Source organism: Daphnia pulicaria, chromosome 7 (assembly GCF_021234035.1).
Source record: "Daphnia pulicaria isolate SC F1-1A chromosome 7, SC_F0-13Bv2, whole genome shotgun sequence".
In the NCBI taxonomy this organism is placed as follows: Eukaryota; Metazoa; Arthropoda; class Branchiopoda; order Diplostraca; family Daphniidae; genus Daphnia; species Daphnia pulicaria.
In genome coordinates this window covers 17790940-17911031 of record NC_060919.1, presented here as the reverse complement: position 1 = coordinate 17911031, position 120092 = coordinate 17790940, and the positions used below count along the sequence as shown (strand labels likewise).

At 45.2% G+C, this 120092-nt stretch overlaps 2 protein-coding genes across 6 annotated transcripts; both read right to left on the bottom strand.

Moving 5' to 3' along the window:
- Positions 1-919: 919 nt before the first annotated feature.
- On the bottom strand, positions 920-4558 carry LOC124348876 (probable RNA-binding protein 19). Of its 2 annotated transcripts, none has more exons than XM_046799240.1 (14): positions 4359-4558; positions 4083-4265; positions 3711-4022; positions 3383-3653; positions 3050-3309; positions 2830-2965; positions 2623-2768; positions 2430-2561; positions 2063-2363; positions 1674-1996; positions 1476-1621; positions 1303-1408; positions 1108-1231; positions 920-1046 (listed from the first exon to the last, which is right to left on the bottom strand). In XM_046799240.1, exons 1-14 carry the CDS (start codon positions 4392-4394, stop codon positions 985-987), a joined length of 2538 nt encoding a protein of 845 aa, XP_046655196.1. In that variant the 5' UTR covers positions 4395-4558; the 3' UTR covers positions 920-984. The 2 variants fall into 2 exon arrangements, with proteins under 2 accessions (XP_046655196.1, XP_046655197.1); XM_046799241.1 differs by having other exon boundaries at positions 1674-1990.
- A 292-nt stretch (positions 4559-4850) lies between these two features.
- LOC124348820 (teneurin-a-like) lies at positions 4851-119887 on the bottom strand. 4 transcript variants are annotated; one of them, XM_046799105.1, is made up of 20 exons: positions 119478-119887; positions 108061-108192; positions 91522-91622; positions 80582-80779; positions 66376-66761; positions 59654-59889; positions 57818-58130; positions 41463-41684; positions 21286-21379; positions 15983-16233; positions 14676-14948; positions 14483-14596; positions 13708-14400; positions 13411-13647; positions 12014-12211; positions 11542-11947; positions 11333-11452; positions 8471-11260; positions 8261-8405; positions 4851-8194 (listed from the first exon to the last, which is right to left on the bottom strand). In XM_046799105.1, exons 5-20 carry the CDS (start codon positions 66647-66649, stop codon positions 5660-5662), a joined length of 8901 nt encoding a protein of 2966 aa, XP_046655061.1. In that variant the 5' UTR covers positions 66650-66761; positions 80582-80779; positions 91522-91622; positions 108061-108192; positions 119478-119887; the 3' UTR covers positions 4851-5659. The 4 variants fall into 4 exon arrangements, with proteins under 4 accessions (XP_046655061.1, XP_046655060.1, XP_046655062.1 ...); XM_046799104.1 differs by lacking the exons at positions 91522-91622; positions 108061-108192; positions 119478-119887 and having other exon boundaries at positions 80582-81343; XM_046799106.1 differs by lacking the exons at positions 66376-66761; positions 80582-80779; positions 91522-91622; positions 108061-108192; positions 119478-119887 and adding an exon at positions 61030-61272.
- Between the last annotated feature and the right edge of the window lie 205 nt (positions 119888-120092).

Here is a 120092-nt window from a genome sequence, read left to right as displayed (position 1 = left end):
ACAAGCAGATCACATGAAGCCTTCAGCTGAAGATATTATCTGAAAATATTCAGTCAAGAATGAAATAAGAATCTAGAGAAAATAAGAAAAATCTATCCAACCCAACGTTTAGAATGAAGACAAAAAATATCGCATGATCGATGTAAACTCTCCCTCACAGCCATTCAAATGTTTAAAGTTCCTCAAAAGGTGTCATAGTAAAAATGCAATACCAGACAGACAGATACTCTAATAATGTTATCCACGAAAACTATTACCAAATCCCTGAGTCCTGAGAATAAGAATTATCGTCGGGATCGTTGTCACAACACTAGGAAAGAAGAGCAACCTCTCCGCCGTGGCATCATGACACGTTTTACGTAATGATTTCCGTGACCTTCGAGTGTGAAGGATATAGAATATATCATGGTGTGCTGGTTTGGAGTATGGCCTGGGGGCTGGTGTCCGGTGGTCGAATGACCGCATGCCATTTCACCACCTAGTCGTTGATGAAAGTATTCGTATTCCAACGGCAATTTTCGACAATCACAAGTATCCACAAGATTCTCTCAAGACGAAACGGGACACGGACACCTTTGGGCTTATGGGGATTGGTCAAATTGATTGCGAACACATAGAGCTAACGATTTGATTATTACATCAGTAAGACAAATGAAGTTAATGAAGCAGTTTCCAAAGCAACTGCAAAAAAAAGAGTATTTAAACAAAAATGTGTAAGATCTTAGTATTAGATAAGGTAAACCAATATCTACTTATTGCCTATTTAAATCAGTAAATTTTCATTAGTTGAAGAATAAAGAAACTGTTCTCAACATTTTTCAATTTGACCATTATTAGGTGATCATCAGCTGAAAATTACCACCTAGTTTAGCTGATAACCAAACACTGTGAACCAAGTGCAAACACGCAGTGAAGCATCAATTGGCGAAATATTTATTTACTGTCGTTTTCTGGAACACGGCATCTCCGTTTTCTACCATACAACTAATCAGATTCTATTCCGTTTGCAGGTAATTCCAATTTCTTGTTGCGTTTTGTAGGTGGTCCTATATCGAAAAGAAAATTAATGAATTTCACAACGAGTTTAGTATTTTGTACAAGATTTGCCTTCAGTATAATGGGAAGTTGTTCTTCTTCGAACATCTTCTACCGTATCTTCGCTAGCCGCCCACTCCAACACCAAACGTCGTCCATACAAATGAGTACTTGCTGATAAACTTTCAAATGCTCTCTGTAAGTAATAAAGGTAATACATATAACACAAAATGGAAATTAAAAGCTTCTTCTTTTGCTAAACCTTACTTTAGCATCTTGCTTTGTGATGAAATCTATAAATGCAAAACCACGATGTGATTGATTTCCAGCCATTTTTTTTGGCAAACGAACTGCCTTTAGTTCACCGAATGGCCTAAAAAGTTTTAAAAAACCATAAAAATTTCTCTTGATCCTTTTATCCTGTAATGAAGAATTATTACTTGAAGAGTTCAGTCACTTCCTTGGTCGTGGCTTCAAACGGAATATTCCTAACAAGTAATTTACTAGATATCGGTTCTTTAGTTGTCGACAAAGTTTTTCTCGCAGTAATTATCGTTTCTTCCTTATTTTCAGTTCGATTTGAACGCTAAAATGACATGGTATTAGTTAAAAGTTACAAGTTAACAAGGAATTTTTACCTTCAGTTCAATTGTATGACCATCCAACGTTGAGTTTTGCAATTCTTTTAAAGCTGTAACTGTAGCTTTTTTTGACAAAAACTGAACAAATCCATAACCCATCGATAAAAACTGGCCAGGATTTTTCGGGTCTTTTTTCCGAGCCACAGTTGCGGAAAAAATGGGTCCGCAAGACTCGAAATGCTTACGCATCGATTGATCGGTAGTCGCAAAGTTAACATTTTTAACAAAGACTGTGGTATCCTGTTCAGGTTGTTCTTCAACTTTATCAGAAGGAATTGGATTATTTTCTTCTAAAGTAGCCACTGCACTTGCATCTTTGACTGAACAAGTAAAAATTCAAATATTATTTGTTTATGTTTGATAGTAGGAATGCCACTGTAATTTACCTTTTGTTTTATTTTCAGAAGGTTTAGATTCAACGCGTTGAGCAGCCGTTCGAAAAACATCCATTGGAGCCCATTCCAGATACAAAGGCATGTGACGAAATTTCGAATAAGCCAACTTACGGAAAGCTGCTTTAGCTTCCGTTGGTTCAAGAAATTCGACAATAGCAGTTACGCCACGTGGTGGTAAAAGAACACGACCTAATTCACCGAAAGGGCTGAAAAGATCGCGAAGCTCGTCAACATTTGATTGAGCATCCAAATTTTTTACCAACATCACTGTTTTGGATCGTTGTTTAGGTGCCTAAGAGAAGATTAAAATTTAATCAAACATACACACTATTAACCAAACACTATGCTGAGATTTTACGTCTTGAAATGCGTCTAAATGGATTCCATTATCAACAAGAAACTGTTTTGTTTCCGCTACAAGTTGCGTTTCACCCAGAGCCAACCGTACGGCCACACTCTGCTGCTGACCGTCTCCTCCTTCTAATAAAACCTTTGAATCATAAAATATTGTTAGTTCAGTTTTTGTTACAAAACCTGTATTCAATTCTAACCTGCTGTTTGGTTGTCGAATAACGCTCAGCCATCAAAGTAGCTACCGCATTGGTGCCCAGAAATAAAGTGTTCCAGTTATGCGCTGATGCAGCTTTATTTTTGAGATCTTTTAATTTTTTCTTCTTGTAACTGGTTCCTTCACCATCTAACTTAAGAGAAACACGAGAAATTTAACAGTTCATCGTTGAAAATAAAAATGTTTTTACCTGCATCATCGTCATCAGTTGCTTTAGGTTTGCCGGCAATCAAATGTAACATTCGACCTTGGAACGCGGTTCCATCGAGAGCGGTATAAGCTCTGACAGCATGTTCAGGAATGACGTAAGTCACAAAAGCAAATCCCTATGACATAAAATATCATATATAATACCGTATATCAACATTAAAAATATCCTTGAAAATATAATTTAAAAATAAAATTCTCACCTTGATTTTCCGAGAGTGTTTGTCAATTGGAAGATGGGTTTCAGCTAGCGGCCCATATCGGGAAAACAGAGCTTCTATGTCCTCTTCGGTTGCTGTATAAGCCAAATTACGAATAAAAATTCTGCCAGATTCGGCAACAGTTTCTTCCTTCTTCATATCGTTTTCTTGTCGTTCCCAGGCTTCATTTTTAGTTTGACTTTTTGGTTCTTCATCCAAAATAATTTTTTTCTCTGATTTAACAACACTTATTCTGTTGCCAGCTGTAATAAGAAATAGAGAACTATGAATGAAATGTCAATGTCTAAAGAGTATTTTATTAAGAACTGTTTTTACCATAGAAACTTCTATGCTTGTTCAATGCTTTTTTCATGTCTTTCTCAGAGGAAAAACCAATATATGCAACACCTTTCACTTTGGGAGGTAGCCTGATTGAATCCAATTTAAGAGGAGCAAAAAACTCTTTGATGTCTTTTTTTTTTACTTGACAAGAAAATCCCCTGACTTTCAAGTGCATGTAGTCCTGATGAGCTTTTTCTTTCTTTGTAAATAGTTTTACTGGTTTATCACTGCTTTCTGCTCCACCTACAACTTTGGATTTGAGATACTGCACAACATTGGATATGAATAATAATTTCAACACATAAAATTACAAAAAAAATACCTCTAAATCACTGAGATCTTTTTTGTGTGCAATGGTTTCAATCAGGTTTTCTTCTTTTGCATCACTGGCATCTTCATTTGAAATAGGTTTTTGCACAGAACCATCTATTCCATCATTATCCCATATCTTGTCCTTTTGGTTATGGGAATGTATTTCCCGAAATTCTGCAAATTCTGGATCTTCTGGTATTTTATTTGTGTCCTCCTTTACTGGATTCACTTTCTGTGTAAGAAGTGGGGCAGAAATAGCTTCCGGGGCTTTTTTTTCTTTTTTCATTTTAGAACTCTCTCCTAAATTGACACATCTTTCAACCTTCCAACAAGAAATGCTTAAAATATATACTATTAACAATGGTAGAATTGTGAATAATACCTGAATTTTACAGGATCCTACAAATGTGTTGTTAAAATAACTCAAGGCTGAATCTGCTTCATCATCATTCTTGAAGCCAACAAAGCCAAAATGTCGAAATTTCCCATCTTTGTCATATTTCAGTTGAACATCTGTAACTTGTCCTTTTTGACTGAAAGTTTCTTTTAGTTTTTGTGCTGACACCTGAGTGAAAAAAGTTCAAAAGTCTAAAATCTATACTATTTCTAACCCCTTGAATAATGGGAATACAATAAATGTGATTTAATAATAACTCACCGAGGGAGGAAGATTTTTTACAATTATTCTCGTCATTTTAGGATGAGGGGTCAAATGACAATACTCATTAAAAAACAACTGTTGAATTTTCAGTGTCAGAAACTACGAGTTTTGATTCAGGAAAACAAACACGGCCCTTTCGCATCAGTACATGACCACATGTGCCACAAGCTCAGAACCACACTAATGAAGGAAATCGTCTGCTCATTGCCCCACTGTTGCCAACTAAATAATAATAGGTGCATTTCCGCGGTCGCTTTTCACATTTCACTTTTAGAAATTTTTTTTCACAGGATAGAGGATATGTCTATTTTAATATCTTATATTCTTATTTGAGTAAATTGGAATACATTTTGAAATTTTATAATCTTTAATTAGCAAGCCAATTCTATATTTTATATATTTTTTAAATAACTTGCCAACTGTTTGTAGTATTGTGTGCAACTTCGAGATCGATAAATTGGATATGTTTCAATAAAAGAGAGAACGATAAATATTTTATTAGATATATTTTATTTTATTTTCCCAGCGACGAGTTAATTCAGATTTTTTAAAATACACATAGCACTGAACATTTTGTGACAAACTTGATCAGAAACAGTCAAATGAGGGCTAACACAACAAATGAAACAAATACAAAGAAAAATTTTATACATGATTTTAAAATAATATGCGACAGCATTTATATAATCATATGTATATCTTTTATGTCCATTGTAATACGAGAGAGCAATAATATTGAGAAGAGAATTCGACCAAAACAAAATTGTGCTCTTGACACGATGAAAAATCAAAAGTCAGCCGATAAGCTGCGCAAGCAGTGCGGAACTTCCCACGACGTGCCTTTCATTGATGAACAAATTTAAGAAATGATATCGTAGAAAGATCACGCGTCTTCATCAAACTAGTCGCAGATGAAAATGCCCACTTTTCTCCAAGTCGACTTGTGAGTTGGCCGTATTTTTAAAAAGCAAAATGTACACAATAGCGACTACACAAGACACTGACAATTTTCAGTATATTATAAAAACTGGGTCGATTCGGATTAATCAGACGTATGGACACTAATACTATATATGCTAGCACTGTGCTGGTATGGTTTCCCTATGGGTATATAATACGGTAAGTTTCATATACGTGCGGGATTATCATAGGAGGAGAGAAAATCGGAAAGCAAGAAAAAAAAATCGAGAAAACATTAGATTAGGTTGGGGAGCGGGGGCACTTTTATAGTTTGGCACGTATCACAGTTTTAGGGACAAATTTCATCAAAGATTCTTGGACATGAAGTCGACACGCTTTCAACGACGGGGGACATCCAGCGAAGAAGATCCGGCTGCGTTGCGTTTGCGGAATCTCATGGCTGTGGGATCATCGGCTAGCAACGGATAATTCCACAACGACTGCTGCAACTCTGGCCGGTAATTGGGCAGATGACCGTCGCGAGACAGTTGCTCCATTTCGCTCTGCGTCATGAGGAATGTGTTGATACCTCCGCGGCGGGCCAGGATTTGCTCGCGATGCCAGGCTCGGCGGGCGGCTAACTTGACCGAGTGTCGCCACAGCAGCTCCGTTTCGGCGGCCAAATCGGTACCATAAATAACTACAAAGTTGCCATGGCCTGTAGCGATTTTGATCTCTTTGGCACCCGTGTCCGGCGTGTCGTGCATTGTCAGATTGACATTAGGTCCCAGTCGGCGCAGGGCAGCCATATCCTCGGCCACTTTGATTCTGACATTATCGCCGCGCTTGAAAAAGTGGAACGTGTCTTGCCCATGACCATGTCCAGGCAACGTTAAATTCAGCCAACGGGAATTATTAAAAACGTTGGTGAAGACGTCGCGAATGACCGGATCGGCCAAAGAAGTTGAGGAAACGATAGAGCGCCCATCAGAGCTCCTCGACACCAGAATGCCTCTGCCCAAAGTCGATGGAGCGAGTGCGAATCGGATCTCGTTCAGTTTCATTTGGTCGGCGTTGGGAGTCGAACATTTGGATGCGAAATCTGCAAACTCGTGCAGCGACTTGCGCCTCAGGTTCAATTCCAAAAGTCGACTGGTGGTCAAGATCGGGGGCTGTCTGACGATCGACTTTCCTGCTACGAGCGCACTGTTGTCTTCCTGATAAGGTGATCGAATGGTAGGCAGTTGGTATCCCATGCGACTGAGCCACTGAGGGTAGCGACTTGTATGAGACAAGCGATGAGAGCCGGACAAACCAAATGCATCCAAGTTGACAGGATCGTTGCCGGGGAGTCTGTACAAGTGGACCAGTTCGGGTTGGTAGGTCATTTTCGTGGCTCGTTGCCATTCGGGATTGAGCCACTGACCAATCAGAGGATCGTAGATGCGATCACCGCGGACATGGACGTGCCCCGTGGCTGGATCTGCGATACCTCCACACCAGTCGATCGGCATGTACAGGTAGGGATTGGAATCGTAAACGACGTGACCGTAAGGGGAGCGGACCAATTCGCGGACCACTTCACCTTTCTGGCTGAAAACGACCGACGGAGTGCCGCAACGATCACCAGTGGCGACGTAGTAGCGATGGCGAAGGATCTGGAAGTGCATCAAGTGGTCGAATTCGTCGTAAGTCAGCGTTGTCAGTCGAAGATCCCGCGGGCTAAATATGTGAGTCACTTGATGGCGACGCTGTGGATTGGCGTAGAAAAACTGCGTCACATTGCCATGCTGGTCCCGCCGTCCGACTAGACGTCGCTGATGATCGTAAAAATATCTGACATCAAACATGCCTTTTTTCTGGGCTCGGATGAGCAGTCCGGATGCTGACCACTGGAATTTCTCTTCTCTGGCATTTTGAATGACGTTGCCAGCGTCGTCGTACTGATAGGCGCCCTCGCCAAATTTGACCAACCGATCGAATCCGTTATGCTGCATGGGGATGGAATTCCCGCGGTACGTCAATTTAGCCAAGTTGCCGTGCTGGTCGTATCCAAAGCGCCACGATTCGGGAGCTTCCACCGACGCCAGTTGGCCATCGGCATCATACGTTAGGTTCTTGATGTTGACATAGGATTTCAGGCCCAGGTAGCGAGTGTATGTGCGAGTCTGGTTAATCCTTCCGGCGGCGTCGTAGCTCAACTCCATCCTGAAAACTTCTTCATTGTGTAGCGTCAACGACGAAGCCGACAATTCCAAGTGAGGGTTCAGCGTTCGGGTGAAGATGGCCGTTCCGTCAAAGTAGGAAGTCTCATTGGGTCGCAGCCGGGAAATCTTGAACTGGCCCATCTGTTCCAGTGAACCTGTTTTGATCTGGTAGCTGAGTGGCCAATCGGGAAGGATTTGACCACCAATGCGCCCCTTGATGCTGGACGGTCTCAACAGCGAATCGTAACCGTAGACGAATTTGAATCCAGCTAATCCCGTCTTGGCTCCGTAATCCGTTTTGTCTTCCAAAATTAATTTGGCGTTGTTGACGGTCACGTCCGTACGCGATTCGAATTCCCGTTCAGTCACCGTGGTGGTTGTCGTTACGCCGTCATCTTCCGTCGAGTAATCGATGCGACGATCACCGCAAACTTCGTCAGCCAACTGCGATCCTCGGTACCGATAGACTATGCGTCCACTCTCGCCCGGGAACATGGCCAAGAGTTTGCGGCCTTCCGAATCGTAGTGTTCGACGTAAGCGTTCTGGCTAGTTGAGCTCGTGCTGCTGCCAGGTGGTAAGTAGATCAGCTTGTAATAACCCATTGAAGGCTGGACGGAGAAACTATGACGGCCGTTGCCAGATGGAAGCGTCAATGATTTCAGACCTCCGGATTCGTCATACGCGTAGCTAAAGGATCGCCCACTCGCGAGTGTTATCTTCGTAGGCTGTTTAGAGAGGAAAGCATAATTTAGTGTGTGGTCTATGGATTTCGTTTGAAATGAGTTGCTTACCACATCGTTAGGACCGTAAATGATTGTCCTCGATCCTGAATTGCCAGCGTCTGACCGGGAACGAGTCTCGGCCAGCAATCCTCGCGTGTCGTAACTGTAGACTTCCTGTCGTTGACCCCATACCCAGCTTTGAAGACGGCCATTTCTGCAAAGAAATAAATAGGTTCATCAAAATAATGCAAAGAATTAAAACCAATTTTATGAAAGTACCCGTCGTAGTTGTAGCGAATTCCATGGAAACCCGGGGGCAGCCGAAGTTCCTTCAAGTGGCCTTGCGTATCACAATGAAATCCCATGACCAGTTGCCGGTCGTTGTCGTACAATTGTCGGCCACCAGACTGGCCATCTATTTCAGCGACGAGGAACTTGGCGCCATTGATCCTGATTGTTTTGTCCTGAGATCGACTGCCGCTACTTCCGACCTGAAGGCTTTTGGCCCACTCACCGCGGATGGCGGATCCACCAGACAGCTGAAGTCGCTCCGACCAACCTTCACTCCCTCCTTGCTGCAAAGGCTGGAAGCTGTACTGGTTGTCGCCGGCCCATTCCATCACCGAGGAGCCATTCTTCATCAAGTTATAAAGCACTTTTTTCTCTCCTGATTGGATGGCTGCCCCGGAAATGGTCAATTCAACCGGGTTGTCGCGCTCCAAAGAAATGCGGATCGCCGTAGAAGTCGGAGTCGCATCGAAGGTGTAGCGTTCGCCATCCGGAAGAACAGTTTGAATGAGTCTTCCGTGCTGATCGTAGCGGTAAATGGTCGTCAGTCCATCCGATTCGGTCCGTCCGACCAGCAATTTCGACACTGAATCGTAATCGAATAGCGTGAAGCAATTGTTGGACGAGTTGATGTGGGTCAGAGAGCCCGTCATCCGGCTGACGGTCAGATGGCTTTTAACGGCCGCGCTAGTTTCAATAGCCTGGATCAACTGATCGCCACCAGATTCGCGGACAAAGTCCACTTTGTTGCCGCGAGAGTCAATGATGGCCATCAATCGTCCGGAAGGTCCATTCCGGGTGTAGGAGAAAGTGGTTTTGATGTTACCACTAATGGGCTCTTTTGTGGTGACGTGCTGGCCGTAGCGATTGAAGACCAAGACTTCGCCAACTGATGGCCAGTTGATGGAATATTCGCCTGACAGCGGGTCGGGTTGCGGGTTGACATAATCCAGCGAAAAGATTTGCAACAGCTGTTTGTCGGCGACGTAGACAGCTCCGTCCGGAGAGACGGCCATCGAGCTAATTGAGGTGGGAATGTTGCAGGGTAGAGTGCTGTCGCTGGAAATGCACTTCAACGGTTCACTGCGACCACTAGAGTCTGTCTCAATGAGTCGCGTCGAATTGACTCCAGGCTTCTCGACGAGATAAAGCTGGCCAGCCGGTCCAAATGCGAAACCAGCGATGTGGCTACCAGACGTGAAAGGAGTAGCCGATTGAGCGGCACAGTGTTGAGGTTGACCGGCTGCAACTTGGACGAACTGCGAAGCCGTGAGCTTCAGCACGACATTGTTGTCGATCCAGTGGAGAGTGTTGTCGATGGGATTGAGGGCCACCTGAGTCGGCCACAGCGGCTGGATCTGTGTCGGTCGTACGGCGGCGTTGCACGGCGCCGGGTGGAGCCCGTAAATGGGATTGGCAGGACGGCCGACTAGAGTCCGGATGATTCCGCTGCTGTCGACGTAACGGATGGAAGTGCCGTCGGCAAAGTACAAGATGCGATCCGGCGAAACGGCGACACCTTTGGGGAAAACCAGGCGGGCTTCAAGGGCTGGACGACCGTCACCGCACATTTCCGGATCGGCAGGCAAACAAGGCTCTCCGGATCCGACGACAACTTCGTAATTGTTATCCAGTCCAGCGAGGGAGGATGGAGATGAAGGGTTGAGTAGCTGTTCTTCACTGACGGCCGTCACGCGGAGAATCTGCTTTCGCTCGCAGTCTGACAAGTAGAGCGAGCCGTCGATGGGCGACACAGCCAAATAATAAGAGTAGGAAACCTGTCCAGTCGGCAGGTGGAGGACCGTGAAAACTCTTCCTTCGGGGGTCACCTTCCGCACCAAATTGAAGTCACCAACGTAGAGGGATCCGTCGCCTGCGCTAGCCATAGCAACCGGATTGAGGATTTTAGCGTAGGCGCTCGGCGAAGCAGACTGACATTCGACACAGGTTAGTGATCGGGGCGATCCAGTTCCAATGGTCAGACTCAGTTGACGCGGACCAGATCTGAGATCCATCTGTCCGCCATCACCACGGAACAGGACGTTCTGCCCAGCGATGAAATGGTGATGGACATCGACATTGAATTCTCCGAGAGCCGAGATGTTGGGAGCGAAGCCGGCCATTGGGGCCACCAGCGTTTGCCACGAAGTCAGGCAGCCGTCGAAGGAACTCTGGTAGCCGACGTGGACGTAGGCTTCCGTCTTGCCGTGGATCTTTTGACCGTAAACATTGTGTCGATCCCAAGCGAAAGCGTACGTCAGATTAGCTTCGGCCTCCAACGTCACTTCGCTAACGGTGCCCTCGACAATCAGCCGAAGGTGGACGTAGCCCAGCTGAGTGGGAATCTGGGCCGATGTGAGTTGCAGTCTGAGTAGCGAGTGATAGTTGAGCGCGTTCTCCGAACGATAAACCAGTTTGTAATCGGGCAGTCCAGGAATGGGCACCACTTCCTGCAAGACTTGTTTGTCGGCCAAGAGTAAGCCCAGTTGCCCGTCGCCTGACTGGTGGTGGAATTCGGCATCCTGCGCATTGAGAACGCTCGGCTGAATCATTTCCAGCTCGTCAATTTGACATTGTGGCTTGTCACTCGACTGTTTGGAATTCCGATCGCCACCACTGCCCGAAGCCAAATTATCGCTGCTGTCTCCGAGACGAAGAACGACCTTGTCCAGCACGACGATTCGGTTCCAAGCTGCCCAAACTGTCCTCATTTCAGGTCGATAAGGATTACGTTGGAATTGCAATGTCACTGCCCCTCCACCGTTAACCAAAATGTCAAACCTGTAACAAAAAAATAATAGATAACCAAATTTAGTTTTTTGGAAGAATTCTTGCTGATTGTTATCCGCTTACCATCCTCCATGACGTGTAAGAGTGAAGCCTAAACGGGGATGACGGTCAACACTGACACGGACTCCCACGACGCCTAATCCTTGCTGGGACAAGACTCTTCCGCGCAACACAGCCACTCTCCTGAAAAAAAACAGTTACAAATACCAAAAGAAGCCCCGAAATTAGAACTGCGTGCGAAAAAAAATTTGAAATGTCTTTAATCTCTTTACTTGTCAACATATTCGTCCTTGTGGGCGTAGCTCTGGACGGCGTTGTCTTCGACGAGGAATTTCACGCGCTGGTAGAAACTACTGGCACCGCCCCCGTTGCTGGAGAGGACCGGCTTCCGGGAGGCGATGTCGGCCGGATCGGCTGACGCTAGGCACATCAAATGGTCGGTACACGAGGGATTGGAACAGCAATCGCTGTCGGCGCAATCCGTCAGCCCATCGCCATCATTATCCTTGTCGTCGCCGCATTCCGTTTCCGTCATGATGGAACAATCAGTTCCAGTCCATCCCGGAGCGCATTCGCACCTGAATTGATTGGCCAGCAACAAACTGTTGATTCCGTTTCCGGATTTTCCGCTCTGCAAGCAAACGCCTCGATTGTTGCCGCAGTTACCCGGACATCCATCTGTCGACAAAATGATTCATCAAAAATAAATTCCCTAATTTGGGTTTAAGCGGCTTATGTAGTTACCGAGAGTGCAATGACGTCCGTTCCATCCCCGTGAGCAGATGCAGGTACCGTTGACGCACTGGCCGTGTTGACTGCAACGAGGATCGCACGACGTCGACACCAGATGGCAACGAGAACCCATCCATCCGGCGTTACATAAGCAACTGCTGTTGACGCAACGGCCGTTCGGTCCGCAATCCGATTGGCAGGTTAACAAAGCTGCAAGTTATGTAAAAAAAAATCACGTCATTGATTACAAATGATTCCATCATACAAGGTCAAAACGATATCATGAAATAATTTCGACCCCGAATCGTGCTGTTCAATCGATAGAGAAGCAGATCAACAATAGGCCGGAAATCAATTCGATTTCTTCCGCTGTCGCCCAGCTCCGATTATGATGATTTTATTTTTTTTTGTTTGCCAACTGTCACACTCAGAACGCAGCTCGGCCTACGAGGACGGGCGGATCTGTGGGGGATTACTTGATGGGCTACCAGCAGTTGGGCGAGATTTTCTTGCAGCCTACGTTATTTGCGACCGGGCACTCTGCGGTATAGTGCGACGTGGCGCTGGTATTTGTGGAGTGGAGGCTAATCCGTTGGAGAGTGGTTTTGTGCGAGCGTGTTTACCAAACGCTCTGCTGCAACTGTCGCCCTTCTTTCCCGTCTCCTGATTGTTGATTCAACGCGCTCCGGCCGGCTAGCCGCTAGCTGCTACCCCCTTCACTACATCACCCCCTCCAGTCCCCCCCCCCCCCCTTGCCCACGCAAAACGTAAATAGACTTGATCCGCCCTGGGAAAAAAAATATCTATTCAATTCCATGATCAAATCTAATAAAGGCTTTCCACGGAAATGTCGGACCGTGACGCGGACTGGGAAACAAACGGAAAAGAAACAAGAGAATAAGATGAGAGAAATTGGAGTGCTGCGCTGTGCGTTGTTGCTATAGCGACGATATATGTAAGACGCTACAACGCAAAAGACCAGACGGACAAGTAGATCTTTTCTTTTCTCTTTGAGTGGTGTTCCATGATGAAAGAGATCTCCTTTATCTTCTCTTTCTCTCTCTTTTTTTTCTTCCTGTTTTCTTGTTTGCCCTCGTTGTTGAGCTAGTTCATCCATCCATCTATAGGCAACCTTTTTTTTCCTCGGTAGATATTGGCCCGGATCTCTTTCACTTCCGAGCCGTGCTGACTGACGCTCGAATTTCTCTTTCTAGCGCGTTGCCATGGCGACTAATGCGTCGCAGAGGACGACGAGATAAAAGCGAAAGACCCAGTCGAAGACCATCAAAGAACAAACAAAAGAAGGTCGATAGCATGGCACGACCCCGTTTCGATCATCATCATCAGATTACGTAGAAATTCAAACAAACTTGCTATAGCTGGCGAACGCAATATTCCGGTCAACTTACGAGTCTCGCACGAAGCGCCCGTGTGCTCCGCGTCACACTGGCAACGGCCGTTGACGCAAGTTCCGTGCACCGAGCACGGAATCGAGCAGCTGATGACGAATCCTCCGCCGGTCGAACTGGAAGCAGCACTCAGCTCGCTGTAGGGCTGATCGCATTCCGCTCCTGTCCAGCCGGCTTCGCAATGACAGCGACCTCCGCCGTAAGCTCCTCGGCCGCTGCACAGTACCGGGCACACACCTGGAAGGAAAATTGCAATTGATTGTTTGAAATGAAACTGACTGGGAAATTGGTTTTTACTTGTCGAGCAGTCGGTTCCAGCAAATCCGTCGCGACAAAGACATTTGCCGTTGAGGCATTGCCCACGTCCGTTGCAGTCATCTGGACAAGGAGTGGCAACCTCGTTGGTGAGTGTTAAACCGACGGCCACATCCTGACGCTGCGAGTCGTCGTTGTAGACGGCCAGGAACCAGCGCCCAGGTTCCACGGGTTTGACTAGTGACGTGTTGTAATAAGCGGGCCGGCTGCTGGTGGTTGGGCTGGACGAGGAGTTGAGCTGGCGCCGGAATCGGGCCATCAGAGTCTCGTCGTGGACAAATTGGCTGAAATCGTGTTGGGTGATGGAAGGAGCCGCGTTGCGACGTCCGTACAGAGCGAAAGGAGCGCCCCGCGGTAGCTGGACTTCCATCCGGAGAGCCGACTGGCTTCCGCCAATTTGCACGTAAGCCACCCAAAGTTGAGCTGGTTCGATCGTTAGGAGTTTGAAACGGCCGTCCGCTTCCAGTTCCATGGCTCCGTTGGTGGAGGAGCTGATGGGGACCATTCCCGATCCGGCGAGATCCGGCGACGAATTTTTGTTGTTGGCGGCAGGTGTTTCGTTCAAAGAAGATACCGGTTGCTCCTGTCGAGATGGCCGGCCAGATCCGCTCTCACCCCCACCGGGATCGCCAGTGCTCGCGACAGAACTGGAAGCTGTTCGAGGCGGTGCGGATTCTGCAGGGGGTAAAACAACAACAAAGTCAAATAATCCGACGACGACGACAACAACATTGGCCCAACAAAATATTCCACGTACCTTTGACGGGCATTTTGTTGTTGTTGACGTTGTCCTCTCTGGGCAAAGTGACTTGGGCGTCCTCGATTAGGATGCAGTTGGGGTCCGACGCCGTCGACGCTCCGATTGAGCTCACTGTGGCGATTCATTGACATTGACACTAAGTTTAACGAGCTCGGCCGGAACTTGTAGTCACGTTTCATTATCGACTTACCGGTGAAGTAGGCGAGAGCCGCCGCAAGTAATCCGCAGGTGAGCAAGAGAGCGATGGCCAAAAGGCGCCACGAACATTGGGGCGTGGCGCAGCCCTTGCCGGGACCGCCGCCGACTCCCCGTCCTCCGCCGATGACGCCCAGCCCGAGATGATGGTGGTGGTTCATGTCGGCGCCCGACGACGACGAGCGGGCGTCTCCGTTGCCACGACGCATCAGCCACGACGATTGGAGAGAGGACGTCAGCGTCTGGCGGCTGGTGCTCGTCCCGTGCCCTGGGTAACGCAATTAAGAGCCAATCAGCATGAAATTCGGGAAGAGGCGACGACGACAATGTCAAACATTTACACAATTACAACATTAGAGTTGACTTTGCGACTGTCACTAAACATCGGGCGAGCTGCCGGGATGCTGGCGGGGCTGCTGTCGGGACTAGTAGAATGTGTGGATTGTGCTGGATCTCAATTAAACGGAGCACAAAGAGAGGAATGGCGACGTCGGGCGTATGGCCCAGAGGGTCGTAAATATACAGCTCTCCTCTAATTGGTTGGTTGCCGAGCAGTTGCCGACATAGTCGACACGGGCGGGCCACGGGAGAGGAGGCCTAGCGACTAGACTAATTGGCAAGTAGTTAATCGTGTGTCGAACTTGTATCCGTGTGCCGTTCGCATTCCGCTCGTTATTAACTGAGCGTATCAACGTTTATGTCGGGTTCGCCTCCAGCGTCAAAACTCACGAAATTCTAGCGAACAAAACTATTTTTTTTTTCTTCCCCTTATTTGATTTTTTACGAGTTAAAATAAAAAAATGGAAGAGACGCAGTTTCGGATGTGACGACCCTGTGAGTTATATACACAACCACGATCGCTACCTTATGAAAATAATTGGCTTTTTTTTCCCCCCTAATGATTTCAAAAGGACGAGGGGATGTAGTACTGCTGCAGGGTCTAAACATGGAAGTTGTCGATGAGCTTGCATAGGATACGGATAATCATCGTTTTGTGCTCATGGCTGACATCAATGGAGCCGATGCCGAGGGAGCGGTGGTCGGGTAAAAAAGGGAATATCCAAGGAAGGTTAGATTACATCGACGCTTCTCATCGCTGGGGGGCTGTAATGATGCAGCAGAGAAGAACCCAGTCGAGTGCATACCAAATAATTGAGTCAACTTGTAGTAGTAGTACACACACACACAGACTGATCAAGTCAAGATGTCGCTACGACGAGGTTCAGAATGAATTGATGGCCCGGCTGCGGCCGCCGGCCCGGATGAAGGAAAATGATGATGCTGAGGAAAGTCGCAATTTACCTGGGTGATTGTATCTGGTTGAATGACTGCTGCTCGTGTGACTGGCTCCGCTGTGGTGATGAATGTTGGGGTCGTGCTGGCCGTGCATCAGGTCGTGATGAGGACCCTGACTGGGCAGCAGGGTCATGACGAGACGGCCAGACGGATCGCCTGGCACTGGCGTCAGGACGTGATGATTGTTGGGGGCGTTCATCATCATCGGGTTGGTGATGTTGGAAGAGGAGACCGTGTTCGGCCCATTGTGGTGTCCCCTGCAAGTTCAAAAAAGACAATAATCAATACCAATCAAACAATCGATCGACTTTGAAATAAAACAAAAAACAAAAAACCCCAAAAAACTCGGCTCGGGTCTGGCTCAATCTAAGTAAAGTAAAGCCGCTCGAGCCGTTGGGACTCTCTGGCAGCTAATGGAGTTGGAGTGTAGGTTATGTATACACTACATCAGAGGGAGAGCTGCTTGCGTGTCGAGTTCATTTGGTGAGTGGAGAGAGGGGGGGGGCGGCAGCAGCAGCAGTAATGCTGCATAGCAGAAACCAATTGAAAGAGAAAGAAGGCGAAGGAAAATCGAGCGAAAATACAAAGACACAAGTAATCAAGACTACAACAAGGCGAGACGTGTGCGCATCTGAGCTAGACGAGTCATATCCCGAGTATAAGGCCGCCACTACTCTACTGCACGAGAGAGAGAGAGAGAGTGGGTGATTGTCACTGCGTGTGTTTGGAGTAGATTGGATCAGTCGCACAGCAGCAGCAGCAGCACTGGCGGGAGTAATACAATTAAAGAAAACTCCCACGGCGGCCGTGAAGAAGAACCTCGCGTCCCTTTTATGTATTTCTTTCTCTTTTTCTTTCTCTTCTGCCTACCATCGGGATGTCGGTTGGTCGCACTTTTCCATCAATTTCTTTTGTCTCGTCGCCGGGGACGTTAATGACGACGGGCGCGACGATATCTATGACCGACCAGGTCACGGCCCAGTCGTCCTTTTTTCGCTTTCTGTTCCAAGTTCGATATCCGACCTCGTCCTTCTTTCACGTCTCTCCGCTTCATCTCGCGTCGGGGATCGAAAAAGAGACCAAAGCCAAAAAGGCCATCATCAGTCTCTCACAAAAGGCCCACCACTGCCGCCGCCGCACACCCATCCACACACAGAGAAATCGTTCATCGATTATTGATTCCCACCACTCTGCCGCACGCCCACCAAGTCCATTTCGAAACGCTGGACGATGTACAGTCAAAGCCGAGCAGGACGGACGGGGCTAACCCAATCAATAGAATGACACATTCCGTCTTTTTTTTCTCTCTCCCTCTCTTCCAACTGTTATTTCGCTCGGGATGACCAGAAACCTTCCTGCTGATGCCATTCCCTTCCTTTCTTCCACCTATAACCCTAAAACCTATCGAGGGAAAGTTGGCTGGGTGCGAAAACCAGTTAAAGACAAACGAAATCGCTAGACATGTGAGCTGAAAGAAAGAAAAAAAAAAAGCAAATAGGGGCGGCGGCGGAAGGGCTTGATATGTAGAGAGTACGCTCCGGAAGACGGCCGACCAATTGCAAAAGATATTATACAACGAGGCTGGAAAAAAAAGGAGATTTCCTTTCTTGGCCGTCGACACTCGGTCCCGCCACCGCTGCTGTGTACATGTGATAAAGATCTAAGAGCGTGATTGGCATTCAGAGCATCTCCGCGTAGGTCGGCTAGTCTCCATAGTCTCTCTCTCGGCTGTCTGTGTACATGGCCATTGTCCGACCGTTTCCCCAAGACAAAAGTCGGAAACAACAAAGTCGACTTGGCGCGCGCTGGATATAAAGGATTCCTTTCATTCCGTCTTCCTTCTTCTTATTCTTTTTCTTCTTTTTTTCTTTTCTCCTCGGACGAGTTTGTGGATTCTCCCTTGTTCGGACATCCTGTACGTACCAGACGCGTACACTGACGTTGTGATTCCCTACAGAGTTATATATTCCGTGCTCCGTGCGCGTGTTTAGTGTCGACATTTACCGGCCCCTTGTCGTCTTAAAGCCGGCACGACTCCGGCACAACTTGAATGTATAGTGTCTGACTGGCGTCGCTAGGGTACGGCTCTCCTCGGCTACTGCTACTGTCATCCGCCGCCCAGCTTCCCTTTCCAATAGACATTCTATCTAGTTTTTTTTTTTTCTTTTAGTTTTTCCTTTTGTCGCTTTTTACGTGCGTCTTCGTCACGCTCACGCCGCCCTTCCCCCCCCCCATCCTCTTATATATATTCCCACCCGGCCGCCGCCGCCTGCTAGATTCGTCTTCCTTTCACCTCCCACACATACATAACAATATAGATCATGATTTATATCTCTCGTGAAAATTCTCCACACCAGAAAATGCAGCCGCTCTCTCACCCGAATGTCCTCACTGATACGCCACTGAACCCCCCCCCCCCCACCCGTCGCCCCATGTGTTGAAGGATATGAGGGGAAATTTGTCTTTCACACATTTATACGCACATTTCCATCCTATCCGGGCCATCTGTTATGACTGGAGGCAAACAACAGGGGCGACTGTCGTAGTTATTTTTGATGTACGTATTGTTATTATTGCAGGGACGCTCTTTAGCTCTCTAGCTCTCTCTCTCTCTCTCGTCTCCTCTATTGGATTGCACCACAGCAGCCCAGCAGCGGTCGTGAAAAAATAAATAAATAACGGGCTGCATCATTTTTGTTTTCCTTCTCGGAGGGGGCGATTTGATTTTCCCGGCGTCTGTCTCGTCTCTAACGTCGTCCCATAAAGTGACTAGAATGAAATGATCGAGCTTGAGCGGTGACCCTCACCGCCACCGCGTCGGATCGTTACGCCACGGTACAAGTCGATGACGTCCGCCATTCAAAAAGGAAACTGATCAAGAAAGAGAGCCAATAGATAGAGCCGAGGGTCTTGATAGCGACGAGCTGACTTACGACGTCTAAAGATCTACTATACTCCTGAAAGGCTAATGCTGTCGTCGTCGTCGTCGTCGACGAGCGATCGATTATTTCGTGGGCGCTCCACTGCAACTACTTAGAAAATCCAGTCCATCAAGCCAGCAACGGGATGAGGTTTGGTTTGACTCGACTGATTACCATGACGATGAATCCCACTATTTGTGATGTCGCTCACGTTTTCCCTTTGGCTTAAAATATACACAACAGCAGCAGCAGTAAAGAATCAGATCGACGGCAAGGAGCAACGGCGGTGCACCGAATAGTGAGCCATAGCCATTGAAGTAGTATTGAACCATCCGTTGATGGTTCAAAGTCTGGCTATAGATATACGTATATATAAAAGTCGCTACACTACTTTACGGCCACTCGAATTTCGCAGCAGCGGGATCAGACTCTTCTTTAAAAGAATTGCGTCAGTGTTGGTTTGGTTGGATGGGAAAACGAGCGAAATGGGAAAAACATTTTTGGTGGGCTTTTCTAAATATTTTCTTTTTGGAAAAAGCAAACATGGAAGAAACGACTACGTAGAAAAGCGAACGGAAGCAAAGGTTTAGGTTTCATGGGCCGGAACGAAAGGTTCTCTGGAGAGTCGTCTCTTTCCTAGATATGTACACTGGGAGAGAGAGAGAGAAGCGGTTTTTCGGTTCGATCTCGTCTGTGTGTACAGCATTGAGTGCCTCAACTGCTTTCACCGTGTCACGAAAACCTGGGCACCATCCCGCAGCTCCCCTCAGTCGGAAATGATGTCGTCGGTATATATACTAGTCTAGTCTCTCTCTCTCTCGCCCACCACACGCACACACCGACGGAAACTTCCATTCCTGTGATTCTTCCGCTTTCCATTTCCCTCCCCTCCCACCCATATATACAAGACACAACACAAATCCCTTTCAAAATAATTCGTTAGTGAACTTTTGTCGCCCGAATTGAGTTTGCACGTTTCAACAATTCGCTCCAAGAAAAAGATAAACACACACACAGCCAGAAAAGAAAAGAAAAGAAAACAAAGGATAGCAGTTGCCGCTACCGCCGCCCGGCACGTTTTATGGATGAAAAGCGAAGATGTATATTTATAGTAGCGACTTTGGCTTCTGCCTTCAATCCCCCTGATGGTTGCCCCCCCCCCCTTCCCATCTCTTACTTGGTTTTGGCCACCGGGATCAGCAGAGCTCCCGCACGTTCAAATGATGCAAAATAGGCGACTTCTGGGATATGGCAAGGGGGGAGAGAAGGAGGAGGAAGCTGCCAGTTTTTCTGTACTAGATGAAATTCGAGAGCAGCAGCGGCGGCGGCTTTCCCTTGACTGCCTCGCATCGCATGATTGGTTTATGCAAACATGTTGAGTTGCCTCCGATGCCAAGTCGACTATATAGACCGCGCATAGCGAAACTCTTCCCTTTTTCCTTTTCTTCTTCTTTTTTTTTAAATAATAATAATAATAAAAAGCTCCAACATTTTCAAATGATGATGTTGTCAAGGAGGGTTCTCCCGCTCGATAGTAGTAGCTAGGCCCCTCTCTCTCTCTCCTTCTCTCTCTTTCGGCATTTCTTTATTAGTAACGCAAATGACGAAACATTAGGTCCGCTCCCTGGGCGGTGCGTCGTGTGAGCGAGCGCACGTGTCGTTTGATCTGGGCGAGATTTCCTCTTCTCTTTCGCCCGTCGTAATACCACCCGACCTACCAATCGGGCCCCTTTTTTGCTCTTCTGACTGCCGCCAACCTAGGCCCATTCGCTTACATTCACACATCAAATTGAGAAATAAGAGATGGGGTGGCGGCGCTCTCGGTAACGCAAGCCTAATATGCATAATTCCATTGCACGCGTAAAACGGCGGCGACCACCCGACGCCCCCGTACAGACAATAACGGACAGCAGCCAAGCGGCAAAGAAGAAGAGCTATCCATTTGACACGGCCCTTGAACTCCAAACACAGTAGTCGTCGTACAGTAGTAGTGCGGGACCCAGCCAGCAACGGAGTAGTAGTATTCTAATACACAACTAGTAGTGAGACGTACTCTGGGGACCATTGCTCCCTCTTTCTCGTGTCTAATTGTAGTGTGCACATGTCTAGCTCATTATACCGCCGGTAACACTATTAAGCACACTTGAAAGTGAGCACTCAAAAGTGAGTTGAAACCGAGTCCAAAGTGAATAAGACAAGGCCAGCAGCAGCAGCAGCAGCAGCAGCAGCAGCAGTACAAAAGTTGGCCTTGCACACACGGCGCAAAAGTTCAAAGCCAAGTTGCGCTGGACCCCCGACCGACCAGCAGCAGAGTCGATCTGCTGGCGCCTTTCTTCTTCCCAAGTTCAAATGGACAAGTCGAAATATTGCACAAGTACTACACTTTACCTGTTTAACGTGTTGTGGCCCAGTGTGTGACTTCCGTGCTGTCGGTTATTGTCTGCCGGTAGAAAGTTCCAGCCAGAGTTCGACGGTGTCTTGCCTGCAAGAGATAAGAAAAGAAAAAAACTCATCAACTTTGGACGGAGAAAAATCAACATTTGAATTGCTAACGATGAATGAAAATGTCTTCCCCCTTCGTCTTCTCTCTGTTGGATATATATCAGTGTTTAGACAGTCGCTCGAACGGGAGTTGTGAATTTCGACAGTCTAAACTTTATTATATAAGGAATATAAAATAAGCAAAGATCAACAAGCCAAAGAGCGCACAAGGGGAGGGGGATTATCGATCGACTATTTTTTCCCCCTTCTTCTTTCTCAATTACAGATGGCTTACGGTCGGTAGTCTATAGCACGTCCCTCCCACTCGACTGTAAAATGCGTTTACCTATACTAGAGACAATATATTATTAGTCAATTCCCCGCATGTAGAGAAGATCCTACGTAAAAAGAAGAAAAGGGGGCAAAGGAGATAGGCAATATGGGGAGCACTAGTGTAATAAACGCTAATCAATCGAGTTCTTTCGGGCTCGGTCTCTGGTGGAGAGATCTATTCACGAGACAAATGGAAAGATTCCGGCTGCACGACAGGGATGATAGTGAGTCGACTATACTCCCTCACAGAAAAAACCCAACACCCACATTTATATCCCCCCTTCCTTCCTCTCCTAGCTTCTCCGTGTCTCTGTATCGCATATCCAACACACAACTCTGTACTACTCGAGTAGTAGTACACATATACACACTTATAATAATAAATGGGATGGAAATCCAATTACGGATGACATTGTGAGCGCGTCTCCGTACCAGTGGTGGCCCCTGGCCCGTCTCCTTTACGGCTCTTTGAAAATGCCCTGGCCCCATTCGTCCTGAATACAATTCACGGGCGAATGCACAGAGCACACGAAAAGTTGAGCTATACAAAATGCATATCAGTAGGCAAAAAGAAATAAGGAAGCTAGAGACTTTTCCCTGTGTGTTGCTAAGCTGTTTGTGCCGATCGGCCGAGATTTTCCCTAGAAGAAAAAAGGTTTCTCCAAACGTCGAAAATGTCTGTAACTTGAGCCGTTTCATTTCCGCCCTCGACTTGATTTTCGTGTTTCTCCGGGAAACCAAGTCAAGACTCCACCTCTTCCGCGTCCGAGACATTATCTCCTCTTTAAAAACTTTGGGGGGAAAATCACGCCGTGCAGTAATCGCATTGAACGACATTCCCTGGCCAACGGGCGGAAAAGAGATGGTGAACTGGATGGCCATCAACCCACCACCCCCGTCATTTTTGGATTTTTCCGATGAGCGGTGGACTTTTGTGCAAGTGTATCAAGGCGTGGATGAGCGAAACTCGTCCAACTTATTGACCAACACACGAGAGACATAAAGAGGAGCTCGATAGAGACTCTAAACGCAACTATCCCGCGTTCGTGATGTGCTGTTATTCAGTTCCGTTGTTGCCAAGTGCAGCAGAGATCATTTCATCACGGCGTCGCCGTCGTCGACATCATCAAAGGAAACTTTTGAACAGGGCCAAAGGATCGAGGACGTTCCTCCCCCACCACCACCCCACCCTTTCCACCCCGCCGACCGTGTTCAAATAGACGTCTATACTAATTAAACAATCCCGGCCACCCCTTCAACTCTTTGTCTGTCCTCAAAAAGTCGAATGCCAAAGTGCTGAGGCAGATCGACGACGAGCTTTGCCAGCCGTTTGTTCTCGCCCAGTTCACCCACCCCCACCAAAAAAATGGCGTGTGGCACATCTTCAATGAATGGGAAGCGAACCCAAAATTTCCTTAGAGTTACACAGTTGACACAAGAGTTTACTCTATCTCTCTAGATATCGATTGTCTAACTATTACTGGCCATCTATTTTACTGGACGAAAACAGCTGCTGCTGTGACTCAATTTGGCCTTAACCCTCCTTTTCTTTCGGGCCGCCACCACTTCACCCTCTCATCTGTTTGCAGTTGTTTGCACCAATTCGACAAAATGGCAGCAGCGGACAGAGAAAAGAGCTTCCCCCCCCGTTCAAGTGTCGATAGAACGCACATCGGGTGGTGGGGGGAGAATAAGAGAAGAAAAAAAAAAACTCCAAATGATCCAACAGTGGGAACATTGGCAGATGGGAACCACAATGGGAAAGGGAGAGAGACACTGTAATAGTCGGCGGCCGGGAATATATTTCCAACAGCCGACTAGAACTATAAGGAGAAGTGGGTTGTGGTAGCAAGTGGCGTCATCCACTTTGAATTTCAAATAAATGGCACACACACACACAACCCCTACAGCCTCTCTGCGCGCGCAACCACACTCAAATGTCTCCCGCAATGATCGGCAATCGTCTCCCCCCTTTAAGAGACACGCTCCAGCCCGCTCAGCTGTAAATGGCCGTTTACCGTGAAATATGCATACCTCTTCCCTTTTTTTCTTTTTTTATTTCCTGCCATCTCTCTCACCGCCAATAAAAAAGAGAACGACGAGATGCGGCTAGGAAAAAAAAGCTGATGGCTCTTTTTGAATTGCGACCGAGGACTGTATTTTTTTTCAGTCAAAAGTAAAATGGCGAAAGAGTAGCGGGATACAAATTTCGAAACAGCAGTACACATGTTGTGTCGGGTAGGTAGCCTATGGCATCGATAGGCAAACTGTGAATCTCTTGGCGTCTGTTTGCAGCCTTGGCCCAAGATGAAGTTGCGATGAAAAGTTCAAAAGGCTCATCGCTTTGATGTATTGAAAGCAATCACCGAAAGTATATATCTATGTATACATATATATATCTCTACGAATGCGGAGGCGCAAGAGGCGGCAATCATCTCTTTCCACACATCTGAACCTTCTATGACGACAAACGAATAGCACGAGACGACGCCCTGGCCCCCCACCATATAACTCCGGCCATCCAGCCGTTAAAGCATCGCCGTCATCGTCGTCGTCGTGTTGTCGTTGCGCGCGTCAGTTGGCTGGATAAATAGGCCAATAGCTCGGGCGGCTGCAGCGACATATTCCGCCGATGATGGGTCGCTCATTCGTCTTCTTTCATATGTCTAACGGTCGCTCCTTATTATATCAGGCGGCCGTAATATCTCAACCTCCCCAACAAAAAAGAAAAAGCCGGTTCGCACTTAATCTATCGATACGGTCCTACTTCCGGTATTATTGCACACGCATCCATCCGTCTCTTTTCCTTTTTCTAATCACATACCTCCACGTGCCGTACATGAAAAAGTGGGGGAAAAAAAGATGATGATGAACTTTGTGGTTAGACTCTGAGTGCGACTTTTGACACTTGGACAAGTGACGAATGTTTGAAACACATCGAGAAAAAGTGGAATAGAAAAAGGAGAGAAGAAAAAAAAAAAGTGGCGGCTGTGCTGATTCTGACTTTGATGGCCGGCGACAATGGGAGGTCGAAAGCCGGGCGACCGAATAAGACTCTCTCTCTCGCACACACTCTAGCTCGCGTGTTCTCAAAGAGGCGAGCGCTCGGCTCTTGTGTCTGTGGATGAAGGGGATCCTCTTGGAAAGCCGCAATTCAGCACAAGTCACGACAGAAGAAGAAGAAGGAATATAGTCAAAGAATAGCTAACCAAATCGGTCGGCATTCACCCAGGGTGCACACAATCCACTTTCAGTATGTCATCGACGATTGTTGTTGACGCGCCAGAGAGCACCAAATCCAAAATGATGAAGAAAAAACCCAACACCCAGCATCCAGCACCCCCCACATACGCCAGTTCTATAGATTGACGAAGGAGAGAGAGAGAGAGAGTTATAAGTCAGCCCAAATTGCTGAGCTCGTCTGTACACAATGGCACGTCGACGGCACCCCGTGAATAGAGAATCTCAACTGCTAGCTCCCATTTCTTTTCCTCCTTTTCTCGATGTAGTATACGAACTACTCGAGGCATATTGGAATAAAATATGAACCAGTTTGAATGAGAAGAAGAAAAAGCATCGAGGGCGGGCCTGGTCGAGACGCCATTCGGCTTGATGAAAGTGCGCCCGGGCCTAGTTTATACACGCGCACACAGACGTAATACATATATATACCAGGCAAAAGGACTTGTCTCTTTGACTGCGACTTTGACTTCGAAATGGTTAGGCAGGAAAGGAAAAAAAAAAAAAAAAAACCATTCCGGACGGAGGAGGAGGACGTGGATATATAAAATCTCCATCCATCCATTTGGGCCAGACAGACGTTTCATATGCAGCTGCTACTCTCGGCCGAGCTTTTTATGCGATCGAGAAGATGCGCCGCGCCGAGACTTACGCCGGAGCAAAAGAGAAAAAGTCTCTGCACGAGGAGGAGGAATGAAGGCACCGATCACAAATTCAATTCGCCCGTGTGTGTGTGTGTATAGATACTGAAAGAAAGGAATATCTAAACCAATAAAGGTGCAGCCACTTTTCGATATTCCCTGATAGACGTCGCACTGCGCACTTTTTAGCTCTCATCCAGCCAGAGCCAATAGTGTTAGGATCTTTCTCTCTTTCTCAATTTTACTGGATAAAAATCTCGACTTTTTTTCAAAAAATCTAATTCAATGTTGTACACAAGAACATCTGCGAGGGAATTCCTTTGAAACGCAGCCTCTAGACTCTTCCAGAACATCTCGAATTGGTCAATGGTTCCCTCAAGTCCATTTTTTACCCTCGCCGGCCCAGATTGAAATCGTGAATCATTTCTCTTTGGCCTTTGCCAGGATCGAGGCCGGCCCCCATGAATAGTGCACATGCCCAAAGAATATCCAATGTCACTATATATACACGGTACCAGGCGTTCTCCACGATCCGCACATCAAATATATATAGATATAGATTCCCTTGCCTCTTCCGATTCCTCCTGTGCTGCTGGAAGGAAGGAAGGACCTTCTTTTTCAAATAAACAATGTTTAAGAGCCCCGGGCTCTCGATGTAATATACTATTTGATAGGCTCCCATTCAGAATCCCAAATGATACGCCAATTTTCGAACAAGACAAAATGGGCCAAAAGAATCTCCGATGAGAGAGAGAGAAAAGACATTCCAGTCGTCCAGCCGACCGTGTGCTGTCCTATCAAAATCAAGAGAAGCCAACACAATTTGTGGGGGAGGCGCGGAGGGGCGAGAGATTCCGATCGTCCAGTCGAGCGAATATGATCCAGTTGAAGGCGGGGGAGTCGAGCGATCTTCCGCGACTTGAAAAGTGCCACAAAATGAAGCAGCGGTGGCGGCGGCTCCATTGTATCAAGAGAGATGGCGACGACCAACGAGAACGAAATGAAATCAAGCGACGGGGCGGTCGTTCGTTTCCGCCTCTGGCCGGGCAATTTGATCGCAATCGATACAACAAAAGAATATCTAAGATGCACACAGCAGCAGCAGCACATATAGTCCTAATGCTCCCCCCTTCCTTACCACTACCACCAATACACTGCATATTCTCGGATGGTCCCCCCCCCCCTTTTCCACATCTATATTACTCTGCTCCGATGGCGTCATTGTGCGTCGCCGTCGACGGACGACGACGCTGAGAGCTTAAGAGCCGGCGTGATTCGACACGGCAATGCCTTAAAGAGTTTCCTCCTCCGGCCACAGATAGGACGACGACGACGACATGGTTGAATAGAAGGGGGGGGGGACCACGGAGAAAATGGACGGCCGACAGGACACGAGGATTTGATAGGGAGAGGAGATAGACGCTGGCATCGCCCGCGTTCCAATCCAGCGGCAGAATTGAGCCCACGCCGTAATGACAATTGCGGCGGGACATTCTATACACACACACACAACTCTAAATAGTATTGGGGGGAGATGTATTCGCGTCTTTAGATAACCGTGACAGACATGCAGACGGACCGTTGATTCGAAATCGGAAAGGATCTTGACGGACGGACGGACGACCATAAAGGATCTCAAAACCATCCATCATTTCAGACGTCGTCCCCAACCCCATTTCCCATCTCGGCTATTGTGATTGACGCTCCCTACCCTACGGCAAGTAATGATCTGAAATCCAATATGCCAATTATTCAGCAGACAACAAACAAAAAGAACAAAAAAATTCATTTTTTGGCGCGTCAATCGATCGGAATTTATCTCACAATCAATTAACGGGCCAACAACCGGTAACACGAATCCACTCCAGCACTTTTTGTTTTTTGTTCTTTTTTTTTATTACTTGACGGTGTAAATAACACGTAAAAAAGGAGGAGAAGATGAAGAAGAAGAAAAAAAAAATCCCCTGGCTTGTAACCCTAGACGTTGAAGGGTGCGACGGATCTCTGCGAAGCGGATCGGATGCAGAAACTATTTGATGGCTGAGGATCAGCCGAGTGAAACAAAAAGAGAAAAGAATCCCCAAAAGACGCTGGATAGAGAACAAATAGAGCCCGCGCGCACTTTTTATAGGGATCCTGGTCTTTGAACGTTAGGTTAGATGGTGGATGTCAAATGAGATTTCGCCTCCGTCCTTTTTTCTTCTTTTTGTGTCGTCGACTAACAGACACTGGCCGCCGCCCGTCTAAACCCAATTTATAACATGTATAATATATCGACCGTGACGACGCTGTCGACCAGACCTTTGCCGTCTTTTATCTGTCACAAAGAGCCAAACGGCAAGGAGACATCTTCTTGTACGACGACGACGACGACGACGAGATCTTCTTATACTTTGGAATCAAACGAACAAAAGTTGCCCGACAACTTGGGCCCCTGCTGCCGGTCGCTGCTGGTGCCTTGACATTCACAGCGTACATGCGGCGACGATGATGATGATGATTATGGAAAACTTGGAAACTTTTGGCGATTCTTGTTTTGCCCCTTTCGGCCAAGTTGCGAGTCTTATCACGGCGACGAGGAGCATCCGCCTTTGTTAGATCGTGGACGACACAAAGGCGGAGTCACAAAGTCGGCTTCCTCTACTACTACTAGGAACAACAACTACAACTGTACTTGAAGAACGTCTGGCGTGAACGATGGCACTTGGTAGCGCAGGAATCACAATAATAATAAAAAAGGAGGATTTTCAAGGGAAAATTGTTGTTTTTTCAGTTAGGAGAAGAAGAAAAACAAAATCTTTTTTTTTTTTTCAGGAATGGCTAGAACCAAGTCATTACACAATAGGCGTCACGGTTGATTCCATCAGGAATCCGCTTTTATGTTGTTGCTTTTTCTGGTTCAAAGGGAAAACCTTTATGAATCCAAGAAGAAAAAAAAATGCAGAAGCCAAGCGGAGCGAATCAAATGTTGAACAATGAAAGGGAAAACAACAAAAACAAATAAACAAACGAGTCGAGGAAACGAAACGAACAAGTAAAAGGTAAAATGAAGAAAATTATTTAAAAAAAAAAAAAAAGAGGCGGGAATAAATACATTTTTCAAAAGATGCGCTTGCCCGAGTAATTGAAAATCGTTTGAATAGGAAAAAAAAGAGAGAAAAAATATTTTCCTCTTTTTTTCTGCAACGGTTATTATTAGCCTACACACACACACACACTCGTGAGCGTTACACACGGCCGTGTTTGAAATTGTTTCAGCCGTCAAGTTGTTTATTGTCTTTTTAAAAAAGAAAAAGGGTCGACCTTCGTCTTTTATGTAGAGCATCGGAGCGCTCTTGACGGATACAAAAAAACACAAAGTAGTGCGCCAGTACCATTACATCTAGCCGACATTATTCTTCAATCTTCATTAACGTGACGGGCCAGAGCGAGCGCGACACGGCCCTTGAAAACGACACGGACTTAAAAAGGAAAAAGAAAAAGGACTAAGAAACTGAACGACCGCCCGTCAGAAAAAAAGTACGTAAGAGAGAAAGAGAAAATGTATTATAGATCAGTGGAAAGTGAAAATAAAAAAAAAAAACCTTCTAACCAAAAAACAGGATAAAGAAAAGAAGAGAGAAAATAAGACCGGACGGATTTCCGCACGCTCTCTCTATCTCTCTCGTCTACTACCAAGGGTTAAAAGGGGCTCCCCCCCCCCCCCCACTACGTTCTTTTTTTTTTATTATTTGATTTTATTTTTTCGATTCCCACTCTATCCATCTCTTTCGTACACATCCAGGAAGGATGTGTCTGCCGGGAGAGACGCAAAAATCCAATGGCTTTATTCCACTAAAGCGCGTCGTAATACACAGGCGAGGGCGGGAGAAGCTAGGGGCCGCCAAGGGATATAATTAACTTAGCAAATTGTACATACTTTGGTGGGGTTACGTTAGTTGTAACACGAACAGATGGGGTTTCCCAGTCTCTAAGCCCTAAGCGCTTTTCTATCGGCCCCGTTTTCGTTCTCTTTTCTCTTAAATGTACCTGACAAGACGCAATGAGATGATCGAGCCCTGACGAGGTTGTAAGGATGAATGATCATCTCATCTCGCGGTTGCTGCTGCTGATGCTGATGCTCTTGAACCGATTCCAGTTGATGCTGGCCGGGGTGGTACTCCATCTCGCCGCCAATGTTGGCGTAGATGCACGAGTCGTCCTCATCCATTTTGTGTTCTTTGCAACAAGAATGTGTCCCGGCTGTCTCGCTTGATTACGAGATGACTCACTACCACTCGCGAGGGAAAATTGCGTCCGTCATAACGTCAACAGTCACGAACTTGTTGATCACACAACAGTTAGCCAGCGAAAAAATGTCGTCGCCAGCCGTCAGCCGCCGACACCAAACAAATGTCGTTTGACTCCGACGCAATTCACTTCACTCTGCCGAACGGCGAACACGAGAAAAGAAAAAAAATGTCGACAGCACTCGAATCGAAAAAATACAAAAGCGGATGCGCTGGAGTAGGGATGAGAGAAAAAGAGTTCCTCCAGCACGATTACGTCAACCGATCTCCTAGACGGATGGTTTCGTTCTGGTCCTGTTGGGAGCCCGCTCCTACCAAGTCGTTCACAGTCGGGTGGGGTGTAGTCGAGTCAAGCGATTCTCGGCTACAGTCGAGGGGATATAGCTCGAGGGGGAGATCCCGGAGTTGCTGAGTCACATCACTGCGCATGAACCGATTTCATCCACCCAAACAAGAGTGAAAAAGCCCCGGCTCTTTGCAGTGTGTGCGCTCTGGATATAGGCAAGCAACTCGGTCGGCAGATAAAGACTCGACTAGATGCGCGCGACACAAGCACATCACCAAGAGCTGCAACCTGTCTTTCGATTCCTCCTTTCCATTCTTTCACGCTACTTTGCCCTTCTCTCAGAACAAAAACCCACGCCACTACCATCCAAAAAAGAAAAAGGAAAAACGAGAGGCCCTTAACGAATGTTTCACTCTACCGCACTCCTTTTATTTTATTTTTTCTTTCTTTTCGCTTCGTTCTTGGCTGGCTGAATTGCCGGGCAACGCGTATTGGCACAGAAGAAAACGAGAAATACACGACAGTTTTATTGGCCAACATTTTCATCCATCAAAGCCAAAAGGAACACGGCGAAGAGAAAAGATAAAAATAATACGAAGAAGAAGAAGAAGAAAAAAAAAGAGTAGAAGCTACCAAAGTGGCTGTCTCTGTTATTCTTCTATACGACCTTCATCCCAGTTGGTCGTGAATCACTCTCGAAGAAGAAACAAAAAATTGGAAGTGAAACCCGTCTATCCAAACGCTTACAGAGAAAAACTGACAATTTCCAAAAAATAAACTCTTCAAATTTGTTTTCAAGTGCAAAAAGAAAAAAAGTTGTCCAAACCAAAATTGTGTCGCAGAATTTTCTATATGGAATTGCTGTTGGTGATTTATTGTTATCAAAGAGCTGGCGTCCCCCCGAGGGGCAGATAAAACATCAGTCGATTCTCTTCTTCTTCTTTTTCTTCTCTCACACAAAAACCATCGATCGAATCTGACAACGAAGCCAACAGCAGCAACAGCACGCGCTCAGTCCCGACTACTACATGTATAGTAGATAGATATGTATAAATATAACAAAACCCCCCTCCCTTCCTCCCCATGAAACTGTACAGCAAGAAATGGTTGCTGGGCATTGTGAAGTAGAGCTCAGCCAGGATCGAGGATAATGGACCTTTTTGCCAGGGCTTCCTCCAGCAGCTTCCACTATTTAAAATATAATACGCAGAGAGAGAGAGAGAGAGAGAGAGTGGGGGGAAAAGCAAAAAGAGATCTAGTAGATATAGGCCCAGCCGACTGCTGCACTAAAAAAAAAAGCGGCAACCCCCCTTCAAACTAGTAGAGTAAAAATGTATACAAGAACGGATGTAACAATCAAATTGGGAGGGTCCTTTTATTGGGTCTCATGGTGGAGAAGAAAAGAGGGAGGAAAGAAGAGGGAGAGAGGGGGGCAATAGGCGCGTGCTACCGGTGGGTTTCGATGTTGTGGGACTGTCGATCGTTTTCGCCATCCAATTTTCGATATCACCTGCTGGGTCGGCGTACGCCCTAATTAATTCGGTCACGCTGCCCCCCTCCCCCGGTTCCCACAGCGCCGAGGGACTCGTCGTGTACATACAAAACCAGGGTCCATTGTATTACTCTAGTGCAACTACAATATTACATCCCAATTTTCCGTCCAACCCGACGACGACGACGACGACGACGGAATCATGATAATAACAAATGCCAGCGAGAAAATGAGAACCCCCTCCCGATTGACTCCGCCCTCGGCTGACTCTTGTGTACATACAATAAGAGACGACTCTATTATGCGTTCAATAGCTTGCCATGTGTCTATAGACCTTGGAATTTATCATAGCGCACAATAGGTGTACGTACACTGTACACGAAAAAAGGGGAGAAAAGAAAAAAGAAAGAAAAGAAAAGTTTGATGTACAAGTTTAATATGATAATGAAGCTTCACCCCGTTTTTTTGTTGGAATATTTTCCACCCCTTTTCATCCCGAGCTGTTGCCCAGCAGCGCTGCTGGCAGAGGAGAAGAAGAAGAACGAACGAAAACGGAAGGATTATACTACAGAAATGGTTAGCTCGTTTGTTGTTTATTGTTCAACAGCGTGTATAGAGGTAATATACTCGAATGTGAGCCTCTAATACGTACGATGATATACACTGGGGTTCGCTCCGCCATGGCATTTTTTTTTTTTTAATACCGAAGAAGAAAAAAAAGTGAAAAAGTAAAAAAAAAAGAAGAGATAAACAAGGCGGCAGTGCCACGGCGGTTTCTGCCCGCTTCGTCAACTCGTCATGGAAGAGACTCGGTCCAAAGTAGGAAAAGAAAACCGGAGCAGCAAACACACAAAACGGCACATAATTTATAAGGTCTACACACAAGAACTCGAGGAGGAATATATAAAAAAAAAAAAAAGTCTTAAAACATGGCCCGGCTGTCCTCCTGTCCTTAAGTTGCGACTATTGATTATTTCACGTCGACTTGGGAAAGTTGTACGGCCTACGCACGTACAAACGCATCTGAGAGTTTTGATCTTCTTTCTTTCTCGAGGTTGACTATGTAGAGATCATCTTATTTTCGACTAGGAGGGGGTTGGTCTACCCACGGTAATTGAGAGATTTTTCAAGCATTTAATTTGATTGATAAGTTTGCAAGTTGAACGAGTTCAATTCAACCGAAACGCCAGCGGTTGCCATCGGGGAATTTCCATCGTTTAACACAAAAGCGGATTACAGTCCGACATCATAACGAGAGAAAAGGCTCTCGAGTTCAAGGGGAGTGGGCTCTGACAAAGTGCGATATCCCCCACCAAAAAATAAACAAAAAATAAAAAAAGTTATTTGAGGGACGAGTCGAAACTGCAATAAATGAAGAGTTATTGCATCCCGCCTAACAAGGAGTGGAAGCAGCTGCTTTTGCATTGATGATTACTTGTGCCTCCGAGAAAAGAAGGCGGACCTATATTTTCCCTCCCCAGTCTTTTGTGGTTTTTTGTTTGATCCGTTGACGTTGACTTTTTAATAATTCGTGAATAAATAAGTACAACTATACGACTGAGAAACCCTATTTCTACCTATATAGCGCTCTATACAATACTGATTGCATGGAGGACGAGAGAGAGAGAGAGGTCGTCCAATAATAATCCTCCAAACTAGCGAAAAAAAAAAAAAAAAAAAAAAACTTTTTGAGTTTTCCATCATTTTTCTTCTCCTGCCATCTCGTCTACTACGCTCAACATCGTCAAACTTTTACTTTGGGCTAATTCTTTTTCCAATTTCAAGATCTGATCTCTCTCTCTCTCTCTCTTCTAGCCGTTTCATCTTCTTTCTCTTTTGTAGATCCCAAGTTTTCCCCCTTTTATAAACCAATATAATGCCGACGTAGACAGTTACATCTATTCTGCTCGTATAACTACCTAGCTATATATCCTTTATATATTTTATATACTCTATATCTAATAAATAGCTCTTTCTTTTCTTTCTCTGCTGGGCAACGAATTGAAAAGAGAACAAACTTTTTTTTTCCAAAGAAAGAGGGAGGGAGGGGGACCGGGCGCTCTCCGTCTGTCGACCCGGAATGATACGCAGTTACGCACACTGTATAGACCCCGTTTGTGCTGACCATCCAGTCGTCGTCGAGTCCAGTCGAGTCCAGCCTCGACATATGATCCACTTTGGTCAAAAAGGGAATCAACCGAATCGACTCGAGGGCATGGGAATTGAACAATAGGCTCACGGGGGGTGCAGCACAATCTAAGGGGTTGTGCACCGGACAATAAAAAGGGACGGACAATTTTGATAATTTGACGCATTGTCGACAGTCTTTTCTCAAGTTGGCCAGGGGAAATTGTAGTTAGAAAAAAGAGAGTCCTTGTCTGGTTAGAGAGAGGGGGAGACCAGCAACAACAACAACTACAGGGGAAATCACGACAACGAAATTGAACTGGGATATCCCCGCGGATGCGACATTTCACTCAATTTTGAAAGACCTTTCGGATTAGATCGGGACTCAATCGAAGAGCAGGGGGGGGGGGGGGGAGAAAACCTGTCACCGGTGAGGGTCTCTCTCTATTTATTTCTTTTTATCTCTGTCCATGTGGGTCGGAGGAAACACTCGGTGACAGAGGGGGTCAATCGCATCGGTCGAGTCTGAGAAAAATTGGGAACAACCGAATGCCGTCGTCCGTCTTGGGCTTGAGTCTGCCACGCCGATGATTTGATATCCACACACACACACAGAGCAAATAGGAAAGGGACACGAAAAGTATTGCTGCACGCATCACCCCCGGAAAAAGATGATGAGAAAAAGTAGATATCTTGGAGCGCGCGTCTAGTCGACCGGAAACTTTGGGGGAGGTGGGGGGATAGAGGACGGGTGGCGTTGCTTTCCCCTTCATCAGAATAAGCGGCGGGTGGTAGATCGACTCGCCAAATAGAAAGAAAAAAAAAAAGTACTCAGCGCTACTTTTTCGAGTTTCAAGTGTATAATAACCTCTCCCCATCCGAACAAGTAATATTGCTGCGCATTACCAAGTAATACAACTAGTACACTACTTCTTGTACTACTCACACGCGCGCACATTCCCCTCCGCTGTGAGTGACAAGGTGATCAAACTTCCGTTCATCCGGACGGAACGGAACGGTCCCGGCAGCCATCCCGTGACGGTGAAAAAAGAGAGAGAGAAACGAGGACGGAATATTCTGATTGAGCTGGGCGACGATACAAAACGGCGGGACAAAGAGCGCCATCAAATCGGGGAGGCAGCACAACCCGCTCTGGGGGTAATAGATTGAGAGAAATCACTCGCTTTATGGGCGGGCGTAGATCTTATTAATAACCTGTCAGACGCCCTCAATATAGGCGACCGCCACAACCTATTTCACGATGAGCAGACGGGCGAACGCTATACAACAGACAGCGGAAGAATCATCTTTTTATGTTTACCTGATTTCAAAACTCGGATGGTGGCCGTCGTGAAAAGTAAAAAAGAAAAAATCGTGATGAAATAGAGCTGATCAGTTGCAACTCAACCAGTCTGGTTCACGGTCTGGTTCGCAGTCTGGTGGGCGTGTTATCGCGGATCATCGACTTTACGATTACTACTATACAATCCCTGACGACGATTCGCCCATCTTAAGAGGTTTACCTGGCCCAGTCGGTTGGCGATGCACGTCAAACTCGACCCGGAAAACTAAAAGCGAGATTCGTCGAATAGAAAAAAAAAACAAATTGGTTTCTTCATCAAAAACAGTTTCCTCAGATCGTCACGCTGTGCTACTTTTTGACATTTATGTTAATTTGAAAAGAGCCAGCTGCCAGGGAGAGTGGCAAAGCCTTTCGAGTCTGCCGAGCTGTAAGCTCACAGTGCCATTGCAGTACTAGCCTACTACACGTAGTGCGTGGGGCCAAACAGTGTAAGTCTGCGCTGAACACCTTGTATAATAGATATAGATGGCCCCCTGTTCCACATTATTACATGGCGTAGAATTACATAGTGCTGGCGTGGGGGACCCTTGAGCTCTTTGTCTCTTTGCTCTCGCGAGCTATTCTTTTGATTAAAAAGACATAAACAGGTCAAGAGTTCTTTGATCCATTAGTACACGGCGTCGTGTGTACTTAGTATTAGGATCTTCCCAGGTTGTTAAAAGAAAGAAAACAAGTCGACAAAGAGATACAAAACAAGCAAAGGTAAGTGGCAACGTTCCAACTAACCTCAAGATAACTGCAATTTTATGTTATTACGTAAGACACGGCACGCCATAGACGCGATTACTTCCGAGGGAAACAATTGGCAAGTTGTGTTGAATGTGCAAGTCTTTTCGATTCCGATCTCGTTTGCCAATGATTTCCACCAGTTTTGACTTTTATAAAGGGAACAAGGAGCAGTCGATCGGTGCAGTCGATTTGCAAAAGGTCCCGTAGACGACGAGATGGACGAGATAAGAAACGGAACAAAAATGGCAGCGGCCAGGATACCATCACTCTTTCCATATAGCGACCGATCCGGTCACGTACCAGTTCTCGATCCATCGATTGCGACCTTTTCGAAAGACATATTTGGGGTGGGGTTCTTCGCTATCTGCATTTCTGCATAGTCCGCTGCTCTCCATTCTCACAAAAGGTTGAGTTTTCAAAAAGCTTTTCCAGTTCACCGAATCAGTCAAATAAATATTTGCCCCCACCTAACTGAATTTATTTCCCTGAGAGGTGAACGGGAAGGCGGAAGTAATGCGGAACTCGTACAAACATCCGTTGCTCCTCGACAAATTACCGAACGCGATTTGAAAGGGGCATCATTTGCAAAGTGCGTCCTACATTCATTAATGAGGCATGAGTAACATCGAGTCCCGATAATAACAGACAGACTGGAGCAAGTTATACCAGTCGGAGTGCCGTAAGCGGAGGGGAATCAAGGAGCAGGAGGAGAGCAGGTCTTAATTGCATTGGGATTGTACAAGGGTCTCAGCCGAGAAAGGGCAGCAGAGCAGAGTCTCCTCCGCGTCACCCAGCGAAAATGCCATCCAGAATTTTCGTGCGGAGGAGGGGTGTGCAGTAAACTACTCTATAAGGTATGCATCTATCCATCCATCCATCCCTCGTTGCCTCCGCCCGTGTTCTCTCTACACGAAGCAAGTGAATTATGTGCCAAAGGAAGGACAGGCTTGGCAGTGACACTTAACATTCCCAAAGCACTTGGTCGATCGAGTCTAAAGCCAAGAGACTCGTGCCGTGCGCTCCGTCTAGCGCAACTGCCATCGGCAACGATATATGTTGACCAATCAAAGCCAGCACTCACAGGAATATCAAGAAGTGGGAGGGGGAAGGTCGAGATTTCTTTGAAGGAGAAACAGAAAATAAATACGCAGAATTGGATTGTCTCAGCATTTCCCCATATCCTCCGGCGGCAATTTTGTGTGAGGGGCGTGCGGCTGCGGAGGAGCTAAATCAACAGTTGATTTTCTCTTCCGCACGAGAAAGAAACGGAGGGAGGAAAATGGTGCAAGATACCACGCAAGATTGACTCTCTCTTTTCTCTTGGTTGGGCTCCTTCCTCTTTTTTCCCCATTCTCATCCGGAATGGAGTTTGAGGCGCACAGAACCTCGCGGACACACCGAGGCAAAAACGTGAAGAGCATCCATAATACAAAAAGGACTCTGTCTCTCTCTCTCTCTTTCCCCACGTCTTATACACACACACACACACGTACTACACAAGAGGCAAGAAGAAGAAGAAGAAGATGGAGGGAATCAGTGAAGATGACAGATTTAATCCCAGAGATAATACAAAAAGTAAAAGGAACTGCCATTGCAAAAGGCAATATGCTCCTTCTCCTACAGCCCCAGTCAACTAATACTACTCGTCGGGACCACTAAAGCTGCGGCAGCGTCACGCCACCAGACTTTCACCAAAGAGGATTTCTCTCTCTCTCTTGATTCTTTAACTTCTTCTTCTTTATTTTTATAACCCCCCTCCCCCCCGTCTTCCTTAAGATTCCCAGAAAAAAAAGTCGTGAGCCGAAAACGCCATCTAGATTTCAAGCAAACGAGCCGTGTGCGCCTCCGTATTTCTTCCGAATTCATTTTGATGTATTCCATCAAATAACCAACGGAACCCAGCCTACGCCTTTGCCCTCCCGAAAAAAAGGAAGAACCGAGTCAGACTCTTGTGCCAAGCGGATTCCAAAGAATAACGGTCCTCATTAAGAGAATATGAGACAATGGAGAGCGGATATCAGCCAAGAGCGGCCAAGAGATATTCTCTTCTTTTTTCTCTTTTTTTCGACTTTTGTGACTTGTCCCAATCTTCAGCTTACATCCGAAAAAGAGAGAGAGAGAGAGGAAGAAAAGATACATATCTATAGACTTGCTCTTTTGTGTTATCTTTGCAAGAAAAAATAGACACTCGTATTCAGTCTGAACAAATAAAGAAACAAGAAATTGAACGCCTTGTTCTGTGGATCTATTCAAAAAAAAGGGAATCCTTTGCAAATACTTTTTTTTTTTTTTTTTTCTGGTTGCCCAAATGGGGAGGGGGAAAAAAACAACAACAACAAGAGCCTCATCGCTGGGAGGAACGTAAAAAGAAGCTAAAAGGGGGATCGCGTTGAAAGAGATTGCGCTATTTAGTGCCCAACGGTTCTAGAGCTCTGAGAGTATAGCGCCGGATCCTAATGCACTGGCCACCACCGAGAGTCCTGTACTAGTGTAGTGCTCCAGCCATGTCGTCGTCCTCGTCGTCATGCTGCCCCTGGAGACGAGATTAATTCGTTGGGTCGCTCCTACGCTGCCGATTTCGAGGCTTGTCCGCTTTGGCAGCAGCCATGTCGCCTCATATCCAGTCGAATAGTCCAGCGGCGGCGAGACGGGAAACGACCGAAGACGGAAGGGCGGACAAGTTTAATCCGCTTTCAGCCAAAGGAGAGGGGACACGGTGTATGTCTATACAGACGACAGAAAAGCTGAGACTATACAAGTCCTCTCTCTCTCTCTTATTCCAAAGGCAGGAATGATGAAGGACCAACCTCCCCACCCTTCTCTCTTTTCACGGACCAAGGCGTACAACATTAACTGGGAACCCGATGACGCATAGTGACGGCCGTCTTTTTTCTCTTTAAGCTGAGATGCGCCATCCACTGTGTAGTATACAGCAGCAGCAGCAGCAGCAGCAATAGTAGTAGTGTTTGCATGTATACGTAGTAGACACACAGCGACTCACTACATGAAAAACAAGCCCGGATGTCTATTCATTTCCTCCTCCCTGTGGTGGTGGTGGTGGCAACAGCGTCCTACGCGTCCTACGTATACATATAGGGCCAGGGCCAGATTAATACGCCGACGTGTATAATGGGAGGGGGGTAGCAGAGAAATGACGTCTAACCTATTACGGCGGCGGCTACGGAGAAAATGTTTGCGGCCCATACATCAGAACGAGGAAATGGGAATTCGTATATGGATATGGAGAAACCTGTGCATGTCAGAGTACTCGGGTAATGGGTTCGTCATCATCCCAGCCAAAAGCAGCACAGGGGGGAGAGAGGAGGAGGGGGGGGGGATATCTTTCCAGATTTATGCGCCGTAATTTATACCGAATAGTCTCTCTCTATGTATATATACTCTAAGCTCTGAGCTATATGAAGACCGTTACCGCACATCATTAGAGATTTCGGTGGTAGAACCCGGAGGCTCTTTCGTCTTGTACTTTCGTTATGTTGTTTGTTTTGTTCCCTCATCTTGGCAATCTGTACACAGTAACCGCGCCCAAACGAGGCTCCTTTCAGAGCAAATCTGGTGGCAACGCCATCGGCGCAATACAAAACTGGAGAGAGAAAGAAAGAAAAAACAATTTCGGGATTGTATTGGGAAAATCCTGACTCTATAAACGTTTTGAGCGAATTTGGCAGCTGCAGGGCGGCCGTGTTCCCATGACCGAAAATCAGGTCGTCGTGAAAGGGAAACAGGAAAAGCGATGGATCTATTGTGTTCGACTCGGCGCTGCAATAGACTGTGCGCAGTTTAAATGTGTACAACAAACAACAACAGGTGTGTCACCATGACGACTGCTGCGCCAGTCAGCCGCGACGTCTTTGACAGGCAGGGATTTCGTGTTAAAAAGAAAAAAAAAAAGGGATGAGAAAAGATGGGCGTCGTCGCCTTCGTTCGCTCAGTCAACGATGAAAAGACCCTGCTTCAACGCTTCTTTTTCATTCGACCCGTTTTATGAATACACGTCCTTCATCTCTCGTCTCCCGGATGCACAATGGCTCCCAGATCGAGTCATCCATCCATCCATCCATACCGGGGGGGAGAGATGTGATTTCTCAGCGCAGCAGTAGCATTTCTACCCACGCTCCTTTTCTTATTCTCAGCAACTCGACTAATCAACTGGCCGATTGTCTTTCGTCGAAATGACTCCCCATCACAAAAGTCAAGGACCAAATTTCGACGCTGAATTTTCATCAGCGAATCTCGTCCCCCGCCCGTAGGGCAAAGAATACAAGTTTTCAAAAAAGTTAACAAGTCAACTTGTATATATCTCCTCCGAGACTCCAAACTTTGGAGAAGAGAGAAGAAATAAAAATTTGTTTTCAATCAAATCCATAGAAAACGACAAGAAGGAAATCTTTCAAAGGACTCGCTCGCGAGAGAAAAGGAAGTCGAAGAATCCATTTAACTCTGGCATCCGGGCGACAGCGTCCGACTTTGGAAATATTATAGCCAGCGGGATCGAGCGAATGGAAACTTTTCGGTTCTCTCTCTCTCTCTCTTTTCCTTTCTTAAGCAGCGGGAGCGACTGGCTTTCATCTTCATCGTCGTCGCCCGTGCACACTCATTATGACATCTACACTCCTAGTCCGATCTCAGGTGCGTGAACCCAACTAGAAACGATTACGATCGTTATGCACCAAAGGTCAGAGGCTCCCCGGCGACGATTATGACGACGGGCGAATCTGTTCCCGGGGCAAGAGGCGCAGATTGAACGGGCGAAATAAAAAAGGAAATCAAACAAGGAAATAAAAGGCGAAACGAGATGCAGCGGAGGACGTTCTTCCCACCCCAGCTGCAAAAGTTCTCAACAACGTCAACTTGGCGAGTCAGACAGGAGCTCAAGAAAACGACAACGACGGCGGCGGTGATATCTAGTAATAATAACGAGCTCCTGCCTGGCGACGTCTATCTCGTTATCCTTTCACTTTGGTTAGAGGTGCGAGCGCAGTTTGCTATTAGGTTCATCACTTTCTGCACTGCCACTGCACACCATGGGCAAACCAGTGGCGGACGTGTACATTTTCGGGTGGAAACTCGCGAGTCCGTTCAGAGTCGTGTCAAAGATTTCGACAAGTCGGGCGACGGAGTTGCTAAAAGGTGATGGGAGTATCATTGAGACTTGGTGCGACGGATGGAAACAAGCCAATGCAAAGTTGCAGCGCAAGCCCCCCTTTCCGTGTAATACACATCAACTTGCCAACCGGCGCAAACTTTCGCCACCTTAAGATTCCCTAGCTGCTGCTCCTGCTCTGCTCCTTGCAGAACTAGACTAATAAAACATCTGTACAAAGTTGGATAGCAACACCAGTCAGGGCGCAGCGCTCTGACTGCTCCGGCTTTTATAGTCAAAAGGAGCTCTCAAAGGAGAGCTGGCTCCTTGAAATTTAAGTTCTAATAATGTTACGTCAGTTAAGAGAACCTCCGTCTCTACCGTCTTCTCTTGGAGCGTATTATCGTTCCAAATTATCCGTAATTTTTTTTTTTTAAGTTTTGAGCCCGGCGCTGAAGAGAAGAAACAGTGAATGCCACCTACCGGTCGAATAGGGAATGACTTCGTAGGTCGGCGGCTCGTCGCTGTTGTCTTTGGTGACCACCAGAGTGGCGGCACGCTGTTGCTGCATCGGCTGTTGTTGTCCCTGCAGCGCAATCAAACTCGGGTGGTTGAACGACGAACCGCGAGGCGGGAAATCCGGCGGAGGCGGAGGGGCTCCCATACCGTTGCCGGGAGCAGGAGCTGGCGGAGGCGTTCCGTGATCTAATCCAAAAACGATAAAATAAAATATAAAAAACTCGAATAAAATAAACAGGAACTGACAAAAGTTGAGAGAAATTCAAATCTTATACAAAATAAGAAAAAAAAATATAATAGGGACACATTTCTCAGTCGGCAGATTCCAAATGCAAGTCAAGAATCTCCGCTTCCCCTCTTGTAATATGGCACAATAAATAGTGGAGCGTGCCGCATAGATGCAGCCGAGGTTATATAGGACGGAGTGAGCGGCTGAATACGAGATGCAAAAGGATACACAGCAGCTGAGAGAGAGCAAAGCTATTGATTTTCGTCATATCCTTCCGCATTCTGTGTGTAACTCGGTCGAAAAGACCCGGCAAGGAGCGCAATAGGAGCCAAGCCAAACGGAACCCAACCAGCCCCGGCCAGAGAAGAGAGAGTCTGGAGAATTGTCAAAGAGCCTAACAGCTGTATAACAGAGAGAGATCCCGCATCCCATCCAGTCGAGAGTCGTATTTTCGTGTCTATCCCATATTACAAAATAGATACTACTATATCTATACAGTAGTGCAATACTACTACTACGACGACTACATCGTCGTCTTCGTCGTGTAGGTGAATATCTTAAGCGAGAGTTGCTCCCTCATCCCGTTCTCCTCCGCTTGTCTGTCACCCAAACATCCGGAGAGACTATTGAATAATTCAAAGGGAATGGTTTCCTCGAATTTCACGACGACGACCACCACCTCTTCCTCCTCGCCCACCGTCCGCCCGTTTTGACATTTGACAATTTGAGGCGAACACGATCGCCATCCGCAGAATCGGGGCATGTCGCTCCCGCAAGATCGTGTCACGGACAAGCGAAACCTGTTAGCAAACGACAATAGCCGCGCCATGAATGCAGACTGGTGTACAATTGTAGCTCTACATAATGGAGCAGACAATTCCTCTCGTTGATTATCGACTCGCCTGTCAGACGGACAAGAAAAGAGAAGAAGAAGAAGCGCGTGGGCAGTCAGGATCTTTGGTGGTGTGGGAGTCAATGTGGGAGGACGGAGGAGGAGAATGGCTTGTTTTTACGACACGGAAATGGTTCCAAATGAACATGTTAGTTGAGCGGTGTGTCCACCTGGCGAGTCCCGTTCAGAAACGAGGTGGACCTGAGCTGGAAAACGACTAAACTAGGGACCACCCATCAGAACCCCCTCCAAAAGAAAAACCAGGCAGATAAGACGACGATAAGACGAAAGAAAAGAAGATCATGGAAATTCGTGGGCCGGCAGTGTACATGCTCAAAGAGTATAAAGGGCCAACTCCTTGTAGACCCCCCTTTCCGCTCATTAGCATTTCAACATGTGCAAATGACGTCGCCCTGTATAAATAAAGTTGCTCGGCTCTCACAAAACTGAGCAGCCGAGCGAGCACCGGCCGTCTCGACTCCCCATCTCCTATCTCTCACAGTTTTATTTGATGTAGACCTATCCATGTGCTCAACTACCGTCTCTATACACACTTTATGGTCTAGTCTATATCTACATAACGTCTTGGTCCATCTCTTCATAAAGTCTTCCTCTCCCCCTTTTAGTTTTATTTTATTTTATTTTTTTGCTTCCCAAAATAACCCCCCGCCCAATCCCTATATCAATTTGACATGCCAGTTTCAGCGATTGGGCCCAAATCTGCATAAAAAGAGACCGGCCGTGGCCCCCCAATCATGGCCCCCAACTACTTACTCGTCTAAAGTATGCCATATAATGTCTAAGCTCTTTCCTCTCCGGCCCGGAAACTGGAGGAGAAATGAAGATGAAAGGATTCGAGTAGCAACCCAGTCGACTGAATCGCTAAATAGCCAAAATGCAGACAACTATCCATTTCGGCTGTCATCTTTTTTTTCTTTTTTTAAAGCAAAGTTATTCGACGGCGAGGTCTGGCAAAGAGATGTTACTACAGACATGCGTATAAAAAGAAGAAATAAATGAAAAGAACGGCGGGGTCACAAAATATGTTGAACCGTCACCGAGACAATTCCATACAAAGTGTTTCGGTTTCAAACGGAAACGGGAAACTCTCAAAAGAAAAAAGCCAATATCGCAATCATAAAAAGTAGCAGTCATGACGATAAATAATCTCGACAGAGGAGCAGATGACACAATGGGCGTGCATAATTACATCCATTTCAATCCGACAAGTTCAAAAAAAAAAAGCGCCGGACATATGAAGCCAGTTATAAATATATACAACATACGTACAAACTCGTGTGTGTAATAATAACGACAATACCTCCTCCCCCCCCCCCCTTCTGTCCTCCCGGAAAAAAAAAAGTTGAGGGGGGGGATAAGAAAACAGGGAGAGAGGAAGCCGATGACAAGAAGAGAACGGGGCTTTTATAAGCTGCCGCTGTTAACCTTAGCCGACCTTTTCCTTGTGAGAAATGGCTACTATATACGCGAATCTTTTCCGCTTGGGCGGCTAGGCAACAAGCGAAGAGTCGAGATCCGACCGCAACAGAGTCAAGAGAGTTCAAGCCATTCTCGGAATTATTGTTACGAATCAGATTATTATTAGTACAAGTAGAGAGTTTGAGATGATTTAGCCAGAGATTGGTTGGACCTGCCCTCGCACCCTCCACCTAGTCCCCATTGTAACCATTACGGCGACTACCAGTCTGTGCATATTATTGTTATTATTCCCTTTTTTTTCTGATCGTTCACAGTTGGCGATTATAATAGCCGTCGCGCAGCAGATGGCTTCTGCTGGTAAAGGGCCACAAAGTGGCTCCATCGCAACCAGAAAAAAAAGAAAAGAAAAAGAAAAATTTTCTCCTCCACACACACACAGCGCCATATTTACGTCTAAAATGTACCATATTCTATAATATCAGAGGCAAAAGCGGCCCATATTATATACCACACTCTATAACACACACACACACACTCACTACATTTGAATATTGATCGGTGGGCGGGGCCGCGCCGTAGCCGCTTTTCGGGGGCCTTTACAGACCGCGCGGACCTCTAACCGATCGGAGCGATATGTTTCCTTCACATATTTAAAGGGGGCAGAGAGAGACCTTAGCTATTTACAGTCGATTTATAAGAAATTTAATACAATATATTTTTAATACATTGACGAGAGAGAGAGCAGAGCTGCTGCAGGGATATGAAAAAAAAAAAAGCCAGTGGCTCGCAGCCATGATTTGACTTTTTTTCTTCTTCTTTTTTTATGGAAGGAGTTGGGCCCTGAGGTTTTTTTTCGGGGGGACCTTTCTTTCCGTGCGACTTTCGGTGCGTCCACGCTGGAACTTTGCTCTACACGAAATGGGTCCATCACGGAGAGCAATCAGTCCCGTTATGACGCGGTCCGGTACTCGGCGACAGACGCACACACAGAAAAAAGGAAAGGCCCAAATAACTTTGGATGAAAAATGCACGAAATTTTTTGTTGGGGAAAAGCTTTTAAGATGATGATATATAACCTAGTAGTAGTAGAGTAGTACTTTGTTTTCCTTTTTCAAACAAATAGAAAGTGGTAGACTTGTGGCGAGATGCTACGCAGTGGACGGTAAACATTGGAATAATATTTTTTCTCGACAACAATTTTTAGTGGAACGTCAAAAAATGTGTCTCTAAAAATCTGTGTGTGACAAACCATGAGATATAATAATATTGTGTCGAGAGAGCTGAAAAGAACCCCCCCCCCCTGCCAAAAAAGGGCACTGTCATACACTCGAAAGAGTTGGACGGACCATCATCGACTGCTGGCTGGACTGCCCACTGTTTCGTTGGTTTAGACGACAAGTTTCGAGTTTGTTTCTCTTGTCCTTTTAGAGACTTTTTTTCCCCAAAAAACTTGTTATACCTTATTCTTGTGATGGAAAGGGACAAATTTACTAGTTCTGGTTTTTTTATTTCCATTTCGTGATGTTCTTGATGATACCGAGACGACAACACGTCAACTCTTGCCGGCCACTTACTATTTGTGGTTTCGTTTTCTTGAAACCTTTGCCTTTTAGGTGAAGAATAGTCAAGGCGACAAAAGGGCATAGGGGAAACCGGACACGACCGAAATCAGTCGGCCATCGAGGTGTTCGGGTCACGCAAACTCTCATTTCTTTGGGTGGGGTGGAAGGGGTTGAGAAACCCTTTTTGGCTGGATGGAGAGGAATATACTAAAGATCGAGAAGCCCAACAACGGGAAAATCGGACAACAAAACTGATTTGCTTTTTTCCCCCCCCGCTTTTTTTCTGGGGGGATTTCCTTCAACTTCTTGTGTGATCGTCATTATTTTCAACACGTGTAGCCATTTGAAAATTCATTTTCCCTCTGGGCTATTTTTCAACCGTCTCTAGGGAATAATGTAATGCATGCATACATCTACCGTCTACAATTTTCCACCCCAAAAAAACGTTTGAGGGCGTGTCTGGTGGTACGGGTCCGAAGAAAGATGTTATTATTACCTCTTGCTTTTTGAATAACAAAACATCAAATCGAGATAATGAACTTCTCTCTCTTTCTCAAACCCCCTTTTCTTTCTATTCTTGTTCTTGTCTTGCGCCAAACCGGAATGTTTCAAACAACCAAAAGTGGATTCAATAAAAAAAAAGAAAAAGAAAACTGTGGGACCCGCAGTGGGAAAAAGAAAAAGAAAACAATCCCCAAAAAATACCGCACAGAGTCGATGATTTATGCAGATGACGTGAGATCGATATGGAAAAGGGAAATAACGATGACATCCCTTTTCCACATCAACATCCGCCGGCCAACGCGACACGGCGGATAAAATCCAATAGACAGAGAGAAAATAATCAAATGTTCGATTTATCGAACGGGTGGCGCGTTTGTTTCATTTGTGTCTTGTCTGTTGCCTTTCCCAAGTTTGGCCAGCGATCGACTGTCGCATTTATTATGGACGGCAAAACACACAACACACTCACAAGAGTAATCATAATATAGTAGCAATATACACACAAGGAAACCAAAACACAACAAAACAACAACAGGCGATGGGTTCTGGCAGTGGCCAATTTAATCGATTGATACATCTCCGGGAGCTCATTGCTTTATTTACAGCGTGACCGGCTATGCGGCAGCGCCAGATGATAACGGAATATGTAGGCGTCGATAATGTAAAACGTGGACAGTTTGTCGGCTATATTGAGCGGCAAAGAGTGAAAATGGGATTCCTCTTTCCGTCAAGCAAACAAGAAAGAAATAAAGAGAAATAAGAGACTGGCTGGTAGTACCTATGGATGTCGTAATACGGCAGCCCACCGCAGGAGGAAACCTCATAGGCTCACTCAATCCAAAACGGGACATGAAAATATGATACGCCGAGGAGGGACGCATACACACACACACAACCAAATGGAGGGGAGAAAGAAAGCGCAGGTGCTTTTGATCATCGCAATGATTTGATCCCTCCGACGGTCGTGGTGGCCGCCATCATCCAACGTGCGGCAATCACGACCGCCGGCGCTTCCGACGGAGCGCGTCTGCAAACGACGGACTTCCCGCTGGTAAAAAAAAATGTGTTTTTATCGATAGTGCACGTACACCTTTTTCTCCTCTTTCTCCTCTTTTGACGAGCCTTGATATTTCCTGGCGTCTCTCCCTCAAAGACAATTTTTGACAGACGTGCTGGCCGTACCGCGGGAGGGAAAGAAGAAGAAGAAAAAAATAAAAAAATAAATAAAAAAAGAGTTTTTCTTTTTCTTTCCCACACACACACACACACACAACACACAGAGACATTTTGGGGCACGTGTTTCGAATAAAGTAAGAAGAAGAAGAAGAAATAAGAACGGACGGCGAAGACATCATTTCATCCGATTCGGACGGGACCTCCCAAACGGCCGTGACGGTGGCGGGCGTGAATCGATGGCAATACCTCTACTATCTTCTTTTTCTTTCCAAAACTCTCTCCCTCTCCATGCCACCACCGCCACCGCCGCCTAACGCCAGAGAAGAAGATAGAGAAACCTCCCATTGCTGGAGCTGTTCGACCTGTCAAATCATCGGACGTGATGCCTTTACGTCACTGGAAACAAGCCCCGGGAAACCTTGTCAAATAATACAAGTTTGGGGTATCTTTTCTCTTCTTTTCTATATAACTTTTATTTCCCAAAAAATAATGTTGTTTTATTTTTCTTCTTAAAAATGAAGACGCATCATATAAATATTTACAAAAATACCCCGAAAACCCAACACAATAATAAAAACAAGATTTTTCCCTCCAGAAAAAAAAAAAAAAAAATTCAAATCAAATTCAGCTGGCGCGTTGCCGCCCGCACCGTAGAGGAGCGAACGGCACCGGGTCGTTATCAGTTGACCGCATCGATTGGCTCTTTTCTCGATTCTTTTCCCGTTGCCTCGGTTTGAATACCTTGTCCTTGATGGAATGCGTCTCGGGAAAGCGAGAAAGACAAGGGGCCACAGATGGGGACAAACAAGGGGACCAAAGTGGGCGAGAAAACGGCCATACGACACTGACAGCTCGGCTCAACTGCCAGGGGGCGCCCATGCCCTGATGGCAGTTATGCGTCCGATGGCGCCGCGGTCTCGTTTGTTGCGAGACGACGACGACTGTCGCACGCAACCAACCAACAAACAGAGTTATTGGTCCATCAAATCTAACGAAACATTATGACACACTTTTTCTTCTTCTTCTCCTGCCAGCTGGGGCTCTCTTATCTTCAAAAGACAATCTCATGCGCAGACGGCCAGTTTTGGCAATCGCACGACTTTTTCAGCGTTTTACTACCGGCCTCCCTAAAAAATTTCTTTCCCCAGTGTTTTCGTACTTGTAGAAAAAAAATTGACCCTGCTGGTGTGTCAAGAGATATGTTTTGTCATGTTTTGAGATAGGACTGGCAAGAGAGAGAGAACCCCCCCTGGATATATAGACTTGGGACCCTGGAACCCCCCTCTGCCACCGGGCGGCCAGCACCTGGGCGGGTTTACCGTAGTGTACATACCACCGTGTGTCACACCGTGCGCAAACATTTTGAAACTTTTTCGAGAGAGAGAGAAAGACAGAAGGGGGGTGACCCGGAGTTTTGTTGGACCAGCACTGGTCGGGGCCCGGCTGCCGTTTTTTTCTGTATTATTCATCCGCATAGATGGGGGGCGGGCGAAAGAGCTGGATCCCCTAATATTTGGACCCTTGACAGTTTCTTCTTGGAGAGCCCAGCTAAATATAAGAAAGAAAAAGGAAAAAAAAAAATCTGAGATTTTTCCCATTTCAAAAGACTCTGGCGCGCTTTTATCTCGGTCGACCATCTTGACCGATATGTAAAACTCGTCGTCTCTACCGTTGCGAGTCAGTCAAGTCGGTTGGAGGCGATTGAACTCGTCGGTATTGAGATTTGTCCCCCTTTCTTCTATTTTTTGTTTTTTCCGATCTCTCGGCTGCGAGTCGATTGGTTATACAAGAAAGTTCTTCTACTGAACTTGATGCATTTCACACCAAGACATCTGAGGGGAATGTTGGGTTTCCCATTTTTGAACCTCAAGGCGAACAAAACCAAATATTAAAAAAATGCCGACTTTAAAAAAAGCTTTTTCCCTCTTCTTCTTCGATGGATTCTGCCGATTGCATCGACATCTTTCACATCTCCCCAACACCAAAAGGAAAGAAACGAATATGTAGACGATTCCGGACGTTGGCGTCCTTTTGCGGGCACCGGCAGCAATTTGAACAAAAAGTCCGGCTAGCTTCGCATCCATCTCTGTCTGATTGATAACAACAACAACAACAACAGACTTTCATTTGAGAATATTTTGGTAAAGAAAAAAAGAAAAAAAGATATTTTTATCTATTCCTCCCCCTCAGAAGAGACAGGAGTAAAAAATCACTCTTCAAAAGGTAGATTTTTTTGGGTGGGGTATGTACTGGTGAGGGTGGAGCTGGTTTGTAGGACTGTAATCAACTAATCGCCAGATTTTTCAAAAAAAGGCCAATGTATCATTACTAACTACGTACACTAGCAATTTACCAATAGGGCGGACGACTTGAGCAGGGGAGGTTTTTTTTCCGTTCGCGGGGTCGACGGTCAACAATTTTTTTTTCTTTCTTTAAAAGAAATTTTTCTTGGGCATTTCCTTACGAGAAAACACCACCAACAACAACAAGTACAAAGCACAGGTATATACGAGCAACTGCCACAATCCCAACAGGCGGCTCATTCATCATGATAATCATCCGCATAACACAGAAAGAGAGAAGGTTTCCCCGTTTGGTCTCTCTCTCAACTGGTAACTGTGATTAAACGCGCGGACATTTATAATCAAAAAGGTAACTCAAGAACTTTTTCTTTTTTTTGCCTCAAAAAAAAAAAAAATCAAAAGAATTATTGTTGTTGTTGGGACGGGGTGGTTCGTCTGACCCTGGGCCACTCTCCCGTCCCTTTATACGCGTGTAATCACGACCCGCAACAGGTTTGGTTGTAAAAAGAAAAAAGGGGTGAAGACCTTTCCCTTCAAGAGAAAATGTTGTTTCTTTTCGGGAAAAGTTTTGTGGCATTTTGTCGGCGGTACGCGCTTCTCCCTCAAGTTTTCTCGTAAGTAGACAGGTCTAATCAATTAGGTGCCATGTAATATAAGTTGGAAAGAGACGGGGCAGAAAACGGAAAAAGGGAATTTCAATAGGTGAAGGGGGGTCTTCTCATTTCGACCCCCATTTGGAAATCTTCCAACTACTACCACAAAGTCGTATAAATCATCAAACTATACGACGGCTCCATTTTCTTTCGGGGGGTAGAAATTCGGATTTGGATCGTAAGTCTTAAACCTCCCTGCCAACTTATAACTTTATTGCCCGCTCGGAGGATGCGCTGGGCATTCCACCCAGGACCCACAGGAACGTGGACCCCAGAATTTCGGAAAAATATAAAACAAAAAACCCCCAAAAGAAGAAGAAGAAGAAGAAGAAGATGATGATGATAATGATGATGATTCAAGAGTTATCAAAAGCTGAGAAAATGGAATGAGGGACCATGCTGTTCATTTATTAAAGACGCAACAAGGCAAAGTTTGTTTCTTCTAAAAACAAAAAATTCATCGTTTAAGAAAAACTACTCTTAATAAACAGTCAGCGCATGAAAAAAACACGTGTTATTCCATTAAAAAGCGCAGATAATTACACCGTTCCCAAAATTTTCAGTTCTTTAAAAACCCAAAAAGAAATAAGAATCAATTGTGGTGCTTTTCTTGTTGTGGTTTTCGGTGCTATAAAACGAGAGCGAGGGGATTAGGCAAGAAGAAAAAGAAAAAAAAAACTCTAAAAGGGGAAAGTCGTAAAATAAAAAGTGAAAAAACAAAAGCTTAACGTTGACGTTGTGGGTGCTGATGTTGGAAGAAGACAAAAAGAGTGCATGCGCATCCTCGTACAAGATGTGGCTCATTAACAAGGTAAAAACCATGGTGCCCGTCGCTCTCCTGTTATCTTTATCTCCTTTCTTTCGCTGGTTCGTTTATCGGTTGTCTTCGATCTCTCTTCAGCGATGCTCCGAACCACAGAAATATATAAGAGACACGGCGAAAGAAGAAGAAGAAACAACGAAAAGGTGGTACACGCAGAACCTAATCTATCGACAGCAAAGTTCCTTTTTTTTTTTTCCTTTTGGCTTGTGATGTAGGAAAAAGAGCCTCTTCTCTTTTTAAGAGTGGCCCGTTTGGTGCCGTAATTATTATCAGAAAGCCATCGTTTCCATCGTCCCTATGGCCTATGGTTGGTGAGTTCACCCCCCTCTCTCTCTCTCTCTCTGGAGGACTATCTCACTCGTATCGCTCGGTTAATAAAACGCAACTTTGAACAACAATTCCCCCTAATATTCTCCTATTTTTATAATACCTCCGAATCAGGCAAGACAAAATAATAAAAAGTGGAGAGGGCCATTTTTATGACGACATTTTCTCCACTGATTTTGATTTCTTCCGAGTAAAATAAAGGGGGAAACCCTGTTGATTTTTTTTCTCCCCAACAGCTCGCGGGAAGAAGAACAAGTCGAGAGAGAATTGTCTTTTCTTCTTCGGGGCCTCATTCATCACGATCTCTTATCGACCGAGAGAGAGACTCGCAACCGGCGCGACACACACAAACAAGGGCCGTGTACGCAAAAGAGCAGAGAAGAAGAAAAAGGAGCCACGACACACTACCAACAAACAACAAGGACCTAAAGATAGAACGGCATCTCATCCGTTGTCGGAGGCGCCCACACAAGACACTCGAGAGATGACAAAGCCAGATGTGCATTTAAATTTAAAAAGAAAAGAAAAACAACCAAACAGATTTTTCATTTTCTGCCAAGGAAAACGCCAATTCATACGGACACATTGTTGTTGTTCACTTCATATTCCCCTGGATGATCATCATCTTGTCTTTGTGACATTCGAGAAAAATTGGGCAAAGGTGGGAGGAGAGAGAGAGAGAGAGAGAAAAAAGTCGAGTGTCACTTTTGACAAATCATTCAATTTTTCATGCACACACATACAAAGTCTTTCTCTACCCCAACCAAAATAAAAAAATTCAAATTTAAATTCTTCTCTCCTGAATTTCTAATTTTCCTTCGGATGGGGCAGCTGCTATGTATCTCCGCATGTATATTACCGGATATATCCACATACACATGAAGAAAAATTCTTCACATCTTTCTGGCAGTGTTATAACCCAGCTGGTGCTGCTGTCCTGTGTCTTGTCCCCCCCAACAACAACCAGGAGGGGGCGCATTTCCTTTAGGGGTACTAGTAGTAGCCGTGTAACATACCAATGCCCCCCCCCCCTTACTCGACCGATCCCTTTTTCTCTTCTTAACTTTCTATCCTTTTAGTGGTTCCAAAAGAGCGCAGTCATTTATCCTACTCTATTGCTGCCGAGCGAGTAAAACCCCCCCTCAAAGCTTCTTCTTCTTTTCTGGAAGCCCACAAGAGCTGCACCACACATACCACCACCAAGGCGATTTGTCCTCGATAGACACAAGGACCTGAGAAAGTGGAAGAAAATAAATGGAGGCGACAGACAGACACACTCTAACCCTATTTATAAATATATCTACTCTACATGTATAGCGGCACAGCGGAAGCCCGCATCCCACCACCACCACCACCACCTTCTTCTCCAAAGAGGGTGGTGGACGTATAAAGAAAAACTGTGAAAGAATAAAATTTTAAAAAAGAAGAGGGTAGACAAGAAAATAAGGTGAGCGCAGAGCAACAGCAGCGCTCCATCACAATATATTATAATCCGGCGCACACAGCGTTCTTCGGCCCGGCTCAGTTCGGTCGGCACCTTTTACAGGCCAACGGGAAAAAGAGAACCCAGTGGAGCGAGCCAGCAAGCAAGGTGAATAGCGCTGATAAATATTGTCGAAGAACTGGCCATGTTCTTTTTTAAAATAGAAAAAAAAAGGAATTTCTTCAAGAGGGCTCTCCATTGTGTCCACGACTTTCAAGAAATAAAAGAAAATGGGGGTCTATAAAGCCATAGAGACTCATCTTTTACAAAATCGAAAGAATATGTAAAAGACTATAGAGAGTGGGTCTCATTTTATTCCGCATTGCCGCAGTCGTCTGTCAGTACCTATCCGGTGTAATGTAAAAACTTTTACATTTCGCCACGTTTCCGGAGGTGATTTCCTCTTTTTTTTTTTTCATCCATCCGCATTATGTACACACCTAACCTGCCATCCATAAGTCGAGACAGAACTGCTGGCACAGAATCTCTCTGCTGCAGCAGCAGCAGCTTATTATTATTCCAGGGGAACACACCGAGTTTGTTGGGGTTTTTATTTTTTTGTTACGTCGCGCTATACTTTCAAAACTTGGCACTCAAAAGATTTGGGACACACCGGATATACGTGTCGAACTTGTTGAAAGGTTTTCTTTTACTTCCTTTACGCTTTTTAATAATAAAAAACTAGATCAGCTCAGCAACTTCCAAATCCATTATTAAGCGCGTAAGGTTTTAAAATGCAAATGGCTGAATTTTCCTTGACTACATAAAGAAATGTACATTTCAACACTGGAAAAATGGATTAGGAAGAAACTTCCTTTTTTTCTCTGAATTTGGTCGGGGAAAAAAAGAAGTTGATGATGATGATGACGACCGTGATGATGATGATGATAAGTGGAGCCCTCAGCATCTTCAGCAACGTCGTCCCCATTGCACATTACGCGAGTCTTGACCCCGAATCAAGTTGGAACGCCCAAAGTGAACGAGGGACCTTATGAAAGGGGGGAGAAGAAGAAGAAAATACCACAGTCTACACCCTCGAGCTTTCCAACGAGAGAAAGAATGAGCCTTTCATTCTCTAGCTGCTCTTCAAAAGTCTTTAAGGACTGTGTTAAACCCGACACATACACAAGAACCGAACCCCATTTTCTTCTTCTCTTTTAATAACGTTAAAATATATATATATGTACAAGGCGCATTTCGTTATTTAGCACCGCTCGCTCCTCACACCCCCAAGAAGTTCCGGGGCCCAACAAGTTTTTTTCTTTTTCCATCCCTCTTATCCATCATCATCACTTTTGATCTTCCTATACAATATGCATAGGATAAAAATACAGTCACGTGTGGTGATGGTGGGAGGGGATGAAGGTGCTAGGGGGTAGGCGGGTATTTCGAAAAACAAAACAAAAAAGAAATCGATGTGCTTGAGAGACCAAGCCGAAAAACGATCGCTACAACAACAACAACCCCCCAAAAAACCCCCCAACTGTGTCGTTAGTTGCTCCGTTCGGTCCGTTTAACACGAAGACATGAGCCTTCATCGACACAACAGAAAGCCAATCATCAAATTGATGTATGAGCCTATTCAAATCCGACTACAACGTGTCTGAAAACTAACACCAAACATCAACAGAATTCCCGACTCCTGCGCATAATCTCCCGTTTCCTCCTGCATAATGCAATGTTGAACTTGCCAGTTCAAAGGTCGACAGAGATTCCTTTCCATTTGATTAAAAAAAATAAAATAGTTTCTCTTCTTTTTCTTTCTTTCTTTTTACGTCTAACGAGAAAATGATTGACCAGTCGCAAGATGAAAACAACAAAATTTCCGTGTTGACAATTGGACGGTCATCAAAAAGAAGTGCAGAGAGCTGGAGGGAGTGGGCGACTTTGGATAAGCCCCACGCCAAACAAAAAAATAAAGTACTTGATACACATCTAAATGTGAAGAAGAAAAAGGACAAAAGCCGCTGGCAACAACGACCAGTGGCTTTTATTTCGATATTTCAACTCGTTCATTCCTCCGACACGACGAAGGGCTACGCACTCATTCAATTTGTGCGTGTTGAAAACATTGGAGAGCGGATTACATGTCCAACACATTTTCGAGAATAGCCGAATGGGAAGAGGAGGAATAAAAACAAGGAAAAAGGGAATCATAAAAAATAACAGGTGAAAGAATGCTCAATGAAGGCAACCGCTTATATTCAGACTTTCAAATGAGCTAGAGAGAGGGTGAAAAGGGTCATTCCCCAGTTATAAAGTGTTTTGTTTTTAATCCCGGACAAAATCCTCTAACCTTTTCTTTTCCTATTTTTATCCATTAAAATTTCTCGGTCCTTATGACTGTAATTGTCGAGATATAAAAACCCCGAACGTTCGCTTCGTTATTCTCCTCTACCCTTCGAAAGAAAAAACAGAAACTTGTTTTTATAAGTAAATGCATAAGGGCGACTGAGGGTGGGAGTGTTGACTTTTCAATCAAAGTCAGATGGTGGTGTTGGTTAGGAGGGGGGAAAAGAATCATCAAGAGTCGTAAGAGAGTGAAAAAGAAAAAAGAGAAAAAAACGTCAAATGGACAATGTCAAAGGAAAAACTAAAAGTTGTGGCCCTGGTGGCTAGAAGCCCCTACACGGATGGCCGTGAAATTGGAACCTTCTTTTTGAGCATGTGCATGTACATGGCGGTAGGGGGGTGACGAGCGCTATCGTCACACACTATTATCCAAAAACTGTATTCCACTATTCTTCACATTTTCTCCCTTTTTTGTCCTGTGTATATGTGCAGAGATAGCGAACGCTGAAAGAGAAGCCGGGTGATAACTACGAATGGATAGTGGGAGAAAAAAAAGGGCGGAGGGAGTGAAAATGAGTTAGGAAAGAGAAGAAGAAAAAAAAAATCCGGATGTGATTCAACACACACACAGACACAAGTCGCAGGGAGCAGCAGCTGTTTAAAAAAAGAAAAAGTTGAAAGATCCTGACTGCAGCTCCTCCTTTCCTTTTGGTATTCTTCCTTTTCATGAATTGACGACTGGTGTCGGAGTAGAGAGAGAGAGAGCGACCAGCCTTGCATTTCAAATCAAGCCCTTGTATGCATCCAGCCGCTGCTGCTGCTAAGTCGTCGTCGTCCCCCCACTAAAAAAGGAAACCGATCGACACACACACATCAGAGTGCACTATAGACTACCACGACTGCTACTACTACACTTTGGACCGGTTCTGTGTACAAGGGAGCAAAGAGCATATCAGAGTCTAGCAGAGAGAGAGAGAGAGAGGCTTGGCGCGCGCCAAATTCAATCACACAGATCAATACGATCAGGCAAAGTGCCGACTCAGCCATCAAAGACCCACATTGACTCTCGCTGTACTACTCTCTCACTCTCTCCCTCTCTGGCAAATGGTGATTTGGTGTAGTACGCAGCAGTCGTCACATTCACTTTCCGTGACATGTATAAAACGGGAGGACGTTGCAACTTATTTCCCTCCCACTACTACTTTTTTTTACTCAGGATTGGAAATTTCTGCTGGGTGCGGTATAGTGGCTGTTCAATTCCGATTGCGTTTGATGGCTGTATGAAAGGAGGGCAAGGTCAACGAGCATCTCTACACAAAGTGAAGAACGTGAATTCGATCGGTTCTTCACGGAGGAGACAGGTCTCGTGACAAATGAGGACAGGAAACAAAACACGAGCGGGATTCTTTCCTCCATCTCCCCAGCCAGAGATGGAGAGAATGTGTAGCATATCCGCCGTAATCTAGACCAACACGATTCCGGCAGCCGGAAGTGATGACGTACAACATCTCTGCCGTTCAGTAGTACTTGATACGGAAGCGAACATCATCACGCATCCCCCAAATGTACGGAGGCTGCTTCGCTCCCGTCCGGGATAATAATAAAAATAATAAAAAAAAAAAAAAAAAAAAGGAAAACAAGAAAAGAAGCGGCGCACAAAAATTTATCAAAGAAAATAAAGAAGAACCCCGCCGGTCCTCACTGGTGATGGATTCCTTCCGAACGCGCGATAACATCACGCGGGAGTCTTATTTTGAACAATTTTTCCTTTCCTTCACAAAAGTTTTTAGTGAGGGGGAGGCGGCCGTGATTTATGATACGACGCCGCCACCACCGATGCACGCACGCAAACACGCAAGCCAAAACGCACACATGGCCCCCCCAAACAATTCCTGCCCAGTGTTCCATACTGTACGCGGCGTTCGGGAATTTCTATTTTTCTCCCTTTTTTTTTTCAAATTGCGACCAGAGACCGCCACTACCACACCCACCAATCACGATGGGCTATATAATAATCATTTCAAGCCCCAGAGAGAAATAGAAAAGCCGAGGGCAGTAGGGGGGATAGAAATTAGCGCACAATTTCAATCAGCCAAGAAATCGGTGGAGGGACCTCCAATAAAACAAAAAACGACGGCCACTATAAGGAAGAAGAAGAAGGAGCCCAATGGAAAATGAGATTTCTCTGGCGTCATTACCAGAGGGCGTAACGAGCTGCCACCCCGACTCGTTTCGTGATTTACTTCCAAGTGTCTCGGGTGTTTTGTTTACAAGCTCTCGCAAGAAGAAAAAGAAGAAAAACTTCCAAATGTTTACGTGTGTCCCGTCATTCTCTCCCGTTTTTAGACGAAACTGTTAATAGATTTCTTGGCTCTTCTCCCCCCTTTGAGAGAAGAGAATCTCTTTTCACGAGGTATTTAACGCGATGAAAACCCATTTGGAAAAATATGGAGGCAGCCACATTTCCCATGATGGAAGACCCGAATCGAGAGGTTTTAGTGGCCGATTCGAATAATTACCAACCCACAAAAACGATTGGGTTTCCTCCTCCCCAGACCCACACAGCACCCTCCCCTCTTTTTCTTCAAATTCGTTTGAGATTAACTGGGAACGAGGAAAAGAAAAAAAGTTGTACCTGATAGGGTCGAGTATGGTTCCATACCGGCGTCCAGCGGGTAGATGGGGTCCGACTGTTGGCTACTGGCCGACGGCGATTTAGAACCGACGGGCAAACGGCCGCCACCGCGTCCAGATCGTTGATGATGCTGGTGCTGGGGGCTGTTCATCATCAAATCTTGAGGCTGTTGTTGTGATGCTAGTCCTCCTGCTGGTAGCGGCGGCGGCTGTTGATGGTGATGATGATGATGCTGGTGCGGTTGTTGTTGTTGTTGGCCTCGGCCGGATCGCGAACCCATGGCAGTGCCTGTACTGCGAGGAGAAGATCCAATCTGCACACAAACACAAAAGTTCAATGAATAAAATTTCCTCCTTCTCCTCCACGATTGCTCACCCCTTGACGTGCCAAATGTTAATAAGGAAAATAAGCCAAGAGGATCTTGTCTTCAAGCAAAGCACGAAAATGAATGCAACCAAGAAAAAGAAATGTGAGCATGGCGGCTCTCCGCAGCGTTAGCTCATCACACACACACATGTGTGTGTGTGTCTATGTAAATCTAAACATCGCATAGGGGCATCCGCAACCTTATTGGCTGGATGGAGCTTCAGAGACGGGTGTGGAACGAACGAACGAACGGGGATCGTATAATAATACCTAGTCGATACATAAATAATCTCCCCCCCCCCCTCAGAAAAAAAAGCTTCACAAGTTTAGGCGAAGGTATAGTCCCCTGGAACATCTACCCTGTTTAAAAAAAATAAAAAGAAAAGAAAAAAAACAGACGAGATGGGGGGAAATAAAAAATTCGGCGGAGGGAGTTTTGGCCGACGGGGGGAAGAACTGAGCCCGTGTTCGAGGAGGAATACACATAAGATATCCTGTCTGGACCATCATGGGTTTTCCTAGCTTCTTCCTTTCCAACTATACACAACGCGCGCACACACACACACCGTCAGCGTCGTCGTCGTCACATAAATTCAAGCTCTTTTCTTCCTTCCTTTTCTTGTCTATTTCCAAATGAAAAGGCAACAACAAGAAAGAAAAGAAAGAAGCCGGTGAGCGCAGGAGGCGTCGAAGAAGAATATCTATAAAGTCATTGGTCTGATTACCATAAAAGAGCCTTTCTTTTGCCTCTTTTCTTCTTCTATACACTACAAACTAGTCGGTAGTCGCAGCAGCAGAAGCTTTCTTTCTTTCCTTGGCTGCCCAAACAGTCTGGGATATTTCTGTTTTTTGAATACGGTTAAACAAAAAAGCCAACGACTGGGTTCGCTCGTAAATTCAACCCTTGAGAGATACAGCCAGTGCGCTTATAGCCTTTTGAGAATGAAAAAGAAAATCGTAATAATTACAGGGTCCCCCCTCTCTTCTCTCTCTATATATATATTCTTTTCTGGATTCTGTTGTTTTGTCTATTCTGCGCCAGCGAGCAACGGTTCGACAGGTTCATACATTAAGGCAAGACATAGGGTCTACTACTGCCACAAAACAAAAAAAAGCCCACAGACGCCAACAGGACACAAGACTGTAGGAGGATCGTGGCTGCTAACAAACTTTTTCTTTGGCTTTTCATCTTCCCGACATTTCGGTTACTGCCCACTTGTGTGTGTTTTGTGTATGTTCTCGTGTCGTGGCTGTCCCGACTGGGGCGTGTCGTCCCAGTCTTTTCTAGCTCCAACATCTCTCACCGTCCATCAAATGTTTCATCATCATTCGGGAGAGAGAAAAACTTAACAAAAGAAGAGACCCGCATATTCATTTCCAGTTAAGATTGTGATGCGTTTAGATGAATGGGGAAACGGGACGCTGTGGCTGGCATCAATACGCGTAGGTGTCGTAATGTATATAACTCACGTGTTGCGTTTTGGTTGACCGACGGTTGGGATGCTGGCCATTGTTGAGGCGCTGCTGGCCAGTCGTGCCGCCACTATTATGTGGTTGTCTGTGCTGTTGCGGAAGTCCGTGCGGATCCGCCTCGTACAATTCCTCGCCGCAATTGTTGTACATGCCTTCGAAATCGTCTTCCGACATGTTCAAATGATTCAAATGGCGCGGCTGATGCTGGGAATGATAGCCCTGCTCCGCGTAACCTGCAGGAAATTATCAAAAAGAGAATTCGGTTAGTTCATTTCGCCGGAGAAAGATAATGGACGAGTGGGGAGGTGGAGGCGGCGGATATAATACGTGAAATGTCACTCTGATGGAAACAAACAGTCGCAGAGATCCGCCGTCTGGGGAAATGGGCAGCCAAACAGAAAGGGCAGACGATGGGGGGAGAAATAAAAAGAAAGAAAATGTTGTACACACGGGGTTGATGAGCAATGGTCTTCTTTTTTAGGTTAAATAAATAAACACTCTTGAGGAAAGCGAAATGAGAGCGGACCAGGGGAAAATGAGGAGCAGCGATGAAGACGACAGTGACATTGACGAGTCGGAAAAATAAAAAAAGAAGAAGTGAGAGGGGGGCCCCCATTCCATCATCAGTCAGCACGAATCAAGAGAATGGATAACCCTGTTTTTCATCATTCGGCTTGTGCTGCTCTGCTCATTCCCTCATCCACTACTCAACTGGAGTTGCTGTTTGTCGCTCCCGCCACCGCAGCCGCCTACCACTATTACAACAACTCCGGGATTTTTGTTGTTGTTCGTTTCGGTCGAGCCCGTCGTCATCATCATCATCAACGGGGGGATCCGTTGGTTGGTGCGTGACTCCCTTTAGTTTGGGTTATGGATTGGACTTAACACACACACACACATTCCTGTGTATAAGCTATTCTTTTCTTTCGGGTTGAGTGGGTTGAGAGATAATTGCCTTAGGGAAACCGTTGCGGGGTCACAGCGAGTGTCAAGTGTATGTGGATGGATGGAATGGACCGGAATATTAGATTCTTTTGTCTCTCTCTCTCTCGAACAACAACAACAAGAAACAAAACAAAAACAATAATAATAATTATAAAAAGAAGACAACAACAACAACAAAAATTTAAAAGAAGAAGGAAATGGGTTAAAGGCTTGACTTATACGACACTCAAATACAAATCGCATTAAGCAAGAGAATACTTTCTGGCTTTGTCGAAAGCAACGGTGCGAAATTTATTAGCTCTACGACCTTTTTTAAAAACCAAATTTGACCGGATTTTCGACAGGAAATAGAATTTGGAAGCCCAGATTCAAGTGCCCACGCCCTCACCGCCGCCAATGAACGAACGTTAACATCAAAAGCTACTTACACGTTCAACGTGAAATCGAATTGATTCATCGCCATTCTCACTGGCACGTGACACTGAAGAAAAACTTCGTCTGCACTTGGGAGAAATAATCACTTTTTAGAGCCTGCTGTCGGGAGCAACGACTTTGTTTCTGTTTGTGTATGACAATACAGAACACAATTATAATTAAAGTTCACAAGATTTAGGAAAATTGATAAATTTAGAGCGAGAGAGATGTGATCACGGTCACGGATTTTAGCTAAAGCTGCCCACGTCGGGCCAAAAGGCGCGAGCAGGTGAAAGAACTAAGACAATTAAAGGGGAGTGGAACATGGTTGACAAATCGGGGAGGATAAATTCCGACACCTGCGTTTCTATTAGGGTTGTCAATTTTGATTTGATATTTTAAAAATTAAGGGAATTCAAACAAATTGGTATTAGCCAAAAAGTCAAAATATAAAAATCATTTCTTTCCTGTAGAATAGAAAGAAATCAACTCGAGGTTGGAATGCACACGGAGAAAAAGAAATTGCTGCATGATGATACGGGCGTGACTTGTCTCTTTTGTCATCGACAACAACATGCAAATTGGACTGACTGACACTGGGCGCGTGCAGCGGGCAAAAGGCAAAGAAGAATAAAAAAAAAACGAGGCAATAGAAGCGCATCACGAACGAGTGGGCAGTCAAAGAATTTTTATTTCTACGACCCCCCCAATACTCATCGGCCTGACATGTTATTTCAAACTGGATGGACACATTGTGCGGGTATTTTTATGTGCACACGATCCGGATCACAGAGTTCCGCGAACTGTGAAAAAAAACATTAAAGCAAATGCGCTGATCCCGTTAAGAGAGGGGAAATTTGCAGCGGTGGGCGGAAAAAGATGAAAAGGAAAAAAATAAAATGTAAAATAGAAGAATTTCGTTGATTTATATTTATTCCCTTTTGAAATCCATTCCAATTCCAGGACGGATGAAAAGAAGCAGAAGCAGAAAAAGAAGAAATAGATGATGATGGAGAGGCGATACGGAAGCCTGCACAGACAGACAGGCCGACAGGGAAACAGCTCTTTCTTCGCCCTCACGCATGCGTGATTGAACCTTCACTTTTTCTCTCTCTCACTCTCTCTCTCTCTCTTCTCTCTGGCTGGCTGGTCGATGATGTTGCACAATTTTTCAAGCATTGCACAGCGAGAGAGAGAGAGAACTTTGTGCCCTATCAGTTCCGTTGTGCTGACAAGCAACGAGAGGAGGAAAGGAGCAATTTCAACATTTTGATTGATATTTATTTTCTGCCGTTTTATTTCTTCTTCTTCTTCTTTTCCCCAATTCTACGCCACTACACTCGACTTTTGTTGTATCAAACGCCGGCCGGATCGATTGCTCCGACCGTGACGTCACCCCCCGACACAACAACAGCATCTCTCCTGACTGCTGTTACCTTGTATCTCAGTCGTTGTCGTCGGCTCGAGTGTACCAGCAGCGTCTCTCCACCCGATCGGGTGTGTCAATAAAGATTGACAGGGTACACAACAGACAACAAGTTGTAAATATCCAAGACACACACACACGAGAGAGAGGGAGAACCTGGGCTTTCTAGAGACATTGAAGCCGATATCTCTTAGAGAGCGAGGACAAAAAGGGGTGGAATAAATATATAGGAGCCTCTGCTGCGTGAGTAGTCCTTCACGCACGAAATCCTTTCGAGGTATATAACAACCATCCCGGAATTCGGGACTGCCAGTTTAAAAACAACAAAAAATCCTATTGTATCGTGTCATTTTATTTTTGGTTAACAAAAGAGAAGCGACAAAAAAAAAAACCCCAAAATTCCCGAAGACTTTGAAAGAAAAGATTTTTTATGTGTCGTCAACGATGCACGAGCCCATAAAAATTGGTTCTACGAGTCTCAAAGTTCATTATACACACAAAACAAAAAAGGTCTAGAAAAATCTGCCAGTCGATTGCTTCGAACCTTACAAGGTAGTTAATGTTTTGTTCGGCGACGTTTTACTCGAAAAAGCGAAAAATAGAAATTTTGGTTTTTCTTCTTTCCCACCTCCGTCATTCCGCGTTTCTTTCTTGTTTGCTGTTGTTCATTTTTTAACGATGTGCTAAACTTCGTCACTATCAGTCTTTCTCTCTCTCGTTCGTGTTTTTAACTGTTCCGCCGGGAAAAGAAAAGAAAAAGACTTAACTTTTCGACGATCGGTTTACATGTTTTGTCCAAACATGGACCCAAGCACCTTGGAAAAGAGGATTTATTTCGACTCTTATTTTTGTGTGTGTGTGTGTGTTGAGAACCCTGAAAAGTTGTTCGTGTGTTCGACCACTTCATTGTCTTCTTCTTCTTTCGCCATTATTCGGAAACATACCGAGAATATCCCCCCGCGTATAACTTTAAAAGTGAAATGCAGCGGTCGGTCCAGGTGCGTCGTGGATTTCACAACGTCGGGTGTTTCTTTCGGCACCCGAAAATCCTTGGCAGCGAGTTTAAGTTGTACAGGAAATCTATTGTATAATACAGAAGCTCACAACCCCGAAAAAAGAGAAGAAGAAGAAGAAGAACTGGTAAAAATATAAGAAAATTGATAATATAGAAAGTCAAGCAATCACTCTTGTGCTAGGGCTAACGTCAAGGACCACTTTAGTGAGATTAGATGCGTCTTTCTTTATTCTTTCTACTACCCCCGCTACTATCCCAACTTTCTTCTCAATGGGTTCGATCTGTGAGCACGTTCCTTGCCCCGGCAGCTTCCGTCTGCTTGTAATTTTTTCGTCGGGCTCTTTTTTCCCCCTTGTATATTTATTTATATTCTATGCTACTCTTCATTTCTTTTCTCCTTGGTGACGTTTCGATTCCAACACATCCCATTCTTCCATAACTGTGTACAATATCCTGATTTGTTAATATTCCGCCCATCCCCCCCCCCCCCCACTCAATTTCATTATTGGGGAACCCGAATCGTTTGCTCGGTTAGGATTCCTCGTGATGATTGGATGGAATTCGATCCGTATTTACTACCAGTACAACAAGACTAGAAGAAGAAGAAGAAGTTAAAGAGTATTTGAAAGATGGATTGACTTATTTGACTTTCGGCGAGGACGGCGCTATATATTATTAGGTCGTCTTCTTTACCATCCAAACACACAACGGATGGGCGGAAGAAGAAAGTTTTCCGTCACACAAGAGAAAGGCGGAAGAAAAGAAAAAAGACGTGGGAGCGAACGTTAATACCAATCGATATTAGATCCAGCAGAGTCTCAGCCGCGGGTGACGGCGGGACAGTTCCAAAAAGGACCAAACAAATGATCTTCACACACTGTCTATAGAAGAGTAGTAGTAGTAATAATATAGTCTAGTGGAGCCAACCAAAAGAGTCCAAACACACACACACACACACGACGAATATGAAGTTTCACCAAAGTCGAGCCAATATTGCCGCAAGAAAAGAGCAAACAGTGGGCCAGCGTAGAAAATCCTTTATATAACTACTACTTGGTAGTAGTAGAGCCCCGGTTCTCTTCTATAGACTCACTCAATCTGCCAGAGTGCGCGTGCTGGAACAAACACACAAGTTGGGCGAGGGGAAATAAACGAACAAACGACCCACCGTTTTGTATTAGATGAAAAGAGGGGCCAGGACAAAAAAAAAGGGGCTCCAAGATAAGTAAAAGAACAACGACGACTGCCGCCGTTTTTCACTGTACGGCTGTTTGTACAAGCCGGGCAAAACTTTTTTTTTTCCCGAAACAACGGAGGGGAGGAGTTTCGTGAAATCAGTCGACGACTTTTTTGCCCTTTCGAAAATCAAAAAAGAAACTTTGGTCCAACTTGAGATGGATAAAAAAGAAACACGGGAGCTCATCATCTGGAATTAAGACGGTCACGCTACGACTTATGCGATATTGTAGTTTGGTGTAGTAGTAGAAGAAGCAGATGAATCATCTTTCTTTTTGTTTTTCTGTTTTTGAGTGTGAGTGATTCTTTTTCATTTTCCCCCGTCCAGCAGCTCAGGAGGAATCCTCACGAGTACAGCACACACACACACACCCAACTTAAAGGTTTCACACTCGTTCCACAATTCTTTTTTTTTCGTGTTTTGTTGCGCCTTTGAACAATATAACGTCCTGCCCGTCTTCTTCTTCCACCACCTTCTTTTCTATCCAATTATATTTGACACCAGCGGACTGGCTGGCGCTCCGGCCGGATCAAAACGAACGCGATAGTTCCATTCATTACACCAACGTGTCACGGTCAAGAGTTCCGGCGGGATTGCAACCAACACGTACGTACAATACAATAAATCAACGAATCGGAATCACAGGGCCCGGTGGTGGTGCGCCACCCCACCGCCGTGTGTTTGTTGCCCCCCAACACACACGAAACCTCCTCAACGTTCCTTACTTTTTTCTTTCTTTCTTTCCTTATTTCCAAAGAGAAAAGGATCAAACGCAGTACACAATCGACCGGAGAAAAGAAGGACCTGGCGGCAGCTTTATTTCCCTTTCGCCATCATACAATCAAAAGAAAATATAAGCGGCTGTGTAAGGCGGCGGCGGCGGCGGCGGCTGTGGCTGTGGCTGTGGCTGCGGTCCGGTTATCTCTTTTGTTGTTGGCTTTGATTACACGACGCCGAGTTTCCTTCTCTCTCTCTCTCTTTGCGTGAATGGGGTGTCTACTAAATAAGATTGCAAGCCACACCACCACCACCACCATACAGTCCATTGATTTGGTGAACGCGCTACACGGCATTAACAAGATCGCAGGGATTTTTCCTCTTTTTTTCTTTTTTCTCAATCGGTTAACAGGGGTCACAGACAAGAGTCTCGAGATTTAGAATCGTCTAATCGAATCAAACGATTAATTAAAATCCAATCAAGAGAAAAGAAAGAAAGAAAGAGAGATGGAAGCGTTTCTTCTTTTCAGAGCAGCTGCTCGAGGCGGACAAATGTATAAACAGGAGAAGATTAAACCGAAGAAGAACAAGAAGAAAATAAAAGGGCCTGTGCGATCTCAAACCGAGAGACAATTAGTGGGTGGTGGTAGCCACGGCCAAAAAGACTCGGGTCTTGTTGTTGTCTATCCCGCGGACGAAAAACGGCGGGGGGATTATTACCATCGGTTCGTCATTAATTCCGTTTCTGCCAGCTAGAGAAAGAGAGACACATTCCTCGGCAGACCTTCCATCAGACAACCCAAAAAATTAAGGCTCGCTAACTGTTTTACCGGGGTTGATCCAGCAGCAGCTGCTGCTGTTGTTGTTTGAATTAGTCAAGAAGAGCTAAGGACAGTCATTTAAAAGTAGGAGGGTCCAAGGGGGTCGGGAAGTGGGTCGTGACAACGAAACCAACGATGGATTACCTGGGTGATTGGGCGTGACGCCACCGATGTGGTTGCTGCTGAAGGGCTGGCTCTCACTACTGGTAGCCAGGTAGCTGCACTGTTGCTGCTGCTGCTGTGCAGCCGTTTCAATGTGCAGCGGTTCACGTTCGTCCGACGAGGACGAAGCCGAATCTTCCGTGTGCTCCTCAGAGTCGTCTTCCTCCTCTTCTGAACGCCACTGCAGCTCAGAGTGAACTGTTGATGATGCAAGGGTCGCCGTTGTTGGTTGCTGGCGTCGACCGATATCAGCCATGTTTCGCCCGCATGCAACACATGAAAATTGTTTGTTTGTTTGTACACCAGTCGGTACCTTTTCTTCTTCTTTCTTTTATGTCACAGTGACAGGAAGTGCCGTTCAATCTGATCTGGAAAAAAAAGAGAAAAACGAAACACATAGTCAGTAACACAATAGAATATCGATCGTCGGCTGTTTCCGTCACATGTCCTTATGTAATTGTTGTTCCTTAACGTTCCTTAAAAGAAAGAAAAATACAACCAAGTGGTGGATTTAAAGCCCTGCAGCTGTGTAAAAGTACTATTGCATTCTATTGTTTATTCCCACTTGTTTAATCTCGCCAAATGATTAGTGTAATCACTCTTTGTTGGCCGACATGAGCAGAAGTTTGGCGTAGTAAATGGAGAACGAAAAAAAAAAAAGAAAAAAGGGGAATGATGATGATGATGCCAACAAAACGAAATATATGAGGGCTTTAGACACACACCACGGTACGTACGATGGTAGTTACTTTAGCCCAGGGGCTCAACGTGCCGTGGCTAAAAGCCAGTCCCCAATAACAACACCCAAAACACGTTCGTATGATTAACATACTTGTGTTTCTTTTTCTTTTTCCAGTTTAAAAAGAAGAAAAAAAAAATAATGAAAAAAACGGTGGGGATTTAATTACAAACGGATGACATATGCTGGTATCTCCCTGAACAAGACAAAAAGTCGCCTTGGTCCTCTTCCTCCATCCGCCAACTGGTTTTTCCCCCCGACAAAACGCGTATCGTTTTACGCATTGTCATCACCATTATCACAAACTGAAAATGAAATAAGCGGCAGCGCTACTACTCCTTTCTGGCCTTCGCTTTATTATTTCGAGTTGTTTTACTAGAAAAATGTCTTTCGGGTCCGGGCAAAATAAAATAGTAAGAGGTCGCACGAGCGAGTTTGACAACGAGTTTGATGGATGGACAGACGGGGGGGTTGGTGTGCTAGTTAGCATAATAATGTTGACATTGTTACTATACCAACACACCTTGCAGAGCCACGTCAAAGGGAAACACAACACGACGACACCGGGCTCTATTAGAAAACCAACAAAAGAAGAAGAAAGAGTCTCGGTGAATGGCCCAGCCTAATGCCCAACATCATCACGGCCAACGCGGACAATATTTTGAGCGGCCCCCGCCGAAAAATGTATAACAACAATACAACAAAAAAAGGGAAAACTTTTCTTTTGCTTTCTTCTCTTGGACGATGACAAAAACAAGTCTGTATTGGTGTACGTAATAATAACATGTTGTGCTCTACTGTGACTGGATGGTGGCGTAATCATACGAGATGAGGGGAGTCTGCAGACAGCTGCAGGACTTGATGACTCATGATGTGGAACTACGCATCGGATGGGGAAACGAGAAACCGGAGGCTTGCTCACAAACATCCCTCCTCTATTTTACTTATATTATATAATAGCGATGGATCAGACATTTGTTTGAAACTCTACATAATTTTTTTCCCTCTTGAATATATATTAAAAAAAACAAAAAAACTTCTCATTCAAATGAATCCCTGGAAGAAATAACACGTTTCTAGATTTTGTATTTCTCCCATTTTTGGGTGGGGGGTTAACGAGAGTATACTGACGCCCGCACGTCTAACCAGCATTCGATCCGTTCGTTCGTTCGTTATATACATTTCGGCATGTGTAATAGGCCTATATCTGCGTCTACCATCGGGGGCATCATTAAAATCGTGCGCCTCAGTTACTTCGCTGCCACATTTCCTCGCGTTGCCTCGACCCGACGTGACTTTCACGAGTAACAAAAAGAGACAGATAGATCTATTTTCGGTCCGTGATTTTACGAAATACAACACCCAGCAAACACACATGTGTACCCATCCACACATGTATACTGGTGTGGGAAACTGCGATTGATGGATCGTTGTTCAAATTTGAATGCATAGAAAGAATTAAGGGTGGAAAAAAAAGACAGGAAAAAGAAGAAGAAGAATGAAATAATAAATCTAAATCGTACAAGTCCCTAGATACAACACGTTTCACAGCACGTATTTTATTTTTTTTTATTTTTTTATCAGCAATTACGGGCCGAGGATGTGCTAGAAAAACCTTAAGATACCGCCAGGAAAGGGAGGAAAAAAAAGAAGAAAGAAACACGGATGACGGATGGCCCTCGTCACGGAACCTCACGCGCATGCTGCTGCTATTTCAGCTGCTGCTGCAGGGGAAATCAAAAAGAAGAAAGCTGTTGCGTCAGGGAAAATTTCAAACGTAATAAAAAGAAGTAAGAGGAACCAACCCAAAGAGATCTAGATCTATCTATCATGGTTAAAAGGAAAAAGATGGAAATCTTGAAAGACACGTACATGAATTGGATTCTTGCCCGGTTGCATTGCCGAGGAAACGAGAGACGCACGTCAGAAAAATAAAGGATCCCAGAGTATCACCATCAAAAGCGGAAAAACAAGGAAAAAATATGAAGAAATAATAAAAGAATTGGAGTGGGACGTGAGGTCCACCCTCACCCAACGGTCCACTAACATCATCAAGTACACGCAGCAGCAGCGGCGGGGGGGGGGGGGGGGAACTCCATGATTGGCCTGGCCATCATCTCTCAACTCGGTCATCGTCCTCGGAATAAAAGTAACGGCCTAATAGTAACTACACACAACAAAACTATAAGGCTGACCTTTATAGAGTGCGTCGTCGGCCGTCTTTTTTTGTATTTGCCCAATTTATTTATTTTCCCTTCTTTCATCTCAACTTAGTGTAATCATAACTAATAACAACAATAACAACTCGTAAGCCGCAAGAGAGAGAGAAATAAAAAAATAGAGTTGGCCGCCGAAAAATGTCGATCCGACGACTTTTTTGGCGTTCGCTACATAATTGAGCTCTTTCCTGGGCGCCCCCCTGAGGACCTCGTTATACTTTTGCGTCGGGTCGCTGTATATCCTCGGAAAAAGACAAACACATTGCGACTCAAAGTTGCGTAGCAGCTGCCGCCGCCGCCGTGCTCAACGTCAAAACGGTTCCCAATTGTCGAGTTAGTCAAAGCCGATCCATCACACATTTTCTCGTGTGTCGGAGGAGGAGGGAATGGAACAACCCTCATTCACTACCCTGACAAAAAATAACAACAACAAGACAGATACTCTCCAAATCCAATTCAAACAATAGACCAACTGGCAGGAGGAGAAAGAGAAGAGAAAAGTAATATTGTATGGATATTACCCGGGCAATCATTTGCATCTCATTATTCCACGTACAACAGACACAACAGCAGAGTCGAGTTGTTGTTTTTTGTCGAACAACAAAGTCGCTGCCGGTTGTCGTCGTCGTCACGATACGATTTCTCCCAACTCTCTCGTGGTGCCGCATTTATAATCAGCTTAAACGCAAGCCTACTATTTACCATAGACTGACATTTAGGAGCCTCTCTGATCACGACAGAGTCTGTCATCAACCGGGGAGGGGAAACGTTTGCCAACTAATTAGGCGAGCCAATTTTGTTTGAACAAACAAATTGTCAAATGGTTTCTACCCTCGAACCTTTTAACAAGTTGCCGTCTTCTCCATTTCATGCCGTGATTATTATTTTTCACCTGACGGAAATCAAAAAAGTTTGACATGACGACCCGAATTTCCCGTTTGCTTTGAGCCAAAGAGATATTTTATCGATCCGGGACACAAGAGAGCTAGAGAGAGTAGGACACTCTACAATGTAGAGTCGGACCCTTTTTTTTTTTTTGAAATTCATGGCGGAATGACAATGAGACACACGTAATGAGAGCAAGGGAGAGCCGTTTTCTGTGCCTGGATCGAATGCGTGTGCCAGATGGCGCGACAAGATAAAATGAGACTCTGCCAGAGAGCTAAAGAGAGAGCTGAACTCGAGTGGGTAAGGGCGTGCGTCGAGAGGAGAGATCATTCGCAATGCTGCTCAGTGACCGTGTGTGTACTGTGCAGGGGAATTGCATCGCTCTTAAATGAATCTTTCAAGTACTACCTGGCGTGTATATAACGTCCGAGTCTAGCCCGAGATAGTGGCGCATTAAAGTGACATCAAGGCCAGAGTGCAGCAGTGCTCTCTCCCTCAATGTCTCTCTCTCGCCGTGAAATTGGAATTCAATTATCTTGCAGCACAACGGGCGTGGTAGTGGTGGTGGGGGAGGGGAGAGCGATGGAGTCGAGGTATTAATGAGAGGGACTGATCAGTTTAACCAAGCACTTTCGCATCACCTCTCTCTCTCTCTTTCCCCCCCAAATTGCAAAATCGTATTTCGCGCGCAAACCAATAACGGGCGAGACATGGCATTAAAAAGATATGACAATCAACTCGGTCCTTAAAAACAGATGTCTGTAGTGGTCTCAGAATTCACGTGTGTGTGTGTCAATCACACGGGGCTTCGTCCACTTTGTTTCCACGTTTCTTTTTTTATTTTTCATTAGTCCATTGTCATCATCACGAATTGCGCCATCATGGCCACTATTGTCTACCAGCGTCAGCTAATTGTTCGCCTTGCGCCAGACGAAAATATGTGAAATGCAAGAAAGAGAGGGGCCTGTCGACAGATTGTACTACAACGAGCCAATCATAAAAGAAGAAGAAGAATCTTTTGAAGAGTTGGACTCTGGGCGCATCGGGGCATTCAACAAAACGATAAGAGACAATAATACTTTTCCCCATTTCTCTGGGCTTAATGTTGCATTCTCATCATCCTCCAAAAAAGACCTTTATGAACTCTCCAAAGAGATGGAGAAACTTTTCTTTTTCGTTCTTTCATTTTTTAAACAATTCTGAATCAAAGAATCCTCGGTCCGCTTTCAACTCCTTTTCTTTTATCTTTCGAGATGGTTAAAGATAACATCAATAAATATTGTAAAAGTACAGAGATTTTCAAGTGATGGCTATTATTAGACGATTCGATTCGCCAACGTCTTTTCCCCCAAAGAACTTTTAGGGGCTTCAACAAAGAAAATACGATGAAAATCAAGCGTGAAATCAAAGAAATCATTGTTCACTAATAGGTCATGTAACCAGTAAGAATCTCTCCAGTTTTCCCCTTCGTTACGAAATTATCATCATATAAGAAAAAAGGTTGAGTGGGGAAAGTTCTTATTTCTTTATTAATAGAAAAATTTCGTCCATGATATGCCGGAGGGAAGGTGCAACCACTAGCTGACCACTATCAATTATGTCTGCCGTGTTCCAGACCGAGAACTCATGTGGAGAGTTGACATCCATCCGGTGTCTAAAGGGTGGATTTCCGCTGGGTGGTCGGACCCAATCAACATTTATATTTTAAGACTTGATTTCAAAATTACCTTCGTTTTTCTTTTTAAATCATTTATCTCCAAGGTAAGAAAAACCACACCGGCGATTCCTTTATTTTTGGCGCTATCGTTTCGAAGTAACTGATGTAATAATCCAATCAACTTTCCAAAAAGAAAAGCTTGACGATTGACGGTGCCGATTGACGTCAGCGGCAGCCAGAAAGTGAGCGTGTCTCTTTTGGGAATGATTTCGATAGAACAAGAAGAGTCTCACATCACGTACTGTCAAGCTATTTGTTTCCGTGTGTGGGCCAAAGTTACAAAGTAAAAAGCAAAGGAGACTTAGTTAAAGAAGAAGAAGACAAAATGCATTTCGAATTCGACCGAGTATAAGCTGGTGCCCCCCCCCCTATCTGTATAAAAGAAATGGCAATCCCTCCACTTTGATGTCGAGTCTCGGTCGCTGGGAAAAAAAGTGGGTCCTAGTCAAAAAAGTAATACGGTAGTAGAAAAAGGAGAGAGAAGCACTCGACACACCTAAGCCGATTAACTGTTCCATCACTTTGCTATACAGCAAGGCCGATGAGTGGAAAAAGCGGCCCAGTATTTTGTTGCCAAAATTTCGATACGGTAGTAAGGCATCCGCATCAGAAATCCAATTAGAAAAAGTTTGTTTTGTTTTGTTTTTCTTTCCTAGCCGCCGACAAGGCGAGTATAAGTCAACTTGATCTGGTGGCGCTCACACACACACACAGGCGCAACAGTTAACCAGTGAATGTATACACACATCTCTCTCTGCTGTGGCAGACTACACAAGAGACCGCCTGGGGGCCACCTGTCTAATCAAATACTACGAGGTCTGGCCGTCGATCGATTTGACGAGGGCGGCGGCCTGACGGACGTCGTTCGTCTTAAACATCTTCCTCCTCCCTCATACAAGAAAACGCCAAAAAGTGGGCCGTACAAAAGTTTTTGATAGCCGCCGACACCGGCCACACCGATAGAGAGAGGTCGATATGGTGTGACTGCGTGCGTGAGTGTGTCGGGCGTCGTCAATCGCTTTCGCCTTTTTTCTTTCTCCCGAGAAAGAAAAAAGAGGCCCGGTCATATAACTAGTGCGTCCACAGTCTGACTGCCATCAAATGCCTAGCTGGATCGATGGCCACACAACATTCGTAGATTGACTCGACCGAGAAGAATTATTTCCACCAAATAATAATTCCCCTTTCCACTGAGACAAGCCACGCCCAACATCTGCAGGCCATGTTTTTTTTTTTTTTCAATCAATAGTGGCTCAAGCAAGGTTGCAATGAGACAAAAATTAATTCAATCACAGGTTTGTTTTGTTTGTTTTTTTCACGGAGAGAAACAAACAAAACAATATTAGACGCTCCGTGTGTGTGTGTGTGTTTCCCTGCAGCACCACACAGCTGGTGCTCCGGGGCATTACGTGAAAATTTATAGATTGGCCATTCGGGCGGGATTTCGAGCGCCGCAGCGGTCGATGGAGAAAAAGTATACAAGTTTGTGTGTGTTTTTTTCTTTTCTTTTTCTTCTGGCTGCAGCTGCCGGACACCAATAACTCCTTGTTTATAGTTAGTAGATAGTAGCAGCTATACAACTACTACTACTACTACTGGCTCGAGCGAGCTATATATTGACATTGAAAGCGACGATATACGACCTCCATTTTAACGGGCAATACAACGTCTGTATCGCTCCCATTTATCATTTCATTTTTTTTTGCCAACTTTTACTAATGCCAAATAAATTGCCTCTTAAAAGTCCAATCTGACCTACATCACTTTATTGATATATGAGGGCCAATCCATTTTCTTTCTTTCTTTTTTCGTCTCCTTCAAAACTTTTCGAGACTGAAGTTAATTACCAGTCCAACTTGACTCCACCCACTTGAATCATTAATAGGCGGAACCGGAAGCAACTTCAAAACTGGACGTCTCGGCACTGCTAAGATGATTATTTAAAAATGAATTAGAAATAATCTAATAGAAAGTCATACCCGGAACGTAGTACTACCACTACTACTACTAAGCAACCGTAATAGGGAAAATGTGAGGGTGGAAGAGAACTCCTGCACATTGGATGATGCTGTGCCAGGGAGGGATTAGCTCATGTTGGGGACGACCTCATATCGAAATGATGATCATAAAAAAAATATAGTATACGTCTATAGTATCCCAGCCAAGGCATTCGTTTGTGTAATGGAACAAAACCGGACATGGAGTGTGCTGGTTCGTTGGACACGGGAGGAAACGGCGATTGGTATACTGAGAACAAAAGAGGATCAACAGAGAGAGAGAGAAATAACCTTCGCCCCAGTGAAACGGGAGAAGAATCAGCTCTACGACTTCCATTAAAGACTATATATGTACAACAACATAGTATAGTAGTAGTAGTAGTTGTAGTAGTAGTCGGGGATATTTACCAGGAAGCCCTCTGGACCGATATTAGAAACAAGAACAAAAAGGGCGAATAATAATCGTAATAATAATAGTGCGACGGACCGACGGGAAAAAGAAGAAGCCGGTCCACCACAAAAGTCTAGTCGTATCTTTTGTGAAATTGCCCTTGATGATCGCGGGCGGGCAACGAACAAAAAAGGGAAGTTTGTTGGTTGGCCGGCCAGTCAGCCAGCCAGCGCAATATAGCGGCACAAGACAATCGCCCGAGTGGATGTTGATGATGATGAGCGTTGCCGCAACCACCACCCTTTCCTCATCATCAAAGTCAGTTAAAGAGGGGGTCGCCATCTTGATGGAAGAGCAAACCAAGGGCTTTACAGCAGCAGCAGCAGCAGCAGCCGCATCTTTTCTGATATGTACACATACTTGGCCGTATTTTCCGCGGCTATTGTCAGTGCCTATCTGCCGTCGCCCAAGAGAATGGATAATATAACCAAAGAGCTAAAAAGATACACACACAACAGAGTCGGGGTGGGGTTTGGCCGAGAGAGAGAGAGAGATGCATATCAAACAAATGCTGACGAACGCTGCAAGCTTCTGAGGCTTTCGAGGGCCACTCTCGACACACACAAGACTCTTCTTCTTGTTATGTGGCCGGTTCAGATGCTACGCAACTTTACTGGAATCCAGCCATCGCTGCTGGATGAAGAATTCGGAAGGAAAAAAAGGGGGCTCTTTTCTTTCTTTTCTTGGCCAAAATGATTAGCGAACTAATAGGGCGTGGATCATTATGCATATCCGCACGTCCATCGCAAGTCGTACACAATGAACGGCGAGCAGAGACAAGTGAAGACGGCGGCGGCGGCGGCCAAGTCCCGGGCACGCACACACGACGTGGTGGTGGTGGCCACCAAATGGGGGTGGGGCGACGCTAATTGACACGAGCGCCCGCGACGTAATGCGCATTCCTTCACCGACGACGACGGTCGCGCCCCACTGGTGGTATAAAACTTGTCTCACAGCTGTCCATCACTTGTCCCGTTTCCACTTCTTCTTCTTCTTCTTTCCAGTTATTTCCCACCCGCTTCATTTTCGCCAAAAAGGGACTCGGTCGACAATCCCCTTGATGTTTTCCACAATGAAACAATCGAGTGCCGTCGTCGAACACGGGAAACAACAAGAAAGGAAAAAGACGCAATATGGAGGAGCAACTGCGGGAGATGACGTCATGTGCCTGTTATCGATTGAGTTAGACGACCGTTGGCTCCACGTTGTCGTCGATTTCTTTCCCCCTACGGTAGCAGCAGAGACTAGACGTGTGTGTTTTGACTTTCTTAGATCAACTCCAGAAGTTCCGGATCAAAAAATGGGGGGGGAGCAAAAAAAGACACAAATCAAATCCGATTCCATGGTCGCCCCCATGTCGATTAATGGCAGAGAAAACTCGAGAGGAAAAATTCGTCCGAAGTAGCACAGCGCAGAGGGAACGATTAGAATGGGACGAGAACAGGAAAATTGTACAAAATGTTTTTTCCATGGATTCCATGGATTGGGAGAACTTGTACTCGCTTCAGAGACACAGAAAAATCCCGGTGGGGTCTCTTATACAACACGACGATCCTTTCTTTCTAAACAGAAAACAAGAAGAAAGAAACCCTCATCGAAAAACCCATGTTTTTATCACGCGTGAACACCATATCCATCGATACTGTGTATGTGTGTGTGTGTGTATAGCAGTCCTGCTCAGCTCCAAAGACGGTCTATAGAACTGATCTTGCGGGGGTCCCTTCTCTTTTTTCGCGTGCCCTATCAGCCCAGTACAAAGGGTCGAATGTTCGTGTCAAAGTCCAAAGAAACATACCCATTTTATGCAGTTGGGATATTTTTTTCTTCTTCTTCTTCTCCTTTCTTGACGCTGATCCCAGGATCGATGGCCCAGCACAGCGTGATTCTCCAGACTAAGCCCCAATTTTCATGTGATGAGACACAGCCCAAAACACATTCCGACCTTTGATACCATCAATGGAGGGATGAGAAACAAGTTCAACCTCAATTCCCTTCTCTCCATTTCTCTCTCTAAAAACGCATTCTAGTTTTGGCTGCTGCTATAAAACTTTAGGGCTGGGCACCTGGGTCCCCACCGAGAGAAAAGAAACATAAATCAAACTAATTATGATTTATGATTTTCTCCGTGGCGTTTGCGATGAGGCGCTAAAAAGGGACTAAAGGAGAAGCAGATCTGGCACTCTGACAAGATTTTCTTCCACCAAAATCTCCTAACCTCCCATGAGAGATTGTCCGTCTATTTGCCTTGGAAAAAGTCCATATCCCCAAAAAATGGAGGAAAAATCAAACAACTTTTTTCGGTGGAGTCGGTGGACGACGACACGCAAGAAAAAATGGGCACAGGTTTGTCGGGTCCACTTGTTTTTCTTCCGACATCATCAGACCTTGATTGCTCTTGTACGTAAGACACGAATCAAGAAAAAGAGTAGCCTCGACTTGTTATTAGAGGAAACACATTGAGCCCCTTTCGCTATCCAACAACTTTTGCAATTGTCCAAGCAGAAAAGAAAAAAGAAACAAAAATTTTTATAAGGGCCTGGAAAAGAAAAAATCCTTTTTTGTTTTGAAATGGAAAAAAATAAAGTTGGTGCTATAAGGACGGGCAGACTTTTTTTTGAGCCGCCTCCAGTGCTGTTGTTGTTGTTTGGGCTGCACGCCAGAGGTTGACGTGCTTCACGATAATTACGTGTACACACACACAAGGAGACTGCTGCGTTGTAGCATGTGCGTGTGTCTGCCGCGCGCTACTCTTCTTATATATCGGTGAAATTATTTTTCAACAACAACAACAAAAAAGTGGCAAGAAAAAATAAGCAAGTCGAGAAGAAGAAGAATAAGAAAAAAGTGGGAGGAGTTTGGGACGTGGGGGGAGTTGAAGCACAAATGAATTGCAGAGAGCCACTGGTGTGGTTGAAGGTGGTGGGTTTGGTGGTTTCTTTTCGAGTATATAAGCTCAGGTAGTCAGTCTCTCTATACTTGATGATTTCCATCTATATACCCCAAAGGGTCCAAGGTCCCCCGGACACAAGTCGTCCCCCCCTTTGGAAAAACAACTTTTTATGAACGTGGCGTTTCTTTCTCTACACAATTTAATGATTCCAAAACCTCAAGACCAAATTTCCCTCCTCCCTCTGCCCAAGAAGAAGAAGAAGAAGGAAAAAGGTGAGAACAAGCCAATGAAACCGTTTTTCTCATCTCTCTAGAAGTAAAAAAAGAAAAACGGTTCTTATTTCGAAAAAAGAACGAAAATCAAGGCAAAGAAGCTGCTGCTGCTGCCATTTCATATGGACTTGAATTCCGCTGAGAAAGAGCTGCAAAAGAGCGTGACTGGATGGATCCATTACACGTCTCGTGTATAGGATATCGCCTTTCTTTTGGCGAAATATATGTTTTTTTTTTTTTTTTTTAAACTGAAAACAAAAGCCACCCTTTTCATCCCCGCGTTATTTGGCCATGTCTGAAGAAAGAAGCTTCGTCTGTGTTGGCCGGATGCTGGATGTATCTAATGTCTGCAAGGAGAAACTGGTAGTAGTATATACCTGGATGTCGTTGGGGCAACGGCGTTTCAAGTTGTGACATGTTATTGATTTCAGCTCGGGGAATAGAGACAACTCCCGCTGACTAGTGCTCCTCGCACACTGTGTGTCGTAGATGTTGTGTAGCTGCGTCCTTTCTATATATAAAAGAGCCCCAAAGTCTTCATGACCGATTGTTGCTTCTTCTCTTTGGATACGGTACCTCTCGCTCTTTCTGGGGAAAAATTTAACGGTGGTGTTTTATACGAGAAAGGGGAAAATCTCTTTGGTTCTTTTGACTTTTTACGTCCGTCTCGACGTCAGAGTGAAAAATGATGGCGTATGGTATATAGAAGAGAGCTGGCTATAAGGCAAAGGCAAAACTGATTTCATCCAGTCAATCAACTTCATTTTCAGCTTTAGCTGCCCGTCCTCTCTTCTTCTCCCCCCCCCCCTCTCCTCAGCATCCGCAGAGTACTACTACTACACACAGCCTTTTGAGGAGCTCCACAAGAAGAAGAAGAAGAAGATTAAAAGACAATAGAGCTCCTTGATTAAGATGGAGAGCTTCTTAAGTATATAGACGCCATCTCTATACATGTGGTCTATCTTTCTCTCTTTTCTCATTTTTTTGGTTATATTACTCAGCGCCATCCATCCACCGGAAAGAAGGAGGGGAAGCCAAAAATAAAAATAAGAAAAAAAGAGCGACAAGAGAAAATGAGATGGTGAAGGGAATATAACTGGGGGAAATGCATAAACTTTTTTTTTCTCTATCTTTTTTTATTTAAAAAATAAAATAAAAAAAGGATATGATCTAAGCGATGAATAAACAACGCACTCCAAAAGGGAAACCGCAAGGCCAAGCTCGTTACAGGCAAACCGTGTCCGGTGCCGAGGTGCTGGCCACCACCACACCTCTACAAAATGCTAATAATTATACCTGGGCAAAGTCGGCCACTTGTCGACAGACTGGCCAACCGCAACAACCGCAAAACTGTCTCCTGTTTTCATTTTTACGAAACCAAACTCGAAGCAAACGACATTTTTTCTCAAGGTGAATCGAAAAAAAAAGCTGTTGCCGAAAGTCGTTTGATCGGAAAATCCCAGACATCTAAATTCGTGTAACGTGATCCAGTTTCGATTTAAAATTACATTTGAAAAAAGAAAGTATAGAGAGGGGTGGGCCTGAGAGTATAGAATACGAGATCATTTCCCTGGGTGATTCCAAGGGGTTTGTAAAGCTGGGCTACAACATGAAGAGAGAGAGGATTTCTGATCCCTCTTTTACAGGACTTGCTGTGTATACTGTAGTTTCCCCCCCTTTTTTTCCTATTCCGGATTTATAGCGTATCTACTTAATAATCGGGAACAGACGACCTCTACGGTATTACCAGTGGATACTGTACAGCATGCAAAATCCATGTCATCGCTACCATGGCGACAAGGAGCTCAGCAGCGCTGCTACAATCTCGTATTTTTTGGGGTGGTTGATCCGGTGAATGTCTGCACGTTCCAGCACACGCTGCCGGCCCATTTTCTCTCTCTCTCTTGTAGCATTTCAATTGAACACAACAACAAGAAAAGAGATGCAAGATATGGGTCTATTGTGATTCTCTCCCCCCTCCGATTGAAACTGACCCGATGCCGCCACGAACCAAATCTGATCCAGTCGATCACACACAGTTGGCAAATAAGCGCAGCGGCTCCTCTATTTTTTAAAATTCTTTACAAGGGGTTACCAGATAAAAAAAAGAAAAGAAGAATGAAAGAACTACTCCTAGGTGGGCGGCTGAAATCCGACGCGGTTACCCACTTCTTTTATATATTTACCTTTTAATATCTATTTGATTTTTTCCCTCTCGTTTTTTATTTTTGATCAATATTTCACTCTCCCCCCCGTTAGAAATAAAAAATAAATCCTCCCAGTTGAAAAGCTTTGAAGGGATCGGATCAAGTGAAGCGTGTATGTACTACCATAGAGCAGAATATATATATATATATATATGTGCCGCAGACATTATAGTCTTCTTCCTACATGACAAAAAAAAAGGAACCCGAACCGGCAACCGCCATTTTCCCAACACTGTCTTATCCCCGCTTCACTGCATCTTCGTAGCAAAAAAAGAAAAATGAAACTGCAGCGATAATTTAGTCTTCCCAATCAAAAAGTTTGGTTCGCTTCTTTTGCGGTATATTACATTCTATTCATTACTCTCCCCCTCCACCCTGGTCTGATGGATCAAATATCCCGCGTGCGATGACCCAGTTATCCCATCATCATTTGATCTACAGTGGCCAATGAAAACGATACAGTTGAGGGGATGGAATGAATGCCTAATGAACGATGGTAATACAATGATTTGGCGTCGCTTATCAGCAAGGAAACGGGTCAAGTGCTTTTGATTTCATCAAAACTTGGAACAAAGTCAAAAAACACAATTTTCTTGTTTTTCAAAGTGGCGAACCCACGTCAAATTTCCCCCCCTTTTTTTCTATATCTGCTAATGCCATCAGCAAGTCTGTGCCACTAGTGCACTTAACAAAAAGGGAAAAAAGTGTGTGTCTGTGTGTGGGTACAATCGGATGGGCGTTGTTTCATGGAAAAATGTGTTTGTGTGTTTGCTGCTACTGTGAATAGTTGAATAGAGTCGTCACTTACCGGGTGGAGGAGAGTCAAAAAAGAGCTGGAACTGCTAGTCGTCGTCGTCCTAGTCGTCGGTTGATGGCCAGATGAAAAGAGGTACAACGAACGTCCGGGAGGATATCGCAGCTGTTAGCGGCTGCTGCCAGTCTCCAATTTAGCGTCCATAGCCTCAACGAGGTTTTTTCGGTTGTGTCGCTTGTCGCGTTGCCACTGCTAAAAATATAGAGAGACGTCGTCGGTATATATCCTTCCCTTTTTTTTTTGTTTCCCTTTTTTCCCGCACAAAACAACACACGACAAGAGAGAGGAGGAGGAGGGCGGTTAGACACGTTGTTTGGCACGCCCGGACGACGCACGAAATCAGATCAAGCGATTGAACAACAACAACCCCCAAAAAACAGATAACACAATCGTTCCCGAGCTCGAATTTGACTTGTCTCACGACGACACGAACGAACCAGAGTAGAAGACGCTCACACACACAAGAATACCCAACAGCTGTTGACACTTTGCGTCGTCAATCTCTGGCGATCCGTTTTTTTCCACGGGATTTAGTACAAACAAGTTTCGTGTCTTTACACAAAGTTTTCACTTTTGGAAATGAGTTTTCACGAATGTTGAAAAGACGCGTTGTCTCGGCACCAAGATTCAGTTGCAAATGAAAATCAAAAAGATGAAAAATGCGTTGGCTTCTATCTGGTAGAGGAGAGAGAGAGTTTGAAACGGGACGGGCACGGACACGTCTGACTCGCCTGGCGTCCAGGAGGGGACTGAAGTTTTCAACTGGGCGACCACGCTGCCTATTAGTATTTCGTGTGTGTACCCACCTCCTCCTCCCTCTTACGGTGGGGTTTTTCTTTTTCGTGGAACGGCTCCTCCTATCCTTCCCTCCTTCCCTCTTGTGAAAAAAACTGAAACGCGGAATGGCGGATATGATCGAATGTAACAGTAGACGAACGGCTTTCCAGCTACTGACAGGATTTCTTCCCCCGGTAAAAAGAAAGAAAAAGAAACAAAAAGAAATTTTCTTCTTATCTGTCCGAGGCCTCTTTTTCTTCCTATTTTTTCCCTTTTAACTTGCCTTTTTCCAACTTGTTATATGTATGCCAAACTTATTTTTTCTTTACCCCGCGCGCTGAATGTACGTAGGCAATTGGCTGTTTGCTGCTTCCCAACTTTATTGAAGAAGCAGAAAAAAGTATATTCGCCTGCTTCTTCTTCTTCGTTATACACAAAAGGTTTTATTCGAGTATAGCGGAAGAGCCTCCAGGAATAATTGGACCGATTTTTTTCTTTTTCTTTCTCTGTCTCTCTCGAAGACTTTCAATATAATAATGGGACTCAGCCGCCGAACAATGGTCGGATTATATGGAAGAAGCAAATACTACATCTTCTGGCCGCCACCGCCATCCATTTAATAATCATTTTCTTCTTGTTTTTCTCTGCCTTTTTCTCTTCACTCGGATGATTGTAGGATGGCGAGACGGTCGCTACAAGTTGACGGCAATTTGTCATGTCGAAAAAATGGGAAAGATGAAAAAAGACGAAGAAGAAAAAGGAATAAACAAAAATAACCCCGGCAATTACGGAGCAAAACGAGCGGCCGTTATGATTTCATTTTGCCTAGATAATACTTTGGACAAGGTCATTTGGGATAAGAGCGGAGATGTTGTTTATGACTGGCACGGCTTAATGTATTGGAGAAGAGGGGGGCCCCTTCTTGGCTGCTGGTCCTGCTGTGTTCTGTTCCTCAACTTCTTGTTCCCGGCTGTTTCGGCCGCGTCGTCTTTACAAATTTGTGTCGAGCCAATTCGTTTCGCTTGAGCCAAATCATCCCCTCCGGCCGTAAAGGCCCACACACACAAGAGACGAATGCAAAGAAAACTATGCGACCGCGCCCCATATAATTCTTAATGCCCTTTTCCTCTGCTTCCCAATCCCCTCAGAGTCTTATCACTGGAAGCCCAGCAAAAATAGTCTGAATAATAATATAAGACCCTCCATTTTTGTTTTCTTCTTCTTTTTTTTCCTTTTTTAATGTCAAAACTTGTTTCGAAAAAAAGGGAAACATCACGCAAGAATGTCAAATTCATGCGCGCAACGCAAGCTGCGTCGGCGCAAAGGGGATATTTTCTCTATCTACACAAAATGCGGAACCGTTTTTCCTATTTTGTCTCTCCTCTTTCCTATTCCCGCAGTTGTTTGTTTGAAAGAAAAAGAAGAAGCGAGGGTGAATCAAACGCGGAACCAATTCGCGTCATTAGCCCCGAAATTCAATGGCCAAAAAGGGAGGGGGAATGATGTTGACTTTGTTGACTGTCTAGGTTATAGAGACGACGTGTTTGCACTGTTGCAGCTTTAACACACACACACACACTATACTACAACTACATGCAATCTCATCCCGTCCATTATACGCCAAAGTGAACAAGTAACTTTGTACGCGGGAGTATAGTAGACGTCGGCCATCGCTTAGTATACTCTCGTCTCCGTGGCGACGATTATCCACAGGGTTCGTCAGCTGCCGCCGGGTTACTCGGACCCAGTGGACGACGACGACGAGGCAAATCATCGTCGAATGAACTTGTTCCCTCTGCCCACAGCACGGCTGTCGTGACTCCTTCCCGGCCGACCATCATCAAATCATTAGTTGTGATTGTCAACTGTCACACAACCCCACCGTCTCATTAACAAGAGTTTCCGGGTTCAAACGGCATTCAATGATGAGGTAATCAACCCATTTTTTCTTTCCTTCGCCACCCAAAATGTCTTTTTTTTTTTTTAATTATTATTATTATTCATCAGCGGGAGAAATAATCAAAGAAAAACAGAAGAGAAAAGAGAAAAAAAGGCACTTTAAAAGGCGGGATGTGGTTAAATGCAGACGTACTAGAGGCTATAGACACTAAACATCTTTGAGGGATTACATGTATAGTTGTAGAGCGCCCAGTGCTTTTGGACTACCGAGGTATGTGTCTACACGAGCGATTGAGCCCCCGACATGACGAACAAAGTCGCATTGATTGCCGTTTCACGACGAACGCGAGTTTGTTTTTTTCCCCTTTTTTCTTTTTCTTGTCCCTCCACCGATGGAGGATCGAGCAGTGGCAGTAAAAATAAAGCAATAAGAATATAAGACCTATCGGGCAACGAAACGAAAAGGCAAAAAAGGTGGAACATAGATCTATTGCACTCACTGAATGGCCCAGCCAAAAGTCATGAAATGGCTCGAATAAGAATCGGAGATTTTTCTTCTTTTTATGGACGCCGATAGAGTCGAAGGAGAGAGAGAGAGTCAACACGGGGGCCAAAGGGCCCCAAGTGGAAAACGGAATAAAAGACTCGAATACCAACGACACGAGAGAGAAAGAAGAAGCGGTTAGGACGACACATCATTTCTCAGTCGAGATTTGAGGGACGAATAAGAGCGCGCGCACTTTGAACCCACCTTTTTTTCGATTCCTCCCAACTACTACCACTACTACTAGCTACTAATGTCAAGGTATATATCCAACATCTCCCAAGGTCTGCTGCTGCTGCTGCTGCATCCATCGTTGGGTTTGTTTTGGTTCCCCCCTCCTGCCATATCGTTTGGGAGAAAGGAGAAACACATTTCTCTGGGCAGAGAGCAGCAGCCGCCCCGCAGAGTAGTTGATGCACACGGTAGATTAGAGATGTTGGCTTCTATTCAGAGAGATTGAGCGAGAAACCCAAAAGCTGTATGGGCTGGAATCGACATTACAAACAGCCACCTGCCCGTCTCTCTGCCCAGAGAGAGAGAGGAAAACACATCTTCTAGTATAGGGAAAAGGGCAGCGAAAAAGCTTTTCCAACAGCAATGGAAAGAAAAGAAAGAAAGGAGAATGCCATCAAAAAGTAGGAGAAATCAAAAAGAAAAGGAAGAAGAAGAAGAAGAACAAGTCGAGAAATACAAAACAAGCACTCTTATTCCAGACTGGCCGGGACCGAGCAAAAGACGTGACCGGACTACGCTACTCACGACGTTCCTTTTTGGATCCCTCGATGGTCAAACTCACATTCACCTCCTCCCCAACCAACCCAGACCCCCCTCCTCATACCCTCCTGTGTAGTATCCTACACACACGTCTGCAAAAGGGGAAAATAATAAAATAGACTTTTAAAAGCAAATAAAAAGAGAGAAACACAACAAAAATACAAGACGGGCAGAGAGAGAAAGAGAGAAAAACAATCGAGCAGATCGGCCGAAATCACGCTCTGCTAGAGCGATCAAAGAAAAAGATCTAAAGGATTTCTTCTTCTTCTTCTTTCTTTGCCTATAAACTCAAAATAACAACACGAACGAAAATAATAAGAAGAAGAAGGACGAGGATCATTTGGAGTGGTCTCGTGAGGGAATCACGGCCTACTTATAAAAATACGAATCAAATCCCCCCCGATCCTGTACGTAACCCTCGCAATCTCCCGCCCAAACTGTACGCAGTTGGAGGATATAATTCCCTTTTCGTTTTCTATATCTGTCCCGGATTTTGATTTCCCCCCCAAAAAATATAAAATAGTAGAAAGGAGAATGACAGGAAGAGACGTACAGCAGTTCACAATAACACAAAAGACCATCCCTTTTGCTGCGTAATGTGATTGACGGGAATATAGTCCCGGGCAGTAGTGAACGAAATGACGTTCACGCTGTTGCCGTGTAGTCTATGTGTGGCTCTTTTTAGTGGCAGCCAGAGGAAACCAATGACAACAAAAACCTCGCACACACAACAGAACAATTTGAATATAAATCGAAATATTTCCGTTCAGCAACCACCATCATCAAAGTTGTCAATATTTCAAGGCGGCAGGAAGTCCGCGTTACATCGACGACCTGACCGACGCAACAACATCAAAAAGTCCCTTTTTGTCCGACGTGCACGGCTATCTGTTGTTGTTGTTGTTGTCGGACACATTTCCAAACAAATCAATTGTTAATGCGTAGAACGGATCACGGGAGTCACTACTACAAAGCGACTGTCATTTTCAGGCGGCAGCAGCAGCAGCAGCGTCAGATTTTTTCGAGTTCATCGGTCACCCCGCAGCGCAAGAGTTCGAAAAGGAGCTGCTGTTGCTGCAACAGCTCTGCTGGCATTGATTCCCGGCTTCCTCAGCAGTTGTGGCCGTCCTTTTTTCTTTTCTATTTTCTAAGGAGTTTGTTGTTGTGGCGCGTTGTTCTGCGACGGGGGGTTGTTTCAGTCAGGATCCCTCTGGTGACTCTCAAGACGTGCATAATCTGTCATTTCCCTGCGTTTTATTTTCTTTTCTCCTTCCCAGCGATAGCGGACGATCCGGACGAAAACAAAACGGGAAAAGAAAAAAGACTCCCAACGGAGTTTGGCCCGCCCGGTACGCGCCTATACGCAAACCGTAGGCGACTCTGCCGTTGTGCAAGTCGATCCCAGCCCAGAGGAAGAAGAGGAGGAGGACGTAAGGTCAGACGTTGGCGTCGTCATCGCCAAAGAAAGTGGAAGATTGCAGCTGCTGCCGTAGGACAAACGAAACGCGTTGTAAACTTTCAAGGAGAAATAAAGCTCAAAGCGTCTTGATTGAATTGGCATGTCACTGCTTCTCTCTCTCTCTGTGGGTTCCCCCCCCCTCTCCTTTTCTCTTGTTGTTCTCCCGATAAGAGCAAAAGCCACGCGGGATTTGAATCGACGAAAAACAAAAAAGAAAAGCCGAAAAATTTGGTGGAAGAAAAAAAAAAACGGAAAAAACTCTCGTATCTTTTTAATAGAATACTGAAAGGTTTTTTGTTTGTGTGTGTGTGGGGTTTTGTTTTGTTGGGTCCGTTTCGTTCCGGTCGGACGGTCCTTCCAAACAATAGGCGGATATGGCCGTCTTACTCTGGACCAGCAGCTACTGATGCCGATTGCTGTTGTTGTTGTTGTTGAAAAAAAAGTTGGCAAAGGACTTTGCTCTGCGATAGCGAAATCAGACGTCCACAGGAAAAGAAAAACAAATCAAGCAAAGAGAATTCCTATGTAGACCGTCTCTGGTGACCACTGCGCTCTTTTCCCGTCTCTCATAGATTCCCGTCGACTTCTTTATCATCATGGCGAAATAAAATAAAATAAACTCAAATAAAATAAATAAAAGGATTGCTGCTTTGCTGTTTGATTGTGTCGCCTTCTTGCGCCATCCCACGTCATCAGAATAAGTAAATAGTCGCCATGTAATACCCGAGGACTCTCTCATCAGTCGAATCGGCAAGGGAGTCAGACCATCCGGTACGGAGGCTCAAACAACTGGCCCCCCCCAAATGAGGATTGTTAATTAAAAGAAATCTCCGCTCCTCGTCTACAAAATAGCCATTTTTTCGTTTAGTACACTGTACTGATTTCGCCGTTAGCCGGACGAATAAAAAAAAAGGGAAAAAGAAACGGGCGGGATTAAATCTCGGGAGAGAGGCCCGTCGTCGTCGTCATAATAAAAAAAGAAACGAGGGGGGAAAAGAAAAGGAGAAAAGAATTTTTTAAAAAAAGGAGATCGTGAGCGGCAGTTGATGCGTCTCGGTATGCCGGGAGTTTGATTCGTGTCCGCTTTGAAATTTGGCGGATCTTGGCGTTTTTATATAAGTCGACGACGACAGAAAAGAATTGGAAGAAAAAGAAAAAGAAAAAAATTCCATTGACAATCCTCGTCCGCACCGGAACGGAAAAAGTCAAAAATCCCATTTTTTCCCCTTTTCCGTCAAGTGAGAAAAAGGTGACGACGCACAACATCAAGGCCGAGAAACACTGAAGAATGTTTTCGGGGTTTTTTATATTCTCAACACACACACACACAGAGAGAGAAAGAAAGAAGAATGGACGTCGGTAGAGCGCAGGCTCAGCGCGTGCCATAGAACCTGCGGAACGAATCCGCCGGAGCAAGAAAAGAAAGAAAAGGGTTGAGGAAAAGGCGGCGGCGGAGTGGAAAATGAAAGCGCAAATTGTTAAAAGGGCCCCCAGATACTTTTGACTATGTGTGGCCTGCAATCACGTTTAATAATCACACTGGCCCATTCATCCCGTTTCGCCAAAATGGGCATTCCCCCATCTCCAGAAAGAAAAAGCGGCGGCGGAATGTGGGCGGCACGTCCAAACAAGAGACCCACAATTTCATTTTTTCCTGGAAAAAAAAAGAAGAATTGGGATAACCGGGGCGCCATTTTGCGACAATCAAACCGGATGGGGGGGAATATAACCGAATGGGGATGGCAACTTTACTGGCTCTATATTCCCTGCATATATTAAGAGTAGTAGCTGCTGCACATACGCTCCGTCAAATTGAATCCAAGAGTAGACACGCGCGCCCTCGACACCGTCAAAGGCGATGGGAAATTTGACGGCTGTTGCTACACTATACACCTCAGCTCGTATGGCACCCCACACGTTATCGTTGCATAAAGGTAGTCGTCGTCTCTTGTACTTGTATGGAGATATATCCTATATACTACACCCAAGTCGCTCTATTGTAGTTGAGGCGAGCGAGTGAGCCGGCGGGGCTGGCCGGGGTAGGATCGATTCGACCGGCCGTTTTCGTGCTCAGGTGATGGGATCCCAAGAACGGCATGCAGCAGCAGCAGCACTGCAGCAGCAGCGGTGGACATGCATAACGAGTCTCACTAAAGAGAGTCAGATTTTAATATGCAAGCTGATCTATTTCGGCGGTTTGTGTACGTCCTCCCCCCTATGTCCAGGCTCTCTTTCACGGTAGTTGGGCCTGGCTACTCTCTTCCATGCAACGACCTTTTCCTTTTTTTTTCTTTTTTTTCTTTTTTTCGCGTTTCAATAATAAAGGAGTGTGCCATAAACTTCCCTCTCTCTCCCTTTCTCTGTTTCTCCTTGGGAGAGAAACAAGAAAAGAAAATGTGGGTTAAAATGATGAAATTCACTAACAATAATAACAAGGAGCAGCCCCGCCCTGAAATAAAAAAAGAGTGGAAAGATGTCGGGCCACTAAAAAGCCAAACAACCAGAGAAGAAAATGAGAAACGATGAGATTAGATTAGATATTCCAGTTCATGCCGTTGAGTATGTGTGTGTGTGTGTGTGTGCGTAGGCTGGGCCGGCGGCCACTGGCTCCATCTCCTCCTATAGAGACTGGTATGGACATGGGAGCTGGTCGCTCGTGACTACTGGGCTCCAGTTGCGTTATGTTCTGCTGCATGTATTGTTTATTTATATTACAACACACACGAGGAATAAAACGTAAAATAAAATCTAATAAAATAAAATAAAAAGTACAACACCAAAAAGAACTGGGTGGATAGAGCGGGGGGGAAAGAGAGAAAGGCAACTCCAGTCCAGTCTAACGGAGCCCAGCACGGACGGAGCTGCTGCTGAAATATTACGAGCCCCAAAATGAAAATGAGAACTTTCGGTTGTTGGGAAGGGGGGGGGGGAAGGAGCACACACAAGAGAAATGGAAGCTCCATATCGTTTATGGTCGCGATGAGACCGCAGGAGCCGTGAAAGTCTCCTAGCGTCCAGCTTATACTATACGGCCCTGGCGGATAAGAGCCTCCGCGGCGAGCTCGTGACACGCTATACGCCGTGAAAGGAGAGAGAGAGGGGGGGAAGGGAATGAATATACACGCCGACTATAAAAACTAAACAAACTCTACTATATCCTCTACATTTATACTAGTAGCTGCTAGCTAGCAGGAGCCGGAGCAGCAGCACTAGTGCCTATTGTTTGTTTCATTTCTTGACGTAGGAGCCCAAAGCAGCAAACGTCAAAAGGCCGCCCCGAATAGCTGAGAGAGACTAAGGAGCACGAGGAGCGGGAGGGGGGTCATACAAGTCGCCTGAGCTATGGCAATCGACGTCTATACTCGGCTAGTCGACGTTAACATTGTCGTGTCATCGCTCCTTGTCTCTCTCTGTCTGCTTGTGGCTATATTGTCGAGGGGGGAGAGAGAAAGGGAAAGAGTCAGATGTCGTCGGTTTTGTATATACGAGCACGACCCGAATGTTGACCGCAATGCAGATCGTTCATACCACTTGTGGTCCGGCTCCTGCTCTGTATGCCTATAGAACGTTATAGGCTCCTAGTACTCGTGAACCCCTCGTCTATTCTCCTTCCTCTTCTGTCCGACCTCTTATTTGTGAGGGAAAACACGGCCAGGAATGATGGCCGGCCAGCCAAAGGGGAGGGCAAGGGGATAGAGGAGGAGGAGACCCATCAGCGTGATTAGATCCCGGGCGACCACTTCAATACAAACAGAGAAACGTCACCGTCCACGACGACGACGACATCCCAGTTCCGCTGGGCAATCAAATTAAGAATAACGCAATTTTTCGACCAACTTTATCTTGGCCGTCCTTTGTGCATTTTTCATCTCTCTTTTTTTGAGAGAATTTTCCAGAGAAAATTGGCCCGTATTATTCACAAGGCTCCCGCATTTCCATTCCCCCCCCCCCTTGCCTCTCATTCGACATTGGGCGTGTAAATCTTTAACGACTCACGACGTTCGAGTATCGCAACGGTCGGTTCCTGTTTGGAAAAAAATCGAATTATCAAATGGAGCGAAGGGATTTTCAAAAATTGGAAAGGAGAAGAAGAAAGGAGATGCAGCTCGGACAACCCGTAACCGAATTCAAGCCGCTCCTTTTTTCTTTTGCCAACCCATGCCCGGCCTCCCGCTGCGCCGGACGTCGTTTTATCCTTGGCGAATCAAACCAGCAACGTCCATTTGATTTGAGGCGAGGGGGGAAAAAAGAAAATCCATTGGCATTTGCCTTCTTATTCTCCGGCAAAAATAAGTGGAACATCCGAACAGAGAGGCTACGCAATCGGTTGATTCTTGACGCATAATCATAGGAGCCCAGAAGGGATCCGCCGCCGTCAAATGGGAATTTGCGCGTAGGAGAGACTTAGGATGTTGGCTATGAGAAAGTGGTCGTCCAATATTGAATGCGCATTTTTAGCCACTTTGACAACGCATTTTCAAAAAGGGCAGGCAGGCCAACGACCTTTTGCCATTCTTATTTATTCCCAAAAAACTTTTAATGTGCACGCCCAATACGCCGGTAAATGTCAAAAAAGAAACTCTGCCATGGATTCATTGATTGGCCCGTCACTCCTGCACGTGTGCCTCTTCTTCTTGGATTCACTCGGATTCACTCGACCCAAGGAACTCCAAATCGGACCCCGAAAAAGAAAAAGAAACGAAAAAGAAGTAGGAGCAGCTCGATATCATCTAACGAATATTTGTAGGCCGATAAATATCCATCGTGATAAAGTTGAATCTTGCCATCTCGCGTGATACGAGAACATCTATCTATATTCCAACGTTATTTTCTTCGGAATCAAATGATTCGGAATTTTTGATCAAAAATAACAAAAATCCCGATGGCTCCTACAGACGCGATTCGAACGTTTCAAAACGGCCGGCAGCAAGAAAATGAAAATTGTAATTTTTCCCTCAAAAAAAAAAAACCCCAAAACTTTTTTTAAAAAAATAAGCAAAGAAGCGTTGGAAAAACAAAAGAACCCGAGACGGCCATGTCGAAACCCCGGAGCGTGCCGGCTGGGCCGGAAGGGGCGCCCGCTCGACGTCGTACGCCTTTCAACACCCAACCGAAATCAAAAAAGAAGAAGAGAAATTTTCGACATTCAAAAAACCCTGGCGAAAGGAACAGAAGGGGAGTAGTAAATGGAAGGAAAGATCATCACACGTGCCACTTGGTTGTGTTGGCACTAAAAAAGAAAGAAGAAGAAGAAAGACAACACGCTGTCAGTCCTGTCGCGTCACGTTCGTCGGGTAATTTACTTGTAAAAATAAACGACAAAGCCTCGCAGACTCCCACTAGAGAGACTCGGACTGGAAACGGATGATGAGTTGCGTCCTTGTGTACATTGTAAAAGGGACGCGGACAGGACCTTTTATCATTTTCTACAAGTCAACCCCCCCACCAAAAGAAGAAGAAGAGTTTGTTAAATCGTCCTACCTCTTGTTGTTGCTGTTTGACGACGATTTAACTCATCATTGGAGAGCTTTCAATTGCAAAGTGCTGCCGAGTTGCTGGGCTGTTTGTTGGCTCTCTCCAATCTAAAAGAAGAAAAATAAAAAAGAGAATAAGGAAATGATTTTTCTCGGTGGAAATAAAGTTGGTGGGCACGTCAAGTTGTGGCTTGTCAAACAGTGGGGAACCAGCAGACAAGACTTGGACTTGTGTGTGTGTGAACCATCGGCACTGAGTTGTATTGTTAGAACCATCTGACATAACTATAGCGGGAAGAAGGAAGAAGAAGAAAAATGCTGCTGCTCCCGAACTGTCTTCCCGCGGCTGGAAAAAGGTGAGTTGAGATAGGCAGTCCCAACTAGCGGGCAACTAAACTACACTATATCCCAGCAGGAGGCTTCTGTATAAAGGTCTGTTTCAAAGAGGATGAAAAAAGAATTTCCATCTCCTTACAAATAGCATTAGAGAAAATACCTATAAGAGAAAAGGAGAGCGAGAGAATAAGACGGGCGGGTGGAAACCCGCAGAGAGTCGACGGCCAGCAGAAGAAGAAGAAGATGAGGGCGCATTCCTCCTCTACTACAGTCGATGTGTGTCTTGTTCGGCTCGATATACAACAATAGGCATCATTCTCTATAGGCTGGCTGGCTGCCGTAGCTACTTTGTTGCGGCAGAGAGTTGAGGCCGTAAAAATTCCAGAGTTATTGTCTCGTGTGTGTGTGTGTTTTGTTTTGTCGTGTAAAACGATCAACTGGCGTTTGAAATTCCGGGATTAATGTTAACAGCACAACAGAACAGAACAGAACAGAGAGAGACGCACGACGAGCTCGGGCGTGATCGTTTCCATTGCTCATCCCTTATTACCTCGTCTACGAAATGCCAAGCGGCGGGAAAATCTTTTGAGCTTCCGAGTTTAATGGGTTTTCGCAACTTGAAAGTAGGACGCGCCAGCAGTAGCGGCAGCGGCAGCAGCAAGCGCCAAGGATTCTCGATTCCTTTTGCTTCCCACATCCGATTAGGATTGCTCCTCTTGGCTGACTACAAGACCCAATAGACTACACAGCATGCACTGAGTTCATTTCAGATGAGACTGCACGAGAAGAAGAAGAAAAAGAAGAAGAAAAGAGTCGACCAGTTAGGCGATGAGAGAACGAGAGAGAAGGAAGGAGAGAATTTGTACTTTCAACTTGGGGATTCCGACAGTTGGAGGAGGACGATAGAAAAGCCTTTTGCTCGCTCCTCGGCTCCTGCTCCATTATTCAGTGAGGTAATTAGCTATATAGAATGTTCCGTTGCCCCCTCCCCCCCCCCCACCCGTCTCTAGCGGGAGCGGGGGAAACAGGAGGGAGGGTATCATATCTATTCGCCATCTCTGCGTCTAATAGGAGGAGAAAGGAGAGATAGCGTGTGCCGTGCATATTTACAACGAGCAGCGCGTAGGAGGAAGGAAAGGAGGAAAGGAAGGAAAGGAAAGGAAGGAAAAGAGGAAGGAACGCAAACCGAGACAGGTGCTCTCTTTCCCGTCGACTCTACAACTGTAACGACCTCGGCTGATCGAATAAACGTTCACAGTTTCTCTCGTTTTCCAGGCTAGGAGCGACAAGGGTGCGACTGGGATGCCGTGCGGGGTTGTGGGAGGAACACGGGACACCAGGTGCGGCATCCTCGATCCCATTCGTGATCAGTGACCTTTTATTTCTTCTTATATTTCTCCTTCGATTCAAACCCACCACCGAAAAAGAAAACAACCTCTAAAATAGTCGACGCTAGTTTTAAAAACGACAGGAAGGAATTTACTGCCCCCGCGGAATCCAGCAGAAACCAGATTAGGATTAGATGGAAAAAATCTTTCATCCATCATCCCGCAGAGGTGGAATGCGATTGCATTTATACAACTGTTCAATTTCGAAATTTTTTCAAAAAAAGAAAAGAAAAGGAAAAAAAAAAAGATCAAAAAGAATGCGGCGCATAAGAGAAAGTCAATTGACCGAACCTAATTTCAGGGATTTCGCTATATAGTCCCGCGCCGTGTGCGGGCGAAAGAGGCGAGAGAGAGGGCCCCCGTTTTCTAACCCCAAAGTCTCATTTCACGGTCAATTTACATGTCTGAATACAAACCAGTATATCGACTGCTGTGTGGGAGCAGGGGGAGAAATATGGTGCCGACTTGGGAAATGCATTTTCGGCAGAGAGAATATTCTCTCACCGGCGGCGGCGGCGACGACATCGGCCGTTCATATCATCCGACTTTCCCTTTTATTTTTTTCGATTTCCTCGCGTGTGCGATGATCCAACCCGTTTTTTTTTTTTTTTTTCCCTTTCTTTCTTTCACGCCGGCACAGTCGGTCGGTCGCCCATTGTTGTCTTATATTATTGGAGAAGAAGAGGCTCAAACGTCAGCTTCTTGGCGTGCTTCTTCTCTATTCATTTCTATTTTCCCCCGTCCATTTTTGAGCTCAGTCATTTTTGAATGAGCCGGGAGGATCTTTTGAAAGAAGCCAAAAAAGAAAAAAAGAGCTTTCACGGCAGCAGCAGCAGCAGCAGCAGCAGCAGCTTCTTCTTCTTGAACGAGGAAAGTCAAATTAGTTGTCCTAGTCGGTGGGCGGGAGTTCGCCGAAATGGCGCAAAGGCGTTTTCACGACGATGACGACGACACGGATACTGCACGACAAATAGTAGGCTATGCATAGTGAAAGGAATAACAAGAAAAAGGAGGCTCATTCAAATAATGATGATCAAATTTGTCGGGGCCTTATGCATGTATATATCCGAATGAATATTGTCTAGACATCGTGTCATCTGCCTCATCTCCATTTCCTATTGCCAGTCAGACGAATATAATGTCGACTTTTCCGTTGAAAAGGAGTTGAACAAGAGAAAGGGCGCGGTCCACAAGGAGGCAGCAGCACATATAGAAGCAGCAGTAGCAGTAGCAGCAGTAGCAGTAGCTACTGCACAGCCAGTCACTCAAGAGTCGCCCGGACTGAATAAACAATCATAAAAAAGGAAAGGGAAAAAAGCTGCAGCTTTTCTTTCTTCACCATTCGAGTCGACGAGCCACTAAAGTCTCGCACGCTCAAAAAAGAAGAGAATGGTAGGGAGGAGCACGATCCGGCACCCAAGACTATGGGCTGGCCAGCAAAGGGGGCTATTTGCCACAGATCGAAATTGGCCTCTTTTGGAAAAAGATGTCCGAGTCGTGTGGGTCTGTGTTGGCAGGCTACAAAACCATCACACTCACACCCCACAGCCCTTTTTCTTTTCCACCGTGTGTGTGTACAAGGCCCAACTGTACATGCACCAAGAATGCCACTTTATATTCGTTTTTTTTTCTCCGGCCGGAGCTTATAGACTTGAATGAGGACATTTCAATGCTGACGATACGACGTGAAAATGTTTCCCTCCTCCTCCCCATGTGTAGTTTGTCCAAAAAGCAAATGTCTACTTGAAAAAGAAGAAAAAATCTTCTTGTGGGGCTCCTTTCTTTTTCAAACGGGTCGGGGCGTCAATAAGTATCTCCTCACAAGCCTATAGGGGTCAATGGCTACATGTGCTGGAATTTTTCGATGGAAGAAAAAGAGAAAAAAAAAATAGTGGCGAATGAGCCACGGAATGTCAGCTGTAGATAAATTCCAGTACGTGAATGAAAGTAAATAACAACAAAAACATCCGCTGGGCAATCAATTCAAGACGTATAAACATTCAAATGTTGTTATGATATATCAAAGGGAGAGAAAAAAAAGATTGGATCAACTTGAAATCTACGAATTTCCGGAGCGGATCATTGAAATCTACTTTCCCTTTTTTCTTTTTTAAACGTGGAAACGTGTGTCGATGAAAGAAAAAAAGGACCACAGTGGAACGTCTATAGATTTGAGGCCGTTTGACCCGGCTGAACTCGGAGGGGGGGCTTCCAATTTTGTGTGAAAAACAGGGCAAATAGTCGCGTCAGCTTGTAACATAACAAGGACAGAGAGCGCAGAAGAAGAAGAAATAAAGAATCTGATTTAGGCGCTCCCACGTCTAGTCGGACGTAAGCAGCCAGCAGCCACCCAGCCACCCTGTGCGACAATTGCTTCTATACTATACGCCCAAGCTTCTTCTTCTTCTTTTCTCCCCTCACCCAAGAGTTTGGCTACATGAACACTGAAATATCCTGTGGACGGACGCCATATGGTGGCACCTCTGGCTGAAGCTGCTGCTGCTGCTGTGCTGCATGTCGCCAATAGAAGAGAAGAAAAAAAATATCATTCCGAGAGAGAGAAAACGGTTGTCGTCTCTTCAACACAGTTGGGAGTGTCGGATGACGGCCTGGCGACAGATACACATCGACCGAGCCTCTTCTTCTTCTTCTTCTTCTAACCTTAACTTTTTGACCTTTTCTTCTTCGTTGTGTTTATCCAGAAGGCGACGAATAGCGAGGGCGGAGTCGCAAGGGGTCGACTCGCTCTATTAAGGATAAGAAAAAGAAAAAGACTTTTCTTTTTTTCTCTTTAGGAAGAGTTATCCGACTCGCTTCCTCCGCTCTCTCCATTCAAGCCTCTTCGCACTTATTCCAGCAGCTAGACCAAGATGATTCTCAATCACTAATACACAACGACGTCGCCTTGTCCCTCGCCTACCAGCCCATCTTCTCTCTAAAGATGCCATGACTTTAAGATGTTTATTTTTTTTTTTCAACCGGCATATTTGATACGTTGGGGGTGAATATTATAGGCCGAAAAAAGATGCAACCTTCCGTGTAGAGCTTAACTATTCAATACTACTCCAGCACATCGACTTGGACTTTGCAGGGAGGGATGAAACGGCCTAAATTTTCATTTCGTTTCGGCTACATTTCCCACTATTTCCGACCTTACGGGAATTGCAGGAGTTAAGACAATTAACACACTTTGGCCGATGTAGATGGACTTTCTTGGGATTCGACCGATTACGGGAAGAGCGCTAGAAAACGGTTGAAATGATTAAATCGAACGTGACACTTCTTTCCACGACGTTCCTAAAAGTAAGAACAGAACAGAGTCGTGTGCATAAACTTGGGCAAAGTTCGACGTTAGTAGTTCGGGTCAAAGAGAACTTGACGGTAGCCTTTTGAAAAAATCATCACGTTTCCTCTTTTAGTTATTTATTTGATTTTGGGTCTTTTTGCATTGCTCAGCGTGCAGGTAAATGCAATTCGGAACGTTCGCCCATGCTCAACTGTAAATAAAAGAGACTCTGATGTCTGGAGAAAGAGGGGCTACACGTTTATCGGCTAATGTCCGACACCGTGCCCATAAAAGAGAAATAAGAGGAAACGCGGGATATACTTTACTCTCGTTCCCGACATTCTGAGAGAGAGAGAGGGGGTGGGGAGACACGAGCTCAAGGAAGAAATCCATCGAAAAAACAGTAGACTATTTATGCCACTTGTATGTATATCTAAGATAAAGCAGAGGAGAGAGAGCGAAGGGGCAACGAGAAAAAATGGGATGAAAACGCTCCTAATGCTCTTACTACTTTATACAATATTACGACATAAAAAGCCTCGAGATCTCTTCCCCCCCCCTCCTTTTGGCTGGCTATATGCTTTCATGCATAGAGAAGCGAGCTAATTAACCTTTTATGTTTGCTACTGGGAGGCCACTATAGGAATAGACGACGGCGGGTTGAAGAGGACATTTTTCTTTCCCCTCCGTCCTTGTTGTTTTCTGCTCAGCACGCGGGATCGGCTAGTAGAGTAGGCCATAGACATAAAAGTAAAGAGATTGAAAGCCGTTGGTATATACACTACACTTGTTTCTCTCTTAATAGAAACAAGTTGCATACGTAATATCTAATATGGACGTATAGCACTGTACGCTCGCATAAAGATGCCGGATCAAAATGCAACAACGATGAAAGAGGGGCGGATGTAATGCAAACGCGCTGACACTGCGTGTTGCTGTTTTGTTTTTCGTCAGGAGCCTACCGAGAAAATGGCCGTCGTCATACTCTTTTTTTCTGGGAATCAAGTAGCAAATGCAAAAAAGGCGGCCATCAAAAATAAATAAAGGCCCCCCCCCCCCCAGAGTTAATCCAGTTGGACGGCAAATAAACCGAGCGTGTTAAGAGTCAGAGAAACTGCGTTTGTATAAATAAACGGGGGCAGGCGTCGTGTATAGCTCCAACCTGTCGGGATCGATTCAACCGTGAAACGGGGACACGGATCGGGAGAGAGAGAGACGCCGCCGCCGTTGCCGCCGCCGCTGCTTCCAAGACACACATGTTTGTCTTTCCGGTCGCCAAAATTGTGTTGACTGTTTATCTACGGTCTCTTCTATTTCTCTTTACTGTTCCGTGTGTGTGTGTGTGTGTGTTTAGACTTCCGTCGACCCAAAAGAAGAAGAAGATTTTTAGGTTCTTCTTCTTCTTCTCCCTCAGCTGCCCCGCGTTTCTGTGTACAAAAACTCACATGACAACCGGTCGTATTTGAACGCTTTTCACTTTTGTTATCCGAGCCGTAACTTATCTGTTTGAGGTGGAAAAGAGAAGAAGAAGAAGAAGAAAATAACAAGTGCCTGAATTATTAGTTGCGATTGATTTCACTCGTGTGTTTTTTCTTCTTCTGCTCTGTACTCTTGTCGCTCCTTTTACAAGTTAAAAGAGAGAAGTTGAGTAAAGAAAAAGAGGAAAAGGCGACGGGCCCGTGTTTGACAGGAGCACTTCCTGTCGTGTCTGCCCCCAAATACACAACATATCCATAGATGTGGAGTAGTAGTATAGTAGTCGTCGTATTTATTGACATCCGCATGACAACGATCGACTTTTATTTTCAAAAAACTCTCTACCAACTCTTTTGCCTGCTTTCCTCTACACACAACATCTGGGCTTTTCCCCGAAGAGACTCCCTTGTCTAAACAACAAGCCAACGCAAATGACGCACAGCGGCAGCGGCAGCAGCTAGTCTCTCCAAAAATGATTCGATTTTTCTTCTTTTCTTTCCTTTTTTCGTCAGACGCTGGCACGAGAAAAGCGTTTGGAATGTTTCGCGCCGTGCATTGATTATGATGGCGCTCATCTCTCTGCATCTTGTTCATTCACCTGTGCTTGTTCTCCGAGATGTTGAAGTATTGCTCAGTGCTGTTTTCTATTTGTTCTGCCTCCCTTATCTCTTGGCCTCCCAAAAGGGAATAATAATCAGAGTGCGCATTCAACAGTTCCTCCTCCTGCTCGCCGTGTGCCCTCGCCGCTTCAATGCCAACCAGCACAAGGAGCCATTTGCAATGCTGATGTAAAACCCCCAAAAAGAGATAAGAAAAAAGAGAGAAAAAACTGCACAGACGAAAAAAAAAGAAAATAACTTGCTCGCTCCTTCCATGAGCGAGCTGTGTGTTACATATCTAATTGGAATGCACGACCGGGCGTATAGTATATATTTTCTCTCCCCGTGTGTCTGACAAGAGACGGTGGGCGGGGCTGAAGAAGAAGAAGAAGAAGGAAAAAAAAAGGGAAATCGTCGCTGTGTTATAACGTTGCGATTCACGGCGATCGATGACCGCGGCAACAGCCCCTCTTTTTTTCTTTCGGGGGTCCTGCCTTGCACACACCGCCCCAACGCCACCGAGAAAGCGATGCAATAAAAATACACACAAGGCCACCACCACCAGCACCACCACCAGCAACAAAAACAACAACAACAGGAGCAACTCGATCCCGACGATCTAAAAAAAAAGTAATTTCTCCTTTCTGCTGGCCCTCACCGATGTAATAGATTGAGTTACCGATACTCGGTCTTTGCCTAGTCGCTCTCTAATGCTATTCAACAAGGAGAAATCGAATCTATAAAGGAGAAGGAGAAAAAAAAAATCTTTTTATTTTTCTCGACGGAGCAGAGTTTGGCTATTTTTATCTTTCGTTTCCCCCTTTTGTGTTTGTTCACTTTGCCGGGTGGTAGGATGGATGTTACTCGTTGATTGTTATATGGCATCTCGCTGTCTAGTCGCCTATTGTTCAACGTGCAGTATCCTATATATATATGGACGTGGATATTAGATGGCAACTAAGGCGGACAGGGCGTGTTCTCCCCACGTCGAGAAATGCAAGAAATGTCAAACACCAATTGGGAGGATCAAACACATGACGGCGGGGAACAAACGAAAAAGGAGACGGAAGAAGAAGAAGAAATGACGATGATTTCTTTTTTCTTTCATTTTCGGAACCCCCCACCTGGAATAAGGACAAGCGGAAAGAAAGAAAACGTTTGATGAGCTGATTATCGATCAAATAGGATAACGGAGAGGGCAAGACAAACACGGCGAGAAATGAACTGCACGTCATTTCATTTGGAAACACAAAAAAAAAGGAAACAAAACGAAAAAAAAAAAGCCATAGCAAATGACGTTATTACGACTCTACGGTCATCGTAATAATCCGGCAGTGAGAGAGAAGAGAAAAAAATAAACGGAATAAAGTGGAACGAAATTAAATTAGGCAAAGGCAAGTCAGTCACTGGGTCGTCAACGTCTGGCGCCCCGTTGTGAAAATCGTCTCTATCTGGTGGCGGCCGGAAAGTGTTTTGAATTTGACTTTTTTACTTTTCTCCAAAAACTATTACCCAAAAAAAACTAAAAACTATATTCGCCAGAGGGGTTGCACATAATAGCCCGCCGCACACGGTCGGTGCAAAAGACTGGCTCTTGTGCTGCTGCTGTTGCTGCTGTTGCCTTTTGGCTGCGTGACTGCCCGTGTTAATGAGAAGGAGAAGAAGAACAAGTCCGACCCCGAGCCAAGCTCTTCTCTTTCGCCCACTTCAAAGTATTAAGTGCAGCCGGAGCAGCAGCAGCAGCAGCACACGCCAGTCGATAATAATGAACAATAACTACCCCGACATCAAGCAGGCTTTTTGCATCGGCTCCTGCACAGCTCCTGCCGTTGATGCCCGCCGGCTTATTTGCCTTCATACAATCCGGATGTGCACATGTAGATGCGAGATACTCGAGCTAAACTTTCGCCAGCCAGGCACACAGGGAGAGAGGAGAGCGCGAGGAACATTTTCCTCGCTCGTAACAAACGGCAGCAAGAATTAGACGTTACGGCGGGATTATTTCTGATGCCCAGCGTTCAAACAGTCAAAAGAACCCGGGCGGCAGCCAAAAGGGAGCCCAGCCACGCACAAACTGTTGAATAAAAAGAAATAAAATTAAAAAAAAGCCCTGCTGCCTGCCCGTCGTCTGCCAGTGCAGTTCAGTAATGATGGCTCACCCACCCAGCACAGTGCACGCACAATATCAACTTCATTAAAATGGGCTTTTTGTTTTTAGGACCAAAAAAGGAAAGAGGATCAATTTTCCCAGCCGTTTCATCAAATGGCCAACAGTACTCAATAAGCTGATTGTTCCCTCTTTTTTCTCTCGTTCATTGACGTCAGATCCGCATGGCCCCGACATTTAAAGGGAAATACAATCAAACGGGACGACGACTATTTTCGGGTCTCTTTCCCGACCCGAGTCGCATTTCCAGCAGCGCCCTTCTATTTATACCCATTTTAATACGTATACGGCTTCTGTTTCAAACAAGTCAAAGAAAAGCAGACGGCCAAAGTCTTGTGGGTGGGTGGTTCTCCTTTCCTTTTTCGTTTGATGATGGAAACACTTGAAAACGGGAGCCCGTTCGATTGGCACGACACGGCCAGGAAAAACAAAGAATATCAAAACAAGAGAAAGCAGCAGCAGCAGTAGCAGCAGCAGACTCTCGGCGGCAGTAGCCGATACCGATTTCTACCAAATCCAATTGGTATCGTTATGTAACCCCATCTCTCTCTCAGAGACTCAGTCTCGATCGTCCCTCGTACGCTTACACCCCCACCCCCACCCCCCCAGTGTTTTTATTATTAGACGCTCTGGCAACGGTCGATAGAGCACACAAAGACACGACGTAGAGAGAATACAGGAGGAGAGAGAGACGACTGTTTGAGATTATTATGTATTCCGAGGAAACCCAATTCGCCCAAAATGTATAATCGGGTTATTATTATACAAACAAAGTTGATCTGTCTGCACAGACGAGTTTCTGTGTACGGACGATCCTTTCCAACAACAACAACAACAACAAAAACAGCCCAAAAAATTAAAAAGAAATACACAGTATAAATAGCTCCCGGGGCGTTTACTTTTCTCGAGATGAATATTATCCAAGGCATACTTGTATTGTATACGGGATAAAAAAAAAGGGGAAAAAAGAAGAGCTTCCTCTTCTTTTCTGTCTCTCTCTCTCCACACGCGACCGTGGGCGTCCGTTATTATTACGTCTATCTCTCTCTCTACACTGCTCCGTGATAGCGCCACTATACCGCTCGGACATGAGAGAAAAAAAAAGTTGCCCATATTTTTTATTGTTATATATGCAGCAGCAGCAGCAGCAGCTCAGTTGTGTGTGTTTTGTATAAATTCAACTTTGGGTCGGCGGTTTATTATTATTCACCAGACAACGGGTTATATTATGTATAGGGAAAAGAAGCTTCGGCTTATTTTTTTCCCGTGGTGAGTTGTGCAGGGGATTCAGCATCAGTAGCACATACAGCACACGCACGCAACAATATAGATAATAATACAATCAACAACGGACGGGGGGAAAAGGGGGGAGAAAAAAAATCAGTCACACAATTTCCAACTTTTTATGGTACGAAGAGCCTAAAGCCGATTTCAAGCTTCGAAGAAGAAGAAAAAAATCATAAAATTATTAAATGCGACTCTTCTTTTTTCCTCTCTCTTTTTGGCCTTATCATTTGGAATGCATCTGTTTCTGCTGGTCTATATAGACTCTCGGCTAGAAATGCAGTAGATCAAAACTCTGTCCAACTCTTTTTTCTTTTCTTTCCATTTCTATCCCCGTTGCCCTCACAGGTTCTTCTTTTGTTTTTTTTAGGTTTTTTTACGATTCAAATTAATGACCGACGAGTATAGCGGGCTGCTCTACGATTTGGGTGTGCTTTATCTACGGCTGCCTTACGTCATAAATCTCTCTCTCTCTCTCTCTCTCAAGAAAAGAAGACAAACTTTGTGTTTCTTCTTTTTTCTCCTTTTTCGATTAACAAGTTTCTGGCGCTCCTGTTATTATTATTCTTTCGTCTTTTCTTCATCATCAGACATTTCCAAGTCTAAACAACAATAACCCCAAACAATAAAAACAAAAATATAAGAGGTCCCAGGGAGGAGCAGAGAGCTGCTCTTCTTTGTGTCTGATTGTCGTCATCGTCCGTCGTCGCCACAATAATCATCATAACTGCGCGCAGAGTAGAGAAACAAGGAATTTGTTTCCCCCGCGTTTTTCAACTCGTCTAGCTCAATCCCGCGTGTCGTCCCTCCCTCCCTTCCCCCTTCTAGTCCAACCCACATAGAAAATCTTTTTTTATTATTGAGCAGAGTGGAGCGTCGAGTCGCCCGATGATGTAATGACACACACACACACACACACACACACACAACAGAGAGAATCTCAAATCTAGCCGAGGCAATTTGAGAGATACGAGAGACAAAAATCCAATTGAGCAAATAGAGAAGAAGAAGAGAAGGAGAGAGGATGCTCAATCGAAAAGGCATGCTCGGCAACGAGCACTTGTCATTTGAAACTGCCGCCACAGTCGCGAGCGCTCCATCATTGGATTAGATTGGATGTGTATCTCTCAGTGCTCTCAAACGTTCCTCCTTGGTCTTCCTCCACCACCCCATTTTGCTCAGCAGCCACTCTATCCCGCTTTCTCTCCCAGTGTTGTCTGTATGCGTTTGTGATTTACGGCTGTCAGTCAGTCGGTGGGTGCCTATCAGTTGGCTCTGGTGGTCGGGTCGAGTCGGGGTAATATAGGGTACCACCAAAGACTTGCCCCCCTCTTCAAATGTTGCTTCTCCAGCGTCTAATGTTACCGACGGGTTATGGCGTAGAGGGTAGCAGCACAGAGGATTAAAAGAAAAACCGGTCGTGGAGATCGCACGACGAAAAACGCTGACACGAACTTCCACTCCGACTTATTACATTGAAATAAAAAAAAAAGCGAGAGGGATGAAAATGGGTAAAGGGGGGAGTTGTGGGGCTCTGCATTCGAGACTAAAAGGTGGAGCTGCTCCGCTAGCCGTTGCGTAATCACATCAATCAGTTCTCTCTCTCTCTCCTTCTCTCAACTCGACGTAAATATACTTTGCCGGGGATCCAGTTGATCCATCATAGACACAACTACTGTATATATATATACGTATATCTCTATACATGTACACTCTGTATAATCAGGCAAGGTGCTGCCGCAAAGCTACTGGTGGAAGCAGATGGATCAAGCGAAACACACAACAAGATTTACAGTTGAGAACGGGGGAGGAGGGGGGCTGGATCACACACACACGGCTACTAGTTGGAGAAGGCAGTAGCTCCTACGTGTACTATATCTATATAGCCCGGCCCAGAATAGCTCCTAATGGAGTTTGCCATCGGACAATATCGGATATGAATCCTAGACGGTTGCCTAGCGATGCTCGCGTGCGAACTCGGGATCAAAACAGCAGAGAAGAAAAAAAACAAGGAGCACCCCCCGGGCAAACTGTAATCTCCTAGCCAAGTATCCGCCGTCCACTGGCTATAGATATATAACACATATATATATAGTACAGAGAGAAAGTAGCTAGAACTTATGACGTCCTGGCACTTCAATGGCAGAAAGCAGAAAAAGTAAAAAAAAAGGTCAAATTAGAAATAAAATAATAAAAAGACGTAAAAGGAAGTGAATGGCGTACAGCGGAATTAACTCATTAGTTTTGCCGGAACAAAACACTAGCGGGAAAATAGATTCATCTATCCCCCGTCCCCCCCTATACACAACAGGAGGAGAGCAAGGAGAAAAGCGGCAGCCCCGAAAGTCTCTCAAGATGCCAGGGGAAAGACAATATCATATCTAATATGGAACAAACGAACATTGTTGCCCTCGTCGCCATCGTCATCGCCGCTACATCTTTTATATAAAATAATAATAATAACGTGAATGGTGGGAGGGGGAGGGGGGGGGAGGAAATAGAGAGATAGAGAGAAGGGTGGAAGGTTCTACTGGATATTGAATTCCACGGGAACTTTGCTGCTGCACTAATTAGACGCGTTGAATTACAAAGCATTGCTGGCCTGGCTGCAACAGGGAGAGAGAGAGAGAGAAAAAAAGAATAAGACAGAGAGACGGCCTGATGATGATGGCTGGGTGGGAGCCCGACCATATTGCCAACGCGACAATTTTCAGAGCTCCAGAAATGTTGAATTTCCATTAGAGAGAGAGAGAGAGACAAACATTTCATTGCCAACGTTTCGTCGTATTTAGAAGTATTATATGTAGTGCAGAGACAACCGACGGGCATGATCAATATTACATCATCTCTACGTCTCATTCCAACGGCTCTTGTACTCCGGTGCTGCTCCAGAGGGGAGACAGAGAGAGAGTAGGAAGTCGAATCGAATATCAGAAGAAACTTGGGGGGAAAAACAGATAGAGAAAGAGAGGAGGGAACAATGTTGGGATTCCCAATAAACCGATACGTCCATGTATTATGCATGTTATGAATATAGAGGTACGCTCGTCCACAGTGTCTGTGCATGGCACGGGTCGCTATTTTTCCACCGAAAAAAAAAAAAGAAAAAAAAGTTTGTAGGGAACAACCACCACCGACCCGGACACACAGACAAGACATTGTCTATTCCTACGCATTGGAATCCGCGCTGCCGTGTCTGGCCGCCGCCCGCTGTTGAATTGGTTACATCGACTCGACCGTGTGTTTTCCGGGCACAATGAAAAAGTAAAAAAAGGGAAAATGAAAGATGGATCGACCTTCATCACGACATACCATTGGGCGAAAGAATTATTTCATCGAGTCGGGGTCTATAAATATCGAAATTTCTCACCATTGACCCGGGCATTTTCCCCCCTGTGTATCGGCAATTGGCTATATTCGTTTTCCAGCTTCTTCTTCTTTTTCTTCCTTTTGCCTTTCACAACTCTCATCTGTTTGGGGCCATCCCGTTCCCGGTGTTGTGTGTCCAACTGTTTTTCTCTTAACTGTGGGTGTCGCCTCAGTTTGGCCGTTCCGCTCCATCAAAGCGACAGGCGCCCAACAAGAGACGAACAGGACGGGCCGGTAAACGAATACGAAAGTTTGACAAGAGATTCAATTTCCTTTTTTTTTTTTTCCTTTTGATATATTTAGACGACATGAGCGAGGAGGATCCAAAGTGAAAAGCGCTCGTCGATCGAAAAGAATATCAAAGCCAAAAAAGAAAAGAAAAATAACATTTTTCAGATGGAGAAAAAGACTGAAAAATGTCTCAAAGTATCGAATGATAAGCGGCCGAGCGCGGAACGGACAGGCGATCGGTTACAAACGTCCATCGCGACTAGAAAAAAAAATGTAAAAGAAGAAGAAGAAGAAAAAAAATGGCCAAGGAATGTTGATGAATTCGAATCCGTCCGTCCGTCCGAAATTCTCGGACTGTGTGATGGCCGTGTCATTCATCCGGGAGCGTGGAATGCCTGCAGCTACACGACGAACCGGATGGCGGACTGACTCATATTAAAAACGGACCCCTCGTCATCCATCAATCGGGTCAGACGCAATGATAAAAGGGTGGAGGGGGGCATCCATCAATACGCGCAAAAGCCCATGGTGTTTAGGGTGTTAATGTAGACGGGCCAGAGGGCGGTCCCCCCGTCGATGGCGGAATAATATCCTAACCTTTCATTCATTCATTCACCCTTTTAATAACTTTTTTTTCAGCGGACCCTGGGAGGTCAATTGTTTGGTTGTGTTTCATCCGCACACTATGCAGCAGCGTCTGATTAATAACACAATCGAATCAATAGCTCGAGGCTGATTTGATCCAGTCACGGATCAGCACGTCAGCCAGACCAACAAGCAGTGGGCGTGTCTCGCCAGCCCACGGACAATTAGATGGCGGTCGAGAGTTGGACAAGTTTTTGGGTTGACGGCCAGGGACGGGCCAAGAAAGGAGGAGGAGGAGTGAGGGTGGGGGCGTATAAAAGAGGCATATGGCGAACGGGCCGGGAAAATTGAAAGACGAGTAGAGAAAGGGAATTCATAGAGCCAAAAGTTTCTCATTTCCTGCGGGGGTCCACCACCACCACCACCACACGAATCCGGAATCAAAAACAAACAAAAACACGAATAATGCATTCAAATCGATTTGAAATTGTTGTGACTTCCCTGAAGACAACTTGAAAACAAAACAAAACAAAACAAAACCGAATGTGTGTGTGTGTGCTGTGTTGTACAGCGGGTTGCATAACAGCAGAGAGACCCACTCTCAACTTGGAACATTTCAAAACACGGGGTAGATGTGGGAGGGGGGGGGGTTCTCATATTCTAATGATATCTACATCTGAATGACAGTTCACTGGCATCACGCAGAGTAATATTTATCTGTTCGTGGAATTGAATAAATGAGCAGACGTCATAAGAGTGGAATTCTATTTGGGCCATCTTTGAGCATGGCACAGTCATACCCACTGCCCAGTCATGGCCGCATACTAAAAACAAGGAGAGAGAGAGACGGTCGTCAGATGTCATAAAATCTCTTTTTTCCACCCTCAAAAGTTGTGGCAGTCACAGTCACAGAGACAAGTCAACACGGACCAGTCCATCACGCCATGGATGGGACCTCCTCTCTCTCCTGCCGACTCCCCCCCCCATATCCCCACCGGAAAAAAGTTGTGTGATATCATTCTGAACGAGAGAGAAAGAGCGAGTTGCATCAAATCCAGTTTCGACCGTCACCCGAGTCTCTTGTAACCGGCAGCAACCTATACCGAGGACTGTAGCTGGATGGCCGGTTGTTATTGCTGCTAGTACTACTACACCGGAGCTATATACTGTAGATTTTCAGAACTTTGGAGGAGGATAGAAAGGACCTGCCTTTCTCTCAGATTCCAAGTTGGAACAAGAAAAAAGTGGACGCAGGGACGTCGATAGATGTTGTAAGTGGCAGGAGCCCGAGCCCTAGACCCTTTAGGAGCCGGTGCTCCTATCCATCCAGCGAGGACGGGCGCAAAAGACGAATAGCCGGGCAAGAAGAGATGTGAGAGGTAAAAAAATAGAACAAGGAAAAAGATTCTTTTCCGCTTTTTATATTCTTCTTCTTCTTCTTGTCTGGCGTCATTTGCAACTTGTCAAAGTTCCAGGCAGAATGTGTAAGGGAATATTAGATACACACACGCACAGGGAGGGATCGGGACCCGAAACTCGGGTGTGTAATACGAGAGAGATTCCCTTCCTTCTCCTCCTTTTTTTTGTTCCCGGTGGTTTTTGACTCAGCTTTTTCCCGACAGTCATAAATCGCTGGATCGTCGTCATACGTCGTCGACGACATTCATTCCGTTCCCGCTCACGAGGGGATTTTTCTTTCCCTCCTCTCATTCGACGTTCGATAACGAGCCAAACTCGACGCATCGCCATTGGCGCTCCACTCGGATGAATAATGAAGGCCACATTTTTAAATAAGAAAAAGAAGAAAATGGAAATCGCGACTCACCGTATTGTTGTGGAGTAGACGACGGGGGCAATTGTTTCGGAAACCCACGCAACCAACGGAGGATTTTCAGTTGAACGACACCAGGTGGCAGCATCCAGTTGAGCTAGTCGATGGGCTCGCCCATATCGTACCCTAAAAGAAAATACATGCAACTCATTTCAATGATTCAATCATGGATTCAAGCGGCTAATAATTCAATCAACAATCGAAACTACTGGTCGACATTACTACGACAAAAGATCGATATCAGTTAAACATCAAATAAAAAATTGTCACAGCCGGACGGGGCGAATGCTGCTGGTGGTGGAAGAAACAATTACCGGTAACAGCTTCACTTAACAATCAATTGATTTATTGGCATGCCACAATTAACGAGCAATTGCTCGACTCTCAATTTTCTCTTTGCTGAACTGCTGCTGCTGTATCCATCAAGAGAGCCAAACCCCAAGTTTTGAATCTCTTGCGCCACTGTCCCGGGGTTTTTTCCACGTCGCTCTCGTCGCCAAAGTGATCGATACCACGCGACCGGTTCTTCAGGCGAGAGACGAAAAGGGACCCAGCCCATAAAGAAGTGAAAAGAGGCGACTACTCGTCCGTGTATCGGGAAAAGAGGAGAGTGGGTGGGTGGGGGTGGAGGACTTGGATAATAGAGCGGTCGTAGAGCTTATATTGTTATTAATTTGTAATTGGTAACGGAGGGCGCCAGCAGAAGCGTCGCCCGTGTCCAAAGTGGGAATATGACGACGCCGGAAAATGTCGGGGAATACAAGAGCCAGAAACCCTTGATTGTGTATGTACAGTATCTTTCATATAAAACCGAATGCTTCCGTCACTTTTTTTATTTTTTAAAAATATTTTTGTATTTTATGCTTAATTTTAAAACATGAACTTTGTAAAGTAATCAATTCTACACATTATGTAAAATTTTGGAAGTTAAAAAAAATAATTAACATTAAATTAGGCTATTTGAAAAAAAATCGTTTTCGGATTTTTTTGAAAGATACTGTACATATATAATATATATCAAAGCAGCGACAAAAGAATAAGAAAAAAGAAGAAGAAGGCACAGAAAAGTCTAATCCTAAAAAGGTAAAAGGAAGGAAAAAGCTGTCGGCTGATGATGATGATTATTTTCACGGCGTCGCCGGGAAACATTTTTGTGTTGTTGCCTAGTGCCAGCCCAACTCACACACACACAGAGTCGACCCGACTCACTGTGCAGCCAATGACTCTTTTTGAGCAACACGAGTGTAAATTTCCCGTGAATTTGAATGCAGACGGTCGGTTACATGAAGGCAAAAAAATAAGGAGAGGATATTGTTGCTCGGATGCCCTTCATTTCCTCTTCTTTCTCCACCCCATCTTTTCACCATAGCTACCGAATTGAAATATCAAAAAAATGGAAAGAATAAAAAAAAGGGAAAAATCGCAGAGAAATAAATAAATCGTACAACCCAATGCTTTATCTTTCTCTCTGGCCGCCGTATACGCTGGATGTGGGTCGAGCCGGACGGCGGCTGCTCTCCATCCGCACCGATGCGTCAAGTCAGGGCGTCGCTAATGCATCGGAAATCATCCGTTAAGAAGTGCTGCTGCACACACACACACACACACACACACACTGGCGGCTTGGATAAAAGAAGAAGAAGAAGAAGAAGATGCAACTACTAAAGGCGAATTCGTACGACCAGCCTGCAATGGCTTGTTCGGTTGTTCCTTCCAATTGGACCGGCGGCAGTGGCGTCGGTGGTGGTGGTGGTCATTTGACCGTCATTTTCCCCGCTCCTTTTTTCTCCTCAGTCACGCCAAAAGGAAAAGAAATAAATAATAAAAAAAAAGAAGTACAAGAAGAAGCGCGGCACGATTCCAGATCGTCGGTCATCTGGGCAGCAGTCCCCGCCAGTCGATCGATTCCAAATCTCTTCTTCTTCTTCTTCTATTTTTCTCTTACGCCAAAAGAAAAAAAGGAGGAACATCCCACCGAGTGACACCCACGCGGGCAAATCAAAAAGAAAAAAAAGGAGAAGGAAATTGAACAGTCGTGTGGATGAAAAGGTCGTCGCGCACGTAGCGTGACACGACATCATTACGCAGGCCCTTGTGTGATCCTTTCTTCCCCCATCGCAGTCGATAGACCCACCGGGCAAGAATGGCGACATTTAAAACTAGGTGGATACTATTGGCATGGCCTTTTGAAATCAGATTCCGATTGCTTGCATCGGGTCACGATGAATGACTAAACAGGAGAAAGAGGAGCAGCAGCAGCTCCCACCCCTGAAATAAAAACACTTTGAGACGGAATAAGTGATGGGGATCGGAAGAGAGAGAGAGACAGGAGCGCAAAGTGGGCCAGGCAAATGGGGAGCCTCTTTTCTTCTTGCCTCGAATTTGACTTTTTTCTTGTCATTGTTATCAAAATAAATAAATGAAATCTGATGGAGCGCAGGGGGGGCAGGCTATAGGACTAGAGCTTCGCTGCCGTCTGCCCACTCTCTCTCTCTCTCTTTCCCCCTCTGCTGCTTTTCAATAATAATCGAGGAGGCAAATCTCATTCCGGAGTAGTAGGAAGGAAAGAAAGAAGAAGGAACCAACCCCCAATGCTCTTCCCCGGCTGCCTTCCATGTTATTACGGCTACTCTTGTCAGATGCAACGTCCGAGATAGACGTGTCACCCGAGAACACCCTCCTCCTCCTTCCAACCACCAGCCAACCTCTCCTGCATGTGCACATAGGCCTACTGGGCAGTTCTCTTTTTCCCACCGGCCAAAGGATACTCTGTCCGCCTCTTGCGTCCTCCATGGGAACCCGCAGAGCCCCTCAACATTTGACCAATTTCAAAATAAATCAAAAATAATCATAAAAATAAAAAAAAGCTTTGCTTGGATACACAAATAGGAGCGGAGAAATACATCTGAGCCAACGCCACACAGTCTCCTCTTCTTCTTCTTCTTCCCATTTAGAAGAGAGAGAGAGAAAAACAGAAAAAGGAAATCCTTTTGGCCGGCTGGAGAAACTCTCTCGTCGCCTGTCATTCAGACTCGGCTCTTGAGCCGGCGATCGAGTAAAAGAAGAAGAGCAAGAACTGACACACAAGGGGCCAGGGGAGGGGGGTGAATGTGAGTGAGTGAGGAACAAGTCCCGGAGAAGAAAAAAAAATCAAAATAAAATAAAATAAACCCTCAATCCACTACTCGGAGTAACACAATCAGAATCGAAAAATACAGGCCAAAGGGATGAAGGGAGCAGCTCCATCCACCAAAAAAATAAATTGTATATAGTATAAACACTCTATCAAAATAAATCCTCTTCTCCTTTTTTCTTCCTCCTTCCGTCCTCGCTCTCTCACTCTCTATCGACAGTTGACACACACAAATCCGTGGGCATATATACAAACAACAAACCATCGACGTAAAGGCCAAAAATCGCAGTTGGTTTGAGCAAAGAGAACGAGAGAGAGAGAAACGCAATGGGCGGCAGGATTGGACGAGACGACAAACAAGATCGGGATTCTTTTTTCTATCCCCCACACAAAATGAGACAGACCGTCCGTCGGTCGAGTTCGTCCGAGGAGGCCAGCAGCAGAATAAACATCAAAAAGGTATTCAAAAAAGGAAATCAAATACAAATATAAATAGCAGCAGACGATAAAGACGTCGGAACCCGGATAAAAAGCCTCTTTCAACTAGAGGCTACCCGACAATCATAATAAGAAATATATACAAGGGAAATTCGAATCCTGTCTGGACTTCTTTACATTTCACCCCAGACAACCACCACCCGCACTCTGTGTGTATACTCGGAAAGAGCAGACGATCACGGCGGCGCGCTGGTTCTTCTTTTTCCGACGTTTATTTGAAAACTGTAAAGAAAAACAAATCAAAACCATCGCGATCTTTTCTATTCAATCGCGCCAATCTTCTGTCCGGCAATAAAAACGGAACTCGCAAGGGGGGGAGGAAAAGAAAAAAATAAATAAAAAGAAAATGCAATATATATGCCCCCGTCGATATCCGTACGGAAATCAGATTGAGATCTTGACGTGTTTGTGTACACATATAACGGCCGTGGTATATACTAGAGGGAGGGGGACAAGATGGACAGAGGGGAGGGCCGACGGTCATTTGATAATTACACACACACAAAAAGTATGGGTGACGCTGGATGCCGGATGCGCTGCTACCAATGAGGGTCGTTATGTAGACACGAAATTTAGGAGGGTGGCATTTACTTTTCTCCCTGCCTATGTGGAAGCCGATTTTTTCGTATTTTCGGTTGTCAAAGAAAGAAAAGAAAAAAAATAGAAACGGGCGTCGGCGGCGCCATCGTGTTGTCTACGGTAAACAAAACGATCCCAATAAGACAGACGCTCAACAAATAACCAAACAGTCAGCGAAACAAAGCGCAGCGCGCGAGCGCCCATCACTTTTTCCGCCAGGCCGTTTCCTTTTTTTTTTCTCTCTTCAGGCCGCTTCTTACATTTCTCTCTGCTGGGCCGCCCGTCCAGCTTGATAAATACCTAGACGTTGCAAGCGCTGATAATGTTTTCTTTTTCTCCTACCGACTTCCTGTGTCGGTCGATTTGTAACGAAATAGAAGAAGCGAAAGAAACGAAAAAATGATGTTTGACCGCAACTGGCGGCCCTTTTGGAAGGACCGGTAGCCGTTGACCGTAGCATTCAGTCATGTCATACGTTTGTGTGTTCATCGACTTATTACGGCCGGTTATTGTACTGTTTGTCTTCTTCCTTGCCCGGTCGGGCTGGGCTGCTGTTGGCTGTTGAAATGTTCAACAGTCCAACGAGATGCAGTCAAGCGTATAAGAGGAGTTAGCAGCGCTTCTTGTCGCTTTTTGGTGGGGACCTGGGGAAACGATAAACAAGCCCCCAAGACCCTCAATAGATGAGCACTTGAGTATAGGGACAGGGGGCTGAAAAGTGGGGGAGGCAAGCTAGGAAGTTATAACACGCGCCCTGCCAGTTCTCAGTCAGACCGAGGATTATTATCTACTGCCGGACGAAATCTCTTAGCCACCGGAAAAGTAGAAATAGATGAAAACCATACACACACACACACACACACACAAAGAAAAGGCACAACACATTTCTTATTTCTATTTTTCTTTACCGAAAGAAAAGAAAAATAAAAGACGGACTTGTTTTAAACGCCCAAGGATTCAGTTAATGTATACGGATGGCCAGTTGGGGGTTGTTGGATATCGATCGGCTATAACGGCCGTTCGCTGTGTGGCGAGTTGCCCAAAAAGGCCTCATGGAACAGTTTTCCACGACGAGTTGACGATAATTAGAAGCAACGACGCATCAAGAGATCGGACCCGATCAGCAAAAATCCCTAAACAACACTGGCCTCAAGTTGATCTTTCGACGATGGGAATTTCAAAAAAAAAAAAAATATGGAGGGAAAAATTAAACGCAGTTACTATTGGCATAGAGTCAACAGCGATCTGATTACAATCAGCTGCCAGAAAACATTCCACGCGAAAATCAAACAAGAAAAAAACAAATGTTTGAAATTCCTCAATTCCCCCCCAACCAGCCACCCGGTGCCACTTTGGTCTCGTGTATATATATAAGTCCGTTAACACCACGTTAATTGGTCCCGAAGACTCGAAATCGTTTCGGAAAATTTTAGGGATAAAAAGGAAAAAATAAAATAAAATAAAAGTCCCTTGACTCGGGTTGGGGAGTTCGTCACGCGCTAACCGCAAAGAGGTTAACTGCGTGAAGCAAATGATTCATGGCTTTGGCGATGCGCCGGCTGGGAGCACACATACACGCGGGAAAAGATTTACACTCAATTTACGAACGAGGGAAACATAAAAAAAAAAAAGTAAAAAAGTAAGAAAAAAAAATTGGGCTCGCTGGCTTTCTTCATTATTATAAAAACACGGGGAAAATACCAGCAAGATGAGCGAGGAGATGATGATCGTTTTATTTCCTCGTTTGAGCCAGAAAAAAAGTATATAAAGAAAAAGGGGGCCAATGTCTATTTTATTTTTTGTTACTTTTCTTCTTTAAAAATGTAGGAGAGAGCCGTAAAAAGATTAGGAGAGACTCGGGAGTTGTTAGTTTGTTCATGTTACCGATAAAGTTCCATTAATCAGGAATAACGAGAGTTGGCAGAGAAGCTGGGGGACAACGTCAACTCGGGAACGAACGAACTGGGAACTGCTAGTCAACTCTTGCGAGCGCCACCCTCCTCTCGGCGCTCGTCAGAGATGGGCCAAACACACACAGAGAAAAAAGAAGACGGGCAAATATATATATATTTCTATATAAAAAAAGAGGGTGAAGCAGATCGTATTTCGAGAGTCTATCCAGAGAGAGAGAGAGGAGGCCACTTCCCGTGCTCGTTTCATTAATCTCTTTCGTAGCATCAAGAGAAACGAGACCTCCAGAGGCAACTTCATTATTCTTCATGAAAGAGTTCCAAGTCATCAATTCAATCGACTTGATTGCCAACATTTTACAACAGCGCGCGCACGCAAAAAAAAACACATTCTTCATCTAGCTACTCTGGACTGGCACGGACAAACACACGAATTCATCAAGTGATGATTGGAATGCACCGAGATGAGACAATGCAAAGACTTCGGCACGCCTTCATCCTCTTTTAACTGTTAGGAGAAAAACAACAAGAAAGAAACAAAAAATACAAAAAAAATGGCTGACTGATAAATCAAGAGGATTAGACGACGACTGCCAGCAAACGTCCGTGACGGGCGTCTTCCTCCCTCCTCTTATATAATTCAGCCATAGACGAACAAGTCTGAGGCCATTGGGTTTTTTCTTCTTCTTCTTCTTCTTCCTCCTCCACCCACACTCAAGTCTCTTGTGCTTGGCCACTGACAACCTTTTAAGCCGAGTCGTGCATTAACAAAACGATTTGACCATCTGGAAAAGTAGTTGTACTCGCTGCTGTGTCGAGGGGGGTGCGCTAAGACCCGCTCATTTTTGGTGGTGTACATTCGTCCGGTCCGGGAAAATGGAAATTAGAATATGCAGTGAACCCCCTGGCCGGCTGGCACCCACCCTCGACTCTCGATCAAGATACCACAGTTAATGCAACTGACAGAACAACAATCGGATGCGCCAGCGACTCGACCGAGGCCATAAAAGTTGTTTCGTTTACGTTAACTTGAACGCATCCGACGTGAGTCGAAAAAGGGCAGAGTTTTGGGTGTCAGTCTGGGCACCACCAATTTTCCCATTCACCCCCCTACCACCACCACCACCACATTCAACTCAAAAACATTTGAGTGGGGGAAAGAAAGAAAGTAAGAAAAAAAAGGAAGGAAATCCTGCTCCCTCTATTCCGATCCTCCTTTTTTATTTACATGGCCGGCACCCAGCTAACACAAATCGTGTAGCATTTAATGAAAACAGGCATTTTCGAGTCGTAATCACATCAGAGCTCGAGCGCCTGGCAGGCAATGGCCAAGGGAATGATGGAAACTAAAGAGAAAAATGTTTTTTTACTACTACTAACTCATAGAGTAGTAGTAGTAGTGTAGTACTGTAGTAGTTGGGTCTTTTTGGGCGCGGTTCACGAAGGGAATTGGACCTTGATGAGACCCACCTTTTTCTTGTTTATTGCTCTCAGTGAGTATCGAGCGGGCTGGATACCGGAACTCTGGAAACGGCAGCTTGCGGACTCTACCGAAGAGACCCGGGTCGATCTCGGTGATCCATCAAGTGTTCCTAATGTTGCCAGACTCTTCTTCTTCTCCTTCTTCTCTCTCTCCGGCTGGTATAGGAGGAGAGAAAAAGCAGAGGCTATCGTAATCTCGACAAGGCTAAAAGATACACGAGCAACATAAATAGAGCGTTCTATTTTATCTTTTAGGCTACGGACCAAGTGCGCGGTTATATTCTACTAGACTTTTTTCTTCTTCTTCTTCTTCTTCTCTCTTTTTTTCTAGAGAGGATTGGAGAAGATGCAAGTTGCAACCCACACAAACTTCCCTCCTTCCGGTTGAACAAGAATCGCTCGATAGGATAGATGGGGTCGGCGCACGATCGACGACCGTTTCCTATACGTCCCGTTATCCGGCAGAACAAATAGATCAAACTCATCAACTCAAAACTCATTAATCTCATCATCATACTTCATTTTTTCCCCCCATTTTCTAGTCCAGCAGCTTCAAACAGTTAAATTCCTCTCCCATTTTCTTTTTTAAAAAAATACGAAAAATCATCACAAATGACGGGCCTCCCGATCTCATCGTCTTTTGATCGTCTCTCTCTCAGGTTTCCCCCTAACGGTGGAGGGGAGGGGGATGTCCGCCTGGTCGATCACGGGGCTTGACGTGAATGCCTGGTGACACATTCCGCGGAAGTCGTCGCTTCTGCGAAGCGCTGGGACGTAATGACACTTGAAGCTAACGAAGCGAGATGCCTATCGCCAGTTAGGTATACACGCCATACGGCGCCCAGTGTGTACACACACACACACATACCGCGGGCGCAAGAGTAAATGTATAAGCAATACATTGGGGGCTATCTATTCGCTCGGCTGTCCTCCAAAGAAGAACAAAGTCAACATCTAAGCTTTGCCAACAACTCCTGTCCACAACAGCTCGACTTAAAGGAAGCCAAACCAATGCCGCCATCTTGATAGCCATCTTTTACAACAACAACAAGAAGAAGAGAAAAAAAAAAACAAGTTGAAAAATACCAAACCGGCGGCTCCGGTTTCCGTCAATCGACCAAGAGTTGAGGAGACAACGGGAAGAAAAATTTCTTTTGTGTTGTTCATTGACGTTTGGTGACTGGCATTTAGCCCGTCATTCAAGTTCCGAGAGAAGCAAAGCAAAAAGGTGGAAGGATTAACTTTTTCCAAAAGGCCAAACATTTCACGGAGACAAGACACGACAGAATTTCGGTGCATACGCGAGTTACAATCAAGTTTCTAATTAGTAACAGGCTCAACCGCTGAAGGAGAATATAAAGAAGAGAGCCAAGTTTTGGTGTGTGTGTGTTGGGGAAGCTGCGCCATATATTTTGGTGTATAGGGCTTCATTAAGAGCCTGTTCCTCCTGTCGATGATTAAAACCTCCAAGGCGCGTATCAACAGCGGAAACGGGAGCGAGTAGTCAAGGAAACGAGACGGGAAATCGACGCACGCAGAGCAGTGAGAGACAAAATAACTCGAGCGACGATATATGCTTCAATCAAGTGAAGAACCAGAGTTATTCTTTCTCGATTTATTAAGAAATGAGTAGGGAAAAAAAAAAACATTCCGCCCCTTCGGCCTACCCCTCGACCCCACCAAAAAATAAGAAAATCCCCCAGTCCCGCACTTTGATCCGGGCACTCCCGAAGGGCGGTTCCGGCAGTGTTTCGGGCGGATGGGGGAGTGAAGAAGAGAGAGAAAAAAAGAAGATGACATGATGGCAAACGGAAAGGGGGGGAGGGCTAAGTCTCTAGCCACCTTATCTCGCGAGCCAAAGAGCTCGGCTGCCTGTACGCTATCCAGCGGAGGAGCTGCTGCCTCGACGAGTGTAGTAGATGACTCATTGGAAAGAGCCACTGATGAAGCCCACTCCACCTCTCTAGCTCTCTCTCTCTCTCTCTCAACCGCAGCGAGCCGTACACATTTTTCTTAATCCATTCTACTTAAAAGATTACCGAGCCATGTGTCGATTCTATCCTTAGACTTTGGTCGATGACGTCGAAAAATAAAAAGGCACGTCGGAAGGAAAGAGGCAATTATTGATGGGTAATTTTATAAGCTGATCATCAGTTTATATCCGCATTAGCCAAAACGACGGACCCGGCTCGCTTTTCTCCGATGGATGTTCGTTGCTCCTCTATAGCCCAGGACACGTGTGCGCTAGAGCTGAAGCGGATCGAATTTCGTTCCCTTTTCTTGGCGTTTTATCTTTCTCTCCTCATCGACGACGAGGACGACGACGAACAAAATGGCGAATGTTTGTGTTCCCTTTCAATCGATGAAATCTATTCCGGATGGGCGCCAGGATGACATCAAACGAAATGAATCAGCCGGGCCGCGCTTCCTGAGGACGATTCAATTAAACAAAATCCATTGCTTCCGGCCGTGCGCCCATATAGGCGTAGGCAGAGAAACGGAACTGAACGGTAAAATAAAAATTCATGGCAATTCATCCTGTCTGTCTGTCTGCGACAAACCCAATTGTATAGGCGCCCAATCTAAAAGAGACGTCAATGATTTGATTGAATGCATTTCGACATTCTTTTTGTCTTCGAATGTTGAAAGGATTCAACAGCGACACGGGCCCACACACACACACACACGTACGAAATGCCCGGAAACGTCTTAAGGCTTCCTAAACATCATGGAAGAACAAAGCCCGTGATTATACGATAACCAACCAGAAAACTTTTTGGCAGCCATAATTGATACACAAAGACTCGTGTTACATGGCGCACACACACGCTTAGGGCTGCGCAGTGCGTACGTACACTTGGGGATTCGTTTCTTAGGCAAACGAAGGAACGAAAAAAAATCATTTTCTCGACTTTTTTTTTACCCAAAAAATTCTCGATCCAAACATGAAATGATTCTCCATCTAAACATGAAACGGAACATAAACATAGGAGGAGGTCAACAGTCAGATGTGTCTGATTTCCCGAGTCGAACGTAACGGCAACAGAGGAAGCTCGTGATTAGAAAGAAGAAGATAACGACAAAAATAGGAAGGAAACTAAAAAAGTGCTTCATTTAAGCGGGACTTTTTTTGATCAAACAAACAAAGAAAGCCACTTTAGTTAACCAAACGGTCAATACTCAATACTCTCAACGTTTTGGTTATTCGATCAAAATTTTTTTTTGTAGCCCTGTTGATAATTCCCGTCACGTCGTTCGTACGTGACATCACGATAAAGTTTCACGGCCACCTAGATTTTTTTTTTTTTTGTTTCTTCCCGATTGTCCTGATTCGATTGTCAAATCTTTCAATCATCGATTATTCATTCACGCCTGGTAACAAACAAAGAGAAATTGGGAAACCCAGTTCTTTTGGTTTATCGTTTCCCTTGACTTTATTTTCAAATGTTCTATCGAGAGTGTGAAGCGATTGACTTGAGAAAACAGAGGTGGCAGCACTAGTCGAAAGAAAAATGAAAAAAAAAAATGCCTTTGTCGAATTGACCGGGAAGGACTTGCACTTTCAAAAGATGAACTTGAAATGACAAAACTGAAATAAATGGCTTCATAAACCAAAAGCACCACGGATAGTCAGACAAGGTGACTGGGGGAATAAATACATCATAACAGCTGAGCATGGAGGCTAACCTTGTGACGTAAAGATGGATCTCAAGTGACACTTGTTAAAACATTGTGGTTTGGGGATACCATGAAAAGAAACTAAATCTACCGTGAAAGGGCATTGAATAACATTTTCTGTTGACTCTTACCTTGTGTGTTTTGTCATCTGGTTCCCATAATTTCCTTTTCAATGACACGAAACCAGGATGTAAGTGTTCTGACCACATGATGATGACTCTCTCAACAAAAAGAAGGGCATTTTACCCCCAAAAGTATATATCTGCTTGATGACACTGAAGAAGAACTCCAGTTCTTTAGTTAATTCGTGCCGTGAAATTAAAGTTTACTCAGATAAAAATGGCCACCACGTGACCCAACTAAAAACCGATTGGGATCAACCCTTTTGCCATCGATAACCACAAAACCAGTACGTCGAGCAGACTCAATTGCTTAGAGAGTCTAGACATGTGACACAATCAAGAGTTTCTCAATCAATTTCAACACTTTACAGTTCGAAATAACACGAATGAAATCTAGATATCACCTATCACTCCGCTCACACGAAACTTAATGTCGATCAGACTCAGAGACAAGAAAAACGGGGGAAATTAAGGGTGGCTGAGTTGCCGCCAACGTCACAACCAAAACAATTGTTGCCAAATATTTCTTAATTCATCACCCAATACGGTTGTCAAAGACCAAACAAACCAGTAAACCACCAAACCAGAGTCATCACTAATGAAGTTATAAGACTCTGACCAAAC

What these genes read in the sequence shown, in the direction of transcription:
- LOC124348820 (XM_046799105.1), bottom strand. Translation starts at nt 66,649, where the DNA reads ATGGCTGATATCGGTCGACGCCAGCAACCAACAACGGCGACCCTTGCA. An exon ending in ATTCGCTACAACTACGACGG is followed by an intron (nt 8,406 to 8,470) that starts GTACTTTCATAA and finishes ATTTCTTTGCAG; the next exon opens with AAATGGCCGTCTTCAAAGCT. An exon ending in TTTACGGTCCTAACGATGTG is followed by an intron (nt 8,195 to 8,260) that starts GTAAGCAACTCA and finishes CTCTCTAAACAG; the next exon opens with CCTACGAAGATAACACTCGC.
- LOC124348876 (XM_046799240.1), bottom strand. Translation starts at nt 4,394, where the DNA reads ATGACGAGAATAATTGTAAAAAATCTTCCTCCCTCG. An exon ending in TAAAAAATCTTCCTCCCTCG is followed by an intron (nt 4,266 to 4,358) that starts GTGAGTTATTAT and finishes TTTTTCACTCAG; the next exon opens with GTGTCAGCACAAAAACTAAA. An exon ending in AAGATCTCAGTGATTTAGAG is followed by an intron (nt 3,654 to 3,710) that starts GTATTTTTTTTG and finishes AATGTTGTGCAG; the next exon opens with TATCTCAAATCCAAAGTTGT.